The sequence below is a fragment of the Rosa rugosa genome, chromosome 6 (genome assembly GCF_958449725.1).
Source record: "Rosa rugosa chromosome 6, drRosRugo1.1, whole genome shotgun sequence".
Classification (NCBI taxonomy): Eukaryota; Viridiplantae; Streptophyta; class Magnoliopsida; order Rosales; family Rosaceae; genus Rosa; species Rosa rugosa.
The window spans coordinates 24,500,738-24,612,419 of record NC_084825.1 but is presented as its reverse complement, the minus strand read 5'-3'; the positions used below and the strand labels follow the sequence as shown (position 1 = coordinate 24,612,419).

Below are 111,682 nucleotides of genomic sequence, written 5' to 3'. Positions count from 1 at the left end.
TCGGAATAAGAATGAGGATATTCAAATTGAAGTGCGGCATAATAAATCCATCCCTAAAAAAGCTTTGGACAGCAAGAGTTACATCTTTAGCCACCACTTACCAACAAAATTTAAAAAAATTCCCTCCAAAACTGTCTGGTCCTGGTGCGTTGTTCTCATCCATAGCCTGCACGGGCCCATAAATCTCCTCAGGGGAAGGTAAGGGCAAAAGCATTGTGTTCTCTTCCTCAGTTATCATGGATGGGAAAACTCTTTCCACTAAGCCAATGTCAAGAATCTGGGGGTCTCTAGCAAAGCAATCTTAGAAGTGTTGCACATCGTGGGCAGCGATTGCAGCTTGGTCAGTAATAACCATGTCCCCAACTAACAAGGAAGAGATTGAGTTATGGAGGCATTGGATCTTAATCATGTTGTGAAGAAAAGCAGTGTTTCGGTCCCCATCTTTTAGCCATCTTAAACTCGACTTGTCCAACAAAAAATCTGCTTGGAGAGATAAGTCAAGAAGATACTTGGTGTGGGCAGCGATTTTTATAGTGGTCCTCTCATCAGACTGGCCGTGAGTAGAAATCTCAGCCTGAATGGCATCAAGTGCGGCCTTGGAAGCTACCTGGAAATGCACATTTTCAACATGTTCTTTGCTTAAGACTTTAGCATGCCTTTCAGAGCATGAAGCTTTGAAGCAAGGATGAATTGTGGGCAGCCATAAAAATGTAAAGAACTCCAGAAAGCCTAAACAAGGGGTAAAAAAATCTGATTTCTACAGCCAGATGCTCTGGAACCGAAAGGGAGGACGTGGGATGGCACCCAGCTTTGAACAAGATATTAATATGGGGCAGTGATCAGAAGTTGCTTTTGTGAGAATGTAGCAATCCAAGGAGTTCCAAGAATTTAACCATTCCAAATTACCTAAAGCTCTGTCAAGCCTTACTTCTGTGTATTTATTTGACCTAGTGTAGGTAAGGCTCTTAGTAGGAATGTCCAAGAGATCACAAGCGCCACACATCTGACTAAAATCATGACAAGAGACTGCGTTAGGAAGATAACCCCCGCTTTTCATGAGCTCCAAATACACAATTGAAGTCGCCGAAAACTATTCACATACCCTGGCCATACTGAGAATGAAGGAGGCTGATGTCTTGCTACAAAAGTCTTCTGCCCAATACAAAAGTTTTAGCATAGACTGATGTAAAAGTGCAAGAAACACCCTCATAATTGCAAGACACAGTAATTTGCTGATTTGAGCAAGAGAGGACCTGTACCCTGAGAGCTTCATGGCACAAAAACTACAAATTGGGGTCTTGCTTACCTCTATTATTAGTTGCAACAAGTTGAAAGGCACAGAGTTAAAAAGAACAAAAGGCTCTAAAACACATACAGTGAGAGCTCTGTGGGAGCGCACCGTACTAGCAAGTGGTCGTTGAGTGTCATCGTTGGCGATGTCACGAGCAATCCAATAAAGAATTCTCATTCAAAAACGTATGCGTTTCGCACTCTTCTGAACAACAGCGCGGTTACCTGGTTTCAATCTGACATTATTCTTCTCAGATTTCTTTAACATCTTCATAACCTTCTTAGTAACTACAGATGTGAATTCACTTTCCCCAAGTGAAGCCTGTTTGGAGTTTACCTCATTCACAATGCCTTCAAGTGAATCCCTTTCTAGAACATCAAGTTCTGGAGCCAACTGCTTATTGAAACCCGGCAGTGCGCTGGCAATGGATGAGCTATCCTGGACAGAAGCATTATTGGTGGGAGGAACATCTTCAATCAGTAGTGGAATATGAGGTTGGATAACGACCTGAAATGATGGTCCAACCATTGCACGCTGGGCAATTTCAACGTCAGTGGGTGCTGCCTCAACGATGAAAGGCTAAGGTGCTTCAGCGACGGGCTGTGTGCTATGGCCAGCTATGCTAGGTGATGCATGAGAGGCCCTGACAGTAGGTCGTGCACGATCACCAGGGGCATAAATATATATATATACACACACACACAGATATTTTTTCTGGCATGGTTTCTTGTGTAAGTTTCACATAGAAAACTATGGTGATGATTCTTGTAAACTTGTATTCATGTAGCATAAAATTAGTTGATTTATTTACTATTACCGAGTGTTCAAAGAGTGGAGTTCTACCAGAGGAAGGAGGTATTTGTCTGTTTAACTCCTTTATTAATTGAGTTGTTTATTTAATAACTTGTTTTATTAAGGATTAAATTATGTTTAGTCCCTGTACTATGATCCTTTTTTCGTTTCAGTCCCTGACATTCTCAATTAATCATAAAAGTCTCTAACGTCAAAATTTCCGTCTGATTGGTCCCTCCCGAGTCAAATTAGGAGTTGGCCTTAGGTGAAATGTCCAATATACCCCTATGTTATTTCTTTTTCCTTTTTAATTTCTTTTTCTCCTTTTTTTTTTCTTTTTCCTTTTTAATTTCTTTTTTTCCTTTTTTTCTTTTTTCTTTTTAATTTCTTTTTTGCTTTTTCTTCTTTTTTTCCTTTTTAATTTATTTTTTTCCTTTTTTTTTCTTTTCGTTTGGCCTACTTTCTCCTTCCTCAACCCACCAATCTCATTCCGATCAAACTCCACAACTCATCTGTTTCTCTCCCCAAATTGAAACCAAACCTAGCAAAGACCTAGCTTGGCGGTGCAGAGATGGACATCGAGCAAAGGCAAGAGGCTAGGAGCTGATCGATCACTTCTTCACCTTCTCTGAAGCCATCTCCCTCTGTTGGGATCTGCCCTCGCCTCCATAGTCGCCGACGCCATCTCCCAAACACAAGTAGATCCCAATCAGCTCGGAAATTCGCCGCTAAATCACTCCCCTCTTGTTTTCACAGCCTACTTCTCTCTCTCCCACTCAAATCTCACTTTCTCTCTCCACATCAAGCCTCAATTTGGAAACTTTTCACTGAAAACTACCATTTTTTCAGACCCTGAGGTTTTTGGGTCTTGCTCAAAATGGTGATTTGGATTTTGGGTCTGGTTGAAATGATGGTTTTTGATGACCAAGTTGACCAAAACCATAAGTGAAGAAGAAGAATAGTGATGGAAAAGAAAAATGGTCGCCGGCGTGGAGAACAATAATTGGGGTTTCGGGTCGATCTGGATTGGTTCGCCGACGTGGCGCTACCGATGCAGCAGGATACGATGGTCATTAAAAATGAAAAAGAAAAAAGAAAAAAGAAAAGAAAAAGTAAAAAAGAAAAATAAAAAAAGGAAAAGGAAAAAGAAAAAAGAAAAAAAAGGGTCGCCGGCGTGGAGAACAAGAATTTGGGGTTTCGGGTCGATCTGGATTGGTTCGCCGACGTGGCGCTACCGATGCAACAGGATACGATGGTCATTAAAAAGGAAAAAGAAAAAAGAAAAAAGGAAAAAAAAGATATTAAAAAGGAAAAATTAAAAATTAAAAAGGAAAAAATAAATTAAAAAGGAAAAAGGAAAAAGAAAGAAGAAAAAAAGAAAAAAAAAGAAATTAAAAAGGAAAAAGAAAAAAAAATTAAAAATGCCAACTCTTAATTTGACGCGGGAGGGACCTATTGGAAGGAAATTGTGAGGTCAGAGAGTTTTTAGATTAAATTAGAATGTCAGAACTGAAACGATGAGAGAGACAAAGTACATGGACTAAACATAATTTAATTCTTTTATTAATTACGGGTCGTGCAAGTAACCCATTTAATAACCCATAGCCTTTTTTATTAATTGAGTTGGGTTTAAGTGTGCATATCTAGACACATTTACTTAACACAACCCAAATCTAATTACATGATATGAGGTAGTGACAACTTACTGTATTTTGTATGAAAATCTCCAGAAGTTAATTGTGCTAAAAATGCCTCCGACTCTCGTGAGAGAGAAATATCGTCTCTCTACCCTCGGCGACAAACCTCTTTGCATGCCCCTCGCCTCAGCTAGTAGCGGCGACAAATCTCCAGTAAGACATGGCGCTGATCTTCTTCCCTTGTGGCAGCGGCGGCGGTCTTAATCGATGTAGTTTTTTATCTGCCCCCTTCCCTTCATGTTTCACTGATGGTGATGGGAATGGGATTTTGGGATCTGACTGTCTTTGTGAAAGGGCGGTCGCGATGGTGAATGATGGAGGTGGGATGGTTTTCTTAGGAAGTTTTTGTTTGAAATTGGATGATCTGAGATTAGAGAGCTGGTTTTGTTTTTGGCTTTCTTTGCAGGTGTTGTCTCGAGCTGTTGGCTTTGTGGCAGATACAGTGGTTACCGGCGGCACTAAGGCAGCAGTGATGAAGCTTTCTCAAGCTTCTGATGGAGGCAGTAGCAGGCTAGAACCTACTCTAGGTCCTGGTCTCAATTGGACTTGGACATGATCTGCTAAGGTTCACTAGCATTGGGCCTTGGCAATTTGGCTAGGGTTTCTTGTGGACTGTGATGTTTTGTGCTGGTGGGCTTGGTTGCTCACGGCCCATCAGCAAATTAGTATATTATTGTTGGTGATACTCCTTTCTTTTTTGAATGGTGGTATGACTAATCTTATCTCTTTGTGAGAGAATAGGTCGCAAAAGATCTAGTAGCTCTATTGATCCATTTTATTCTACTTCGGAGTACTAGGTTTTTTGCTGAATAAAAGTGAGTGAACTTTCCAAAAGGTGGGTGTACTGGGGATATTGGGAGCTTGTTTTGGTTCTAGAATAGGTTTTTGTACTCTGTAAAAAATGACTCTTTTTGACGATCTTAGATGGGTGGGTCATTTTTGTACTGCTTGCTGAATTTCAATACAATGTTTGATATCTTTCTCTCAAAAACAAAACTTACTATATTTTGCTGCCAAAACAAAATCCAGTGAGTTTTATTTTGGTCAGAAAATCCAATGAGTTAAAAGCCAAAAACTAATCACACGCAACGAAAATCTTTGCCCCTTTTTGTCCGAGCTACTGGAAAGCTGGAACATGTTTGAAAAAGAAAAATAAAAGTTTGACGTGAATGAATGAATTTGTGACACTAAGCTTCCGCTTCCAGCATCACGCACCATATATAATCATTTTCATTTCTTTCAACTCCATTATTTTTCTTGCTCAAAGATCACTGATCATTTTGTTTAGCTAGCATATTTTTCATCAATTTCTTTTGCAGTTGTTTTGAAGTCGATCTTGTAGATGAATGAAACCTCAGCAAAGTCCAATTTATATAAATTATAAAGCCTGCAAGCTTCAAGGGCACCAAACCCCTACTAAATGAAACCTCAGGAAAGTCCTATTTCCAACTGAATGAAACCTCAGTTGTTTAGTTAAGCTGTTGTAAGCAGAGCAAACCACTTCCATTAATCGAGAAAATCCAGATTTAAGTGCCAATGCCTCTTACTCTTTTTTGGTCCTCTCTTTCCCTCCTGTGTTATGAGTAACCACTAGTAAATCCTGCGCACAGACAATGTTGGATGTAACACTAGTACACTATGTAGGTACAAGCTTTGCACTTGGTGTATTGGCATTCCCATACAAAACAATGAAGTATCCTTTTGAATCAGTCCCGTGTGTTAAAGTGTGTTTGATCTAGGAAAGTATCTTTCAGGTTTAATATTTTTTATATAAAGATATTTTTCTGTTGATAAAATCAGATTATTGAAATCCTAGGTATTTTAGGATTTGGTGTTTTTAATTAGTTATCCTTAATCAAAAAGATTTTGTTTCCTAATAGGATCATAATTAGGGTAGAATCTTGGTTGATTGACACACACGTTGGTTCTGAATTTGAGACGTCCATATGGGTGAACCATGGATGCAAGAATTATTTGAGTAGTCTTGCTTGTTTGCTTAAGGTTGGAGTTGTCATAAGAGTCAAAGACACTTGTTCCATGCTTAAGTGTCTTGATTGTGTTTCTCATATGCATAAATTCTCTTGAGATCAGTAGAGAAGCTGTGAAGAAAGGAGAGCGATAATTGGCGATCGTTCAAGTGAAGAAAGAGTTCAAGATTAAAGACAAGTTTCTTGATAGTTTTGTCTAGTGAGTGTAGCAAATTGAGTGTTACTTGAGTTTTGTAAAGAACATATCCTTCGTTATAAGTTAATTGTTCTTTTTGGATTCTCAAGAGTAAGAGCCCCACAGTGTTTTTAATCTTATACTTGAGGTTTTCACTGCGTAACCAAAAATATGGTGTTATGTGTGAATTCTTTGGTTTCTGCCCAGTAAGGATTGATACGTGCCTTGCAATCCCCATTTTTCAGAAAACACATTCTGTCCTTGTATTTTCACACTACTATCAGGTACTTCAGGAAGAATCCATTCCACAAAGATCGCTTTTCCAGAGCTAGGTAGAGATTTACAGCAGTTCTTGAGAAGTGTCAAACAATGCTCATCACTCCAATCATGAAGGATCCACTGCAATTTTTATAAACAAGACCATTACCAAAAATCTAGTATAGTATATAAAGGCTACACTATCTACTTTAAATGCTCATCACTCCAATCATCTCCCCCAACATATATATGCTCCACACCTACATCCTCCAAAACCTTTCAGTAAGCCATTTCTACCACTTACATTGGTTTGAGCACCAAGTCCATAGGAAATTAAACAGAAGTTGCAGCCAAGCATCAATCTATGCTTTCCAATACCTGGATAAGGAGCATCATTTGTCCATTCACAAATCGAGCACTCAAGTCTAATGTTATGAATAACGTACCAGACTCTTGACCAGAATCACATATTAATTAAGCTAATCAAAACCATAAGTCTAGATTTTGCTGCTGTCCTAAAAGGCTAAAACTAAAAGCCTAAAACTCCATCAATTCTTTTTCAGTTTCCACCCATGAATGACATTCTTTTATGAGAACCCGACAATGACTCAGAACCAACTATAAGCGGATGAGCCTAACCTAGTCACCCAATTGAAAAGTCTCAAAATCATTTTTGCTCTAAACTGAAATGATTGTGAGGACTTTCGTTTCTTACTCAAAAAGGTTGAAAGCCTCATCAAAAAGCCCGCGGATCAAGTGGGCCGATGGAGGCCCGCCGGCCCAGCCCGCCATAGGCCCGGCCCGATGGGTAGAGGGCCGGGCTTGGTTTAGGGGTTTGAAACCTGGCCTGGCCCGTAAAAATCCTCAAACAAAAAATATTATATAAATAACACAGAAACTGTTGTGCAGAACACCTAACTTCGCTGAATTACTGGGAACTGCTCGGAATGAATTAGAAGCTATACCCTATATGCGCGGAAAGCCCCATGTGTCTAGTTTCTGAGGAATTTTACTGTTAACGTTAGTGACCGAGGGGCCTCTAGTTAGCATAAAGAATGAGAGAGAGAAAGAGAGAGAGTGACAAGAGATGTATAGTGGTTCGTCTCCCGCCTTAGCGGGAAACTACGTCCACTTGAATGTTACACTAGTGTGTTGAGCCTTGAGGCCCAAGGGGATTACAAAAGATGTAATGGGATGGATGAGTAAGTGGGAAGGAGTCTCCTTTTATAGGGGAAGGAGGCTCCCTCATTTACATTTTCTTAGATGTGGGACTCAAAGTCACTATTCTAGTCTAGAAAAGCATATTGTGGAGGCAACTTGGCAAGGCCGGAAAGGTGGCTTCCCGGCGACGGATTTGCGACTTCCGGATACCGTAGCGTAGCTTGAACATAGGGCTACAAGATGCAAGTGGCGGTTGGGCCTCACCATGGCTTGTGGGTGTCCCAAAGAGGGTGTTACTTATGCTTGGTGAGATAGCAAATACTCCATATTGTTGGAGGTATGTACATTTACGGTTTGTGATTCCGACTTTTCTAGAAGGAGTTATGGCAATTTAAGTGAAGGCAGTTCAGCTTGAATGAGAATCTGCAACACAGAAACTGTTGTGCAGAACACCTAACTTCGCTGAATTACTGGGAACTGCTCGTATGGAATTAAGAGTTGTACCCTGTATGCACGGAAAGCCCCATGTATCTAGTTTCTAAGGAATTTTATGGTTTGCGATTCTAACTTTTCTAGAAGAAGTTATGGCAAGTTAAGTGAAGGCAGTTCTGCTTGGATGGGAATCTGCAACATCTTTTACAAGTTCATGTCTAGAACCGAACTTCGCTGAATTACTGGGAACTTGTCGGATATAATTAGGATCTGTACCATGTATGCATGGAAAGCCCCATGTGTCTAGTTTCTGAATAATTTTACGGTTTGCGATTCCGACTTTTCTAGAAGGAGTTATGGCAATTTAAGTGAAGGCAGTTCAGCTTGGACGGGAATCTGCAACATCTTTTACAAGTTTATGTCTAGAAGGCCCAGCACATATATTTGGAAATCTTCAGTGTGCCACATCATCATTATATGTGTGTGTGTGTGTCTCTTTGTGTGAGTGTGAATTTGTTGTAATTTGGCTTATGGTGAAATTGGACGTTCTCATACTTCTATATAAAATATGTGCATATATATTCTACATGTCATGACTTAAGTTGACCGATTCGATCGGATTAGAAAATATGGTGAAATTAGCTAAATTTTTTACCACACTTATAATTTATTATAATAATCTCATCCAATGGTCAATTTTTCCATTTTATTTGAATTGATAGAGGTTACTCTTTGGAGTGTATGATATATAAATATAGGTTTATAAGAGTAATTAAGTTTGACCTAGCTGATCAAATTCGAAACGAGAACCAAATTGGCTGGATTTTCTACAACCACTATAAAACATTACAATCTCTCCATCGAGTGGTTGGTTTCTCCGAATTCATTTTTCATTTCATGGTTGTTTTAGAATGAACCTCAACAATTTAAATGCAATGTATAAGTCAATACAACTTTATAGGCCAACGTCTTTGTAATTAAAATTGAAGTTTTTATCTTATGTTCACGCACATCCATCTATGGAATATTTACAGACGTGATGTGAAAAAATAAGCACGTTTCGCGGTCGTCATACCATCGGTCAACTAAGAAAACATACAAATGACTACGGTTGACCAATCCAATCGGGTTCGAAACTATGGTGAAATTGACTAAATTTTTAATCACACGCATAATTTATTGTAGAGAAAAATATACAAACAGTACCCGAACTAAGGCCCACTCTTAATTTCAGTACCCGACTATGCAAAACTATCACTTTGGTACCCCAAGTTTGAAGCCCGACCCAATAATGGTACACGCCGTCCATGACGGTGTTAACTAGCTAACCACGTGGCATATTTTGAGGGGTAATTCGGTCCAACTCTTTTTTTTTTTTTTTTTAATTAAAAAAAATTGTGAGACCAATTTTTTTTTACACAACCAACATCCGTCCCTACGCCATGTTTGCTGGTAAGGACGCTAGCCGAGCTTTGGCCAAGATGACCAAGAACGAAGAAGACATCACTGCCGACCTCCAAGGCCTTTCCAACAAGGAGATCGGCGTCCTCCTCACCGACTGGGAGAACAAGTTCAAGGCTGTGTACCCCGTTGTTGGCCGTGTTGTTTCTTGAAATTCAAATTCCCCTTTTTATCTCTCTGTAATTTCAATCCAAATAAGGGCCTTTTGCTTATGGTTCAAACTTTGATCTTGAATTGTGGGTTCAAACGGAGATCGGTGAAGAAGAATGTAAAACCGACCGAATTGTGACAAGAAATCGGAGCTATTATGGAGAAATGGCATCAAGCAGCACAAACCACCGTAACGGAAAACCGTTACAAATTAATCGGAGGCGGAGAAATTGGAGGAGAGGTGAGTGAGTGAGTAGTGCATACCGAGGAGGCGTGGAAACACAATAGCGAGAGGTGATCGTGGTGGTGGAGAGGCGGCGAACGAGCGATGAGAGAGAAGGCGACGAGGAGGAGAAGTAGGCAGCCGGAGACGACGGATATTAGCGGGAAGATGTGGTGGCGGTAGAGGGCAGCACAAACTTCCTCATGAATTTGCCGACCCTCCTCTCCATCCTCACGTAGTTAGCCCCCTCTTTCTCGTCCTCCCTCTTCGTCTCGCCGCTGATCAGAAGAACATTGTCTTCTCGATCTCCTCTAGGAGGTCCGCCATGTGCTGCAGTGTTGTCAAGATTGGAGCATCCAGACCCATGATTCTGAAATTCATTCTTCTCTTCCTAGTTAATGGAATAATGTTTGCTTGATTGGTTTTGAGAGCTCTTGTATGTTCGAGTGCTTTGGAATTTTTCAATCACAAGCTAACAAAACCCAGATGATGGAGACAAGGAGAAGAAGAAGGGATCTGCAAAAGAGAAGGTTATGAAATGACCAAAATACCCCTCAAAATTTGGCACTTGGATTGTTAGTTAACACCGTCATGGACGGCGTGTACCATTATTGGGTCGGGCTTCAAACTTGGGGTACCAAAGTGATAGTTTTGCATAGTCGGGTACAGAAGTTAAGAGTGAGCCTTAGTTCGGGTACTGTTTGTATATTTTTCTCTTTATTGTAATAATCACATCCAACGGTCGGTTTTCCCATTTTCTTTGAATTGATAGAGGTTGCTCTTTGGAATGTATGATATATAAATATAGATTTATAAAAAAAATTAGTGTCTTTAAATATTTATTATAAATAAAGCTCACAAGGCCCGTCCGGAAAAAGCCCGCAAGGCCCGGCCCGGCCCGCCATTATTTAAAAATATAGTAAGGCCCGGCCCGTTGAGGAGGCCTACTATGAACATATGTGGACTCTTTGATTGAACTCCTTTCCATCCATTCCCCAATCACCATAGTTCAAGTTTAACAAAACAGTTATCCAGAATCTTGGTCTAGATCAAGCTAATCAAATGAATGAATGCAGCATTCAGCTTTTGGCTTTCCCTAAAGAGAATGAGGACTTAAATTAAAATAACAAACAAAACCCTTTACCGAACTCGAGGTGGCCACCGGGGAGAGCAAAGGTAGAGGTGCCGATAGAGGAACGAGGTCGTCCTAAGAGCACCGAGAGAGAATTGAGGAAGAGAAGAGGCGTCTCTTCGGTAGGGTTTCCACGAAGAAGTTGAGGTTGGGCTGTGTAATTCCTTGGTGCTCATGAGGGTACGTACCCATTGGTATTTCGAAACGCGCGGCTTCTACTTCTAAAAGAAACCCCAGAGCTGCTTCTGCTTTTGCTTTCAAAAAGCCAGTGCTTCCTATAGAAGCAGGCTGTTAGGGAGTTTACCAAACACCAAATTGCGCTATGCTTATAAGCACAAGAGCTAAAAAGCCCCCCCCCCCAAACGCACCCGAATGTCGCAACCCTTTGTTGGTACGTGGCAACCAGATGTAACACGCACCATAAAAAATTGGTTGGTTTCATTCCATTAAGTACATGTCATGACTCCAACAAGGTCACCAGTTATTCTAGAATGCGACTTCAAACAAGGACAGTGGATCTGTTTCATTTCTGGTAAGGGCAAACCCTCCACGGAAAAATAAGAGAGAAATCTTATTGGAACTGTTCATCCTTTGGAACCATATCACATCCCGGATCTGATGAAATAGGATGAATTGAGACGGTATTTTGTAAATACGTAATTATCTTGAATATATTAACTATTTCTTTATTTTCCGATCGCCTGGAAGGGACAAAAGAAACATCTTGTTCTTTCTTCAACAATTTCTGATCTCTAGTGGACCTCTCAGTAGGATTCGAACCCAGATGAAGTTCTACCACAAGTGAAATAAACTTGTAATTAAACTTGTAAATAATTTCCATGATATCAGTTTTGTGAACTGAATTTGGCTAATTAGGTAGCTAGGGAAATTTACATGCTATTAATTATAAGCAAATTTTATGAGTAAGTGATGACTTTGTTAATTTCTAGCCAAAATCCCAAGATAATTAGTGTCAAAAATTAATCACGAAGGACTTTCTGCACAATATATAGAATCTGTCAAAATGAGAACTTAATATTTGTACTAATGACTTAATGGACAGCATGTACAATGACTTGCGTAGGAACTTGCATGCAGTTTTGCTCAATTCCATTGCATACTATGTAGGAGAAGAACGTCCTGAAACGCTGCAGTTCTATACGAATCAGCTGCATTAGTCCTTGAAACAGATTCCTAAATCTAGTGGATAAAACTACGAAGAAGAAAAGAGAAATAGCTAAAGAAGCCCCACTAATAAGGAACAGACCACGAAAGTCATAGAGGTCAATCGTATTGGGATCACTCTGGGTCATATCCTCAACAGACATGAGAGTTGTTTTTTCACGAAACCAGGTCTTTTCCATCTCTAGAAGCTTTTCTTCCTGTCTCAGACGTTCAATTTGCCTTGACACATCGTGAACCAATTTCGAACCTTTAGGGAAAACCTGAATTCCAAAAATGGACAAAACATTAATCAGCTCAAGATAAAAGTTTTACTGTAAAACTATACAGTGCTTCAGAGTTCAGATACCTAACCATATATTCATGATTATAATCAAACTATCTAGACACATTCCAGGAACATAGAGAATTCCCAATGTGGGACTACTCTACACACACCCATTACCGTGTGGGGATCAATTGAGCCAGAAATGTGGGAACAAAACATGTGTGCCGCCTGGGATTGACGCCCACAAGCCTGGTCTAATACCATAGAAATCCAACAGAAAACCAATTGGCAATAGGTAGATAGGTAGTCCAGGACTTTTTATGTTGAAACACAAGGCTTTAGATTTCCAGATGTGGGATAAAAGCTGGCTTATATTACTGAAAGCATGAATAACAAAAATGTGTGAAGTAAAATATCATAGGGGAGAGGTTACTCACAAAGGCAAAACCATTGGTGATAGCCCTGGTTTTAATCATCGAGTAGTCAGCAGAATACTTTGCAAGGAAGATATTGATGTACGGAACCTCGTCAATAATCCCAGAAACCCCACCATTCTTGCTTCCTTTGGATAGAGCATCAATATATTCTTCTTCTGAACGATATGACTTTGCTGCTTTCAAATTTAAGTTCACTAGAACTCCTAATGAACCCGATTGATAACCTATATAGTTCCCTCTCGAGTTTAACTCTATCTGTTTGACCGTCATCATTGATGCTAAAGTTGCAGTATAACTTGATGACAATATAAGCACTACAAACACCCATATGATCACTACAAACTTTGCCAAATTATTTGACAACTTTTCCGCTGCAAAATGAACAAGCAAATTAATGTTTCATGCTCATTGCTAGCAAATATAGAACAACTGTGGAATAAACAAGCATGCAAACGAGAAAAACTAAGAATCCACTTGCAAACAAGATGTTAATATAAGAACATATGGAGTTGAGCAATCACTTGCCAGTTGACAGGAAGACTCGTATAATTGGAAATTAACTGAGATACAGCACTTACTATAAGCAAACACAAGAGTAGAAAAGGAGAACCAGAAAAGTGTTCCGATTTGCTCCTCTACTGTGCCCCGGAATTCTTTGTTAGTAGGACGCTCAATGATCCAAACAACAAAACTGGTTAGGATAAAGAAAGCAGCACTTGTTAACCAAAGATATGTTGAAAGTGGTTTAAAGAAAATCCACATGTTTTCCTTGGCATTTGATACCAACATTCCCACACCCAAGTCGGTATATGGTATTGTAAAATCAACATACTGAGATCTGTTCTCTGTGATCGTAACATCTCCAACAACAGCATCGTATTTCTAGTGTACCGATTCACAAGTACGCCCAATATGCATGTGGCAAGAGAAACCGTAAACTTAATTAGAAATTAATATTAACTTTTGACTGATAAAAAATATCTAAATCCTAGTGTCCGCATATAGAATATAACACGAATTGGTGCATGTTAACAAATGATGGTATATATAGTAAACATTTCCAAAACTGTTTAGCAAACTTAATAGGAGCGAGGAGACCTACAAATCTATTAAATTTTGTGATCAACTGATTCTACAGCTTGAGCTAAATTTAGATTGCATGGCTATGAGAAATGTATTAATATCTGAATGAACTAGTAATACTAAAGTAAGCATGTGTACCTTGAGATAAACCTGGTAAACAAGATCATTATAAGTCCCTGCAGGATTTCCATTGGCATCCTCAAATGGAATAAACTCGTACGGCACTTCATATGGCAAAGCTCCTATTGCAGCTTTGAATACGTCTATAGAGAAGCCAGTGACATGAGTTGTATTGGTTTGAAGATCATGCTCGACACGAACAAGTTCCTTGAACCCAATTCTCACTGGAACACCAATTTTTAGTTTAAGTGTTTCACTACTACTCAATTCCCTCCTGGAACCTCCAGGCCATATGATTCTTTCAAGATCAATTGTAGAAGCTAAATTTCTCCCATTATGAATGAGTTGCTGCTGGGGTGACCCTTTTCCGGATTTTACTTCTTCTTTGCAAGGCCAAAATCCAATCCTTTTGATCTCACCTTTTCCAATAACATTAACTATCTCAAATGGTTCTGATGGAATCAGTTTCCCATTCACATACTGAATTTCACCACTTAAACCTTTGAATCTGGTCTGCAATATCTCTCTAAGAAGCACAGCTCCATCTTTGGAGGATCTAGTGGTAGAATTTTTAACCCTTGCTCTTTCAACTGCTTCTGCTAGAGCCCAAGTTGCATCATACGCCCAGATCCCATCTGCACTTAACTCCCGAATTGCTTCCATATTTGGATCCTCCATGTAAAACTTCCTCCTCAATCTTGATGCAAGACTGTGAAGGTTTATGGATGCTGGAATAGAAGACTTGAAACCCAGCACTCCTTGCATTGACTCAATAACAGATAAATTCATAGAATGCAAGAAATTCATGCTAGTTGATGTCATGATCCAAGCATACCCTTCGCTCATCATCCCTAACTTCTTTGCATTCAAGAAAAGACGAGGTGCAAAAAAATGTGACACATGCACCACAAATACCTTAATCTTCAGGTTGATCAACTTTTGGAGCTCTGCAGTGATTTCTTCATTTGATGAGGAGGAAGCAATATTCGAACTTTTGTACGCAACACTCCCATGTGTGATCTCTTGGAATGACTTGACTAATGATGGAATGAAGTCTCTCTCATATTCTTTGCTATCATATAAAAGGATGACATCCCTCCATTTGAAAACTTCAATAATGGCACTAATTCCCTTAACTTCAGCCGCTTCATCAGCACGCATGATCTCAACAAAGAAGGGATATTTATTGTCAGTCCGAGCAGGAGAAAGAGACATTAAAGGGATTTTGGCCGCTTCTCCTAATTCTGCCAGAAGGTTTGCTTCTGCTCTTTTTGGTGCACCAATTATTGCTTCCACTTTGATATTTTCCAAAAAATCAAGAGCTGCATCGAATAACAAGTAAAGATTAGTTACAACTATACTAGAAAAAATTATCAGAAGCTCATACATGTGCAGAGAGTTACGGTAGAGAAAGGATGGGTAAAAGGAGGGAAAGATTTTCACACAATCATTACTGAATATTCTTCTATCTGGAAATTGTATATACTATTAATACCTTTACAAAAACTAAAGATATACGTACATGTTTAGTATTAACACCTATTGGTCAACAAAGAGACTTCTCCTTATTGTAGTATAGATAATAATAGTGATTAGAAAGAAACATTTGAACCCCAAAGTTCTAGGAAGCATTATACAGAAGTTCCTAGGAAGAATGAATGGCTCACCAGCTGACAGAGCAGGCAGAGGTTCACCTTTGGAATCCTTACTGTAGAGAACTATTCTTGTGCTGTAGTTATTGTGGAGATGGTAAAAATCAGAGAGGGCCATTGAAATGCAGCTGAGAACAATCTTTCCTTTTGATTCCATATCGAGAATCACACCAACATGAACCTGATCTTCAACCATAATAGAATCAACATCGTAGTTTAACTTCTCAATATCAGCACTTAAGTGACCAAAGAGGCAACAGAAGGTCACAAAGGACAGGATGATTGCTTGCCTCAACCCTCGACACTCCATATAATTGTATATGATCACCAACTTTTAGCAGCTCCTGATATGTTAATATATAAATCCTCATGCTTAATCATATTTATAAATCCTCATGCTTAATCATATTTATATATGCTTCTAAAATAGTATTCTTTCCGGGAAGTTACTTGAAAAGGGATGACCAAGCAATGTTGATATAACATGTATGACGAGGACGCAATGTCAATAATACTCGGCTTGCAAGACTCCGGGTTCATGCGGACTGACATATCAGCTTGAACAATTCCTTAATCCGATCCTCACGTAGAAGTCTTTGATTTTAAAGAGATCCCTGGGAACAAGGTATCCACACATGCATTGATGCATACGTGCCTCATTGCGGCTTCTCAATTACGGCCGTTTGGTTTACCAAGGGCTCCAGATCTAGAACATCAAGTAAGAGGTATTTGATATAGGTCAGACAAATGGACTCAGTAGCTGAACCTCTTGTTCAACCAAGCTCCCTACCAAGTATATACGGCAAGGGTGGGTTAGTCTACTTTGAATAAAATACAGAGAGATAAAATAGTGGAGGATTTCAAAAGGAAAATATTGGATACTGTCTCGCAGCAGATAATCAAATCAACCCACATGTTATTAGATACACATAACTTTATTGGTACAACAAGAATGTTACACGACAAGACCTAATTAGAGTTTCACTGTTCTACCACCAAGTCAACATTTCAAATCCTACTTCAAACTCGATCAGAAGCCTCATTTCTAGAGCTGTATTACTTCACAATATCTTTGAATTGGTTTGTCCCCGCGGAAAATCACTAGGATGCATCCTAGTGCATTGAAAGACTACAGATTTCAAGTCTTTCATGCATATACAACATACACCTGAGTACCTGACTATCCTAACCTACAAACCAGAACTCCCTTCTTTCCAAGGACTAGGTCATAAATGTTTTCTTTCCCACTTTCCTTCTCGTCTACCGTCCCTTTCCCTCCGTTCCACCACCTGCCTGGATTTGCTCCCTCTAGAACCATGCCTCTGGCCTGAGCCAAATCCACCAGGTTGTCCATCAAATGCTGATAAAGAGTCTGGATCTCCAACACTACCCGTATCACCAGAGTCCTTGCTTCCATCCAGATTTTCTTCATAACCACTGCCAGCATCATCCAGACGATCACGTGACTGTAAAATGGTAGGCAGCTGCCCAGAAAATGTCCGAGAACCAGACAGAACCACAGTTGGTATTGTCCCCATGGATGAACTTTCAAGCTGCGCATTGCTTGATCTTGCACTACCTTCATTACCTGCTCTTCCGTTTTCTCTTTCACGATACCGATCTCGGGGCCGACTGCAAATTAATATACCATTATAACTCCAAGCCAAAAGTAACAACAAAACATAAATGCACAACCACCAATATTCATTCAAAACATTCACGCACGAGCATGTCCCATTTCAAAACATTTGATATCAGGTCGTCATACAAACAAGACATTAACCTCGATGGAGAGCGGGCATTAATCCGACTCTAGAAAGCTACAGTACAGAAAAACAAAGAAAAACATGTTCTATTTACATTTCCTGGGGCTTCATGCTATCCCTTTAGATTCAGATAAACTAAATTTCAGTATAGGATTGATTAAGCAGTTCCACTAATGACGTGAAATGCTTACCTACTGTAAGTGGAAGAAAAGTCACGTCGTGACGGTCGCACACCTGCTTCAGCTTGCTCCAATTCACGCTGAAGATCTCTCTGTGACAGGGCAAGTTTCGAGATATTAGTGTAAGAATTTTTTGCTGAAGTATTAGTATGTTATGTTTCCCAATCCCCAGAAAAGGAGAAATTGTTTCATATTTAAAGACCCATGAGTCCTACCAATCATAATTCCATTTTCCTTCCATCTGGGTTTTGGAAGGTCAGTAAATATGATAAACTTTAATCAAATGACTCTCTTCTCCCAGAGATTCATAGATCCACATGCATACTTCCATCTAGGTTTTGGGGCATCAGTAATATGATAAACTTGAATCCATGAATCTGATTTCCCAGAAATTCATAGATCCACATGCATAGATACGTAGGGAGGGAGAAAAGAATTCAAGCATAAATAGATACATCCATATATGAGAAGTTGTAGAAAGCATGATTTACTTGAATATAATAATTGACAGAGTAAACATAATCGAGTCCCAGCCCTGCTGGCCTTTGAGGAAAGGTGCACTTTCTATGAAAATTACATATTTACAGTTCGCCAGCATCATCAACAATGGTCTAACTCATGCAGTAGCATTTGCCATAATTTGCCAATTATGTGACACTCATAAAGAGTGACATCACTCATGATGCCAATTATGTAGCAAACAGCATACCCAAAAGTAAGAGTTAATTGAAAATTTGCATATCAAGACAATACGGAATACGCTTATACCTGTGCTAGCCTTTCCTTCTCCATTTCAAGGTTTTGTCGCAGCTCCCTGGTTTTTGCACGCTCAAGTTCTACCAATCGCTGTCTCTCGATATCCTTTTCAACTTCAGCTGCTCTCTCCCTGATACGTTAGTGCATATGTTAGTTTGCTACCAGGCATTTATGTTCATCACAGTACAAGGGATAGATAAGCCACCAAAGAAGCTATACCTATCAAGTTCTTGAAGTAGTTGAGCTTCTTGTAAAGCTGCTTCTTCCAAATATTTCTGACGGTCACGTCTCATAAGAAGTTTTTTCTGCCTGCGTGTGACGATGTCTTCACGGAGCTTGGAGATTTCTCTGATAACAAGGAAAAGACCAGAAATTCTGAATTTAAAGACCAAGCCAACAAACTGGAAAACTTTCCAAAAATTAAATGGTCAGAAGTTCCTGCATTGAATATGATATATTATATGGCTCTAGACATGGTAATGGTATGTATTATGTTAAGTTTTATCAGCAGATCGAATCCCTTGAGCCTATACCCACTTTAAAGTAATGGCTTACTAGAATCTAAACTTCAAAGTAATATTCACAAAGGTATTTATAGACGTGAAAATATGTGTCAGCATATCATGGGTAGGGATTTAGTGGTTTGCTTGGTCCATTTTTGTTAGGTCTTACATGCTGTGGCTAAAACGGTGATAGTTGGGTGTAAGGAAATTTTGGCTAAAGACACTTGTAGTTGGGGTTCTGCAAAGAAAAAATACCAGTGTCTATATAAAAAAATATTGGCAATACCTAGTAGAAAAAATGTCAATATTAGCAACATATAGACAAGAATGTCGCATATCTATGCATATCCAACATTTGGCGCACATCACTAAATCATGGAGATTTTTTTATATATGGCTTCTGGTCAAATAGACTGACATCGCGAACCTTGCTCTTTCCATTGAATTTTACATATTACAATCATATTAAGAACATATTTAGCACTTACAAGGAATGAATGCAATCCTTGATTTGCTGCAGGCGCGCATTATCTTTCAGAGGAGCTGAAAAAACAGAAGAATAAAATGACAAATGGTAGAAAAAGAAGACGTTTTTAAATAAAAGGTGGAATCTTCTTAAACAATCAATCGAAGAAAAGTATTACAGCTTAGGGAAGGAATCTGGTCTTTATCTTTGGTATCTTTAGGTGATTCTTGCAATGCATCTTCTTTCTGAAGAATGTCCAACTCTAATTCAGCCTCCTCCACTTCCTACAACAGATCAATTATATTTAATTCATGAATAAGTTCGGTATGTGACCCAACCAGCATCACTAGTAATTCAGGCTTACCATAACCTCTTGGTCAATTTTATTCGAGAAAATATCAAAGTATGACTTTGCAGAAGTTAAGCTGGCAAGGACCTGTTACAAATTATCAAACACATGAAAAGGCAGTAGGTCAAGAACATAGGATACCCATTAAACATGGAAGGGAAATTTAATTTTGAGTGGATGAAATGGGGGACCGATACCAACAAAAATAAAAGTATCAAATTCATTTGTCAGCCAATCCATCATCTAACATATATTGGAAACAGACATGGCTATCCTGGTTTTCTTGATTTGCAAACAAAAAATGGAAATGTATTTCAATTGTAAAAGCTAAGAAAGAGAAAATATGATGGAGGAACATGCAATGAATCAATTGTCAAAATAAAGATAGCCAGACCTAAATTGATGACAAAGCGATGGACATATACAGCAGGAAATTGAGAAACAATTGCTCACCCAAGAGATTCTACAAGATTAACTAAGCATCAATATGTAAATATTAAACAATTTTGTAATGATGCATCCGGTTGCAAGTCTTTTTGATAAGACAACATCCTTGCTTCATTTCAGTAAGTCTTAGCAAAACTTAATGCTATTAGTTGATTGATCTGAATTTGTGCAACCTTGAAACGGTAGTAAGTTTATGGCCATCAAAGAAGAATTTATCCTACAAGACTGTTTTTGTGTGGTGGTGTTTGATGCAAAATAACTAACAATAGCATCATAGATCATACCATCACTATCCACAGTTAAATTTTATCATGTCATCTCTACAGTACTCACCTGAAGAACAGATTCACGAGTACTTTCAAAATCTGGGTCAACTTGTTTCGAAGAACTCGTTGAGAGCACTTCTCTCAGGACCTTACACAAAAAGTGAGGTTCAATTAATATGTAAATTCAAATTTACTGATTAGGAAAAGAAGACTTCTGAGGAAGAGACTTGATTTATGGGCCAATATTTTTGAAATTTTATGTCGTGCCAAAAAACAAACCAGTTTTTCCAGTTGTATACCTGTTTAGCTTCATCACCTTCAGCTCTCAACCTACATAAGACTTGGCAAGCTCTTTTCTCAACATCTCCAAGCCTGCCATCTAAAAAAAGAACGGAATTTAAAACATTGAAAGATAGATAATGCTCCCAACATTTCCACAATAATCTTATACAATTTAAATAATTATAACAAGTGCATACCAGTTTTCGACATTGCTAGAGTCTCAATATTCTTCCAAACATTTTCAGGAATCAGAGAGATATCTTCATCTGGACAGTAGAGGCAAGCACCAGCTATCAGTGCTAATGAAAGCCTCACCAAGGGTCCCTCACAGTTTGGATGGGCAAGCATTCCCAATCCATGAACACTATCTGCTGCCCCAAGCAAAGATTGTAATAGACGTCGTTCAGCAAATGGGATATAATCAACAAGAAGTGCCATTGCACGAGTCTTTACAAGAAGTGATGCATCGGATGACGCCAGCACAACAACCAGATCCCACGTACTTGAAACCAAATTAGTAATAGTCGACTCAGAAACAGATAATACTAAGCCAGGTGAAACTAATTGTCTGTACAATAAGGAAGGCTGTAGGTCTGCTCCTCCACTCAAATCTTGGCCAACAACTTTGCCTAAAATCTGTAGTTCTATAGTCCGTTGCTCAGGTTCAGGATGACCCAGCATTGTACAGAACAAATTAACGAGAGGAACCTCACATTCCTTGAGGGAATGAAGGCCTCTGGCGAGTAACATTGCTAACCATTTATGACTCTGCAGACGCCAAGCAATTTTTGGTGCATTGAAAGAACTATTTTTTATTGCAGAACAAACGATGCCAATCACATTGGTAAGGCCAAATTTATGAGGCACTGCAAGTACACAATCAAGCATAACAGATGAAACTTCCCAGCATCTGTTTTCTTGAAGGGTCAAAATGGTTTCAGAAATTGCTTCTAGACCAATGATCCAAGGAACAAGGAATTCATCAACTGGCTTAGATGGAAAAGAGATTTCTGAGTCATTTTCTTGCACACCATTAACTCTTTCCGCTATTGATGCCAAGCATCTTGAGTACATAAAACACTCTGTAGATGTAATAGTTATCTTCTTAGCTAGTTGATGATGAAGATTCCAACAAAGCTCAACTGTAGAATAAAGCTTAACAATGAGAACTCCCAAGTGTTTTGAGAATTCTTCTATCTCCTCGTGAGATAAAAGATAAACCTTATTATTCACAATATTACCACCAGAACTTTCTAACTTCTCGGAGACCTTATCTGGAAGTGAAGTGTGATGCAAATCACTGAGGAACCATGAATGTGACTCCAAACTACTGTCATGTGGTCCGTCAGTGGGAAGCTGAAGTGGGATGGCACCAAAGAATTGTAAAGTCTGAACTAACAGAAGCTTGCAGCTCTCCATGACACTCTGGAACGCACAAAGGTAATTGTGGAAAGAAGAAGTAGGCTCAAATGCAGTAAAATCAGCCCAAAGCATTAAGGACTGCAATATTTCCTTCCTACGTTGAGCAGATATATCAGGAAAGACAGAAGCCAAAATGAAAATTGTCAGTCCTCTGTTGTATTCTTTTGCTGTAGACTCATCCTGGTTCATAACCAGTCTGATGTTACTGAAAAGCTCATCAAAGCATAAGGACTCAAAATTAACACATGAATCATCCACCAACAATCTTTCCTCGTCGGATAACTTACATAAAGAGTATGAGATGATTGGTTTCAACAAACACAATACAGAATCCAGAAAAGATACATCACAATAAGATGCTCTACAAAGGGATGCCAGAAGTTGCACCACTCTAGGTATCTCAGGAACCATTGCTTCCATGTGTTCAGTTACAATGGCCTCAAGTATATAAAGGATGATTGCTTTGGCATTCTTTGAAGCATAACCTTTCAAATGATCAGAAGTATTTCGAGCAGAAACCTGCTCTGTATAGAGAAATGGCCATGAACACAACTCAGAAAACCAACATAATATATCAGGTACCATACTGGAAGAAATGAACCTCAACTGCAACCCAACAGCCTCCAAAATGGTTTCTCCAAAAGCTTCAAATTGCGTCTTCATATTAGGAAAGAACTGGTAGAGATCAGGGTAGATGACTCGAAAAGATTGGTCCTGATCAGCAACTTCAAATCCTGTACTGACAGAAGAAACAGTTCCTCCCCCTGATTCTTCATATTTTCGATTGACAACATTGTCTACTACAGAGAGCTCATCTGCAAATATAGATAAAAGACACGACAGCTGTGGTAGATCCAAAGCAAGAAGAAGCCTGTCCTTTATATATTGTCTTGCATTACGAGATACTGCCATCCAACCAAGAAATCTAACAAGAGGGGATGTGGATCTAGAAAATGTTGATATTCTCTGCATCCAGGCTGAAGGTGGAATCAAATTTCCATAACGGTTACCATTTTTAGTGATTGCAAAATCCATCCCCTCATCGCCAGAGCTTGCAGATATTACCAGTCTTTGAAGCAGTATCCACCGACGTTGTATCCCATGTACCATCTCCGGCTCCAACTGCATATTGCTTTCTTTAAACTGATAATAAAGGGATGTTAGCATCCCATTTAAGTACTCAGCAGATCCTAATGCAATGTCAATCACATGTTCTGGAACACAGTATAACTTTGTAGCAGAGTTCAACAAAAATATCAAACACTGCATAAGAATTTCATGCATTGAGTGTTGCTCCCTTTGCAATCTTTGAACCAGAAAGCTGCACAACAAAGCTTGATTTTGCCGAACCAAGGTGATGGCATCTGCAGCTTGTACATCAAAGGGAGACAACTTAATCACTTCTTCATCACATTCTACAGTGTCATATGGACTGCAACTTCCATCTGATATCTTTTCTTGATACTTCTTATCTAACTCTGCAGCCTCAAGCAGAGTTTGAAGAACAACTTTGTCTCTTTTACTTTCAAGAACAGCTATTGTTTCTAGGTCACTCTTAGACTTTCCAGAGACCATTTTCAGCTCCAAACTTCCATGATTTGGTTGGATCCTAATCCCACTGGTGTTTCTATCATTCATCAACTTTGGACTGCCTCTGAAAGACATCATAAAAAATGGATTTACATAACACTCTGCAGCCAAGAGCAAAGCATCTATAGCAGCATCATGACTCTCAACAGTGATCTCATTCTGTGAATGTAAATCTGAGGCCAAACGGCGAAATTCAGAAGCCCTGAGCTCACAGTCTTGATAACTTATAAGTTGGAAATAATCCGCTTGCAAGTTGAAGTATTCCACAGAAAAACCAGAATCTAGTTTGAAGTCACTAGGAAACTGATATGGAAAACTTTTCCTATCCCCATGTTTTTGTTCAGAGCCAACATCCCCAAGGTTAGCAACAGAATTATGCTCATTTGGACCACTAAACATATTTGTCAGTACTATATTATGCAGTTCTGGAGGAGCAAATAGAAGACTGGCATCTTCTAAAATGTCCATTTTTACAGATGTTTCATCTGTCTTCCCATCAGATTCATCCTGACTGTTTGATTTTGCAGAAGCTATCCCATGGTGAGAAACTGCAGAAGGAGATAAACCAGATGAAGGTTCAAGTTCCAGTGGTCTGGGGACAGGAGATATGCGAAGGTCAATTTCAGGAGGTAACAGCATGTGAGGTTCCAATATCGAGAGTAGTACGCTGCATCAAGATTTGTACATCCATCATCAATCTCATATAATAACATCACAGGTTCGTAAAACACAGCCTCATGGGAAAACACAATAATGTTCATTTTTATCTTGATGGGATGGGTGATTTAAAAATTTTGGAGAAGAAATGTCACTAGATCACAATTAAGTTAATTTGAAACTCTATGGAAACCAATAAACAAAGTGGTATTTAAGAAATAGCAGGAAAGCATTCACTTGTGCATTGATATGTGTGAATTCTGATGCCAGTAGTAGAATATTCATTTATTTTTTTTCCTGAGAGCTGTAGGGAAAATTCATATACATTTGAGGAAGATGGATTTCAATTAAAAGGAGAACTATATAGAAAAGCAAACATGTATTAGAATCAAGACACTCGATTTATCTAACAGATATCCTTCACTTCCTTCTCAACCAAGCATTTCTCAAATTTGCAAGGCCACTACAGAAAGGTCTACATCTGCTCAGAAAGTCACAAGAAAAGATTTGGAATAATACAACCATGTATTACCTAGGAGCAACTGATCCACGCCTCCATTCAGATTCCAGTGAAGGAAGAACTGCTGGTTTCTGCACTGCCATACGGATCACATTAATAGCAATAGCACAATTCCGTTCCTGCGTTTCTGGATATGCAGAAGATAGGTCTCCAAAGGCTATTTTACCCTTAAATCTGCCTACAGCGGGATCAAGGAATGGCTCTAGCATCTCTAAAAGAAACAGTATCTTGTGCTTAACTTCCTGAAAACAGAGAAAAGTAAACAATAGAGAAGCTAAATAGCAAGATTTCATTAACTTCACAAATAAACCAAACTTTTGTGCACTTCTAAATCTCAACAATACCAAAAGCATATCGACAATGACATTACAAAATGCTAACACTGTAATAGCATTAATTCAGAATTGATATAAGCATAGACAATATAGCCTCTACTAAGCCAAGACATAGTTTTTTATCTAACGCAATAACACATTTATGAATGAGAAAAACGAAGCAATGCAATTGCAATGAAAAACTGACAACACTATTGAATACCTTATACTTTCCCAGGATATCATCCATATGACCAGAGATAGCCAGAATGATGTATTTTATTGCAGCACGAGCACGAGCCAGGTAATGTCGAGCACCCTGACACAACAGCAACATCAGTGTTGTTTTGTAATGAAAAGAAGAGCTATTACAAGAATGTTATTACAAGAAACAGATAAAGGGAAGATACAACATCTATTAGCTGACTTTGAAAATTGAACTACGAGAAAGAATTGATTGCAAAAGCAAGTTGGGAATAGAAAATTGATTTATTTCTCTAGGCAAGGAATAACATATTCACTTTCTTTCAGGATGGCCAATGAGGTCTATACTGATGCAGAGATCAAAGGGACCAAAAAATCTACTGTAAGCCTCTGCAGAACTGAAATTTTATACGTGAAATATAACACAGTACTCACATAATGATTCCAAAAAATATGTAAGAGCAGGGACGAAAATAAAATTACAAAAGTAAGAGACTTGACCCAGTTGACATCTATATAAAGTACTATCATATGCATGTAATTCTGCCTCTCGTTACCTTTGGAAATATGAGTTAAAAGTTTGAAACATATGAACATTATACCATTTATTAGTTCTCTAGTTCATGTAAAAACATACCTGAATTACGCCCAACAGATCCTCTAGAAGCTCTACAGCCAGATCAACCTATATTATTTCACCCTGATTACTTAGAATTAAAACTAAAATAAATAAAAATTCAACAAGAACCAAAACAAAAAAAAACAAAAATTACAGAAAAGTTACAAACAATAAATCTGCCAAAAGACAAACCTTTGCAATCACTTGAGTAAGCCAGGGTGCTAGTGCACTACAACACAGATCGATCAAAACACATGCTGCCTTAGCCTGCAAAACAAACCAGGGCCAATTAATTTCTTGAAAAGTACAGCTTCAAGCCATATATATGTGCTGAATACAAGTTATATTTTGGGATTCAATATATCCTAAAGACCTCTTCTTTTTCATTTTTCTTTGTTAAGAAGGAAAATCCGGAATTCCTTCAAGAGCCTGTTGAATAATTTTTATGGATTCCATCATTTCACCAATTTGGAGGTTAACCATAACATATTTTGAATAGTACACTCTTTAAGAGTATAATTATCAAGCAGGCATTAAAAATCTCACAAGACACTGTCAATTCCAAACTAATACCCTGAACCAACCAAAGTTATGTTTCTCCATGTCAGACAGCAACATTTTTTTTTTTTTTGTTAAGAAACCAATTTTATTGAAAAAAGAACAATCACGAAGTGGTGGACAAGATTTTTCACTAAAAGGAACATCCTAAAGCACAAACACCAAAACACTTAATTAACTAAATTAACTCACTGCAGCAAGCCAATTTAAATAAATATCCAAAAAAGCAAACTATTTCTAAAAGCTGAAGAAATAAATGTCCATAGAGAAACCCAAAAACAAACTCTACCCCATTAGATATCAAGATCATCCCCTCCCAAATTCTCAAGAATTCTTCTGTTCCTCTCCATCCTAATAACCTAAAACACTGCCACAATGGCACATTTTCCCAGAACCAATCACTTCTTTTTACCTCCAAAAAACTGAACCCTTCACCCAATAATATCACACACTTGTTGGTGAGACCCAGCTCACTTTCGCTCTCTGCACACCCTATTCCAGAGAGCTAAAGCAGTCGAACAATGCAACTGTATTTAATGAAATCAATCAATAGCTTATGTTCTTAAGTGCAAACACAATTTTCAGGAGGTAACTATTATCTAAAACTATCATATGTTCTTTTTCTTTCAGTATAATTCTATTCCTTTATCCAAAATGACTTAAGAAAGAAAAAAAGATCTCAATGTCGTGCCCATGTGTGTTACGTGGGAGGAAGGGTTGCAAAAGAGAAGGGAGATCCATTTCTCATTTCTTATTCTTTTGTCTGTGGTGCCACAAAACTAAAGGAAGTGAGCCATGTTGCCGGACAGAGGTTTGGTTTACATCAGGCCTGCCATCAACAAGTGTAAACGAGTAAGAAGGTATAAGATCTCAGTTCCGCATAAGGAGAGCCACTACGCAATCCCCAGAGTCATGAGTAAACTTGAAAATACGTCAATGGAGAGGTTTCAAATCGCAAAGGCTCATAGCAATTCTCTATAACATCAGAATAGAATAAGATAGTGGAACTTGTGCTGCAATGAGCAACATGATAAATTGGTCAGCATTCTTGCACCTCAAAACTATCAGTGTCTGAGACAACTTATTGGACAGCCATATACCTCTGCATGCATCAGAGGGGCATCGAACAGGCATGCACATCCCTCCCATTACTACATCCATGCAACAGCTGAATGATGGACTTCAAAAATAAAAATACGAGGGAAAAGAAGATACGACCATCATCCCACTATTTGTCCAGAAACGGACGATATCTAAACTATAGTTTGAGGAGACAAATGGAATGTACTTGGTGAGTCGAATTGCACCATGTATAATTAAAGCACCCTAATCATGGGACAGTTAATGAATCCTCTTCCTGCCATAATAGCAGAGTAAAACCACAGCTCTCTTTGAAATCCCGGAGAACTATCTAGCCCATGACCAGGAGAGAAGGCTGGGCTTAGGTCTGCCCACTGTTCCAACTTCCAACCATAATTTTTCCCGGAATTCACTTTGTTTTTTGTTTTACCCTCTCCCTCTACTTTCTACTTTCAGTCACCTTCAGCTAATTAACTAAAGAGCAGCCCAATTCCTGAATTAGTCAGTAGGCCAATCCTAACTGAGATGTGAGACTGCACAACTCACTTATGAAGGTTTTTGGAATGTATTAGGAGGTCACTAAACAATGAAAGACATATTCTTACATAACAAAAAAAATTCTTACATAACAAAAACAAAGTTATATAATAGAATTCTGATAGGATAATAAAAATGAATAGAGTGACTAACATGTGAAGGCGAAAATGACGATAAATAGCCAGCACAGGCATGGAGAAGTGGACGGTATAATAATGAAGATGATGTTGCTACAATCTGCAATCACAACACCATGATCAGAATATGATCTAAAAGTCAGTTACATAATCAAAATTTCCAGGCCAAAATGAATCAACTTGCAACATTGAGTATAACCTGAGATAGGGCTTGTTGCACAATTGGTTGTCTCCATTGAGTGAAACTATCATCAACAATGTCAGAAGGACGGCTTGACGAGGGACGAAGTGCTACAAAACCCAAAGATGGCCATAAGAAAGAAATCTATTTTGGCCACTCCAAGATACTTGAGTCAATAATGCCAATGACATTTTACTAGTTAAATGAACTTTTGGCTCTAGCTTATTAAAAATAAAGGCAACAAGAAAAGTCGTATGGTTTTGATAGAAATTTGAGAGTTTGCATTTCAGCTCTGTAGCTCCTTATATATAATTCTAATATTCTATTCTCGAATTTCCTACAAGTTGAATTTAATAATTAACTTCTTTTACCATACTTTTCTTGTGTTCCTGTAAAAAAAAAAAAAAAAAAAGCTTCAACAGTTGCTCCTTTTAAGCTACATAAGTTAGATAATGCCCAAAAATATACAAAAACTAAATATAATCCCTAAAGTTAGGGAATTTTATTTGCACACCCTAGAAATCAATCTATAAACCCTTTCTATTTTTAAATAACGTCACTATGAACTCTTCATAATACCTTCTTGGCTTAAATATACCATACTCCCTTCAAGTAGAGTAGTATCGACAACTCATATAATAAGTCAAGTTGAAAAAATAGGGGGCATGTAGATTGACTTTTAAATCACACCCCACCCCAACCTAACTATATTACTAATTTGTTCCAGAGACACTACACACTCGTCTGTCTTTTGTTCCCTTTGGACTTTGGTTCAATGAAAAGTATAGATTCTGGTTTTCTAAATCTTAATAGTTTGGAATCTGAATTTTTTTTTTTTTAGTGACATCTTTATGGCATGATTGTAGTAGAAGGATATATATTGGGTGTGAAACTCACCTGGTAGCAATGATTGAACTAGTGGTAATGCGGACCAAAGGTCAGATGTCCTATCTGCTAATTTGCTGCAGAGAAGTGGCTGACATCACAGGTTAACAGTGAATGGATCAGAATAACAGCAAAAGAAAAATGGCATCACAGGAGAGAATGCTTATGGAGTTTTTTATGCTAAACCAACCTGTGATGCACAAGCATAAAGTACATGTAAAATCCCTTCCTCCACTGCTCCTATATCCAAGATGTTAAGGTAGCTTGAATCCCAGTGATCATCAGGCAACTGGAAGTCTTCCCCAAACAAGTTTGAGTAATCAACTAAAGGAGCCGGATTTGTTATTTCTGATTTTGATGCTTCATCTCCAGATGTCACTTCATCAGGAGATGCTGATCCTTCATGTACTGTAACAGGCTCTATAAGCCTATGCAGAATCCTAGAAGCCTGAGATAAGGAGCATAGAGATAAGAAGCATAGAAACAGCCAAGTATGTACTATAGTCAAAATGTTGCCAACACTATTATGCAAAGGGGTAGAAAGAAATAGATTACCTTTCTGCAAACAATTCCCAGATCAGAATCTTTATATGCCTTTCTCAACAGCACAAAGATTGCATCTGCACGAAATACTATAGAACTTGATGTGGACGGAACAAAAGGTGCTGTGGTGCGTGATCTACGTGGCTGTACACAACAAAAGGAACAAGACTACCAGTCATTTAAGACCATAAATAAGTAAGTAATATTAGAGATATTTCTTAAATTGCCATGGCAGGAGCACCTTCCCAGTCCCCATGGGGAAAATTGGAGTACAGTTATGCATGTCAGGTAACAAGCAAAAGTAAAGGAGACGAGGATAAAAAAAATAAAAAAATAAAAAGCGGTAAAGAGACCTCAAAGTTAGAGGACACGGTTAAGGATGATGATGGCTGACTGTTTTTAGAAACTTCAAAGTCTGAGATATTGCCTGAAGACTTTGTAGTTGCCCTACAGCATCAATTAGAAGTACCATTAGATATACATTAATGTAGCTGAGAGACGTGTGTGCAAATTAGAGCAAAAAGATGAGATAACTACATAAGCATGATAACTGAAATGCCAAAAGTAATGAAACAAACTCTTATAACTAACAGGAAATGCTTCAAATGATTGATCTTTTTTTTTTCTTTTTTTTTTTTAGACTAGGGTATCCGAGTCTTTGACCCGACTAATCCCTAGGCCCCGCCTGACTCCACAACATTTGGGGAACTGGAAACTCTAGCAATTGCTAGGTGGGTACCTTTGAAGAGGGTCGAACCCCAGACCACTTGGGAGCAAACCAGGGGCCTGACCGCTAGACCAACAACTCTTTGGTGCTTCAAATAATTGATCATCAAAACAAGATGATTGCGCTCAATATAGCCTCATGTGATGTTATGTAATTCATTTAGTTATGACTTCATTCATTGTGCCATTTCACACTTTATAGCTAGAAATCCCCCAAACATGCTTTGTGGGACCTGGGCTCGAAACTGGCGCCTCCAGGAGGAAGGAAACACTAGCAAATAGCTGGGAGATATTACGAGGGGATTCAAACCCAATACCACAAGGAAGCAAATCATGGGCCTGACTATTTCTGCTAGTAAATTCGTTGCGCCATTGGAAATCAGTATTTAATGGCACTCTGCTCGTGGAACAATACAAAATGCCAAAAGTGATTTGTAATACGCTTCATTACTAGTCCATCATTCGTGGGTTTGAGAGGACTGCATGAATTTGCAAGGACTTCATCTCATCAGGAAAAGGCTCATTATTAAGGTTAATTTCAGACAGAATAAGGTCCATGACGTCTACTTGAATAAAGTGACAGAGCGGAAGGAAGCCTCTAGCAAGCAAACACCCCTATTCAGATTAATGCTCAAATAAACATCTAGCTTGTGGAACCAATTTCCTTGTTCTGTAGAACAGAGTTAAGAAGACTTATAGCACTAGTTTCAGGGGTTTTGTTGATTTTTCAGTATAGTGTTCTAAGTTTCGTGTTATTCTCCTCCGCTGTCCTGTGCATTCTCTTTTTTTCTTAATAAATTGGTGAATCCTATCTAAGAAAATGCAACAGTGCTATAACATCACCTAATTAAAATCCTTTCATTACCAGTCAAAACTAGAAACCATTTGTGATAGCAATTAATATCCTTATAACCCTAAAGGGCCTAACACGTCTATCCATGTAACCCCTACAAATATGCCTAAAATGACCTTTTCTCATATGTCCCACATAAACCGTCTTCTTCCAACCAACTCTTAAGCATGTAAACCATTATTTAGCCCTTTAAGAACTTCTACACCATTCTCTTTTTCCTTACTTTTGCAATAAAACTATTTGTTTGCATTAGTAATTTAGTAAATGTGCAGGATTAAACTAAACTATATCATTTACAGCGTGATAAGGGAGCAATGGCAAATCAACAAGCTAGAAAAGATACGAATAAAATTACAAGATTAGATACCAAAAGCATTTTCCCTTTTACGAATTGAGCATTTGTCTAGTTCGACAAATCAAATAATTAAGATGCAAAATGAATAAAGCCAAGATAGTCCAGAATATTTTGAGATTGTCGTCAATTTATGAAAAAAGAATGCTCTTAGATAGGGTGCATATAAGAAATCTTAAAGTAAAATATCACAAATAATCATTTCTGCTCAGAAAAATCAAGCAATTGAGTCGCAAGAGCACTATAAATTATTGCATAGAGTCATAGACATCATTAATAACAACCATGCAAGATCATTGAAAGCTGAATTTGGAAAAACAGTGAGGAAGATATAAAGCAAGTACATGCCTTTCTTTGCCAAGGTCAAGTATTGGATAAAATGGGCCGGCAAGCATAGCAAGAAAACGTAAGTTTGGTTCAGGAGCATCCACGAAGCTGTTAAGATCTGCCTGCACAGTTGCAAACAAAAGGCACACAACAAGGCCATCAATTAATAGGAAAGAAGATGGAACCAGATAAAGGGGAAAACCAAACAGAAGAACAGTGACTAAAGCTGAAAAAAGAGAAACATAATACTAATTGTGAAAAAACTGAATATACCTCAAGTTGGGGAAGGAACACAAGCAACCGACTTGCCATGTCTTTAAGCAACTACAAACTAGTAGGCATCAGAAAAGAGAGAGAGAGAGATGAAAATACAAGAACATTGTATAATGAACATGATAGATAGAATGGTCATGCACCTGAAGATGCATATCATGAGCATCTTGTTTGTGAGATATAATAGATGGTAACAAGTGGTTAACAACTGGTTGAAATTCTGGTTCCAGTCCAGTCACTGAAACCCCAATAAGCTGCAAGGGAAAAAAAAAAAATAATAATACAAGACACTTTAGTGCCAGTAAATATGCGTGATTTTAACAATGATGTTTCTCAGAAAAACTAACCAAAAACAGTTCCCCATCTCTTACCTGTATGAAGAAAATGGCAATGGGATTCCCCCTCAAACAAGATATTCGCACATAGCGGCACGGGGTGTAGTTCGTGGGATACACCATATCCCGCCGCGGCGCTTCACAACGCGGGCGTACCTTTACAAACGTCTCTGGCTGTTTGAAAATGAAAAAAAAAAACAAAAACAATAATACCCTTAAAGCAAACAACTTTGAACAGAGTGCAATCGAAAACATGTATAGTAATCAATGATGCCAAGTAATCACTGCTAGAAGTTCTAAAGCTAGATTAGACAGTTCAAAATTGGGGAAAGCAATGAAATGTGAACAAGGCAAGAGAGAGAGAGAAATTGAGTGACCTTGTAACGCAAGCCAACAGAGATTTCCCATTCGAGGACGGACTTGTTGTAGATTCTGATGTGAGATAACAAGCAAGGTTCCTAGCAAAACCCGAAAGCACAGAAATTGAATAAGAAAATTGGGCGTTTTTTTTTTTAGGGTTGAAGGATTAGGGATTAGGGAAGTTACGTTGAGTTCGAGGAGGATCCACTCCTTGGTGTTGGTGGCGGTGGACCAGTGGGAGCGGAGGTCGGCGTCGAGCACGTGACCGGCCTTCTGCGACGGGGACTCACGTGACATTGCCTTCACTTTGTACTCGAGAGGCTTCACTCTCGCTTCGAACTCTACCTCCATATCTTTGTGGGTGTGAAAAGCTGAGAAAGGTGAGAGCTTTTTAGAGAGAGAGCATTTGGGTGGGGTGTTCTAAGGAGGAAGATCAAAAACCCCTTCTGCAGATGGTGGAGGAGAATTGGGTGGGTTTTGTTTTTGAAAAAAAAAAAATACTTGAGTTGGGTTTGTGTTGGTTTTTTGAGATATTTGTCTCAACCCTTTTGTGTTGGTTATCTACAGTTAACACTCTTATCTTGCCAACATCGGTTTGAAAAGACATAAACATCCTTTAATCATAAGTCACTTCAAATAATTTTGAGCATATACATGAAGAGCACTCTACAACTAACGGGTTAGCTAGCTTTGTATTACGAAGCTAACCATTTTTAAACTAACTTTTGGTCACATATTGGCATCTCCACCGTTCAGTTTTTAGGTCGCTATGAGTATATCACTTCTGCAAATTTTCATCTAAATTGATGATTATTTTGGTATTCATAATCGTGATTTACTAATTATAAACATGAACAGTTCATGTTTAACAGATTCGGTTCGTTCGTTGATTTGATCTAGTTCGTTATCCAAACGATCATCAGCTTGGCTGAAAATTTGCAAAAGTGATCTACTCATAGAGACTTAAAAACTGAAATGGTGGAGATGTCGATATGTAACCGAAAGTTGGTTTAAAAGATTGTTAGCTTCTTAATATGAAACTAACCGATTAGTTGTAGAGCGCTTTTCTATATTATAGTAATTTATTATTTTTGAACTAGAGACAAAATTCTATTAATGAATCGTACTAAAGGGCATCCAGAATAAACTTTGGACCATGAGAAAATCATTCCTTATGAATCTCATAATCGAACCAAACTCTGCAAGTCTATGAGCTACATGATTAGAAATTCTCTATGTATGATGTATACCTATAGATTGGGACTCACCTAACAAATCTTTAATTTCTTCAACAATGATCCCAAGAGTAAAAAAAAGTCTTGACCCTCAGCTATAACAGCCTTCACCACTTCCAAACAATCACTCATTAGAGCAACACTGGACACACCAAGCACTCAAAAATTTAGACATATTCTCATGTAAATTTTCCAATTCGTTTACATAAACATAGTAACTGTAGCCACAAAATTAAGCAATCTTCCTTTTGAGAAAAGTTGTTACTTGATAAGCTATTTCTATACACCTAAATAGATGCACAAAAATGCCTATAACTTAACCCTACAAGGCATGTCGAAAGTAGTATGGGAAAGTAGGGATCGTTCCCACAGAGGACTAGAGATTCTAACTGCTCAAAACAATGTCACAAAAGTGACCACTGTTCCTAGCGAACAACAGCCGAAAGCATAATTAATTACCTAACCTAGACAACTCGAAAAATCACGGAATTAAATACAGACGTACTACACGTAAAATAACTATCGCACAAAATTTGGAGTTTTTTGGAGTTGATTTGATATGAAAATGAAAAATAAACAAAAACGAGAACAGAAAGTTAAAAACAGAAAACAGATTTTATGGTTGAGAGAAAACAATGAAGAAAACTAGACAGGAGTGCTTCCACCACCAAACAATCATTCCAAGGATAATTTATTCTAATCTAAATTCAAACAATTGGATGACTACGCTCACGATAAGCCTAGGGTGTTAAGGTCAAACCGTATTACGTTTTCTTACTTGCCTTGCTATGTGAAGGGTGTTATCAATCATAGCTCTATTCCCAATTAATTGACCTAGAAGGGTGTTATCTGAAGCCTAATTAACTGAAATCATGAAGTTCTAAAAAACGTTTGAGTCGATAGCAGAAAGCCTAGCACAGGGTGTTAGATAGTAGGTCATTAGGAACTTGGTTTACACAAACAGGGCTGAGTTGCTTGGTTATTTCTTGTAAAACATGCATCAATAAAGTGGTTAATTGTCTACATGCTTCAAATAATAGATTTTGAAATATGCTTCTATGTATGCATCCACATAAAACAGATAAAAGAATCATCAATGATAAACTAGTAAACTAAATTTCATCCAACTATAAGTATTTAGAAAAAGAAATAATAATCATCCTATGAAAATCATGTCTAGGGCTTCCACAACCCTGAACCTAAGAACTTAGTTACACATAATAAAATAAAATAAAGAAGAATGAGGAGGGAGAAAGAAGAGATGGGAGGAGAGAAGAGCTTTTTCAGATTTGCATAGCCCTTTTATATAGATTGCTTCTCGAGTCCTCTTTCATTCCTTTTTGGACTAAGATTCCTTGAATTGTAAAGAAAGCCAACTTCTTGATTCTCTGATTGAATTAGGATTCTCCACATCATTTGTCCAATGAGAATGTGCCATGTCATCATCAATATTTTCTGAATATTTCCTTAATTTGCTGCGTCATCTCCATAGATTGGGATACTCGACCCATCAAAATCACTTGCTTGGGTCAGGCCGGACTTCAAGCTTTTCCTTTATTTGAGCATATTTTCTCCTTTTAATTTCCCTCTTGTATATTTGCTCCGAAAAACCTAATAAACACAAAAGTAAATAAATAAAGAGAAAATAAAATAAACTAACAAAGATTAATATAGGGATTAACATTATAAATGTTACATAAAACGCTCCTATCATTACTCAGTTGCACCCTCTAGATTATTCAAGAGCAAATTTTCATATGTATCTTTTTCCAAACTTATATTATTAATTAAGCCACAGTATGTTTTTATCCCTCATAAAGCTACCATAATTAAAGAAATATCAATATTTACAAAAATACCACTGTATTTTTATTTTTCATTATTACGAGAACACTACTGCATTCAAACGACTATTGTTATTAATTGAAAACCTACTACCAATGAAAAGCTACTGTCAATGAACTGAAAAGTCACTAACAATTAACTGAAAAACAACTATTGTTATTAACTGAAAAGCTACTACTAGTGAACCAAAAAGCTACTGTCAGTGAAACTAAAATCTACTGTTATTCTTCTGAAAAAATTATTGTCAGTTCGTTGACAATAAATTTTTGAAAGATGGTAGTGACTTTATGATAAATGACAATAACTTTCTAAAAATTGACAATAGCATTTCGGTTTGTCGATAATAGCTTTTTTGTTCGCCGAAAGTAGTTTTTTTGTTCGTTAACGGTAGTTTTTCAGTTAATGCAGCAGTTGTTTTGATACAATGACATTTTCATAAATAATTAAAATTAAAAGTGAGGTGGCATTCTTGTAAATATTGATCTATCAAGTTATTAAAAGTGGCATTATATGTCATTGACTCATTATTTTAATTGACTCATTATTTTAATTAAAAGTGGCATTTTAATTGAAGAATGTCAAACTTTTTTATAGAAAAAAGAAAAGAAAAGAAGAAAAGACCTAGCAGAGCGCTCTGCTAGGGTTTATGGAGCGGCGACACTTCTAGTTCGTCGTGACCTATACCTATTCCATTCATAGAGAAAATTTCAGGCTTCAGCCTCTTCTTCTTCATCTTCGTTGTCTTCGGAGGCAGTGTGTATTTTGAGAGGAGTTTGGGCACTGCTGAGGCTATGTCGGTGGGCCAACGAACTGTTGGTACTGCATCGAGGATAGCGGTGATTATTGGGAGGATTGAGATCCGGGTAGAAGCCACGGTGATCTTAGTGGGTTGCCTCTTCCCAGCGGTGCTGCTGACATGGTGGTAAATCGGTGGGTGCGAAAGGGGGCTTTTCTCCGGCCGGATTGCATGTCGCTAATAGTGTCGTGACCGACTTGTGAATCTATACTTGGTGGTGTAGGCGACCTTTTCTGGGAAAATGGCGATCTTTGATGTTAGCGTCATGAGGCAGACGTCCCATATTGGCGGCATGGCGGAGACTGAGTGTGTCACTAGCGGCAGAGTTGAATGCCCAGATAAAGGTACTAGGAGACGACCTTGTGGGCTATGGGCTCAAGTTGACTTTTTGGACTTAGACCTGAGCTGTAGTGGGTGGACAAGAGCAGTAGGTTTTGGGCCTCTTCAGTTTTGGATTCGGATTGGAATTCGGGTGGGTTTTGCAAATGGATTCGGATCTGGGATCCCGGTGGACTTTAGGCTTGGACCGCGACACATTATCTTTTGTGGGCTGTTTGTTTGTTGGAATGGCTTGGGACTCTTGTGCGTTATTGGTATTGGATTCGGGACACTAGTCTTTGGTATTTGTTTGTGAAAGATCGCCTGCCAACGTGACCATGTTCTAATAACCTTGGCCGGCTTCGATCTTTAGGTGGAAGATTGCCCTCTGTTCTGCAACGAATTGGCTTTGTCAATTTGTGCGTTGGAGTTGCATAGGTAGTCAAACCACCGGCTACTCAATTCACTACACGACTACAATCCGTAGTATAAAATCAGCGCTGCGTTTCAACGTTGCTGCTCTTGCATTTTCAATTCTTTGTATTTCAGATGCAATTTTTGCATCTTTTTCCTTGTGCACTTTATCTCTTTATTGATGCCTTTTGGCATCGTTTCGCTATAATCTTTCAATTTCAATAAAAGGCTGACCTTATTTTACTTTAAAAAAAAAAATTACAGAAGAATTGGGTTAGTGAAATTGTCCATATTTACCGTGAAATTTTTCTTTGTTGCTGCTAATGCTCTCACAATCTTGCTTTTTCCTTGGACTTGGGGTTATTGATCTTAGATACACCACTTCCTTGTTGTGAGCATATTATACTTAACGATGTAGTAGGGGTAGCCAGACCCCGATCTGTTATCATATAATTTTCTGGTATTTCTTAGCATCTTTTCTAAAAAAAAAAAAACAAAATATCATTAATTAATGGTTATTCAGTTTTGACCTGTTTGACACTTAACTCACTAACTTTTCAACAATATCACTTAACTCACTAACATTCAATATTATCTTACACTTAACACACTGTCGTTAAATCTCTCGTTTGAAGCCGTTAAAGTGATGATATATTTGTCTAAACACTTAAAAATACATTTTCAACTTGAAATTTTTTTTCCTAAAGTTATTAGATTTTTTTTTCAACTTTTTATTTTATTTTTATAATTTCTGAATTTTCTAATAGAAAATTGAAGTTTAATTTGAAAAAAAAGGAAAACATTGAAGTTGAAAATGCATTTTTTAGTGTTTAGACAAATATACCCTCCACTTTAAAGGCTTCTAACGATAGTGAGTTAAGTGAAATAATGATTTAAAAGTGAGTGAGTGAAGTGATATATTTTAAAATATAGTGAGTTAATTGTTGAATGAGACATAACTTAATGACTATTGATGGTTTTTTTCCCAAAATAAAATAAAATAAATAAATAATAATAATAATAACTTACTTTGTCAACCAAAGTGACTGTGAAATAAAAAATCCTTATATTTAAGTTAATTTAACCACTGCAAGTGGCCTAGTGGTTCTTGCCTAGTTGAGTGTGCTCCCCAACCTAGGTTCGAACCCCGAAGCTATCAAAGTGGCGAGGCACTGTGCTGCAATGCACAGTTGGAGCATTTCACATGCGCCGAAGGGGTTTATCTTAGGCCTAGGAAGCCTTTGAGTTCCCCTTGACAAAGTCAAAAAAAAAAAAAAAAACAAGAAATTTCTACACACCCGATGGGTGTGGGAGTGAGGGTAGTTATCCAAAGAAGGTGGGTGATTATCCATATAATTTTCTCATTAACCTCTTATACTGTTTGCACCTTCATTTTATTTTTTGAATAACAAGATTTGCTGACCATACACTACAACAAATGTGGGCTACAACAACTATTATTTGGGCACAAATTATTGGATAATGGTGACCTGCTTTCCCACAAAGTCTTATCTAGAAAATCTTTTATTGTGTGGGGATAAATGGGCTCACTATTGCTTTACAATGGTGGATATGCATTTTTTTTAATTAAATTTTAGTAGGCCTCACTATTGTTACAATGATGACTATTATAGAATACTGCAAACAAATGCAAAACTCTACTTATTATACGCATTTTAGTTCTTTTATCTCTGTCTCTCTCTCTCTCAAACATTATTCTCCAGGCCCCATTTTCTCTCTCGCCCTATCTCAAAGGTGATGTTCAGACCCAAGACATGTCCAAGAGTTTTGGGTTTCATAATAGAGGTAGCGACCCTTACCCAGACATGAAATTGCGATAGTCAAGAAGAATCAGATCGAAGATCTGAATGAAACCGTCCCTATAAGGCAGATCGCTATTTATTGATTTGATTCGATCGTTAGACGATGAAAATCAGAATAAAAGCAAAAAATTACAGCGCTGTAACTGTGTTTTCCTTTTCTTCTATTTTACAACACTTTTATTTTTGCATGTTCATATAGAAGAATATTATTTAAATCTAATTCCAAATTTAGCGGTTTCTAAGAATTCGCTTCAATTTCACTTCATTTGCGAATGATTCTGGGTTTTTGTTATTTGATTACTTTGATTGTCTTGTCTTATCTTATGTTTGAGATTTTACCATTTGGATTTTCTCTTCTTATAGTTGGTTGTACTTGGAGTCATCATTTGAAAAGATTGTTTCGATTTCAGAATTGGGGCACTTGAAAAGAGTTGATGCTTGAGATGATGAGGAAGTTTATGCGCACATTTGGTTAGTGTTGTAGTCATAAATGTTATTTGATTTTTCTTTATCATTTTTCAATCACTTTGCAGCTAGGACTACCTTGTTTTTATTTTACACTCATCGTTCTTAAATGGGGTCGATTAAAACATGGGTTTGGTTTTAGATTTCTATTGAGCTTTATAGTTTCATGCACATGTGATGTGTGTTTTGAGTGTTATAGTACTTATCTTGGATTGAGTTCCGTCAAGACGCGAAATGCATCCTAAAAATAATAAATTTATAGTTAATTGGTTGTTCTAGTGCGTAGTATCTTTTTCCATTACAGATGCATGTCGAGAATAAATTTAGGGTTTGGGTACATGGTTGTTCTTGATGTCATGACGGTCATGTAAGCCAAATTATCAGTGTTTTTATCATTTTATTGTTAGACTTGCGGAATAAGCCTTTTTGGTGTCTTTTTAATAAATTTTCATTAGAACACAAGCTTTATAGTTTATACCAAGTTATTGTCCTGCTTGTGCTCAATTTTGAACCTGATTCCAATTATCATGCTAAACATGTTGATATTCAATACTGTTCTCATTTGTCAAGTAAGTGTTAACCTGCTATTGGACAACAATTTAGCTTTTTGTGATCGAGTTTTGTGTGATGGTTTTACTTTATATTTTCATTTGTCCTTTCTATTATAGTAATGTTATTACTTGAATATATATCAATGTTAATATTGCAACATTTAAGAAATTCAATGGTTGTCGGATGAATTCAACAATGTCACAATATAGGATTGGCAAGTGTAACTATATTCATCAGTATGTATATTTTGATTGAACTGTAATAGAATCTTTAATTGTCTAAGGGACTTTTCAATGAAGAGAGAATTTCGAAGCTCAAGAAGGGAGTCTTGATTGTTAACAATGCACTGGGAAAAATCATGGACACAGAAGCTGTTGTAGATTCTTGCAAGAGTGGACATATAGCAGGTAACTCAAGATCAAGTCAAAACTGGATGTTCAAAAATGGAGAAACATGTTTGTGGTACGAATTTAATACTCCTCTTTATTTAGACTTTTTTTTCATGAAACTATTCTTGTTGTTATTATATAATTTTTATTTTTGTTATAGCAATACTTAGCCGAAGATTTCTACAAGGACGATATGAATGGAAAAAATTTTCGCCATCAAAGTTGTTACAATTTGTGTAGCAATAGTTGGGTGACGTTTGATGATCCACCACTAGAAAACTTTGGTCCATCACCGGTGCAAAGAAACTCCCTATTTCCTTGGAGGATGATGAAGAGCCAAACGGATCTACTTCGACACCAACTTCGACTCCGGATTCCCTTCCTAGACCAATGAGACGAAATATGGCAAGAAAACATAAATTGAAGGCCAAAAGAAAAGGAGGAGAAAGTCTTTCAAGAAAAATTATTGGCTAACATAGAGCAAATGAGGGAAGAAAACATCAAAGCGGAAGAGGCAAAAGCCATAAGAGAGAAAATGAAGGAGGATCGACGAGAGAGGAAGAGGGAAGAAGCCATTGTAATGATGCAAACCGTTGATTTTACTCCAAGGAGCAAGGCATATTTTGATGGGAAGAAGAGGGAAGCTCTTGAAAGGCTAAGGGCACGTGAGTTGTTTCCTAATTCCGCCACAACATCCAATGACTGCCATCCACGTATGGCAACCAAAGATGACTATCATCCACGTATGGCATCCGAAGATGACGAATAGTTTGGTTATTTTATCAATTCGGTCAATGTTTTCTTAATAAATTGTTCAAGTTATGTAGAAATGTAGGCGGTCGAATTTGTTTTATGTCAATGAAGTTTATGCAATTTTAATATTATAAAATAAAATGGTTGGAACATGAAGAAAAATTAAATACAACTTTTATTCATTACAAATTAAAGTAAGCAACCACATAATCAAAAGAAAACTAAAACAGGCCACATAATAATAATAACAAGAATAAAAAAAACAACAACATTTATTGATGAGGATTATGACATGACAATAAATTGTCAATTATTACCTCACCTAGCTAGCGTAGATATTCTCCTAGCATCGTCTATTTGACCAAACATGTTGGATAAGGTCATTTCGTAGATTATTATTTCCAACACAAGAGCGTATCTTTTGGTAACGAGACATGTATTCAGTCATTGTGATATGTCCGGTTCTTGGATTACGCGGCAAATTTGGGCCATCATATATTCTTGCCCGAGCTCTCCTCGACCTATTTGGATTCGGATCATCATCGTCGGACTCACCATTGTAGTAGTCATCTCGTTCATCCTTAACAATCATGTTATGAAGTATTATGCAAGCCAACATGATTGTCGATAATGATTCTCGCTCCCAACCTCTTGCAGGTTGCCTAATAATTGCAAATCGTGCTTGCAGAATCCCAAATGCTCTTTCGACATCCTTGCGGTACACCTCCTGCTTGGTGGAAAAGTACACTTCTACATCATTCTCAGGATGTTTGATTGATTGCACAAGTGTCACCCACTTAGGATAGATGCCATCAGCAAGGTAGTACCCAAACTCGTAAGGAGTCCCGTTGACATGGTAATTAAGTTGTGGTGCCTCACCTGCTGTTACAGCATAAAATAATGGTGAATGTCCAAGAACAGTGATGTCATTTTGGGCTCTAGGGATTCCAAAGAAAGCATGTCAGATCCAAGTGTCTGGACATGCCACAACTTCAAGAACAATGGTTGTTTTTTTTGATTTGGCACTGAAGCTGCCTTGCCATCCCACTGGACAATTTTTCCACTGCCAATGCATACAATCAAGTGAACCTATCATTCTAGGAAATCCTCGTCGCTCAGCTCTTTGTAAAAGCTTATCCAAATCTTCTGTTGTAGGAGCCCGAAGATAGCGTTCTTGATAAATGGTGACAATAGTACGACAAAATCGACTAAGGTTCTCAATGGCGGTCGATTCAGGCATACGGAATGATTCATCTAAGGAATCAGCCGAGCATGCAGTAGCTAGCATTCGAAGAGCGCATGTCAATTTCTGGTGAGGCGAGAAGCCTAGACGCCCAGCACAATCTTGTGACTGCCTAAAGTATGGGTTTGCCGTCTGGACATGCTTTAACATGCGGAGGAACACTTCACGCCTCATCCTGTAACGTCGTCTGAAAGTTTCGGCAGGGTACACAGGGTTAGCAACAACTTAATCATTTAACAACTTTTCATTCGCTATCTCGCGTGATCGGTGACCGGTAGCGCGGCCTGGAACAGAACTTCCCCATTGCGGTTGTTGATGGAGTGGGTTAGTAGCCAACCAGCTAACTGCTTCTGCCATAAGTTGTGTTGTATTTTTTCGCCTCTGCGCATCATATTCTTCATCTTCTTCGTCATCTTCCTCGTCTTCACATTGCCTCTCATTCCACTGAGAAAACCAGTTGTAATTCATTGCAAAATATAAGAAAAATTTATAAACTAAGCAAACAATTAGAGAAGAAATAGATGAGATAGTGATATATGCAATCGAAATACCTCTTTTTATTGAGGTTTGAAGCTGAAGATAGAATAGCCACGTATGCATAAAATCTAATCGAAAATCTAGGGAGTTGATCACAATGCGACACGTGGCATTCACAAATACTATCCGAAAATTTGATAAGGTCTACAATGATTAGTTTTGCCACGTCGACAGTATATCTAATTGGGAATCTAGGGATTTACTTGCGAAGGGGCACGTGACACTTAAAAATCCTATCCGAAAATGTTATAAAAAATACCACATAGATACCTCATCCAAACATACACTTTAACAAAATTAATTTTGGTCTAAATTAAAATATTATTATAATATAATAAAATGATAAATTTGAAAAACATAATTTAAAACTATAAAATACTTGAAAGGGCAAAAATTTAGCTCTGCCTTACTGGAGATGGTTCACCATTTCAAGAATAAAAAATAATATTTCTGGGACTAAATTATAGCCCTGGCCCCAATATAGCCCTCTCCTACTGGAGATGGCCTTATAATAGGTCTGCCAATGTCTATTTGGCTGAGACATATCAGAAGAGTCATATGGTGTTTTTTTTTTTTTTTTAATTATTTTTTTTTTAAATGTAAAAAAAAAAAAAAATCTAGCTATTGTGCAAGCATCGTCAAGCTATCCTTGAAACCTCACCACCAGCCGATGCCCGACAACGTCTTACTCGCCTTGCCAGAATCTCAGCTTCTGCTGAGATTTGATTCACCATTTACGACCTTGTCTGAGCGGCACCGTCATAAGGCTAAGAGCACCACCTCCTAATCTACCATCTTTCAAAGCCTCCTAAGGGCAAGTTCACCGGGCATCCTATTGCCCGGGCACCACGTCAAAAGCAGCATAATTGGTGACCCAGCTCCACTATTCACACTTCCACCGGGTTTGGGGCAAAACCACAGTGGGAGGCCCAGGTCACGAACTCGGGGACGAGGGTGACTGAGCCCGTGACCCAGGATGCCAGCCTGGCCCAACAGGAAGTAGCTCGGGGAGACGCGCCTTGGGGGGGGAGTGAGCTTCAGTTTCCTGTCTTCTAGCGGCGACACAAGCAACAGGCGCGTTGCTTTCGTTATTTTGTCGTTTTGTGGATATGTGTGGCTACGTGGCTTGTAGCCGTTGGTGGCCCTGTGCAGATTTGAATGCAACGGTCCACAGATCTGGACCGTTGCTTATGAAAGTGAAATGGATCTGACGGCTGGAGATCAAAATACCGTTTTGCAGAGGTTAAAAAAAAAAAAAAAGACCGTTAGATTTCAACGGTAACAAAAAAAAATATAACCAAAATTTTCTATAAATACCTTACCTCCTATTTTACTTCTCACACCAAAAAAATCATCTTTCTTCCTCAATATTTTTTTGTTCCTTCTCCTCAAAGCTTTCATACTCTACAATTTTTTTATTCCAATATGAGTGTACGAGGCAATACGATTGTCCAACCCGTAGGAGATCCAAGTATTGACGGGACACGTTGGCAGACTAATGAAGACATTCAATTGTGCAAGTCTTGGAGGGCTGTTAGCCAAGATCCGGCAAAGGGTACGGAACGAAGAAAAGATGATCTATGGATAGAGGTACGCCAACACTATGCCGAACATTGGGATGGATATGTCCGATCATTGCAAGCTTTTCAAGGGAGGTGGAAAACCTTGAAAGTCGAACTTTATGCTTGGCATTGTGCGTTAAGGCAAGCAAAGCTATGGTACAAGAGTTGTGCAAATATGATTGATGAGGTATGAATTTGTAGTGTAACACGAATATTAATTTTTATGATTCTTTTAGTGTATATTAAAATTTAATTAGTTGATACATCTTACTTTAAATTATTAGTTGAAATATTTTGTTGATAATTATACTTTAAATTATTAGTTGATATATTAAAATTTAGTTGATAATTATACTTCAAATTAGGACTTCATAATCATACTTTAGACTTCATTTTATTTAAATTATACATTATACTCACCTTATATTTAAATAGTTGATACATTGTACCTCTTTTATATTTGTACTAATAGATGTATACTTTTTTGTTTAAATTAAATAGCTACGTCAAGCACAAGATTTGTGGAGAGCTGCGATGACCAAATCGAAAGGAAAACCAAAAAAAGGTGATTTCATTAGTTTAGAATGTTACGAGATTGTTAAGGGGTTTCAACAATTTGATGACATTCCAAACCATTCCTCTTCGACTGGAGGAACCTCCAGGGGAGGAACTGAACGGATGCACACACAACAATCCATTCCTGATTCTCATGTCCAGTTGGACATAGATGCAGATGAGGTAAACGCCGATGCAACTCCCAATCCTTCGGTGAGGCCTCAAGGAAAGAAGGCTGCCAAAGAAGCTCTTCGGAACGGAAAGAAAGCATCTAATGATTCCAGTCCTCTGACAGCCACTGTGGAGACTATAGCAACCAACCAAACATCAATGTTGTCTGCCAAGGAGAAACGTGATGAGGAATATGCTCGACATCTCCGTGACCAACAACAACGAGATTATATACGCTTGCAATTGGATATTCAAGAGAGGGAATTCAAAAATCAAGAGAGGGAAGAGCGTATTATGGAGATGGACACAAGTAAGATGACGCCAACCAAAAAGAGTTACTGGCAAAGAAAACAAAAAAAAATTGCGGAGAAAGAAGCTGAAGATGTAACCCGTGGATCTGGCTTCCCACAACCACCATTCACCGGTGGATATTATCCACAACCTCCTTTTGTCGGTGGCTATCCACAACCTCCTTTCCCCGGTGGTTATCCACAACCTCCTTTCCCCGGTGGCTATCCACAACCACCATTCCCCGGTGGGTATTATCCACAATCTCCTTTCCCCGGTGGCTTCCCACAACCACCATTCACCGGTGGTGTCCCTTCCCCACCTTTCTCTTCGGGTGAATCCACCAACCCCAACCATATGGATGACCCCACAAACACAAATTGGATTCCTAATGAAGATGAGGATTAGGAAAATTAGGGAGTTATATATTTTAAATAATTGTATTGTTATGATTCCAATGCTTTGTTTAGCACTTATGTAATATTAGATTGATGAAATGAAAATTTATTTTAATAATACCAACAAGAAATGAAAAGCTAAATGAAACCGCACAAACATAATTAAAAACATAAAAACTAAAGTAGAAACCACACAAACATAAGATGCGAAACATAAAAACTAATAGAAAACACGCACAAATAGGAGATCTAGATACTCCTATTGCCTTGAAATTCCCAAAAGTGTTGAATGAGGTCTTCCTGAAGGTTGGAGTGACTTTGGTCAGATCTAATTTGTTGGTAGCGGTCCATGAATCCGTTCATATGATGAGCATCTCTACCAACAGGATCAAAGTCTCTACCGGTTGGTCCCTCCCATACCTCAGCAATCCTGGGCCTCATATTGTTAGCTTCCTCATCATCGGACTCCAACTCATCATCGCTGTCTTCAGGTCGTTCATTTTCGACAATCATGTTGTGTAATATAATACACGTTAACATAATGTATTGAAGGTCCTCTTTATGCCACCCACGAGTAGCTCCTCTAACAATACCAAACCTTGACTGTAATATACCAAAACATCTCTCTACATCTTTCCTATACCCCTCTTGAGCCTTTGCAAACTCGATTTCCTTGGGGCGTGTAGGATTTCGAACAGTTTTCAAGAAAGTTACCCATCGAGGATAAATACCGTCGGCGAGATAGTACCCTAGACTGTGAGCTCTGTTGTTAACTTGGAATTGGATCAGAGGTGCTCTACCGGCGGTAAGCTCATCAAACAACGGAGACTTTGCTAAGACGTTCAGGTCGTTGCATGCCCCGGGCATTCCAAAGAATGCGTGCCAAATCCAGGTGTCGTAAGATGCGATTGCTTCCAGGATGATAGTGGGGATCTGTTTCCTACCACTATATTCTCCAGCCCAACCTGTCGGACAATTCTTCCATTGCCAATGCATACAGTCGATGCTCCCAATCATTCCTGGAAAACCTCTCCTCTCAGCTTTGGCAAGAAGTCGTCTGAGGTCCGCTGCAGTAGGAGCGCGGAGGTATTCTGCTGAGTAAAGATCAACAATTCCTCGTGTAAAGTGCTGAAGGGCTGCGACGGAGGTGGATTTCGCCATCCGACAATACTCAGCACATTGATCTGCCCCTGCACCGTAAGCAAGCATTCGCAAGGCAGCTGTCATCTTCTGCTCCGGAAGCAGTCTGACTTTGCCGGTAGCATCTGACCTTTGCACAAAGTAACGATCATACTGGCAAAGGTCAGTAGATATACGCTTGAAGAGATTGAGACTCATCCTGTAACGTGTTCGGAACACCGGATCTTTGAACACTGGCCGGTCGACAAAGTAGTCGGCCAACATACCTTTGCCCCTTTCTTCTCTAAGTCGTTCCTCATTTGGTGCACGACCCGGATAAGAACCGCGCCCTCGGTGTTGGTTTCCAGATTCTTCTGCAACTGCAGCGATGACAATGGCGTTGGTGGCCATCATCTCTTCATCATCTTCATCCTGAGACCGTCGAATTTGATCCCACAAATTGTTCATTGCAACGAGGGAAATTTAGGAAATATGTAATGGTAGAGAAGTAGAAAGGGTGAAGGTTTGTTAAGCTCGAATGGTATGTGTATGTAGTGAGCGTATCATGTCTATTTATTGATTTTTTTCACACATAAAAGTGTCGGTGGGTTATCTCTCACTCATTTCAAAAAAAATTTCGGTGGTGTGCATGTGATAAAAGTGTCGGTGGATTTTAAAATATTTTCACACTTTTCAAAAAACTTGTCGGTGGTGTCAGTGGACAAAATTGTCGGTGGAGTTAAAAAAAATTTCACACTTTTCAAAAACTTTGTCGGTGGTGTCGGTGGACAAAATTGTCGATGCAAAAGCAAAAAAAATTCACACTTTTCAAAAACTTTGTCGGTGGTGTACATGATAAAAGTGTCGGTGGAGTTTTAAATATTTTCACACTTTTCAAAAACTTTGTCGGTAGTGTATATGTGATAAAAGTGTCGGTCGAGTTAAAAAAAAAAAAAAAAAAGAGTGTCGGTGGACATATAATTTGTCTACCAAAAATTTTTTTTTTGATTGCATTTTCAAATTGTTTATCAATACTATTTATTTACATCATACATTTCTCATTTTACAAAAACAAATTAATAAAATATTCGATGAACAGTAACTGACTGGTGACCCTGACCCAACGGGTGGAGGCAAAGATCCGGTGGCAGTGAATAGTGTCCTGCCCTGGTGCCCTGGTGACCGTGACCTGGTGACCCAATGGGTGAACTTGCTCTAAGAGCCTCGGGTTTCAACGGTTACTAGACACCGCATGCGCGGTGAACGATTGTAGGTCCGCTTTGAATTCGGCTGGCATATTTCCTTCGTCCTGGAAAGGCCGATTGAAGACCTCCTTTGATTTACTAGTCCTTGCTCTGAATTTCATTGAGTTAATTTTAAATCATAATTTCGGTAAGGAGGAGAGAGAGAGCTCGGTGGTGGAAGAGGTAGAAGAGGTAAGCAGAAAAAATATTATAAGAGAGAGAGAAAGAAAAAAAAACAGGGTATAATAGGCATTTTAGAACTATTAGGTGAGAATTTGAGACTGTTTAATTAGGAAGGTAAGAGACTGAATTGTTTAGAGAACAAAGTATAGATAGTAATTAGTGTTTAGTTCTAATTTATATATATTTGGGTAACAAGTTTTTTCTTCCTGTAATCGTGAGAATAATGATTCTATCAATAGCTCTTGTGGTATGAAATTTCTGTCGCCATTGCGTCGGATCATGCGATAAAGTGTTTAACAAATAGTTTGACACCAAAGATTAAGCATTGGACGACTGGCAATTAACTTCATGTCTGTGTTCACTCACGCAATAATCAAATTAGTTTTAACAGTAATGATGAAACAGTAGGGATTATTGATGCACTTTGAATAACATTAATTAAACAGCTTTTCACGATATAGATGTATAGAAACTATTACGACAATCCAATCAAGCAAATTACAGAGAAAAACACATGCTTAGTGTACGTTTTGTAATAAGTACACCAAGGCCCTTATTGATGTTTTCTTAACTAGATGAGATACAGCAACGGGTGAAGCGAATTGAAGGTGGTCACAGGTTCTGCTGTGTTACTGTCCATGTTCATGAGACACTACTGGAACCTTAATTATGTCTGAATCTGCGACGCAGCCTCTTCCCCAGCCAAATGAAAAAGCGAAGTGTGTGGATTAAAACGACCATGCCAACCAACGAAATCCAAACGTAGATGATAATATTGTAAGTAGTACTACTATAAAGCTCGAAAGCCTGATTAGGGATGATCATGATCACAACAACTAGATAGCTTAGTGCCAGGCAAGAGAGAACGATACACATACCCATTGATAAGAGCCACATACAAAGCCGGTTATGGAGAGGAAAACCGCTAATAAGTAAAAAAGTAACACTCAAAGAAGCAAGGAAGGAGATGGTATTGAAATTCATGAACAACAAGAAGATGTGATCAAGTCCAGAGTCCGTTGCACAGGCTAAAACTGCACTTCCAGCGTAACATGTCTGTGACTCGGTTGAGGAAGGACTTCCAGAACTATTAATTGTAGAATCCGTATTATTTACTTGCCAAACACCACCTGGTGGATTAACCGCAGCTTGGAAAGTCATCGTTGCAATCATGCCGGCCACAACAATCAGCACGCCACGGGTATCTTCCAGCCAATCAGTTGGGTAATTCAGGTATTTCATTAGCTTGGTCCTCCACCTTGCCTTTGACACTTTTTCCGCTGCATTGTTGTCAAGAACATTAGCACTAGTCATTCCTGGCGGTACAGATGACAATGGTTGCTGATGGTGGTGGTCATCGTTGTGGCCGATCACAATTTGTTGAAGTTCAAGATTTCTGATATCTCCTGAGTTGTGCTCCAAGACATAAGATCTGATCACATCATTTGCTTCTTCTCGTATAATAGGTATAGAAAGCAGGTACCTTATAGTCTGCACAATTTCTACGGTAGTTAAAAATTAGTTTGCTGCCTATTGAAAAATAGATCGAGGCAATTAGGCAAATTAAATTAAACTACCCTAACAGCTAATTAGCTTCCATTTTTGTGATATAAGACCTTCAGATTACTTTATCCCCTCCAATTGATTATATATGTTTTCAAGAAGAAATATCCGGTAAATATGTAAACATTTAGTAACAAAAACAACTTTCTTTTAGTAAAAAATCGGAACTTGATCGATTTCCTGAAAATACGCTAGTTAAGTTCTCCATATGTTACATACCTCAGTTTGCTTCAGAACCAAAGCCAAGTGCAGGATAGTCTGGCCACCAACAGTGTCTTTTGAGTGGAGGAATTCTGATCTTTGTTCACCCACATGTTCGACTAACAGTTTCAAGCACTCCAATTGATTATATTTAACACACAAGTGCAAAGCCGTTTCTCTTGATCTATTCAGAACCGAAACAAATATGGACTCTGGCTTTGCTCGTATCAACTTCTTGAGGACCCCAAGTCGTCCTCTCATGGCTGAATAGTGAAGCGGAATTCTGCCATCCTGATCATGAAACAAGCAGACATCGACATGATCTGCATGTAACAAAACTTGAACGATCTCCTCGTGGCCCTCGGCAGAAGCCAAGTGGAGAGGTGAGCGTCTGAAAGAGTCCAACTCCTTCGCGAGGTTGGGATTATGAGTGAGAAGGGTTCTGGTAAAGTCATGGTGGCCGAGCAAAGCAGATACATGCAAGGGAGTTTCAGTGAAAGTAGTCAAAGAAAACTTTCTAAGAATGAGTGGGCTTGTTTCGATCAATTCGTTTAAGGTAGATACGCACCCCGCAACTGATGCCTTGTAGACTAGCTTTATTGCGTCTCCTTCATCTTGTATAGTAGCCATTCTCTCTCCTTCTAACCCTATAACCAAGAAGCTTTAATTTACAATATATAGGGCTGTGCTCTGTGTTTCATTATACTGTGAAGCACATAGATACTATCATTGCCGGACCCAATTAACCCCTATAAGCAATTTTTTTTTTTACTTTGTTAAGGGGAACCCAAAGGCTTCCTAGGCTCAAGATAAACCATAAACCCCTTCAGCGCATGTGAAATGCTCCAACTGTGCATTGCAGCATAGTGCCTGGCCATTTTGACAGTTTCGGGGTTCGAACCTAGGTTGGGGAGCACACTCAACTAGGCAAGAACCACTAGGCCACTTGCAGTGGTTATAACCCCTATAAGCATAGTTATACTAGCACATATAGATGATCTAGCGTATAGATGCCCTCACAGCCCAATGTTTTCAACTCTAAAATAAAGAGATATGCCCCAATGCTTCAAATAATATATTAATATATAATACAAATTGATACGACAAGTCCCAAAGTTGCAGGCTTGCAGCAGCCAATTAAAAAGACTTTCTTTTGAACAAAGTGCTATTAAACAACATTTAATCAAAGAAGAAGACCAAATAAGGCCTACGAACTTGACTATATTTATTACCTATCAAAGGCTTCCATATTTTCAAAATGAAATAGAAGAATAGGGAGCCACAAAAGTTAATACCAGAAGAAAATTTTGATTTGTCCAGTGGAAATGAAGCACTATTAGAAAACAAAAATCAAAAGCAAATTTTTTTTTTCCTCTGTGAGTGTGTTTCTACTTTTGCGGTCTGAACAATAGTGAAATTTTCATCTTCCCTCAATTTTACAATTATTTCTTTATGTTTTTTTACCTGGTTGATTTATCTTGGGAGTTTCTATTCATACCTCCAAAATTGGTATTTGGACCTCTCCACTTAATAGACCTCCAACTTACTTTTACAAATAACCAATATGCTATCTACACCTCCCTAATTTTTCCAAAATGCCCATCATCCAATAAAATCAATAAAAGTCTTTTTTTATTTTTAGATTCTATATATTCATACCTCCAAAATTGGTAGATGGACCTCCTTCAAATTTTGAACAATTCATAATCCTAGTTTACCTTGAAAAAAAAAAAAATCTCTAGGTGGTAGTCTCTCTTTTTCAATTGATTTTGTCGCTTCTATAGTATTGTTTAGTCTTTCTTCCATGAACTTGTGCATGTGACATTGACGAGTCCTATCAAAAGCTAGCTAGGTACTATAGAACATATGAATATGCATAATCATCTTATCATTGTTCAAAGGTCAAACATAAATCCTCATATTTCTACTAGATAACGAGGTACAAATTTCTATGTAGAAAACTGACAGAAAAAGAAATTAAACAACTTAAAATTTCTATGTACTTTCCTCGCATTGTATATCGTCTTCATGGTTGTTACATTTTCTAAATCTCGTTTCTTTAGGGCGGTCAAAATGTCCTTTGGTTTCATCAAACTATTTGTCATGTTCACTAACATATATTGCATATTCTTCCTTAATTAAATAATCTCCCAGCATAAGAATGACCATGGAATGGTTGGGAATGAGGATGATTATGTACTCAACATGTCACCTCCAACACTCATTCATTTCCAACAATATTTATGCCCCTAAATGCAAATGGACACCCACATTTTTTTGTACCACTAACCCTTGGGCACTCTTTCTTTTTACTAGATCCATCAGCTTTTTCCTTGCTCTCTACATTAATCTTTTTCATATTGGTGCTGGATTTCAGAACACGCTTATAGTCACCACCCCGTTCACAACAAAATCTCAATTTAGGTCTTTTTTTCTTATTTCCAATAGAACCTGTATTAGATCTCCGAATGATAATCACCATATTATTCTTCCTACCAACAGAATAAACCCATTGAACTAATGCACCTTTACTTTCGAAAATATGCACAAACCACATATATATCATTTAGACTTTTGCATACAACGCTTAGTCCAAGTAATTCTATATGTACCCTATATATACATGTATATTGCAAGCTTTGCAAACAAACAACTCCATAATCACATATATAAATCATTTGGACTTTTGCATACAATTCTATAACTCTATAGGAGAAGGCTTACCTACATAATCTGCAACCAATTTAATTACTACAGGGCACCTATGCAAGCTCTGCAAACAACTAACTAATTACCATCAAAGGTGCTAGCCTTGTTATATAGCCATCTGATATGCCCATCATTTTGCTTTAATGTTCATCAAACATACAATTAAGGGATTGAGAGCCTAGCAATGATGGGATTTATATTCTATACTCTAAATCACAATTTTTCTTTATCTAATATATGGCATGTGCTACATCTGTATGAACAAGAGGATAAAGAGAATTTCAAATATATATATATATGATTTACACTTTTGCACAACAATTGTGAATAGTATTCAACGTCATTCACCTGATTAGTTGTAAATTGGTTGGTGTAGTCTTTTGTGGACTCTAATCTAACATTGTGTTCTTGTTGTTGTTCCTGAAAGTAAATAAACTTTGATAAAAAAAGCCAAGAGGAGAAAAATGAACGACCAAAAATAGCTAACTACAATACTTGGTAAAATTTTGAAACCAGTAGAGACCAAATAATTCTTTGTTTTCAATTCTCACAATTTGATATCAATATGATTAGAATGCTGGTGTGTAAATTCTAACTATATATATATCTGGGTTGACTAGGTATTATTCTAACTATCATAGTTTGGCTTTTGTTTTAGTTTGATTTATGTTATGCTTTCTTACTATGTTTCTTCTGGCCTTCTGGTCTTTGTGTACTGCTATTGTATTACCAAACAAAAAAAAAAAAAGTCTACCATGCTCTTCAGTCTATGAAAGTATAGTATAAGAGAATTGAAGTGGAAACAGGAAATAAAGAAATCCAACAATGAGATAGCTAGATAGCACAATAGCACCAACCTTTCAGGCCATTCAAAGATAGCACTGAAAAGCTTACAATTATAGAAGAGTAATTAAATAAAAGACCATTAAAAGTAAGATCAAACACAACTAGATCCTGGACTCCCTAAGGACAAATACGAATCCTTTTTCCCAATGGCCTGCACAAAAAAATATGGTGCCAAATCGAACCATTTAATCAAACCAAGAACCAAATTTCAAGAAATTTCAAGTTTATGAAGTGGATGCTTCTAGTTTTGAGTACAGTAGTACTAATCGAGAACATCATACCATGTAATCAAGTTGCAGAACAAAAATTTCAATTTTCTCAAATGGATGCTTCTAGTTTTTAGTAGCACTAATCAAGAAACCAGAGTTAGACATTGGTACGATACAATGGTCAGTGATGTTAGGGTTTGTGTTGGAGGAGAAGGTTTTCTCCAAGTTGAAGACTACTAGACGTATGTAAACACGAAAAATCCTGCAATGAATGAAAGAAGGACACGTGTACAAAATAATATATATTAATGAATTTGCGGGTTACAATCTCTGTAGATGCTCTTTCACAAGATTCTCCTCTGATTCGATCTCTGACGTTGATTTAATCCAAGGGTGGCGAGCACTTGATCTTGAATCAAACGGTTGCAATGTGGACTTCCTGCTATGTTGACGATTTGAGGAAGATGATTGACCAAGGGCTGTAGAAGCTTGATCTTGATCGGATTTAGGCCACGAGTGGTGTCACGTGATGAGTGTTCTTCGGCTTTGGTAGGGGATGAACCAGCACGTGTGTTTGGTGCTTGTTGATTCTCCACGAGCTTGATGAAGAACTTGTAGAGGATTTACTTTGTTGACGACTTGAAGACGACGGATGATCAAGGGCTGTAGAGGCTTGAACTTGATCAGATCACGAGCGGTGTCACGTGGCGAGTATGGCTTTTGATGGTGGATGAATCAGCACATGTGTTTGGTGCTTATTGATCCTTCGCGTGTTTGACGACTTCCGAGCTTGTAGGTGATTTCCCCTGCTTTTCTGAAGTCGGCGAGGTGAAGAGACCGGCTATTTGGCAGCTTGATGGTTCTTCACGAGCTTGGGAGACTTCTGAGCTTTGGAGAGGTTTCTTCCGTCTGCTTGCGTCCCTCTGTCTGTCGTCGTCCTCGATGGTGTACTTGACTCAAGGGCGATTGACACTTGATCTTGAGTCATATGATGGCCACGAGGGTTGACACGTGACGAGTGCTTTGGCTTGAGGTTGGTGACGAACCGGCTATTTGGCAGCTTGAAGGCTCTTCACGCGCTTGAGGACTTATGAACTTTGGGAGTGATTTTTCTCTCCTTCCGCTGAAGTCCTTCTCTTGATTTGAGATGGGCTATTTATAGTGTCAGTGCCTCTCTCAATTTGGAATGCCTTGATGACACGTAATTAATTGTATTTTCCTTAATTACGTAATCAAATCAATCAGCCCTAATTAACTGATTTAATCACGATTATTAAGGAATTATCCAATCAATTTGATGGCTGATTTTAATTGTATTTCATTAATAGCATAATCAAATCAATCCGCTTTAATTAACTGATTTAATCATGACTATTAAGGAATTAGCCAATTAATTTGATGGCTGATTTTAATTGTATTTTATTAATAGCATAATCAAATCAATCAGCTTTAATTAACTGATTTAATTACGACTATTAAGGAATTAGCCAATTAATTTGATGGCTGATTTTTGTCTTGATTATCAATTTAAATAAATTGATATTTAATCAGCGGACGAGATTTAATGCTTGATTTTATTCGGAATCAATTAATTTGATTAATCCGCTTTAATATCAATTGATTTAGCCGGAGCAAATTCATTTATTGCCGTCGAGCCTTTCATGTATCGCCAAGTGTCATTCTCTGAGTCTGCGTGATTTTGCTGACTCACAAGCCACGTGGACAATTTGCGGGACCCACATGCTGACTAAATTTGTTCGGTCATAATTTCAAGTGGTGACCGAATTATTTAATGAATTTTATTTTCATTAAATTTTTGGTGTCTACAACGTAAGAAGAGACATTTTCTCCCCCCCCCCCCTTTTGTGTCTTTGTTGGTAATTTGACATGGGTTGACAAAGTCAACTATTACTTGAAAAAAAGAGAGGTATAAATACCAATTTTGGAGGTATGAATAGAAACTCCCTTTATCTTTAAATGTTTGAGCTTAATTATCAGAATATCAAAACGAAAAACCCACAGATAGGGTTGTGAACCGCGTCTAAGAGAAAAAGTGGGCGACCCCCTCCTGTCCGGCGGCGTGCCCCTACGCCGTCGTCGGACGGGCTATTGTCTACTCTGCGTGAGTTGGGAGAGAGGCCGGATCCCGGTGGATTTCAGTGAGGAGAGGGTGAGGAAGACCGCATCTGTTGGCTGGCACGGGCTCGCTCTGCGATGGCTTCTTCGACAGACGAGATCTGCATCTTGGAGGCACCCAGGCGGTGAGGCTTCCGGCGCGGCGTGGCCGGGGGGTCATCGGTACGACCTGATCTGGGTTGGATCGTCAGATCCCGATCCGAGGGGTTTTCTGCATAGCTTGGCTCCGATCTGGAAGGACAGAGGCCAGATCGTTAACGGAGAGGCCAGATCGTTAACGGAGAGGCCAGAGCGTTAACAGCGTTCTAGAGAAAGCGGCAGGGCAGCGCTGTGCAGGTCCCTGCAGGGGTGGCTGCGGTGGAGTTGGGCCAGGCCCGAGTGGTGGTTGGTGGGCTTCCTCTACCTTGGATTGTTGTTTGGGCTTGGGCTCCCTTCGTGGGCCCGGCTTCGGCTAGCTATGCTATTTATGTTTGTCATTTTATTTTTGCTTGTTTACTGCTTATAATAAGTCACTGCCAGAGGTTGGTAGGACGAGATGGGCTTCGTGCCGGTTTATGCACTTGGTGTGCCTTGTCTGCTCTAGGTAGGCGGCGAGTTCCTTGCATTAGTAAATGGTCGCAACCTCCTAGTGGCAGTAACGTGTCTGTTCTAGGTAGGTGGCGAGTTCCTTGCTTGGTCAAATGGTCGCTGCCTCCTAGTGGCTGGGTGAAACTCAGTGTCACTGGATTTATTTTCCAGTGGCAACATGATGGGAAAGCTGTTTGTATGGAAATTATGCTATGCTGTAATCGAGTTGCAGATCGAGTTATCTTTCCGTTGTGTCACTGCTGTAAAGCAAATAGAGTCGCCTGTAGAGCGCTCTTTGCTAGTTGGTGCGTAATTGAATACAATTGTTTAGTAGAGAGTCATGATATTATTTCAGGATGTTCTCTAGGTGCCTATTGTAATCAGGGGTTTAGGCTCAATGTCCCCCCTTGTATTCGACAGTTTCATTAATCAAAGCTTGAGGGCAGCCGCACCAGCCCTTTATTCAAAAAAAAAAAAAATGTTTGAGCTTTGTTTTTTTTTTTTTGCTAAGATCGTAAAGTGATTGTATATTTTTTTTTTTACTAAATACTTACTCAAATTGTTATGAATTTCAATGTTTAGTTGTTTACAAGTTGTGCTAATTAAACAACGAATTGTCTCTAATTTTCTTGTTTAAATTTTTTAATATATTTTTCATTACGCCCCCATATAAATTAAATCCTGCATCCGCCACTGGATGCTATACAGATAAGGATGGGATAGAACTCTACATATCTATCGAAACTTCTTAAAAGGGGGAGATATTGGGAGATTTTAAAAAATTATATTATTTTTGAAAGAGTCAATTGATTGGAATTATATATAAATACATATGAATGTCAACTTTATCTACATAAAAAAAAAAGACTCTAGGTGGTTGAAAAGCTATTTGCTGGTCTACGAAAGTGCAATAATCAAATCAAGACATATAACCCATATAATAAGAATTGTAGTGATGAATATGATAGTTATAGATCTCTTTAGAGTTGCCGACTATTTTCCCTATAAGGAGATATATAATAAGGATGAATCCAACTGAATGACGGATTATGTACTTCTCCATAATGATTATAGCCATAAGGGATAGCCAAATTGATTATTACCTTCATGAGATTCATTTGAGGTCCCACTGGGCTATGTGCCTAAACTGATAGAGTCAAAACTTAAAGTAAACGAAGAAACATCAAATGAGGTACTTTGATCATTAGTTGCACCTCTAGTCCTCCTCCCATATAAGGTCTTCTCTTGAGCACCATGACCAGCTGTTCTAGCTTCGTGGTCTTCATCTTCGGTGACATGATCCAAATTACCTTCAACAGGTAAATTCAATCCTCTATCCATAGAAGATTGTCCATATTCATATCCTTTACGTCCACCACCTGTTCCGCTTCCACCATCTTTATCATCATCAGAACTATTCGGAGTTGCTATATCGCCCCACTCATCATCATGATTCATGAATTCTCCTTGTTCAGATTCATGTTCAGGGAATTTTTCCTCACATGGATTCCACTTCTCACTCGAATTTCCCTCAAAGGGAATATTCCTCACCTAAATTTGCTTTCAAAAGATTTCTCCTCACCATATTCGCCTTGAGGAGATCTCTCCTCACATAGATTTGGATTTAGAGAATTAGTTCTCATCTAGAATCGCCTTGAGTTTATTTTTCCTCACCCAGATTCACCTTGAGGGGATTTCTCCTCACCAGATTCGCCTTAAGGGGATTTCTCCTCACCCAAATTCCCCTTGAAGAGATCTTTTCTCACAGAGATTTGCATTAAAGAAATATTGAGTTTTTTTTATTTTTTATATAAAATTTTATAGACATTTCTTCATTTTATCGAGTATATACCCCAAATATCTAATATATCGGGGATATTTGATCATATCTGAGAAATTTCGCAGAAACGGTAGAAGATAAGATATTTCCCCCTAACATATATCGGTCCCTCCAAAAAATGAGATATCGAGGGATGTATCGGAAATATCGCAGATATTTCAATCCTTGTTTCCAACAAAGGATTCAAATATCCAAGGTTTTAAATATCGGTATCGTTGTATATATCGGTACTTTGAAAAAGGGAGATGTCGGAAATATCGGGGATATATCGGGGATACAGGGTAAGAAAAATGTCGTTTTTGAAAAAAGTAAATTTATTAGAAATTTAGAACTACATATAAATACATATGAATGTTAACTTCATCTACATCCAAAAAGAGACTCTAGGCGGTTGAAAAGCCGCTCGCTGGTCTACGAAAATGCAATAATCAGACCAAGACATATGACCCATATAGTGCGAATTGTAGTGATGAACATGATAGTTATAGATCTCTTTAGAGCTGCCGACTGTTTCTCCTATAAGGGGATAATAAGGATGAACCCAACTAGATGACTGATCATATACTTTTACATATTGATTATATCCATAAGCATCATAACCAAATTGATTGTTGCCTTCATGAGATTCATTTGAGATCCCACTGCGCTCTGTGCTTAAACTGATAGAATCAAAACTTAAGGCAATTGAAGAAACATCAGATGGGGTACTTTGATCATCAGTTGCACCTCTTGTCCTCCTCCCATATCGGGTCTTCTCTTGAGCACCATGGCCAGCTGTTCTCACTCCGTGGTCTTCATCTTGGGTGGTATGATCAAAATTACCTTCACATGTAAATTGGAATCCTCCATCCACAGAAGATTCTCCATAGTCATATCTTTCACCTCCACCACCTATTCCGCTTCCACCCTCTCCACCATCATCAGAACTATCTGGAGTTGCTGTACCAACCCACGCATCATCACTATCTGAATTATCTTCTGGGTTTTTAACAACTTCTTCAGATAAGACTCTCTCTACGTTGATTCCAGCATTAGTTGCAGTTTCTACAACTTGTGGAAGAGGTCTTCCAGCTTCATCATCAAGGTGTGCAGGCATAATCCAATCATGAAGTGGATCAATGCCATTATCAAGCGGCTCGCTTGCAACATGAAGTAGATCTATATAGTTGTTTTCATTGACCACATTATTCTTTGCCTGTTTATCTCGCAGCCGCAGCTTCATGTTGTAGTAGCAGTATACAAGCTTTTCCAACTTCTGATATGCCAAACGGTTCATTTGCTTGGTATGAACCATCCATTACTACTTTTAAATAATTGGAGCTTTTTTATCATCAGTATTATCACCAATAGAGATTGTCTAGGCAATTAGGCATGAACCAGCTTTCTAAGGCTTCACCATAATTTAAAATCAATAAAAAGAGACAAACATAAGCACCTATCTGCCCCTCTTGTCCGAATGAGTGTAAATAAACAATAGTCACTAGTCAGCAATCAAAGACTATAAGCCCCAAAGGGAAAAAAAAAAAGCAGCCATATTTTTACCTCAAATTTTACAGATATTTCTTCACTTTATCGGGGATATATCGTAAATATCTAATATATCGGGGATATTTGACGATGTCGGAGAAATTTCGCAGAAACGGTGAAAGATAAGATATTTACCCCTCTAAATATATCGGTCCGTCGAAAAAAGGAGACATCGGGGGAGATATCGGATATATCGCAGATATTTAAAACCTTGCAAATATCTGTGATATTTATGATATATCCTCCGATATCTCCCTTTTTGGAGGGACCGATATATCATAAGGAAAAATATCTTATCGTTCACTGTTTCTGCGAAATTTCCCAGATATCGTTAAATATCCTCGATATGTAAGGTATTTAGGATATATCTTGATAAAATGAAGAAATATTTATAAAATCTGATTAAAAAACAAAAAATAGAAAAAGGAAAACTTAGTTAGTTACAGATAAACATATATTATGGAATATGGAGATTATGTGAGGGTGTAAAATTTTAACAAAGGTTTCTAGTCATGGTATGACATTTTAAAGAGGCAAATTAAACTATTTGGGAAAAACATCAAGAAGTGAAACTTCTGAAGGGAGATTTGGGTGAAGAGAAATCCCCTTAAAGTGAATCTGGGTGAGGAGAAATCCTCTCAAAGCGAATCCAGGTGAGAAGTAATTCCCTAAATGTAAATATATGTGAGGAGAGATCTCCTCAAGGCGAATATAGGTAAGGAGAAATCTCCTGAAAGCCAGTCTGGGTTAGTATTCCCAAATAGTTACAGATAAACATATATTATGGAATATGGAGATTATGTGAGGGTGTAAAATTTTAACAAAGGTTTCTAGTCATGGTATGACATTTTAAAGAGGCAAATTAAACTATTTGGGAAAAACATCAAGAAGTGAAACTTCTGAAGGGAGATTTGGGTGAAGAGAAATCCCCTTAAAGTGAATCTGGGTGAGGAGAAATCCTCTCAAAGCGAATCCAGGTGAGAAGTAATTCCCTAAATGTAAATATATGTGAGGAGAGATCTCCTCAAGGCGAATATAGGTAAGGAGAAATCTCCTGAAAGCCAGTCTGGGTTAGTATTCCCTTCAAAGGAAATTTGAGTGAGGAGTGGAATCCAGGTGAGGAGAAATTTCCTCAAGACAAATCTGAATGAGGAGAATTCATAATGGAGCAATTTCAACAAAAGAAAATGACCAATACCTGTTTTTTTTTTACCTAGTTTCTCGGAGCTAGGGTTGCAATCGGAAACCTAGGGTTTCTTTGATCTAAAAGATTCTAATGGCCATGAACGTTCTGTTCTGGAATTGTCGAGGGATTTGTAATCCTTCCACTAGGCGTGCTTTGAAGATTTTAATCTCACAGCATAATCCGAAATTGGTGTTTCTGATTGAAACGAAAATCAGAGATAAAGAGGAGTTCGACAGACTACAGTGTAACCTAGGGTTTGATCATGCAGAGGGCGTGATGAGCGTTGGGCAGGCTGGTGGACTGGGTTTATTCTGGAATGACGAAGTAAAGGTCAAAATACGGCAGCTTTCTACTGCCCGTTTTATTGATGCAGTGGTAGATGAAGGAGATGGCTTCTTGCGGTGGCGGTTCACGGGGTTTTACGGCAACCCAGGTGCAGCAGATCATCATGAATCCTTGGATCTTCTCAGGGCTTTGAGTGATGATGACAGTTTACCGTGGGTTGTGTTTGGAGACTTTAACGAGATCTTGTTGGCCTCAGAGAAGCTGGATGGTAGGCCACGACCGGAGAGTCAAATGCGAGGTTTCCGGGAGGCGCTGGGGTATGCGGAATTGGTGGACCTATGGTATTACAGATCAATTTACTTGGAGTGATTCGGAGACGAAGGTTAGGTTGGATAGGGTGGTTGCTACGGCGGCGTGGTCAAATAGTTTCGGCCATTCTCGGGTGATCCATTTGCCGCCTAGCAAGTCGGATCATATCCCTATTTTGCTTTGTATCAGTGCAGTTCCGATTGTTCAGAGGAAGCGATATCACAGGTTTAAGTTTGAATCATTGTGGTTGAAGCATGATGGTTGTCATGAGATCGTTCAGCAACAGTGGCAACGTCTAGCTCTGGGACAACCAATGTTTCAGGTTTCGAAGAAGATTGCATGGACCAGTATTGCGTTAGATGATTGGCAACGCAGTGTGTTTGGTGACCGACAGAAAGCAATGTCGGAGACTCGTTCACGGTTGGAGGAGCTGTTGTGTATGTCAGTGACTCCGGAGGTATTGGCTGAGAGGGGTCATTTGATGGAACGCTTGGAAAGGCTGCTGTCAGAAGAGGAATTATATTGGAGTCAGCGAGCTAAGGTTTCATGGCTCAAGGAGGGAAATCGTAATACTGGTTTCTTTCATCGTAAGGCTTCTAATAGAAAAAGCAAAAATTTCATTAGAGGCCTTTATGATGAGGCAGAGAACTGGAAAGAAGATGATGATGGTCTGGAAACTGTTGTTGTGAACTATTTTGAGAAAATGTATAAGGCAGGAACTATTGATGGTGAGGCTTTGGAGGAAACTCTTCAGGCTATTTCTCCTTCAGTTACAGAAGAGATGAATATTACGGTATGTTCCCAATATAGCTGTAAGGAAGTGAATGAGGCTTTGTTCCAAATGTACCCTACGAAGTCGCCTGGACCGGATGGAATGCCGTCGCTATTTTTCCAACATTATTGGGAGAGTATAGGTGATGACATCACTGCTGCAGTACACAATTTTCTACAGACTGGTCAGTTGCTAAAACAGATCAATTTCACGCACATTTGTTTGATTCCTAAAACTGCTAATCCTGAGACTATGGCAGATTTAAGACCAATTGCATTGTGTAATGTCATTTACAAGTTGTGTTCGAAAGTTATTGCCAATAGGTTAAAGTTGATTTTGCCTCAGATTATATCATCTTTTCAGAGTGCTTTCATTCCAGGCAGGTTGATAACTGACAATACGTTGGCAGCCAATGAGCTAGCTCATTTTATTCATAATAAAAGAGCAGGGGAGGAATTTATGGCATTGAAATTGGACTTGAGTAAAGCCTATGACAGATTGAAGTGGGTTTTTTTTACAGAAAGTCATGGACCGTATGGGGTTTGCTCATAGTTGGGTACAGATGATTATGCAGTGTGTTTCTTCTGTCAGATATTCTTTTTTGGTACCGGGAAAGCCCAGGGGCTATGTGGTACCTTCTAGAGGGTTGCGACAAGGAGATCCTTTATCACCATATTTGTTTCTTCTCGGAGCAGAAGGTCTCTCTACTTTATTAAAGACAAAGGCTGATCTAGGTGTGTTGCCAGGTATTTCTATTTGTGAAGGCGCTCCCATGGTTAATCATCTTCTTTTTGCAGATGATAGTATATTGTATGCTACTGCTAATTTACAGGCTTGTCATGAAATTAGTAATGTATTGAAGGTGTATGGAAAAGCATCTGGGCAGCAAGTTAACTTCCATAAGAGTTCTGTTATGTTTAGTAAAAATGTGGATCGTGCTACTCAGAATTTGCTTGCTACATTTTTGGGAGTTAATGTAGTGGAATCCCATGAGAAGTATCTTGGTTTGCCTACATATGTTGGAAGGAATAAAACTAGTACTTTTCAATATATTCAGGAGAGATTGGATCAGAAACTTCAAACTTGGCAGGGTCGGCTTCTTAGTGGTGCTGGCAAAGATATTCTGATCAGGGTGGTAGCTCAATCTTTACCTACATATGCTATGAGCTGCTTTCAATTAACAAAAAAATTTTGTGATGATCTTCAACAGAGATGTGCTAGATTTTGGTGGGGAGGCTCTAATGAACAAAGGAAAATTCATTGGAAGTCTTGGCAATTTCTTTGCCGGCCAAGGAAAGAAGGAGGATTGGGTTTCCGGGATTTATGTGCTTTTAATAGGGCTATGTTAGCAAAACAGGGCTGGAGAATTGTTCAACATCCGAATTCATTAATTGCCAAAATGTATAAGGCCATATACTTTCCAAATTCTTCTTTTTGGGAGGCTGCACCTCATCATTCACCTTCATTTTCTTGGCGGAGTATTTATGAGGCTAGAAGTGTTCTTGTCAAAGGGGCACATTGGCAAGTAGGAGATGGGAATGATATCTTGCTTTCTGACCCATGGCTACCTAGAGCGGCACCTTTTCGCTTATTACTAGTTCACAGAGGTAGAGATCCTCTTTGGAAGGTCAATCACCTTTTGAATGATGAGGGTTGTTGGAATGAAGCATTGATACAACAGGTTTGTCATGTTGATGATATCCCTTTTGTTTTGTCTATTCCTTTGAGTAATAGAAGGGTTCATGATCGTTGGGTGTGGCACTTTGATTCCAAAGGGTTGTTTTCAGTTAAGAGTGCGTACAGGCTCTTAATGGAGGAGGAAATAGTACAAGAGGTGCCTTTGCAGACGCAAGATTTATGGAAAAAGCTATGGTCTACCAATGTACCAGGTACGGCAAAAAAATTTCTATGGAAGGTGTTGAACAATTGTTTACCTACTATGGATAGATTGATTGAGAAACAGGTTCCTCTGGAGGTAAGACCTTGTGTTCTATGTGGAGTGGGGGAAGAGACAATTGAACATATATGTAGGCTTTGTCCGTATGTCAGGGGAGTGTTGGATGCCGTGCCTGGGGTGGTACGGTCGGCTTACTCTCCTGCTGCTAGGATGGTGCAGTTTTTGGAGTGGATTCGGGGTTGTGCTTCTCAATTGCCTTCCAAGTTATGGGCAACTTTCGTTTATATTTTGTGGGGTGTTTGGAGGGAGAGAAATAATAGAGTGTGGGATAACAAGAGTATGGAGGTGAACCAGGTTGTGCTGCTATTGTCGACTCGTTTCCAGGAATACCAGAGGTATAAGGGCAAGAGCCAGGGTGGAGGGAGTCGGCGTGTAGTCCCTTGGAAACCTCCGAGTACAGGGTGGGTGAAGATTAATGTTGATGGTGCATTTCATAAAGATACTGGTACTGGGGGGGATTGGAGTCATTATCCGTGATGATATGGGGAAATGTTTGGGAGGTTATTATGCTCCAGTATCTCATGTCTCTTATCCAGAACAGGTTGAGGCATTAGCTGGGAGGGAGGCTGTCTCACTTGCTATTCAGCGAGGTCTCTCTACGGTTACTTTTGAGACTGATTCTCTTACTCTTTTTCATGCAACAAAGCAGAGAGTCATTCCCCATACTTTCTTCATTGGTCGTGTGTATGATGACATTATCTTTCATCTTCAACAGATGCTGGGTTCTTACTTTACTCTTGCTTATCGTCAAGCCAATGTTGTGGCTCATACTTTACCTCATTTTGCTTGTTCTTCTTCTAGTTCTTTATTCTGGGGCCTAGAGCCTCCAACTTGTATTGTTGATGTACTTTCTAAGGACTTTACCTCCTGATTTATTTGAGTTGACAGTTTCTCTCAAAAAAAAAAAAAAAAACAAACCTGATGGAGTCATGTTTCAAAAAATAACTCATTGTAGTTCAAAAACTTGGTTGAACCACTTGGAGTCTATTTTTTAATATAGTTGAAGTTAATATTCATATCCATTTATATGTAAATCTAATAAATTAACTATTTCAAAAAGATATATTTTTCAGAATATTCTCAACATTTTCGATATATTTTTTTTAAAAAATTCAATAAATATGTGAAAATTGATATTTTAATCCTTCCTCCTAACACAAACGAGGAACAACGGACCGACCTTTCCAAATAAAGCTTTTACCTCATCAAGAAGGTTAGAATAGCCTACCAAAATTGTGGGGCCAAGAAAGTACCGACCCGATCGAATAGTAATGCCAAGTACCCTGCAGTGAGGACCTAAGTTTCTTTAACTCATAACCAAAATTGATTGAAATGTTGCTCCCAAGTCCCAACAGCGACAGTGAGAAAGTTTGGTAGGCCGGTGACACTAATTAATTAAATATAAAGAAGATAAAACTTAATATAAGTACACTAATTTCTCATTGGATAACATTAAGTTTTATCTTCTCCACCCAAATTTGAATTTTATTACTATTTTTTTTGTCTTTTTGTTGTCTCTTCATCGTTAATTCATTATTCAATTCACAAAACCATTAGTATTAACTTCATTAAAATCTTTGCAATACCCTTTATGAACACGCAAATAAAAAATTTAAAACACCAAAAAAAAAAAAAATCAAATCTCTTCTTCATTGCTCATAGTTGTATATTTACTCGTATTTTTACATGGACTGAAATAGAGAACATTGAAATTGAAAGAAAAATTTTTTAAAAATGGAAGTAAATTTAATGAGATATTTTCATTAAAAATATTTATTTTTTAATTGGATATGTCATATAAGGATATTCTTGGAAAGAGAAATGGTTTAGATAAGTAAATTTAATAATTGAAATTAAAATGTAGGGTGAATGAGTAAGAGCATTTTTAGCAATGCTAGCCATTTTTTAGTCAAATTTTAGCTAAAGTAGCTAAAAAGTCATTTTAGCTAGCTACTTTAGAATTACGTCTGCATCAATGCCCTCTATTTTAGCTAGTTTTGAATTTATATTATTTTTTTAATGAATATTAAATAGTTTAAATGTATTTATAAATTACATAAAATAACTTAAAATGAATGTTTTAAATTATAGAGAGCCTCATCCCGCTCTTTATATTTAGGAGCGAGATAGTTAAAAGTTATAATAGAGAGCCACTTAGGAGTCTGGTGCAGCTGCTAAAATAGATAAAAAACTAAACATGCTCTCCAAAATAGCTAAGGAGCCACAATAGAGAGTCTGCTAAAGATACTCTAAGTAGAGTGAACTAAGAAAATGGTAGGGTGACAATAGCCGCAACCTTTAAGGAATTCCTTGTGAAGCTATTTTTCGATCACATATCGGTATCTCGATCTTTCACTTCTTAGGATTTCATGATTAGGTCCATTTTTTGGTCAATTTAAGGGATTTTTTGTGAAACTCACTTTTCGATCATATTTCAGTATCTCGACGGTTCAATTTTAGGTCCCAATGTGTAGATTATTTGATAATCGTTAAGGCATTCAAAGCTGTGATTTACAATTATAAAAATGAATGGTTCAGGTTTGACAGATTTGGTTTGTCCATTGATTTAATCTTATTCGATACCTTAACAGTCACCAATTTGACTGAAAATTTGCAAAAGTGATCTAATCATGGAGTCCTAATTAAGAAGTGAAATGTTGAGATGCTGATATGTGATTGAAAAATGAGTCTTACAAAATATCCTTAAAATGACCAAAAAAAAAAAAAAAAGGCTTAGTGGGCACCAGCTTGTGTACTAACTGGGTCGGATGAGCGGTACCTAATTATAGTACGTGTTCTGAGGAGAGACCTACAAGTATATAGACAATTAGACATACATAAACCTATTTATTTATTGTAATTTATAAGAAAGTAATTTTCTTCTTATAATAGTTATGAAACTTTCATTTTCTTTTTTTGTCCTATTGAGACTTCCAATGAAGCGTAAAAAGTCGTTATGATGATCCGTCTGCTACAAATTTTGCTTGTAACTGTCTTTCAAGGTTTATCTACTTTGTCCCAACAACCTTTACATAGAGTTCCAGATCATAAGCTTAATACAGAAGCCATGATAGCCCCATCACTATCCCCATTCCCAAATCCCCTCCCTCTCCCTCTCTCTTCCCATTTCTAATTTCTCCACCCCCACAAATATAGGCAAAGTCTGCACGCAGCAGAGAAATTCATATATGTATAAATGATATGGAGTGATCAACAAGAACACCAGCAAATACAAGCTGGCACGTTCCAAGATTGGCATATAACATCAGGAAAATCCCACCCCAAAACCCTCTAAACCCTCCATTCCCACAACCCTTTTCTCTTTTTATCAAACCCTCCCCAGAACATGATTAATCAGATTGATTGATCGATTACTACTCTATACGTACGTCTAACAAGATTCAGCAACAATGGTTGGACAATCAAGGAAATGGATGATACTCGTGGCAACAACATGGATTCAGGCATTTACGGGCACGAACTTCGACTTCTCGTCCTACTCCTCCCAATTGAAAACGGTTCTTGGGATATCTCAGGTGCAACTCAACTACCTTTCTGTGGCCTCAGACATGGGCAAGGCATTGGGGTGGTGTTCAGGTGTTTCCCTCATGTATTTTCCTTTGTGGGCTGTCATGTTCATGGCTGCCTTCATGGGTTTGTTTGGTTATGGTCTCCAATGGTTTGTCATTCAAAGAACGATCACCCTGCCCTATGTTCTGGTTAGTTCCATCATTCCTTCTCTTATTTCTTCTCCTACATTTTCTGGGTTTTTGCATACATGATTAATGCCTTTTTCTTGATATATCACTTTCCATTATGTGATTGGTGGGAATGGATTTGGTTTGTTTTTTATTTTTATTTTTTATTATTATCTAAAACCAATTTTGACCCAAAATTGGTGAACCTCCAACAGCCACCATAGAACCAACCAAAACCACAAGCAATGTTCAAGATTGATTTTTCCTTCCTGCTTAATTTACCTTCCTGTGAAGGTTAGCTAGAATTAGAAACTAGAAGCAAGAAAGAGACAATTTAGCACAAATGGTGAGTGAAGCAAACACATCATCCCCTTTTTTTCTTTTTCTTTGGTTTTAAAACACATCGTTATCCATCAGTCACTACCAGCTCTTAAAGGAAAACCCTTCAACGATGTGGGACCCACTGATTGCTTCTGCAGTTCAGTCATATGTTTTTGCATAAGCATATCATATGTTAAACATAATATAGACAAACATATTATTATTTCCTTGATCCAAAAATGATCACAGTCAGTAAAATTATTTATTCATATATTATTTTTTTCTTTTAATTCTCTGTAAAGAAAACATTATTTATTTGTCCTAATGCTTTCTCCAGATTTGCATCTGCGAACACTAGGATAAGTTTATGAGGGCCGCACCATCAAGTGGTGGGGCAGCCCCTATGCAAGAATTTCTCTAAGTTTATTGGTTTATTGTGAAGACAGAACTGAAAAAATGATACTAGATTTTCACTGGGATCTTAACTGTAAGTCAAGGTATGGGGTTGGTGGCTTCAAAGATCCCACAATTAAAGAGAACATGGATATTTCATATATTAAAAAGTATCCTTAGATTTATTCCAAAAAAAAAAAATTATTCTGTAATTACCCAACTACCCCTTCATGATCTATGAACTAAAACCATACTGTAGAATAGGTAAAGCCCTTCAACAAATTGAGCTGTAAGTTTTTTTTTTTATCATCTATAATGGTCAACATAAATTTAAAACAAAACAAAATCACAGAAGTAGCCGAGTTGATGTGTTAATCTTTGGTTTTGCAGGTATTCCTTTTGTGTTTGTTGGCAGGATGTAGCATCTGCTGGTTCAATACAGTCTGCTATGTATTATGTATTCGGCACTTCCAAACCAACCGGGCACTTGCATTGTCCCTAACAATTAGTTTCAATGGCGTAAGCGCAGCCCTATACAGCCTCATTGCCAATGCGATAAACCCGGCCGATGACAACCTCTACCTCTTATTGAATGCAGTAGTTCCACTCTTCACATCTGGTGTTGCGCTAATCCCTCTGCTTCGTCGACCACCTCCGATTCAGCCACTGTCTCGTGAGGCTACTTATCGAGACTCCAGGATTTTTCTTTGCCTGAACATCCTAGCAGTGGTAACAGGCCTATATCTCCTCCTCCTCAACTCACTGTCCTCTAAGATATCAAATGCTCGAATTCTCTTGGTTGGTGCTATTTTTCTCCTGATCTTACCTTTGTGTCTGCCTGGCATTGCATATGCTAGGGAGTGGGCTCGTCGAAACATGCCCTGGAGCTTCCAGAATGATGACTCGTCAAACTTCAATCTGGCCAACCCTGATGATCTTGAGCTCCATAAGGAACTCATTGCTGAAAATGAAAGTGGAAATGTGGTGAATGCCACTTCTTATGGGATGGTAGACAAGCAAGGTTGTTCATGGTGTTTTGGGAAGGTGATGGAGAAAGACAGGTTGACAGTGCTAGGGGAGGAACACTCTGCTCGGTTGCTCATACGCCGGTGGGATTTTTGGCTATACTATGCTGCATATTTTTGTGGCGGAACTATTGGATTGGTCTATAGCAACAATCTTGGGCAGATTTGTGAATCACTTGGATACGGTACCAAGACCAGTTCTCTTGTCACACTATACTCTTCATGCTCCTTCTTTGGTCGTTTACTAGCAGCTTCCCCGGATTTCCTGCGCGAGTACGTATCTTCTACCATTAAGAAAGTTAATAAATCTAAATGCTTTTATAATTATGGAATCAGAAACACAATATGCCATAAAAGCTAACCTTGAGTCCTGGTAATGCAGTAAGTTATACTTTGCAAGGACTGGGTGGCTTGCAGTTGCGCTGGTACCAACACCAATCGCCTTCCTCCTGCTTACTCTATCAGGCAGTGAAGCAATGTTGCGTGCCGGAACAGGCTTGATCGGGATAAGCTCTGGGTTTGTGTTTTCTGCAGCGGTGTCAGTAACATCAGAGCTTTTTGGGCCAAACAGCGCGGGTGTAAACCACAACATCCTCATCACCAACATCCCTATTGGCTCACTCCTCTATGGCCTTCTTGCAGCTTTGGTGTATGATTCCAACGAAGGAAGCTCACTAATCCGGGAGAACTTTTTAAAAGAAGCAACATTGTGCATGGGTAGGTCATGCTACAGGCAGACATTCATATGGTGGGGCTGTATTTCAGTTGTAGGGTTAGCATCAAGCGTCCTGTTATTCCTACGGACCAGAGCTGCTTACAATCGTTTTGAGAGGAACAGATGTCGAACAGAGTCCTCCTCTTAGTTTTAGATTCAAATTTTGGTGGTAGAAGTTTGCTAAATGCTTATAGATGTGTGTGCATCTCAAAGACATTTAACAATATCACAACATAGAAATCGATACAAGTGTTTCCTGTTTTTGACAGAAAAGATGAAGTGATTCATGTAACATTGTACATGTTAAGATAACAAAGAGAAAAGGACACAGTTCTGTAGAAGAGTTTTAGAAAATTTTACTCATGCTATTGTTTTTTCTTTAACATCCTTTGTTTATCCTGCTGTTGCATGCACAGACTAATTGGAATAATGTTTTGCTAAAGGGTACCCAGTACGCAAACAATAGATGCTCATGTAACAAAAGAATCATGTCAAATTAGAACAGAACAACTAGACTGGAACATCTGAAACTAAACATATTCTACATTTGAAAGAGATCCTATAATCAAAATTATGTTATCTCCAGACCAGAAATGTTGTTTTGGAAACTCAGAACATATAAGGTATATAACTATTCATCATTAATATTGCCATCAACTACAACGGGTGTCTCCACCATTGACCTTGTTTAGAAGTTCAGATTGGATGTCATCTTTGAGAACTTGGACTCTTAATATTAGCTGCGTGCTTCAGACTCCATAACTTCTAACAAAGATGCAATTTGAACCTTAAAACGGTTGTCAATCAACAATTGTTTTCAAGGAAAGATCAAACTTCTATACCTCTAGTGTTTGCGTACTTCCATTATACATCATCTCCTAGCTCTTGCCCTGGAAGGTGAGAATCGTAGGGATCAAACTGGAACGTAATACTGGGTCAAGTTTGACTGGTTTGAACATATAGGCTAGCTAATACATGATGAACCTGAGTTAGAGTAAAACAAGACTATTAGGAGATCTAAAACATTATTGCCTGTAACTGGAAAGATCAAGAATGGGTTCAGCAGGAGCCAAACTATCTTTAGCTTCAACAAGGGGAACCTTTTGTGAGAAAACACTAGCAGCATGTTCAAATTCTATATAGTTGTTCTGACTGAACAAATTGTCTCATTGCTAGTTGACACGTGTAATAGAGGTTCCTCAATCAATGTGATAAAATTGCTGACTATGATCATGTGAACTGACATCAATAATAAACAAAATGGCATGGACCCTACACTGACAAATTTGTACAAGGGTTTTCGATATATGTGCAGTTGAGAGGACGACATCAAAAAGGGATTTCCGTAGAAGCGGCCAAAATTCATTTCCTTGCATTTCAATAATGTGATTTCATGTGGGTTGGAGGGGTCTCCCATTTGAGGATCGAGAAATTCTTAGGTAGGGGTTTCTTTACCACGTGACTTTAGAGCAAGCCAATCAGAAAAAAAAAATTTCTCTATTTTTTCAAACTGACCCTGCTTTTTAAAAGTACAATACCCAAAATATCCCCTGTTGATGCCTGATTGGTCAGCCACACCGCCACGTGGTGCGGCTGGCGTACGTAAGTCTCTCTCATCTTCTACTTAGTTAACCAAGACTTCACAAAGAAAACTACAAATAAGATGTATAATCATGTGAAAAACAAGAAGAACATAAGTTTGTCAAAAGAGTAACAACATGTGAAAAATAGATGACAATATTTGGAGTGACTTGGAAATACTAGTCTGCAATCACATGCTCTGCATGTATAAGAAAAACTTTCATTGTGTAAACAGATAGTGAGTAGTTATCTGCAGAGAAAATGGATTTAGTGGATAGTTATTCATGGGGTTGGTAGTTTTCCCACATATTTATCTATTTTCCTATTTTTCAATACATAAGTTTATCTATTTTTCTTTTCATATTTTTATGTTTCTCTTGTAATTTGACTATATTATCCCTTTATATTTTATGAGTATGAAAGTTTATTAATATTTCAGGGTTATTTTGGTACAATTTTTCAATTTTGACTAACAAAGCCTCTTCTCTTAATAATAGTATAGATATGCACTTATGATGAAAAGTAGTTTCAACTGCGCGCAAACCATTCATACAAGTAGTCCCGAATCCCAGAAACTCAGAAAGTATTGCATCAACAGTCTGTTGATGCCTTGATGGTCATTAGTTGACAATATTTAGACTGGCGATACCAGACTTACCACTGATTTTTGGAGAAGAAACTGTAATTAATAAAGTACAATAGAGGACAAGAAGTCCTCAGTCAAGCCTAAGAGAATGCACTAGCAAGGCAAAAGACGTCAAGATTACAACACATATCAACTCCATATAGCTTTCCAATCTAAAGTTATTTCTGAGATCTTAACCATATAAGCATCCAGAACTCCCAACTCCAAAGTAAGTGAAACACCAGTAAATTGAATGATAGGCATTTATCAACACCGCAACACGTTATGAAGAGCATTGTATTCCAAGTGGAAGAAGCTATTCGAGAAAAACAATATAGGGGGAAAAAACAATTAGAGTAGATAGTAGCGGAATAAGACTGCAACCTACAATCTTTCCGCAGCAAGGGCCCAGGTGAGACTTTGAAGACCTTGAATCTTCTCTTCACAATAATATGTTCATTGAACCATTTGCACGTAATTTTGACAAACTTAGCCCATGTTTTGAGAAGAATGACCCAGCAGCTGACTTAAGTGAAGAAAGTACGTTCAATGTCAAAAACATGGATAATGTCAATAAAAGACTATGCGGCACATCCGTTTTTATCACATAACACAAACATAACCATCAGTATCTCTTTTGTTATAAATCAGGAGTTTCACCCAGCAGAACCTTCACATAATTATTCTACCTAACGATGCAGCACTTTTGAATACGACATTGTAGAAAACTCTTCTGTGACCAACAAGAAATCATATAGACTCAACAAAACTTCCCTAGTATCTTGAACACAGTTGACTGTTGACTGAACGGATCAGCATTCAAGCCATATCTAATCAAAGAAGAAGCAATTTCTATTTGTAGCTTTAGGTTCATCAAATCTTGACACTAGGTCCAAGTATGATTCAAGGTATTATGAGTGCCAACATTACAGTCATTACTGTAAAATATTTTCTTTTTCCAATAGGTGAAACCCTCAGTAATGAATGAATCACCTCCAATTCGTTTCTCCCAACTCTCGGAAGATAACAACACAAGCAAAGAAGCTGCAACTTTTTCAATACTACACTAGACCAAATTCCTGAACTCACTGAACTGAGCTGGATTGAAGCGACATGGCAACTTTTGAAATTTCCTATATAAATGTGTCACATGGTAGACATCAGATGCTTATCTTCTAATCTTTGTCCCGATCATTAGAAATCTTTACTCTGCAACCAATCAGTTGGTCATGAGTTTCCAAAGTTGGTTCCTATAGGACTGTACTTAGAAAAATGTAGTATATATATCATCACCACGATCCTTTCTTGAAAAAGGGGTAATTTTTCGAGTCATTATCTAGTCGTTAATCTTAGTATTACAACCACAATCCTTTCTTGAAAAGAGAAAAGTATACTAACAGCATTCTACCAATATGAATATCAGAGGAAAGTGCATGTAACAAACAAAAACAGAACAACCACAAACATCGAAGTCTTAAGTCTGAAACCTCTTATGTTAAACTCTTATGCAAAACAACTTTATCTGATACCCACAAAGCTTGAGAGCAAATATCTCACGCTTTATAAGAGGAAGCAAATATCTTTTACATGGCTAACATTCATGCAATAGACAAATGTTGGCACCAGAAAATGCATGGTGAATGAAAATTTGAAAGGAAAAAGAACAAGGTATTTGCGATTAGGCATACGAGTTCAGACCCAGAAAACGTAGACGAATTGGAAGAAATACCTTAGAAGATCACTCAGAGGTGCCGAGTCCAAAGGGTATAAGGATCTACGTTTCTATTTGAAACACTATTCTTTTCTATATGAAACAAGAAAAGTTCTTTGCTCTTCGTACCCCTTATAAACAGCAGAATTCTACTATTGGTCTCTCCTTTTCGATAAATTGCAAATTGGTTCTGTTTTGTTTTTTATTTTAAGTTTTTAACCAACAAATTAGCCACAAACAAACGTTTTTAACTAACACAATGTAGCAGGATTCATGAATTTATAATTGCATTTTATTAATGTAAACACTTTCATTTTGGACGTCAACAAAAATGACGTAATTATCTCAATAAGAGTGTTATAATCTCAGTTTTATTAATCTCAAAATAAAAAATAAATTTAATGCAATGATGTAATTGATCTCGATATATCTTATAAGCACATTAGATGCTACATTTTTTCAGATCATGTCATGTATCTACTTCACCTATATATATATGTATCATCTTCTGTTCCACCTTTAATCGTGTATCATGTGTCCCAGACTGGACCTAGGTATTGAACCATTTCATAAACGACTCCTCTCTCTCTCTCTCTAACAAAGGAAAACTAAAACGACTGCAAATAAAAGCGCTTTGGATAGCCCATTCCTAACTGATCTAGAAGAAAAGTGTTAGTACCATTCATAGTACAAAGGTAAAGAGTTCTCCCAAACTTGATTGCCGCCAGAGTGTCCTGCTGCAATAATTGTGTCAGACAAGAAATTTGCTTCTCTAAGAGTATGTTATGTTCTGAAACTTGATTTTAGTACATGTGGTTATAAGATGATGATGTCCTTGATCAAGAATTTGATTCTCATTTCATAATCGACTCTTGGTGTTTCCCTTGTTTCACAAATATCAAGACCTTCTAGAATGATTCAATGTGAACTTTCTGTCAACAGTTGGATGAGTGTTAAATTTTATTAATATATTGTTAATTCAACACACAAGTTTTCTAATCATTGATGAAAATCTTCATTACGTTCTCGTTTCAAAATTCTGCCATATGCTCCATATTCCATAATAGATGGAAATTGATAAATTGTACTTGATTTACATCTCTTCATAAAGTATTCCTCAAGCCAGGCACTGTGCTGCAATGCACAGTTGGAGCATTTCACATGCGCCGAATCGGTAGGAAGCCTTTGGGTTCCCCTTGACAAAGTCAAAAAAAAAGTATTCCTCAAGCCAGGCCGATGCATTATGAGATGGTGAGACTAAATTGGTTAAGAGAAAGAATGAGAAAAGTTATTGAAATTTGATGTTGGTAGTCATACAATATAATTTAGATGCTCACACATGAACAAAAAGATCATGTCAACTTTCAAGTGTAGCACAATAAATAGGCTCTAACAGAGGTCAACCTCCAAAGTGAGATGGATTACTGAATCACAATTCACAATTCAAATTATGATAGTAATGCCATCAAATTCAAACTAATCAAGAATCACAAGGGGTTTCTCTGCATTTTCACCGCTGACCTTGTCTAGAAGTTGAGCTGGGATTTCACCTCTGAGAATTTGGACTCTAAATACCAGCTTTGTGCTGCTGCACTCCATAAGTTCGAACACACAGCCATCTCCGACCTTCAGATTGTTGTCGTCAACGAATGCTTTCCACGACGGTCTATCAAAGAACTTCTGAGCATTGTTTGCTGTATTGCATGTCATTTCCCAAGTCTTGCCCCCAAAAGTGAGAACCACAGGGACTGAACAGGACAGTAGTAGTGGATGTAGTTTGGATGGGATCGACTACATTGTTACAGTTAATTCAATGATTATTTCAATGAACTCGACTAAATTAAGCTTGTGAGCACATATATATGGGAGTTTAGTTTAGAGAAGGGATATAAATATATAGTTATGTACCATTTGACATTTGGGGTTGACATGCGATTTTGCGAGGATGATGTCAAAGAAAGGTTTCCCTGAAAGTGGCCAGAATTCATCGCCACGCAATTCAATCGTGGGATCTGATGAGGAGGATTGGCTTGCAGGATCTCCCATTTCAGGATAATCAGCCAAGAATTACCTGAAAATTAAAGATAGAAGCCTAAGATGCATATAGACATATAATACCATTAAACCTGTCACTAGACTATCTAAGCCATTTCATGAGCTAGTTGTTACTAATTGGATGCTGATCAGAATTTCAGAAGCAGTTTTCAACATGCACAACATTGTTGATGAAATGAGTGATAGAAAAATTTACTTTCTCACACAGTAATTCCTGAAAAGTCGCCAGCAAATGCAGAATTACACTGAAAACTAAACAAAAACGTGCTTATAGGGACCGATCAAGGAACGTAACCCAGAAATAAAGTTGCAACGATTAATGAAGAAATTAAGAGATTATACCTTTCAAAATCTGGTAGGAGAAAGCTAGTTAAGAATAGACTGAGAAGTGAATATGATCAAAGGGCTAAAAGGGAAAAGAGGAGTTGCATTGGTTTCTTTCAACTTAAAAGCGAAGACATACATTGTGCATTTGTGCTCATCTAAGAGAGAAGTCACTGGCAAAATGACAATGTAGGCCATGTAGGTGTGATGCCTTGGAGTTTTGCAGATGGAGACCCTTCAGAATCAAAAGCCTTAAAGGGAGTACATGCGTGATACTTTTCCTGCGTGCACCTCCCACTCAAACTTTATAACCATGATTGTGCGCACCTCCCCCTCAAACTTTATAACGTACCATGATTCTGATTCGGGAACAAGTTCACGAGACCAACGGTTGCAATGTCATATTTTCTGATCAGCTACAGGAATCACATCTACTTTCTTTGAACAACTCAGAAACTTTTCATTTCCCAGTACACATGCAAAAAAAAAAAAAAAAAAAAAAAAAAGAGGAGAAACTTTCATGAAGAAATTATGATGCCAAAACTGGCATATAAAACAAGATTACAATCCATAGCTGACGAGTCACAAAATTACACTGTTTCATCTATACTTTACTGCATAAAAAAAAAAAAAAAAATTTATACGTTACTGCATAAAAACTTGGCCAAAAATACTCTAAATCGCCTTTAATGCAAAAGCTCAAAAGTTAAGGCAAACACCCCATAACAAGACTGCTTATTAGCTAGATCACCCATCTTCAATCTCAGCCTTTCATTGCTCCACAATCAACATATACTACAAGTCTACAACCTTGAATCTAAAACACGAATATAATGAAAGATCTTATCATATATTCAACTGTAAGTGTTGGACAGAGGCTGAGGGTAGAGTTACTTCTTGCCAGAAGCAACCTTTAAAATAATAAGTCCTAATCTACCATAGATGTGATTCTCTCAAATGTAGCTGATCAGAAAGTATGACATTGTATCTGTATAAACCAGAAACATTCAATCAGAGCCTACTTGAACAAGAAATTAAAGACTAACGACTCTCCTGAAAAGGGTCATTAGACACTGAACTCTTGTTTTCTTGCATATAACATATGCATAAACACAAGCATAGTAACGATTCTAAAACAAGATAATTTGAGCTACAAGTACACATAATACATCTAACATATTGAAGAAGTAATATTAAGAGCAAAAAAAAAAAAAAAAACTGTACAAGTCCGTCAAGTCAACTTAATAGGCCATACATAATTTTATACATTATAGTAGCACCTGAAAAGGCAATATTGTTACAAAACAATGGCTTTCTCTGCATCCTCACAGATGATAAGTTCAGCTGGGATGTCACCTCTGAGGATTTGGACTCTGAATACTAGTCTTGTAGTGCTGCACTCCATAAGTTCGAACACACATCCATGTCCAAGCCTCAAATTGTTGTCATCAATAAATGTTCTCCATCACTTTCTATCGAAGCTTTTACTAGTTCTGTGAGATCCATTCCATGTCATCTCCCCGCTCCTGCCTGCGAAGGTGAGAACTGTTGGGATTGAACGTAGTATTCGATGAAGTTTGGATGGGATCCACTATATTAAATAAATGATTATTTCAATGAACTAGAATGAAGCTAATAAAATGATAATCCCAAATTAGGGTAAACTAAAGTCCCCTACTAGCCAGCCTTGTTTTTCTGCTTGGCTTAAAAGCTTGGTTATCAACTTATAATCCAGCTATTTCAAAGGAAAAGATGGCAACATTCAGTTTAAGAAAATGCAGAACGTAACGAAGAAAACATCATACATTTTGCAAATGTCTAACCAGAAACAACCATATTGACTAACCAAAGAAATCAAATTGAGTTTATCAGACCAAGAAAGATCAAATTGAGCTTATAATTTAGCAACCAATTAAATGACCTTCCCCACATACAAATGAATCATTTTGCACTCAGCTTCATAGGTCTCTAGGCTCAAATAAACATTTGGTGCCATGGCAAAAAAGGGGTTTGGTGGATGGTAAACTAATTATTAGTTCGAATAAGATAACTCTTAACCCTTTATATGAAAATAAGAAATTATATATGTTCAAATTGACCAAACATTTCCCTCATTGAACAAACTGTTACTTCACAGTAATGATGAGGTAGAGATCATATGGTACAACTAAATATGATCATATGGAAAGGCATAAATAGTAAACAAACTGATAACACAGAGGACATTTTAACATCCATTAAAGACATGGGAATTTGAAAGGAAAATTACCATTTAAGGGATTCATATGAGATTTGAGAGTACATATCAAAGAAAGGATTCCCCAAAAGTGGCCAGAATTCATCGCCATGAAATTCAACAGTGGGATTTGATGAGGGTTGGGCCGAATCTGCCATTTCTGGGTTTCTGCTTTGCCAAGAGGGGCTTAACAACTAACTTATCAAAGGTCTGCACTATCATGTTTTCAATAAAAACAAAACCAAAAATATAGCAACACACAGAAAAGAAATTTTCAGTGATGAAAAGCAAACAAGAATAATTTAGTGGTTATTATGACAAATTACAAAGATTTTCAAACAATACTTGAGAACTATGTTGCATTAGTGGAGCTCAAGAAACATAAATCATATTAGAAAGGATGAGCATAAGGCCATCCCCATATGTCCTCCAGATACCATAACAGACATAACTTCGTTTTTCGGAAATGTTTATAAAATTTGGAAAAGGTGTACCACAAGGAAACAAGCTTACCATCACATCAACAAAATGAGCTGATATAAGTATAATGCTTTTGACATAGTTCCTATTGCCTCAACACCACTAAAACTAAAACCTTGTCTTGAAACACCTGGTGAGCATCACTAACATTGCAATTCTTATATAAAAAACAAAAACAAAAACAAAAAAAAGCTAAGAATCTCCATAACACATGAGATTACTAAAAATGAACAAAAGAACATCTCACAAATTAGTTGCAGACAATTCACAATCAAATGCATAATAATTAAAATAATGAAGAAAGCAAAAAAAAAAAAAGAAGCTTTCAACAACTACCTCTGAAGATGGTCTTCTGGTTAGAGATGCCGAATAGTAGAGAAGTGTATGGTAAATACTTAAATGAAGGTGGTTCTCTGTATCAGAATAGAAACTTGGGATCTGAGAGGCAAGTGCTTTGCCATCTGATAAATAAAAGTTCTATTTTACTCAAAAAAGTAAGAAAAATATCTTGTTCTGTTTTCTTTATTTTTAATTAAATTGAGGTAAATTGAGTTACTTATTGCTGACTAATTCAATCTGTTTATTTCATAGTAGCAGATCATCTCATATTTGAGTTTGTATAGGATAAGTACTAAGGACCGGTGCACTCAATGTCTCAATCCCTCAACTTTTTCATTGAGTTCGAGTCATGTCAAACTGGTATGCAGCCAACCCCTACTTTATATTTCAAAATTCTAATATTCAACTTAAGATTTTTTCTTTTATCATGAAAAAGTGAATGAAATCCATTGAACTCATGACTCAATAACATCATTAGCAAAACATGAAAGCCATGGAGCTTCTAAACACAACAAAGGTTCATGCAAATGAAGTGCAATCCTAGCAAAATGGTGTGCCACCTTAACGCGACACCTAAGAGAGAAACTCCATCAAGTAGAACCGTAGAATGCAATTACTGAATAAGCAACCTTATCTCATCCAAGAGCGAACCTTCCTTGCTAAAGTCAACCTCAGTCATAACATATTGAGCATCGCCTTCAATTAATCTCTAAACTGGTGAACCATCAATCCCATTCTTGACCATCATATGCATCATCCAAGGCTCCTGGCATTGCTGTTAGAGGCAAACTTTCCTTTAAAAATTTCCTACCTGCTACTATTGACAGTAAATGTTATCCTCTCACAAGATGTAAGGCGAGACATTATGTCTCACTGAAAACTCTCTCCATCCGTAAGTTTTCCTTATTACTTTCTACCTGATTTTGCTCACAATTTTAAGGACTCCGTGATATTATAAATAAGGAGAAATGTATCATGATCCAGATAATAATGCACCACTTAACTATGAAGAGTATCTACCTTAATCCTATTTACACCATATAAACCGAAACTGGGATCAATTTGAGGCTCCATATTCTTCTGTGTTTGCTTTTCCACATAAGTGCGATCTTAACGTGATCCAATGTTTATAACCTTATTATCCACAACTAATTCTATTTTAGACAAAACATATGGCATGTTTTAATTTAAGATATTCCTAAGCAAACGGCAGGACAATATCAAATGCATTAAAAAGCAGGGCATTATCACATGCAGTACTTATGAAGAAAACATTATCTCATGATATTGTAAAAAGGTCCAGTAATAGAACCAGTGACTACGATAATGCTAACCCTCATCAAAAGTAAAGAAAATGACACAGAAGGATATCATACCACCTTATTTACATATGGATCAGTAGGCAAATGGGTTTCAATTTTCAAATGTGATTTTGCGTGAATGATACCAAAGAAAAGCTTCCCTGAAATGGCCAAAATCCATCTTTGCGATTCAATTGCACAGAGGATGAATTTTGGCCACTTTCAGGGAAGCAATTCAATCATGGCAGTTGATAAAGATTCCGATGAGTCTCCCATTTCAGAATCTTCTACCTCGCCAACTGAGACTTAATATAGTACTACCTGCATACAAGAGGTACTATCATGCTTTTGATCAAAAGATACCATACAGCATGAAAATTAAGAATCAAATATTGCGATTAACCATAAGCTGATAAGCTCATCATAATAGTGAACCCAATATAACTAGCTTGAGATCATCAATCATCTTAAACTAGATTTGTGAGCTTAGCTTGTATGGTAATGAAATCCTAACTAGATCCATTTACTAGTCTTCTAACTACTTTCTACAGCAAACCTGTCTAAATTGGTGTAAAGGGTGGTGAGCCTTTCTACATATCTACTGCTCTGCTCTCAGTTAAACTCAATGAAGAATCAGAACTATTCCTAACCCCTAGCCCATCATCTCTTCTCCATCTAATTTTTTTTTTTTCCTGATCAAAAACCCTACAATCACTCCTTTCTCTTCTTCCTTACTATCAAAGTTAGCTTACTTAATATCAAAATCCATCACAGAATCCTATTCTCCAGGTAAAAAAAGAAGAGCCATTGTAATAACAAAAGAAACCTAAACTCGGTGCTTTAAGAAAATACCTTTGAATATGATCTCTGGTGAGAAGTGAGAACTGCCAGAAGAGTGCTATGATAAAACTTCTCGAATAAATACAAACATCCGGACCGTGGTGGTTCTAGGCGGTCTCGAATAAATACAAACCCCCGGACCATGGTTGAACTTTTCTAGGTGGTATCGAATAAATACAAACTAAAATTTAACCATAGTTAGTTCATGATGGTCAGATTTATTTTTGAAGGCTTAAGGCCTTAAGATGTGTGGTTCACTAGACCAGGGTGAGAAGGGCTTAGTTTTGTTCATTTTACTGGGGACAATAGCTATTCGAAGAAGGGTAATCACATTTTCCAAATACTTAAAAGAAAAAGATCCAGACTAGGCAGAGTATCCAGGATCAGATATTCAACTGAAATAGTAGTTAAGCAGAGTGTCCTTTTTCATCTGGTCATTATTTCAGAGTCCACATTTCAAAGAATAGTGTTAATTCTTCCTAAAGACTGGTAGAAGCAATCTTTCCACATAGTAATGTGTAAATGCCGGTAGATGTTATCCCTGACAAAGTATAACTAATAAGAAGTTACATATAACTTGAAGTCGACTCTTCATCCACAAGTTTCCCCTTACATTACAAGAAATTCAATCGATCTCTGCCTCACCGATGAACTTCTTTAGACGCTCAGCTTGGATGTCACCTCTCTAGCTCTAAACATATTAAAATGGAGCAGTATTCTGAATAGACTACTGAGCTCTTTACATTATATTAGCTCCTGACCAATTCTGTGAGTCAGGAAATTGGTACATCCACGATTCCACGGAAAGGAAACATCATTATATAATAATGGGTTTCTCTGTCTCGCCGGAGTACTTCTCTACTAGCTCAGCTGGGATGTCACCTCTGAGGATTTGGACCTTAAATACTACTTTTGTACTGTCACACCCCGTTAGTTCGAAAATACATCCATCTCCAGCCTTCAGACTGTTGTCATCGACGAATGCTCTCCAAGATTGTCGATCCACTAATTTAAGACGTTTTGTTTCATTATATGTCATATCCCAGCTCTTGTCCCCAAAGCTGAGAACCATAGGAACTGAAGCACCAGCGGGTAATACTGGATTCAGTTTGGCTGGGATCTCCTATAAGAAGCAACAAATGATTTCAATGAACTAGAGTAATAGATTGATGATTCCAAATTAGAGTAAAAGTCCCTAGACCCGGCCTTACTTTTCTAATTTGATTAAACAGATTGCTTACAAGCTTATATCCAAAGCGTTTAAATGAAAATGTGGGCTATTTGGATTTGAGATATTCCCATAGCAGAGAGAATGACAGCGTCATATGCAGTCAAATTATTATATACAGTAAGCGAAAACATAATACTTACCATTTGGTAAAGGGGTTTGACATGGGATTTTGTGAGTATGATATCAAAGAAAGGTTTCCCTGAAAGTGGCCAGAATTCATCGCCATGCAATTCAATTGTGGGAGTTGCTCTGGATTGTGCCGAGTCTTCCATTTCAGTATCTTCTGTTTGGCCAACTGGGACTTGACAAATAACTTATCTGCAACAAAGATGAGTCCTGTCATGATTGCGATGAACATAAAACCAACAGTACAAAACACAAAAGAAACAAGAATTCCTACGATTTTTAGTGGTTATTAGTGACAAGTTACAGAGATATTTAAAGAATTTCAGGAACATAAAATTATATAAGCAAAGGATGCATATGCAATCCCTATTTATGAAACCAGATACAAACATAGACAAATTTTGTTTTCCTACAGCGAATTAAATTTGAATGAGAATCCAACAAGGTGTAACACAAGCATAAAATTAAATGCAAGTACAATAAGCTCATGACATAACCCTTTTGCATCAACAGAGACATCAGAGCGCATGAACCAAAAACTTAGCCCATTCAAAAGACCAGCTTGACTTCAATTCATCATACTAGGCTGCTTTAACATGACGAGAGAGACGCTGATCTCTAGCTCATATCAATCATCTCAAACTAAACTTGAGCTTAGCATAAACTCATAAAACTAATAGTGTCAACAGCTAACCTATGGTTTGTTACATGGGACTGGATGGGATAGGGCAGGCTTATCTCATATAACAAGACTTATCCCGTGTTTGGCATCACTCGGGACTCTATTAACTGAGACTCTGGAGTCCCAAAAACACACTCAACCCCAAAAAGCATCGGACTGTGGAAGCCCATTCTTCGCTTCAGCCTCGCCTCGTCATTTTCAGCTCCTTACATGCAATTCAGCTCCGTCTGGATCGTTTGGGTTTTCAATTTCTTCTCTTCTTCTCATCGATTCCTTATTTCTCTGTGGAAACTCTCAAGAGTAGAAAAAGAAGCAGACTTGCAACCCTGGGTAATCACAGGAGCATATGAGATCAAAACCAGAAGACTGGTCCTCACAAAAGCCGAACTCTTGCATCACAAAAGCCATTTTAATTCAAAATCCTAAACAAGGCTACTGTAATCCCAATAAAGATTCCAACTTTAACTTGGAGGTGAATACCAGATGCCTAAAACCCAATAAAGATGCCCTTAAAACCTAGATCAAAAAGACCCAATTTGAGAGAGAAATTGGATGGCTTCTTCCCGGCCTGTTACCTTGTTTGATTTGAGGTGCTTTCAGGTTGGGTGTTTGTCGCTAAACACCAGAAATTGCCTCCGATTGCTTCGGAGTTTTCCCAACCGACTTGTTTCTACTAAGATCAGCAGAAGCTAGGGAGGAGCAGTGAGAAATTGTGTTGGGAATTATGTGTCAGGTACTAATCTAGCTTAAGTCAAGTTATAGTAGTCCTGGACTCCTATAGAAATTAAGGTTGGGCATCACAGTCCTTTGAAACAAACACAACCTAATGAAGAAATGAAAGTGCTATTAGTTAGGGTTAACACCTTGTTCCACTTTGTTTAGCCTACTTCACTAGCTAATTACACCTCCTAAGCCTAACCCCTGGCCTAGTTTTTCTTTTCTGATCTGATATCTGAATCTCTTAAAGATCAGAGCCTAAAACATTACCTAGCTAGTACCTACTTCTCTTCTTGATTTGAATGAGCTAATACTCAAGATCCATCCCAAAATCTCAGTGGGGTCTTCATGAGAAACTCAGAAAGCCCTTCAATAAGACCAAAAACTTTTCTCAAGTGGTCATCAATTACACTCCAATTTTTTGATGTAAAGAACAACAAGCTAAGACTATCCATTAGCCATTAGACATGTTTTCACTAAAAATGAGAAGAACAACAAATTTCTCACAAACTAGTTCCAGAAAAAAAAGAAAAAAGCATAATGAAGAAAGAAAAAAGCTTTGAGAAAATACCTCTGAAGATGATATCTTGTTGAGAGTTGGCTTGAGAGTGAAGTGCAGGGTAGCAGTAGGTACTTAAAGGGGGAGTGAGGTAACTTAACCAGGGTTAAGTTAAATGAAATGAGAAGAGTTAGGTGGTCTCACTATCACATATGTTTCATTAATGGAGGCATGGAGTCATAGGTTGGTGCAGAAACAAAGGCATCTTTGCCATTTTCAGGAAAATTACACTAGCACCAAGACAAAGTTCTGACACCAAAATAGGAGAGAATCAAGAAATCAGATTCCTGGACCAAAATCCAGAGTTACACAATAATGTTGATGTGGAAATTACATTAAAGGACAGGTCCCAATAGAGAGGGAAATGTTTGAATTTGATAGTTGAGGTTTTCCAAAAATGACGTCGTATCAGTGTTAAAATGCAGAAGCCCAACCCAAAAGGGTTTATAGAATTTTAGCTGGGTTAAAAAAGGTTTGATCGCTAAAATGTACATTGTAAGAAAAAGATTGAAAAGAGATTAACAAGTTAAGCAGTGATCAACGATCGAAAGAATATCGATCTTTTTTTTTTTTTCGCTCAAAGTAAGTTTAGTGAAATCAAGACGTACGTCAATAATAGCACAACTTATTAGTTGCTTGCTAATGTCGTGCAAGTTTTTTTTCCCCCTACCAAAATGAAAAACTCCACCTAAGGTATCATAGCTAATACCAGCTACATACAAAATGAACTACTCACACCCACTTGGTGAAAGAATTCAATTTTTTTTTAGATTTAGGCAGGCACTATCAAATGAAAAGCCCAAGGCCAAGAGAGCGATTCGATTTAATTTTTTATTATGATATTATCAAACACTGAAATAGCTATTGCTAAAGTAATTGTGGCAATGACGTCATACTAAACCTTGAGCGTGACGTTGGGGACTGCATGTAACCATGGTTCATGGTTGATTGAGACTAATCTAAACCCTTATTACCTAACCGCATGCCTCAATGTGATTTGGATCAGAGTTCCAATGTTGTTCATCCATTTAACCTAAAGCTATCAGCTAAATTTAGAACTGTAAATGGACCGGATTTTGATCCGGACCCGCTCCAGATCCGAGGCTATTGGACGGATTTGGATCGAAAATTTTGATCTGTTGCTCCGTTGATCTGTGATTTTTTGACATGCATATAGTATACAATTACATGTGATTGCGATAAAATGTAAGATAAGTATGATGGTTACTTTCTAGGAATGCTTTCTAAGTTGGCTTTTTTTTCATTGTAAGATGGATAAATCATGCATGGTTGCATGCTGACAGAAAATCACTAACTTTTGAGCTAGGGGTTGAAGAAATGATTATGTTTGTATTAGAGAATGGTTGTAAAGTTAATAAATTTTGTTGTCCTTATATGAAATGTGTGCATGCCAAACATTTGAAGGCTAGGGTAGTAAAACATCATTTAGTACATGGAGTTTGGTATTGATAAAACTTGCACAAAATGGATATGGCATATGGAAAATTCAGAAACTGAAGGGCATTTTGAAACTGTACGTAGAGATCGAACATAGTCCTATAGGTATAGTTTTCAGAAGACTGATGAGTGATGAGCTTTTATGGTTTGTCAAGGATGGCAATAAACTGTTTTACCCTCGCTGTACTCGTTTTACCAAGTTGAATGGACTAGTTAAAACTTATAATTTGAAAGCAAAATATGGGTTGAGTGATGCATATTATTTAGACATGTTAATACTTATCGGAATATTGCTTCCAAAAGGTAATGAAGTACCAGGTTCTTTCTATGAGTCCAAAAAGATATTGTGTGCAATAGGAATGGATTACGAAAAGATACATGCGTGCGCTAATGACTGTATCTTATATAGGGATAGTCATGTTGATGCGAAATAGCTGCTCCGCCCGCTTGTGGTATATCTATGTGGAAATTAGGAAAGAATAATGTAGAGAAAGTAGGAGTTCCAAGTAAAGTGTTTTGATATTCCACCTATTCATTGGTTCCGAAATATGTTTTAGTTGACACAGACAGCTAAAGCCTTGACATGGCAAGCTAATGTACGAACTCATGCTCGTGCGGTAACAATGGGTGGTCCCATGTGACGAGAGCAACAACCCCCAAATAAAGGAATTATTTTGCACTCAGCTTCATAGGTCTCCAGGCTCAAATAAACATTTGGTGTCGTGGCAAAAAAAGGATCCAGTGGATGGTAAAATTTTATTCGTTTGAACAAGGTAACTCTTAACCCTTTAATTGAAGATACGAAATTATATGTGTTCAAATTGACCAAACATTTCCCTCGTTGAATAAACTGTTACTCCACAGTAATGATGATGATCATATGGCACAATTAAATATGATCATATGGACAGGCATATACATAATAAACAAACTGATAAAACAGATGACATTTTTTCATCCATTAAAGACATGGAAAATTACCATTTAGTAAAGTGCAGCTTAACAAAGAACTTATCAAAGGTGCATGTGTGGACTATCATGTTTTCAATGAAAATAAAACCAAAAATATAGCAACACACAGAAAAAAATTTCAGTGATGAAAAGCAAACACGAATAAATAGTGGTTATTATGACAAATTACAAAGATTTTCAAACAATAATTGAGAACTATGTTATGCATTAGTGGGGCTCAAGAAACATTAATTATATTAGAAAGGATGAGCACAAGGCCATCCCCATATGTCCTGCAGATACCAAAACAGATATAACTTCGTTTTTCCAAAATGTATATAATGATTGAAAAAGGTGTACCACAAGGAAACAAGCTTATCGTCACGTATACTACAAAATGGCTGATATAAGTATAATGCTTTTAACATAGTTCCTATTGCCTCAACACTACTAAGGGCACGTTTACTTACGGGGTAAAATATTCCTGCGTTTACTAACATATAAAGGATCATAATGATTCCAGGTAAAAGTATCCATCCATTTACTAACACGTGAATGAATTGAAATCGATGTAGGTCCCACTTCCTTGTCAGAAATTGATTCTCGAATACTCAGGAATTTGATTATGAATGAGAGATGAGTTTAGGAATCAAAGCCTCCGGAATGAAGACTGATTCATTCTTCTCCCATTCCAGTTGTCTCCGATTTAAAATTATTTTTCATTCCAAGTAAGTGAACGTGCCATAAAACTAAAACCCTGTCTTGAAACACTTGGTGAGCATCACTAACATTGCAATTCTTATATAAAAAACAAAAAAGCTAAGACTCCGTAACACATGAGACTACTAAAAATGAACGAAAGAACATCTCAAAAATTAGCTGCAGACAATTCACAATCAAATGCATAATAACTAAAATAATGAATAAAGCAAAAAAAAGCTTTCAGCAAATACCTCTAAAGATTGTCTTCTGGTGAGAGATGCCAAATAGTACTGAATTGTATGGTAAATACTTAAATGAAGGTGGTTCTCTGTATCAAAATAGAAATTTTCATTAATTGTACATCAAAAGCTGCACATACAAAAAGATATTTTGACATTTTCAGGAAACTTACACCAGCTACAGACGAATTTCTTGTGGATCAACGTTCAAAACCCATAGAGAAGAATTCTAATATTGGTCTCTCCTTTTCGATAAATTGCAAATTGGTTCTGTTTTGTTTGTGATTTTAAGTTTTTAACCAACGCATTACCCAAAACAAAAGTTTTTAACTAACGCAATGTAGCAGGATTCATGAACTATAATTAATGTAAACACTTTATTTTTGATGTCAACGAAATGACGTAATTATCTCAATGAGAGTGTTATAATCTCAGTTTTTATTAATCTCAAAATAAAAAATAAATTTAAAGCAATGATGTAATTAATCTCGATGTTTCTTCTGATATGCTAAATTTTTCAGGTGATGTGATGTAGCTACTTCACCTATATGTATCACTTTTTGTTACACCTTTAATTGTGTATCATGTGTCCCAGACTGGACCTAGGCATGCATTGAACCATTTCATAAACGACTTTTTTTTTGTTTTTTTTTTTATAACAAAGAAAAACTAAAACGCCTGCAAATAAAAGCCCCTTGGACAGCCCATTCCTAACTCCTGATCTAGATTTATGAATTTTTAGGAACCACAATACTGATCATCTTCATAGATTCCTGGGGTAGAACAAGGTTAAAATTGGGCTTCGCTTGATCAAAATCGTTCTCTTTTAAATAACCAAAACATAACCTACCTTTAAATATTTTTCCTGAAACTTAAGCCTTTTTCTACTTCTTTTTGTATTATTTTTTTTTTATTTTAAAAAAAACACCGCAAAGTCCACCTCATCAGTCATCACTCATGTTTGCAAGACTACAACTTTTATGCCACACCTCATGGTACTCAAGAGAAGTCCGGTGCAAATTAATGGCAAAATATCTCCAGTTAATTTGTTGTCTGAAATTTATACAGCATTATAGCATTATAAGGCTGTGTTTGTTTCATGGGACTGGACTGGATTGGAGTAGCTTATATAAGAAAATTAGTTGTATCCCACGTTTGGCACACACGAGGACTCAATTAAATGAGATAAGAGAGTCCCCGCGTCAGCTCCCGACCTTCTTACATAAACCCCCCAAAACTCACCGGACTGTGGAAGCAAGGGCTTCAACAACGCTCGTGGGTCTCTCGATCTATTTCGCGCGCTTCAGCCTCGTCTCTCCCTCTCTTTCGCGCTTCAACCTTGTGTCTCCACTGTCGATCGCGCTTCATCCTCCTTCAACTTCCAGGTTCAATTTCGTTTCTTTCTCATGCTCCTTTTGCTTTGATTCTGATTCCCTCTTCCCTTCGACCCCGTCTAGCTTCTTCTCCTGTATCTAATGTGATTTGTTAAATTAAAGACTATGGATTGATTTTCTATTAACAATTGTTTATGGGTTGTAACAATCAAGACTGAGTTTTTTCTTTTTTTCGTTTAACAATGTCTGTGTTTGCTTTCTTCTTCTTTGGTTGGTTGTTTTCATTGATTTTGGATGTTGATCAATTCTAGGTTTTTTTTTTCTTTGAACCCAATCAAAAATTCAATTGGTGGGTATTTGAAATTTGGATTGCGAATGCTCTGTTTTTTTTTTGTTCAGATTCATGGCTGCTAATTATTAGCTGTTAGAGATGAATTTTAGCCCTGGATAAAGGCTTGATAGAGGTTGGCTTTATGTTTGATGAGAGCTCATAAAACCTTTTTTCGTTTGGGATTTTGTTGAAACAGAAGAAAAGAAAAGAAGAAGAACAAGAAGAGGAAGAAGAAGAGGGAAATAGAGTAAATTGATCATCCCAAGTACTTTTTCTGTGAGTTGTTGCCCAGTATATGTCAGTTAAAACAAGTTGCCAGCTTTTGCTTATTTGAAATACTATTTACCATATCTGATTACTCATGTTTATTTACGGGTGTTTATTGGGTTGCTGAATTTGGAGTTTGATGTGATTCAGTTTATAAGAGATGTAAGATAAAAGCAAAGATTTTCTTATCAGCTATTGGAATTATTGGGTTTTGATATGGGGAGGAAGGGGGTGAATTTGGGTGGTAGGTAAGAATGTTTTTCTGGGTTTCAACTATTTATGATCTTCTGAAAACTGGAGTTATGATTTTCTGGGTTCCTTTCTTTCTTTCTGCTGGGTTTTGGATCTTGGCTATTTGGCTATATATGTAATAGAGCTTGGTAGCTGAAAATATGTGCAGCTACTATTAGAAATGTAATTAACTAATCAGTGTTTGCTCAATTTGACTTTCAAACCTTTGTTTTTTTCTTTCTTTTTTTTTCTTTTTGCTTTCACTTCTGTTTACACCAAATTTGTGTTCAAGTTAGATTTGACATGGATTTAACCTCTAGATATGATATTGTGCAGGGATTTCCATAAGCATATCAAAAGAGGCAGCTAATACAGTTCGAGAAGAATCTTAGAACTTAGAAAAGAGCACATCAGTTGATAGCAGAAAAGGTAACAATAGCTAAACTAGTAGGAATGTATAAAACAGTGCTTACAGACTTAATGATATTACTATTTGCTTACAAGTATGCATATTGTGGTTGCTCTTCTCAAGCTATTTGGTTATTAGATTTCTTCTTGCTGTATGTGAACTTTGCCAAAAAAACAAGCTACAACAGTTTCTCACGACATTTTCTGATTGCCATCTTCCTACGAATTGTCTTCAGCTTTCACCTTCCAATTTTCTTTTCTTCTCACAAACTCAGAAAATCGTTCATGTTTCTACAAATTACCAACTTTTAGTCCAATGCACAAACAAACATGGGATATGACTATTTTGACTATTCTGCACTTTAGTCCTAAGCAGTACCAAACATGGGTCAGGTATTAACATAGCATATCCCAGGCTAGAAGAGTCCTAGACTATTATAGGAAATAAGGTGGGGGATAATAGTCCCATGTAACAAACACAGCCTAAAGGTACTACAATGAAAAACAAGTAAGAATTATATTGAAGAAGAAATACCTGACAGATTATTAGATGATTATAATAACAATGTCAAGACTTTGCAATAACCGCATCATATCTTTTCCATACAGATAAATGTCACAGTGCCAGAAATCTTTGGACAATCTTCCCCTTGCTCTATTTGGCACCATTTTTCAGCCAGAATGCATTAGCCAGTTTTTCAGGTTTATTTCAGGGCCTAAGGATCAACTGCGCATTACAATGTGATTAGAGAATCATATACATTCTCCCATCAACTACCAATGATTGTTTGTTACTCATCATTCAAATTTGTTCATCATTCATGAGCACTGTTGTCATCATTAAGTGGGGGATGCAATCAGTCTTCCCTTGCAAAGAACGTCCATTGATTTGAAGATAAAAAACAGAAGTGAGTCGCCAACTATCTGGCCGGCAAGCACTGCTGCGTATAACAATATCTGGCAAGCACTGGAGCTCAAAGCAAAACGAAACCTTCAAGGTTTGGAGAGAGTTGAGATGCGCAAAGCTGCAGACCACTTGGTGCCGTCCATGGTCTTGAGATTCATTCAGTAGATATTGAGAGTGGTGAGAGAGATGGGCAACATTTGCTCCTCCAGAAAGGAATCTACTTCTTCACATTCATGCAAGTTAAAGTCAACTGACAAAAGGACTAAATTCATTCCAAGCCCTCAAAAATCGAAGGCTTCAACAGATGTTTCTCCTTCAAGGCATAGAAATATCCCACCAAGGAGTAAACTACTCATGGCCAGTTACCAAGATGAAAATTTTGCTTAATGGGATGCTGCATGTAAAGTATAGATAACAAATAGATACATTAGCTAGCCAGCTGTCCCAAAGCATGAATCCCTGGCCTAAGGCTAAGGAGTGCCTCACCAGTACTCTAGCGGCATGTTGTTAACAAAACTGATCAATTTACTATTATGCATGGAAGGGAAAGGATCATATTCTTGTCAATGAAGGTGCAAAAATCTCTGGTCCTCGGGTTATTTACTTACAATGAGTAGGTGTTTGCTAATTGATTAAGTGTCCATGAAAGAATGAGAAGGGCCACAACCTCTAAGCTGTGTAACACTCGATTAACTTAGAAACTGGAAAGGATCTTACAGATACAGGATGGAGACCGAGTTCTGTTCAGTGAGGATGCAAAACTGGTGATCCTCATGTATCTTTTTCCCATACACAGAACCAAGATTCGGCTCACAAAATTATTGCTCCTGAGATAATATTGAAGTGCCACAACCTTTAAGGTCATTCTTCAATTCTGGGTGATATACAAAATGACTTCAAATTTATGAGATTCCAACAGTTACAAGTATTCTGAGATGCTGCATGTAAAGAACGGAAAATAACAGGATACATGCATTAGCCATTTTTTTTCAAAATGCAGGGCCTAAGCCACAACTTTTAATAAGATCATTAATTCTTCAATTCCATATCATATGCAAAAGTAAACATACCTTTAGCGGCAGCACTGCATATAGTTGTGAACTTGTAAAATCCAGGGAGCTGATATCGCACTGGCAACAAAAACACATAAACATCACTACTAGCTTGACCCTGAAGCAAGACAATCCAAAAGTTGAAGTAGACTGAAAATTAATATAGATATCAATGATCGAGTATACTTTATCTGTATACTCAATTTCTCAACTTACTATATAGTTCCACAGTGTCTACAGCTTATAATCTTTCAATAGAAAAATTGAAGACATACTAGTGTGGACTTGAGCTCAAACAGTTTTTAGAAAATCAATACATGCCCCAGTTCTTTGTTATGATGAAAAAGATTATGATGCATAGATTTTTTGTAGTAGCTGTTGAAGTTATGCTAGATTATTTAGCTTGAATCATAAGTTTTTGTGGTACTTAATATACCTCGACCAATTATGATTAGTGTGGCAGGTATTAATCAAGTTGTGAGGATTGAATTGAAAGAGCAACTTTAAAAGCTTTCTAGAAAGTCTTTGATGAAAGACCAAGTCAGTTCAACTAGAAAGAACTGAAGAAAGATCAGAAACAGTAAACCAGAAATTGTGTACTAGAAATGTCTCGAGTGCAATTGTATCGTACCTGACCCGAAATTGGCTCTCATCTCTCTGTGATTTTCATTCTGCTTGGAAACTCTAAATATATTCTTGTGTTTGTGTGAATGAGTGGAGGAGATAAATAACAGTCTGCAAGTTCAGATAAGAAGAGAAGAGAAGCTGCGTGAAAATAGAAGCAGTAAATCAGAAATTGCCTACTAGAGTAAAGAGGTGAGTAAACCTAATAAACTGAGAGAGAAATTGATAATTATGCTTACAACTCAGGCATCAAGACATGGCAATATTGGTCCTGCGAGCAATCTAAACCTTGGCCTATCTCTGTCTTAACATATCAAGAAATTTTGCTCACTTTCCACGAAACTGCTGCATATCAAGAAACAGGGAAGAAAGAAGACACATTACCCAGCTTTTCAAAGTATCAATTGACAACAACATATTCATTCCCAGGATCAATAGACTGAATTGGGAAGGGCAAAGACCAGAATATATTGGGATGTGCGAGGCTACCGTATGAAATGGAAATGGTCTGTTTCTCCTTCATATGGCGTTGATCAATCTTCCCAAGTTGGCTGGCAGTTCAGTAAGGCCTCGACAGTTTGACAACAGCAATACTTGCAAGTTATACAAAGTACAAATTGTATCAGGTAACTTTTTGATGGGAGTCCAAGACAAGTCCAAGTGCCTAAGATGTCTCAAGTCGTTAATTGTATCAGGCAATTCCTTGAGCACTCTTAAACATTGTGATTTTGGCAATATATCACATCGTCCTTTGTTCAAGTTCAACAAACAACGTGGTTCTAATAGTAGAAAGGTGCGCAAACATTTAGCTTGCTGTAAAGCCTCAAACATCTCTCAGCTTCATCATGATAATGATATTCTGGCATATCTGAAAAATGACGAGTCTTGCTCAAACTGTTGGGTGAATTAGTGCCCTCCCACCTAAAACAAAATTCTCCAGATACAAAGCTTGCTAAATCATTGATAAGGTCATGCATGATGAAATATCTATTAGAACTTGATGAAAGTTGAAAAAATTATCTTGAGATTAGATCATTGAAGTAGTCTTGTCCGACTTCTTCTGCCATTTTGTTTTTTTTTATGCTGCAATAGATCTTCAGCCTTCCCCAAGTAAACCAACTCTGATTTTTGAAATTCATAGTTCTTGGGATATAGTGAAACAATAGGCAAAACAACGCTTGAGATGTAGAGGCAGATCTAGATAGCTCAACCATAGAGATGGCAGAATGTCACTCATCCGGTGAGAACTCCCACATGCCACTGTTCAATATACTTTCCCATTCCTCCACTAACAATTTAGAACATAAGAGATCCCCAAGGCACTTAATAGCCAAAGGAAGACCATTGCACTTTTGAACAATTTGTCTACCGCTTTTTTCAAGATGTGAGTGTGTACCAACACCTGCATTTTTGAAGGCATGTTTTTTGAATAACAACCAGCTATCTTCCTCAGACATTGGCATGAGATGGTGAGCTTCAAGGCTACCCATCATATGTGCAACATTTTCATCACGTGTTGTGACAATGATCTTGCTTCCATGTGCTCCAGACTCAAGGGGATGCATTAAGAATTCCAACTGGTTATAATTCTTGTTCCAGATGTCATCAAGAACAAAGGAGAACCTTTTATCCCTCAAAGTTGCCTGCAACTTTGATAGAAGCAGATCTAGGTTTGTGCTTTGGCAAGCTTTTGAAGTGAGGGACTCATAAATGTGTTGCGAGATCCTAAAAACATCAAATTCTTTTGATATAGGCAACTTTTTTTCTGATGCTACCACGGTGCAGACTGCAGATATGGAATAAAATCTGCATTTGGATTATTGGATTTGCTCAAAATTCCAGGAGCCTAGTGCAGTAACAAAAAAATTACAGAATTCTGCCAAATTGGATGAGAAAAAAACAATTTCATGTTCAACAATTAACCTTGTTTCATTAACTCTGTGTTACAATCACAAATCAGTGTTCAAGCCAATAAAATAAACTGAGGATGAACAATCAGCAATAGTGCAATACATATTCAACCAATGCCTCAACCAAGAATATGACAGTTGAAATTACAGAATGGATGTATGTAATTCTCAACTAACGGAACTGATCAATATGTCAACACCTTTAGAAATCAGTCTTAGGAGTGCAGGCCAGTTCGCATCCTAATATAGGATTGCAATAGAACTTGAATCCTAATTGAAACTGCAGATCTTTGATCACGTTATGATTTATTCAATTTGCCAAACCATCCAAAGTAAAATCATCACACATAACACAAGATCTGTTGACGCAGTAAAACCCTCCAAAGAGGTAAACAACTGCGGGCACTATGCCGGTGAACAATCCACTATATGAATATGAAAGTACATAAAGATCTTACACAACTCATCTACTAGAACCAATCTAGTGGGCAGCGGTGTCTCCTCGTCTTTGCTACTTCCAAATCAGCGACCTTGTTCTCCTTTGTCAATCTTAAGATGGCACAACTCTCACCTCGGTTGTCAATCACCTCAAGGCACAAATCATGCATGAACTACCAACACACATGAAGCATAAAACCAGAAAACTTTTTTGACAGAAAAAGCTTGGGATTTGATAATCCTTCAAAAGCTAAACAAGGAACAGCTTATGAAGAATTCTCACATGAAACTTTAGGTTAATGCTTTCTGAAGATAAAGGCAGAAAACTCTCAAGAAGGCAACGACCAAATATTCTGATATATTCCACCTCTTGAACAACCCTAAGAGAAACATATATATAGGAGAGGACGAGCTAGGGTTTCTGATGTACATGGGTTTCATGACGTCTTTTAAAAAGCATAGATTAAAATAGAATCATCATTTAGAAAAGCCCATAAACCAATTTAAGAAAGTTTGAATGCTTTGGATAAAACCATCTGAAAATTCGCATATCAATGCATTAGGATTGAAAAGATTTTCGCATCCTACAATAGGATTTAAAGACAAGTTCAGTCCTAACCACTTTACAAGCATGCACATGTATGCAAGACATACCTGATTGATGAGAGTGGTACATGAAGCTTGAAGCATTCCATTCTTTCAAGGATCCAAGAGTAGAAAGCTATTACAAGAAACGATGACTCTTGGTTGTTGCGCTTAGGAAATGCCAATCAAATAAACATTGCACTAACAATCTCCCCCTTTGGCATTTCCTAGGCAAAACAACATATACATTTAACCATACACAATAGTTGATCCTATACTACCATGACCAAAGAAATATGAACTTCCAAGTTGCAATCTGCACACAAGAAACATAACACCCGTGAAGAACATGTATGGTTGAAGTAGTGTAAGCATTAGCATATGAAACATTAAGAACATTAAACTTCCAATCTCTCCCCCTTTTTGCCTGGAAAGGACAAAGGGACCAAAGCATATTGTGCATAAGATTTCACTCCCCCTAAATTCAATACACATGTATTGGTAGCAGCGGAAACAAACATTAATCAGGGGGCTAGGAATAAAATGTCAAACTGATCCTGCAATAGAAGTGAACCTTCAAACACTCTTGAATATCAGTATGTTATGACAACTTTCAAAAGATCAAGAAGAATAGGGTATATGTTTGAACCAAGGTAACCTGCACTTTGTAGCAGACACAATTGAGAAGAACCAAGCAGAGATGATGCATGAGACAGACCATTACCACACACAGAGCAATCAAGCAGAGCTTTTCCAAGATAACATCAACATGAACACTTCTCAAGAGCATCAACCAGCAGATTTGAAAGAGAGCAGGTCTCAGTAACGAAACACTATTTATTTCAAAACCAAATTGAGTTAGGGTACTAAAAGTGCTATGCTGAAAAGTGAACCCAGATCATCAGAGGCTTTAGAGAGAGTATCACGAAGAGGCACAATATATATATAAATGGAGACATGATCTATGAGGGCGCATTGAGCGTTGAGCAACTGATATACATTTTTTTTTTTTTTTTTTTGTTGCGAACCCCCGCTTTCCTTTTTTTTATTTTATTTTTTTTTCTTTTCAGAAAGATCATGAGTCAAACCATCCCCGTTTCGACCTGAAACACACTAGCTTTACAAGGCAGGTGTCCCATCTACATTTGGAGATAGCCTGACTTGCCTAGACCACCACCGTTTCGACCTGAAACACTCTAGCTTTACAAGGCAGGTGTCCCATCTACATTTGGTGGTAGACTGGATGTCTCCTTAAAGAACAACTGGTGCCATTACAAGAGTGATAACTCGGTCTGCATACCCCACTCAACATCTTAGGTGTGCAAGTGCAAGAGACAAAGCAAGGCTTCAGTTGCCATAAACACAAGAAGGGAGGGAAAAGAATAGGGTTTAATTCTGGACCTTTAAACACTCAAAAAGCAAGAACAGATCACTACAGGAGAAGGCCAAGTGATGTAACTAAATCTCAGTTCATGAGTTGCTCTTGAGGTGATAATGTACTACAATGCACATGTTAGGATTGCAACAGAACACGCATCCTAAACTAGGATTGAAATAAACCTGGAATCCTAAATGCAAAATTGCAACAAATATGCAGATAGTCAAGTAACTCGAAACTAAATGAGGACAACAGTAATCAAATCTATACTACATGCAAACACACAGCTGCTACAAGCACAAGTTAAAAACTGGGAACCAACTTAGATCACAAATTCTAATGAATCGCTTGAGATTGTCAATACATACTTAATCCAAGGGCATTGAAAGTTGGCATTCATTTAACATGAACTCAAGTGCAAGAGAACTTCTTTCAGCACCATTGAAAACACCACATGATATGTTCATAACTTCATATTATTAACCTTACCTGTCAACTTACCACAAGATGGATCAGATTAACCTGATTCACACATTCAGTAACACCATTGTGAAATTTTCCAAGGCATTGAGTTGTTGATGCCAAAGTTCCAGACCAAATTTTTTTTTTTTTGTTTTAAACTTCGGCAACCTAGCTTTCCTTGGAAATTGAGCATCCAAGCATTCATCCATTAATCCTGCAACTCAACACTCTCAACAGAAATACCCGTGAGGCATGGTATGGTATGATATAAAATCAAAGCATACACTCCAGTTTTTCCCCTTTTTTTTATTTTTTATTTTATTTTTAATAAAGACTAAACAAAAACAAACCTAAAAAGAGAAAAGAACATCTTATAGAAAAATGCAAAAATAAACACACGGCTACTAAGACCTTAGGATTGAAAAGAACATTTAGTCCTAACAAACTAGAACACACTAGCGATAAGAAAAAAACAAATGTAAACATGCAGAACAACACTACTCCCCCTATATATGTGCTTATGATGAAAAATAAAGCTATTGGCATTCAAGAATATATTTTTCACAAGCACACATTGGAAGAATTCACTTACCTGTATGTGGAAACTTAGAGAGATGAGGTTCTTTTCGTATCCAGACTTGCTTCATCTTGGGCACAGGTGAGAATGGAACCGAAACGAGTCTTGCTATCTTATTTACTTCTTTCAAAAGAAATTCCAGCATTTCTTGAAGATATTCTTTCTTTTTATTCATGAGTGGCTTCTTGTCATTCGAAGAATTCTTTCTTAGTTGATTGCACCTCGGTCTTATATGTCCTCGCTTTCCACAATGATGACATACAGGCACAAAATTCTTCAACATTGGTTTAGGTTCTTCACGCACAGGGAAAGTAGATTGTGATGAGGAATGATCAGAGCTTTTAACAAACTTGGTGACATGCTCTCCTTTGGATGAACTTTCAGCATCATATCCCAGGCCATGTTTATCTCCAAATTTTTTACCAATCATTAGAATATTTTCTAACTTTTCACCACTTGAAGAATTGCATCCAGCCTTGGTTTTCATTTGCTCAAGCTCATATAACAGACAAGCCTTTTCAGTTTTAAGCTCCTCAACTTTATCACACCTCTCTTGGTACTTTTGTTGAAGGGATTGAAAATCCTCCACAAGAGACTTTCTCACTGCATCACCTGCCTCCAATTGGGATTGAAATCCAACTTCAGTCCTACTAATATTAGTCTTCAAGTTCTCAACTTCATTACTCAATTCTAAATTTTTTTTCTTCAATTCTTTTGAAGCCTCAGACAACATGATATATTGTTGCATTACTTCCTCAAGATCAAATTCTTCAACTTCAGACTCATCACCAGTAGTCGTTAATCCTACCAAGGCCACCACTTCAGAATCACTTTCAAGCATAGAGTCGTCTTCACTGTCACTCCAAGTAACATTCATTGCTTTATTCCGTTTATTCTTGGACTTCTTCAAGGTATTTGCACATTCAGATGCAATGTGACCAAACCCTTCACATGCAAAACACTTTGGAGCATTGTTGTTTCTTTTTTCATGTGCTCTTTCAAACCTTAAAACCTTATTACCCGGCTTTTCTTTTATTCTTGTATTCTTGGAGCTTGAGTCAAACCTTGATTCACTTCTTTTGGATTTCCTATCCTTGAGAAATTTTCTGAATTTTCTTGTGACAAGATCAATTTCATCTTCATCAGCATCCTCTTCATCTGTTGACTCATCTTCAATGTCTTTCTTCACTTTAAGAGCTATGCTTTTGCTCTTCATTTCATCAGGGAGTTCCATCTCATATGTGGTTAAGTTTCCAATCAATTCTTGCAGATTATAGGTATTCAGGTCCTTCGACTCTTGAATGGCTATCTTCTTGGAATGATATTTCATAGGAAGAGACCTGAGTATTTTCTTGACTATTCTGTGCTGAGGTATGGGATCTCCTAAGTTGAAACAACCATTCACAACAACACTGAGCCTAGCATAGAAATCAGCAAACTTGTCATCATCACCCATCTTCATATTTTCAAATTGCTGGATAAGTTGCTGAAGCTTTGATTCTCGGACAGCTGTAGTTCCTTCATGAGTGACTTGGAGAATATCCCATGCTTGCTTTGCAGAGCAACAATGAGAAATAAGCTGAAACTTATCAGAGGATACCGCTGTGAAAATAGAGTTCAAAGCTTTCTGATTATTTGTACTCTTGGTGTTCTCATCTGCAGTCCATTCACTCATAGGCTTCTTAACTTTGGCTTCAACAGTAGAACTACCCTCTCCAATCTCTTTTGTATCTACCTTTTCCGTCTTAGTTGGATACTCCCAACCACTTTCAACAACAGCCCATACAGCTACATCCTTTGCCCACAAGAAAGCTTTCATCTTAGCCTTCCATGCTGCATAGTTTGTTTTGTCATCAAGAAACGGAGGATGACTTGTTGACCCAGCTGCACGATCACTTGTGCCTTCCATTCTGTGCCTAACCAGGATCACGCTAAATTTGTATAGCGACCTGCTCTGATGCCAATTGAAATTACAGAATGGATGTATGTAATTCTCAACTAACGGAACTGATCAATATGTCAACACCTTTAGAAATCAGTCTTAGGAGTGCAGGCCAGTTCGCATCCTAATATAGGATTGCAATAGAACTTGAATCCTAATTGAAACTGCAGATCTTTGATCACGTTATGATTTATTCAATTTGCCAAACCATCCAAAGTAAAATCATCACACATAACACAAGATCTGTTGACGCAGTAAAACCCTCCAAAGAGGTAAACAACTGCGGGCACTATGCCGGTGAACAATCCACTATATGAATATGAAAGTACATAAAGATCTTACACAACTCATCTACTAGAACCAATCTAGTGGGCAGCGGTGTCTCCTCGTCTTTGCTACTTCCAAATCAGCGACCTTGTTCTCCTTTGTCAATCTTAAGATGGCACAACTCTCACCTCGGTTGTCAATCACCTCAAGGCACAAATCATGCATGAACTACCAACACACATGAAGCATAAAACCAGAAAACTTTTTTGACAGAAAAAGCTTGGGATTTGATAATCCTTCAAAAGCTAAACAAGGAACAGCTTATGAAGAATTCTCACATGAAACTTTAGGTTAATGCTTTCTGAAGATAAAGGCAGAAAACTCTCAAGAAGGCAACGACCAAATATTCTGATATATTCCACCTCTTGAACAACCCTAAGAGAAACATATATATAGGAGAGGACGAGCTAGGGTTTCTGATGTACATGGGCTTCATGACGTCTTTTAAAAAGCATAGATTAAAATAGAATCATCATTTAGAAAAGCCCATAAACCAATTTAAGAAAGTTTGAATGCTTTGGATAAAACCATCTGAAAATTCGCATATCAATGCATTAGGATTGAAAAGATTTTCGCATCCTACAATAGGATTTAAAGACAAGTTCAGTCCTAACCACTTTACAAGCATGCACATGTATGCAAGACATACCTGATTGATGAGAGTGGTACATGAAGCTTGAAGCATTCCATTCTTTCAAGGATCCAAGAGTAGAAAGCTATTACAAGAAACGATGACTCTAGGTTGTTGCGCTTAGGAAATGCCAATCAAATAAACATTGCACTAACAATAGTGCCAAAGAAGAGGAGCAAGAAACTGGTAATGCCGTAACTAAGACCTATGCTGGTAACGAAGTAGGCATATGTCTAAGATATATATGTACAACCTGTATAGACCCTTTGAAGATTCAAGGGCGATAGAGAATCTTACAAGTATCATGTTGGGGTAAAATCAACTAATAAATACTGTTCTTAACTCCTTTTGGCGCAAATAGGAAGATGGTTACGGCGTCAGGACCCTCTCAATGGCAGCAACATAGAACTCCTTTGGCATGGTACCAAACGCAGTGTCACATTTCTTCCCATTCTTAAACAGCAAAACCACAGGCACAGCCTTAATATCATAGTCCTCGGCAATCTGCAAATCAACATATGCGTTGAGCACAAAGCACTTGAGCTTGCCAGCATACTCAATTTCAATTTCATCAATCACGCAGTGGACAATCCTACACGGCCCACACAGCTTGAATAAAACTCAACTAGGACAGGAGTTTCACTGTTAATAACTGATTTCTCCCACGAGTCTTAGTGATCCTTACTCACCCAATCCTAACCATCACCCAATCAGCGATCCTCACTCACCCAATTCTATCAATACAAAGCCAAACAAAAATTTCAGCCTAAAAAAGAGAAAGCTTCCTTTCAAAAAAAACAGAGAAAGCCCAAAAAGAAGCCAAGCAGTATTTCAACCATCAATATCAAACCAAATATGCAGAATCGAACACATAATACGCAGACTTGGTACATGAAATCCTTAACCAAATCAAAAACGTTCTTTCAATGTCAAAAGAAGAATGATTTGTCCACAAAAACTTTCTAACCTGATCAAATAATAGCCAAAAGCACAGTTAAAAGTGAACATATGAATCAAAAATACCTTTTCAACAATGACAATTTCTCCCAAGTTTCACAAGATGAGGTCACTTCGAGGTCAGAGGTTCAGGTCAGTTCATCTTCTCTGTGTGGCGTCTTTTTCATCTTCAGAATGAGAGAAAAAAATGAAAAACGTCAAAATCTCACGTCTAGAGGGTGGATTTCTGATAAGGTTTGGTATTTATACCAAGTACCCTAGAATCCTACAAAATCAAGCATCTAATAAAATCCTTCAAAATCATTGAGATTTTGAATACCACCAGAATTGAAAAGACTTTTAAAAATCTTGATTGAATACCTCAAGGTCCTTTAAAATCTTGATTGAATACTACAAGATTTTAAAGGACTCTTAAAATACAAAACAATCCTATAGACTCCTAATTGAATACACCCCCTTAACAATCTCTTTTGAAGCAAAGCTAAATTATACAACCTTTATACCATTCAAATCTTTCGGATTCTAAATGGCATGTGGTGCCGTAAGCCTAAATTCTTCCGGAACTTAAACTCACAACATCATGCTTTAATTTCAAGGTAAGAAATTTAAGCAACTTAGTTCTTCCCGTAGGAATAAGCTAAGCCACCACCTATTTAGCTACACATGCTCACGGAATCAAGAGTTCATGTTTCCGATTCATTAATTTCCTAAAGCATGCTTCTAGGTGATAAATCTATACACACTTAGGATACATGAAAGTATAGTAGCCAAAAGATTCAAAACATGCATAAACATCAAAGAACATAAAGATTACATTGTTTTGTGCACAAGTTTGGCTAGGGCTAAGCCCTAACCCCAAATTCAACTACTCACAACTCATATTTACACAATTACAAGCCATAAACATCATAAATAACAAATAAAAGAGAGCAAAGAGTGGAGAACAAGTGATATACCCATGAGTTTGGCTCTTTTTGGAGCCAAACCAAAAGCACAAGATGTCTCCCTTGCCTCCTAGATGCTATATGAGAAGAGAAATGCTTCAAAGTATAGGGATTTCGGTTTCTAGAACCCAAATCATTATACAAATCCACAAAATCTCAAGAACAAAGTAAGAACAAGGCTTGAATGTGTGAGAAACAAGAGAAGTGATTGATCAAAGTGTGTAGAAACTTCGGTTTTGGTGTAACCCAAGTGGCTACACACCTTTCTCTTACACAAAAATCAAAGAACTATGTACAAGGTATGAAAAACTAACCTAAAACTAGAGAAAAGAGAGATTTTGATGCTCCAAAATGAGGGAGCTAAGGGGATGCAAGGTTTTGGGGAGAGAGAATGAGCTATTTAAAGGCCAAGGCAATTCAAATCAAGGGTGGAGATCAAAAGAAATGAAGGGCTAGATGTGATTGACAAATGTGTAAGCACAAAATGTGAATCTAGTTTTTGACTCCACATAGAAATGACTTAGAAAGCCCATAGATATTTTGGTGGAGGAGAAAAAGTAAGGGTAGAAGGGTCATTGTGTAGGGGAACAAAGTAATAAATGGAAGACAAAGGTGTAAGGTGTAAGAATGGACCACTTGTCATCTTTCAAATTTTGATTTTCAAAATAATCTAGACCTAAAGTCTCTTACCCTAGTCAGCTCTTCCTTGTCCTCCACACATGTTCTCGGGTGGCAATGTCCGGAATCCGGAGTTGACCACCGTTGACCCATTTTTTGTCCGTTTGGTGCTTTCTTCTCCTATCTTCCTTCAATTTAATCTCCACCGAGAGTTAGGAATTGACCCTCGACTTTTTCATACCAAATTTTCCTCCATGAGTGTAGATCATTCTGGTAAAATTTGAGAGCTTAATTCGCCATGGTTTGCCCGGAAATGCTGTCGGAATCCGTACAAGTCCGGTTTTGCAGTTTTTGTCTACTAGTGCAGAAACTTGTACTGATCTTTTGAAGTCCTTCCACTCCGAAATAGCTCTTGATCTCTTCATAAGAAATGATCCTTAGGATGTATAGAATGGATCTGGAAATTTTCAGCTCATTTGGAGTTTATTTGGTCAGGTTGCCGCTCCTCCTTCCTTGCCTAGCTCGGTTTCTCCTAGCCGGAGTAGGAAAATGTGCTAAAGTTGAGTTTTTAGGGCATTTCCAAGCTTTTCCATTATTTCCTAGCATGATGAGGAAAACATAATAAATATATAAAAATAAACACAAAAGTTAAGCAAAAGTGCAAGATTAGGGGAATAATTACTAAGTAATTATGGATCTAACAAGAGACATCAGAGCGCATAAACCAAAAACTTAGCCATTCAAAAGACCAGCTTGACTTCAGTTCATCATACTAGGCTACTATGACAGAGAGACGCTGATCTCTAGCTCATCAATCATCTCAAACTAAACTTGTGATCGAGCTTAGCATAATGGGTAATAAACTCATAACACTAGTAGTGTCAACAGCTAACCTATGGTTATTTTACTATTTTAGTGTACTGCTCTCTCATTTAAGCCTAATGAAGAAATGAAAGTGTAATTAGTTAGGGTTAATTAACACCTTGATCCACTTTGCTTAGCCTATTTCACTAGCTCATCACAACTCCTAAGCCTAACCCCTAGCCTAATTTTCCTTTTCTGATCTGAAACTTTTAAAGATCAGAGCTTTCTTGTTCAAAACCTTACCTAGTCTACTTCTCTTCTTGATTAGAATGAGCTAACACTCAAGATCCAGCTCTAATCCTCAGTGCTTTCAAAATTTACTGTTAAAGGTCTTCATGTAAAATTCAGAAAGGCCTTCAACATCACCAAAACCTTTACATCAAGCCAGGGGCGTAGCTAGGATTCGACAATGGTGTGGGCTAAATTTATTGTGGCAATTTTTTGGGCGAAGGCCAAATTTTTTTTTTTTGTGACCTGCATAATATCAATGAATCTCATCAATCGATTCAACCCATTCCCAATTATCAATGAATCTCAGGCGGACTGAAACTCTGAAAAGGGGGGGTGGCTCGGTGGCTGGAGCCTGGAACTGTGGAAGGTGGAATCAAAATTGATTTGAAGTTCTGAACGGGGAGATGAGGAGAGTGAGAGTAGGAGGTGGCTCAGTGGACTGAAACTCTGAGATTGGAGGTGGCTCCCGGCTCCGTGGCTCGCAGTGATTGGAGGTGGCTCCGTGGCTGGAGCCTAGAAGCTGGAACTCTGGAAGAGTGGAAGGCCGAACCGATCTGAAGTACTGAACGGGGAGACGGGGTTGGTGTTTGAGACAGCAGCAACCCAACAACTCTTCGAAGCATTAGTATTTTTTTAATTTTTTTATTTAGGTTATACCCATACTTGACGCATTTTGTAGCCATGTGAGTGGCTACGCCCCTGCATCAAGCACCTAGTAATCATCAATGACAGTCCAATTTTTGTGTAAAGAACAAAAAGCTAAGACTACCCATTAGCCACTACACATGTTTTTACTAAAAATGACAAGAACAAAAAATTTCTCACTTTTGTTCCAGAAAAAAAAAAAAAAAAAGGGCATAATGAAGAAAGAACAAAGCTTTGAGAAAGTACCAGATGCTTGTTGAGAGTTGGCTTGAGAGTGGAGAAGTGCAGCGTAGCAGTAGGTACTTAAAGGAGTGAGGCAACTTAACTTAACCCTGGTTAAGTTAAATGGAAGAGAAGAGTTGGGTGGTCTCACACTCTCACCGTCTCACTATTTATGCCATGTGACTATTTCATTAATGGAGACATGGAGTCATAGCTCATACCAAGACAAAACTTCTGAGTTCTGACACTAGAAGAAGACAGAATCAGAATAATGTTGATGTTGAAATTACAATAAAGGAGAGACAAATAGGATCTCTCTCTTCTTCTTTTTTCTCTGATAAAGAAATGAGAGGGAAAGGTTTGAATTTGACTGTTGAGGTTTCTAATAACGACGTCGTATCAGTCTTAAAATTCAGAACCCAAACCAGAGGGGTTTATAGGGTTTTAGCTGGGTTAATCCCCCACCACCATTGCTCTCAAGTCAGTCACTTTCCCATGTCTCAGGTGTGCTTCTTATGTCCCAATCTCTTATTTGCTTGAAATTGTTCCCAAATTTCTGGGTTCTTTACTCCAATTCAAGTTTGATTTGCCTTTTATTATTGATTTGTGACTTCTATGATGCTGCTAGACTTGCTCTGAGTTTTATTCAGGTGTTATAGAAATGGTTAGAGGCCCTTTGAGTTGCTTGTTTCGAATTTATGGTTCTAAGAAAAACATATCTTGCTTTAGGGTTTTGCTGTGGAATCATAATCTCCCATCTTTTCCCAATTTCAATGTCTCAAACCGCTCAATTTCAACGAGCTTAGTTAACCCAGCTCAGCTTAGATTACCCACACAGAACCCAAGATTTATGGGCATTGTGGAAGATGGAGATGAGGATGGGAATGATACTAGAACAGTGGTTGCTGATTTTGATGCTGATGTGGGGAAAAGTGTTGAGCTTGATTTCTTAAGTGAGCATAAAGCTTGTAATTCGGCGAATTGGGAGAATGGTGATGGAGATAATGAGGGTATTATTTGTGATTCGGTAGGTGGTGTTCCTTGGTCCATCTGATGATGCAGTTAAGTTTTTGTTTCATGTGGTTGTTGAGTACTGTTTGGAGAGAGATTATTCAGAGCACCGCCGTGCACTTGCACCAACATAAATGAATGGTTAGATTGCATTAAATACACTTTTTGTTTATTAAAAATAAAGTTGATAATAAATATCAAGGGTTGAGATTATTTTATAAGGGTTGGGTCACTTGCACCGTCGGTGCATAGAATAATTTCCACTGTTTGGAAGAGTTTCCTGAGGAGATCAAGCGTTTTCGTGGTATGATTGCATCCGCGGATCTCGCTAAGCCCCATACTTGGGTCCCATTGCTCGGGATATGAAGCGTAAGCTAGTTTATCATTGTGGTCCAACCAATAGTGGGAAAACTTTCAATACTTTGCAACGGTTTATGGAAGCAAAGAAGGGTATATACTGCAGTCCTCTGAGATTATTAGCTATCGAAGTCTTTGACAAAGTAAATGCACTTGGGGGTGTATTGTAGTCTTCACACGGGGCAAGAAAAGAAATTTGTCCCATTCTCAAACCATGCTGCTTGTACGGTGGAAATGGTGTCAACTAACAAAATGTATGATATTGCTGTCATTGATGAAATTCAGATGATGGCAGACCCATGTAGAGGTTTTGCGTGGACACGAGCATTACTTGGGTTAAAGGCTGATGAGATACATTTGTGTGGAGATCCAAGCATTGAATATTGTTCGAAAGATCTGTTCAGATACCGGTGATGAGTTGTATGAGAACCATTGTGAGAGGTTTAAGCCATTGGTGGTTGAAGCAAAAACTCTCTTGGGAGTTCTTAAGAATGTCAGGTCTGGAGGCTGTGTAGTTTCCTTTTCAAGGAGAGAGGTGTTGGAGGTTAAAGTTGCTATTGAAAAACATACCAACCACCGCTGTTGTGTTATTTATGGTGCCTTACCACCGGAAACTCGCAGACAGCAAGCAAATTTATTTAATGATCGAGTGTCTAAAGCAATCTTTTGATGAAGTTAAGAAAGTGGGACTTTTTCCCTTCTACGAGCAGGTTGAGCTATTTGCAGGGCAACTTTCTAATGTTACATCCTGCCAGCTTCATGACAAATTTGGCGAAAATTGCCGCCTAGATGGGTCATACTTCTTGTGTCGACATGATCATATAAAGAAAGTTGCAAATATGTCACAGAAGGTTCAGGAGTTGTCTCTGGAGGATCGTTTTAACTTCTGTTTTGCCCCAGTAAATATCAGAGACCCAAAAGCTATTTTCCATCTTCTAAAGTTTGCTTCATCATGTAGTCAGAACCTCCCTGTCAATATTGGTATGGGCATACCGACGGTTTCTGCTCGTAACAAGAAAGAACTCTTGGATCTTGAGACTAAGCATCAAGTGTTGTCTATGTATATGTGGTTGTCACACCACTTCAAGGAAGAAACTTTTCCTTATGTCAAGAAGGCTGAGGCAATGGCTACAGATATTGCTGAATTGTTGGGTCAGTCCCTGGCCAATGCTAACTGGAAACCAGAATCAAGGCAGTATCAAAGCCTCAAAAGAAAGAAGATAGTTATGAGAGGCCATTGTCACGCATCAAACTGTATCAGAAGTAGGTTCCTGTAGTAGTTTTTATGACTTCTTATTAAACCAATGTATCTACTATAGTCAAATAATTACTCTGACATGTGCTCTAGTCAGTCCTTTGTTCTACATGCATGTGTCTATGCTGTTTTGATTATTAGCTCTTACCATTTGGCATTAAAGTTTCTAAGACATCTCTTAAAATTGTATTGATCAGTTGCTTTCAATATATTTCTCAATATGATTATTCAGTTAAGATAATATAGCTCCTACTATTTGAGTTGTAACTTGTCTTCTGAAAGGTAATGGTGAAGTTGAAGATGAACAAAGAAGGTTTTGAAGTGTCGTTTATTTTATAGTGGCAGGCAATGGCCATTATTTATTGTAGATCGATGATTATTTAACATATTCAAATACCTGCTTAAAAAATCTCCTTGATCAATAATAAAACCAGAAGACAGATACATTTAACAGAAGTGTGATAACTTGAAAATTAGTGTGTGATTTCCAATTGTTTTTGCCTGTATTGCTTATGTTTGTTTAGATACTACTGCCGGCCTTTTTATGACCTGCAGGAAAAGGCATGACCAGTCTGTTAATCGTCAGCACTCAGAGAAGATGTTGGCCTTGTTATGATCCTTTTTTATGACTTATGGGAAAAGGCATGACCAGTCTATATATTGTGAACTCAGACAAGGTGGCTGCTTAGTGTTCGTGCCTGTGATAGGTTGGAAACTATGAACATGTGAACAATTTAATTATAGTTCTTTTTCTCTATCCATCGATATTGATTTAGTTTTTCTGTGTACCAAACCCAACACCGATCCCCAGTGCACCGATCCCTTATTCTATTAAGAGTGTCACTGGTTGAAGTAGGTGACCCAAAGCCAAAGAAGGTGTCGGCTCTGAAGACCCAGTGGAAGCTGCCCCCGGATCAATGGCTATGGTTCTTCATCATCTCTGTGTCAGCTTCAAGTAAGTTTTGAGGTCATTCATATCGCGAATTTTCTTGTTTACATCTATTTAATTAATTATATTATGCTAAATATTGTACATAATCTATGCCTTAAGAGGTGAGTAAGGTTCAAGCTTCGAACTTTAACCTTTAATGCACTCCCAGATTGGCTAACCATTATTGGTTTTGATTTGGATACCTGATTGCATTGGAAATGTCAACTCCAATATTCCTGTCCTGCATTAGTACTGTGGCTGGTTAAAAAGATTGAAAAAGAGTGTGGAATGGCTTAAAAGACCCGGTTTATGTGCAATTAGCCAATTCTGACTACTGTCAAATTCTGTCTATAGAAATCAGAATTGCAGCAATACTTAATTGCTCATTCATATTTAAGAGCATTGTTAGTAAATGTATAATTGGAGCCATCATGATTGGAAAGATGAAACAGCAAGAATCTTCGGTTAATCTCATGATGGGAAAACGTGTTTTCTGAAACTTGATCTACGGATATTTGGAAACAAAACTTACTAGACTTCTTCAGGCCTGAGACCTGAGATGAGAGTAGAAAATTGTATACTCTTGGGTTTCAATTCAATAATATTCCTTATTTCTACGGTACTGTTCTGCATGATAGTTTTTGCAATGCAGTGGTTTCCATCTTTACTTGAAATTTGGAAGTAGAAGATCAACTTTGCTCATCTTCATTGAAAACAACTTTCTCAATAAGTGTACTTGCTCAACGGCTCTTGGTTTCTCAAACATCACAGACAAAGTATCCATTAACCCTTTAGTAGTTTTCTCATTAATCACATCGTGCCAAACTTCGTTTGATAGCTATAGTAGAATAGCTCTTAAAGCTTGAGTGTCAAGCTCCTCCCAATCCACCTTTTTCACGCCCTCCGGCTTAACTCCTAGCAAAGGGACAGTCTCTTCAGATTCAAATA

General features: G+C 37.8%; 9 protein-coding genes, 4 long non-coding RNA genes and 1 pseudogene across 24 annotated transcripts; 5 read left to right on the top strand and 9 right to left on the bottom strand.

Moving 5' to 3' along the window:
- Positions 1–11,697: 11,697 nt before the first annotated feature.
- On the bottom strand, positions 11,698–15,849 carry LOC133715100 (glutamate receptor 1.2-like). Its single transcript, XM_062141459.1, has 5 exons — positions 15,518–15,849; positions 13,869–15,172; positions 13,226–13,529; positions 12,648–13,018; positions 11,698–12,205 (listed from the first exon to the last, which is right to left on the bottom strand). The coding sequence occupies exons 1-5, from the start codon at positions 15,810–15,812 to the stop codon at positions 11,813–11,815; spliced, it is 2,667 nt and encodes an 888-aa protein (XP_061997443.1). The 5' UTR covers positions 15,813–15,849; the 3' UTR covers positions 11,698–11,812.
- Positions 15,850–16,353: 504 nt separating this feature from the next.
- On the bottom strand, positions 16,354–33,518 carry LOC133715099 (uncharacterized). 3 transcript variants are annotated; one of them, XM_062141456.1, is made up of 26 exons: positions 33,176–33,518; positions 33,007–33,087; positions 32,666–32,803; positions 32,438–32,548; positions 32,295–32,345; positions 32,043–32,143; positions 30,117–30,210; positions 29,776–29,907; positions 29,411–29,668; positions 29,233–29,311; positions 28,354–28,445; positions 28,171–28,254; positions 26,035–26,109; positions 25,861–25,908; positions 25,243–25,338; positions 24,718–24,947; positions 20,714–24,195; positions 20,534–20,613; positions 20,302–20,382; positions 19,537–19,608; positions 19,351–19,456; positions 19,195–19,249; positions 18,423–18,551; positions 18,216–18,333; positions 17,460–17,539; positions 16,354–17,134 (listed from the first exon to the last, which is right to left on the bottom strand). In XM_062141456.1, exons 1-26 carry the CDS (start codon positions 33,338–33,340, stop codon positions 16,729–16,731), a joined length of 6,444 nt encoding a protein of 2,147 aa, XP_061997440.1. In that variant the 5' UTR covers positions 33,341–33,518; the 3' UTR covers positions 16,354–16,728. The 3 variants fall into 3 exon arrangements, with proteins under 3 accessions (XP_061997440.1, XP_061997441.1, XP_061997442.1); XM_062141457.1 differs by lacking the exons at positions 33,007–33,087; positions 33,176–33,518 and having other exon boundaries at positions 32,295–32,352; positions 32,666–32,684; XM_062141458.1 differs by lacking the exons at positions 32,666–32,803; positions 33,007–33,087; positions 33,176–33,518 and having other exon boundaries at positions 32,295–32,335.
- Positions 33,519–39,302: 5,784 nt separating this feature from the next.
- Positions 39,303–41,687, top strand: LOC133713881 (uncharacterized). The gene is made up of 4 exons (XR_009848300.1): positions 39,303–39,403; positions 39,831–39,891; positions 40,721–40,899; positions 40,987–41,687. It is a non-coding gene; the product is annotated as an uncharacterized LOC133713881 (long non-coding RNA).
- Positions 41,688–41,922: 235 nt separating this feature from the next.
- LOC133716457 (uncharacterized) lies at positions 41,923–42,996 on the bottom strand. The gene is made up of 2 exons (XM_062143169.1): positions 42,657–42,996; positions 41,923–42,458 (listed from the first exon to the last, which is right to left on the bottom strand). The coding sequence occupies exons 1-2, from the start codon at positions 42,994–42,996 to the stop codon at positions 41,923–41,925; spliced, it is 876 nt and encodes a 291-aa protein (XP_061999153.1).
- Positions 42,997–46,582: 3,586 nt separating this feature from the next.
- Positions 46,583–47,920, bottom strand: LOC133716456 (uncharacterized). Its single transcript, XM_062143167.1, has one exon. It carries the CDS (start codon positions 47,918–47,920, stop codon positions 46,583–46,585), a length of 1,338 nt encoding a protein of 445 aa, XP_061999151.1.
- Positions 47,921–49,401: 1,481 nt separating this feature from the next.
- Positions 49,402–51,323, bottom strand: LOC133718861 (ankyrin repeat-containing protein BDA1-like). The gene is made up of 2 exons (XM_062145733.1): positions 50,662–51,323; positions 49,402–50,370 (listed from the first exon to the last, which is right to left on the bottom strand). The coding sequence occupies exons 1-2, from the start codon at positions 51,271–51,273 to the stop codon at positions 49,543–49,545; spliced, it is 1,440 nt and encodes a 479-aa protein (XP_062001717.1). The 5' UTR covers positions 51,274–51,323; the 3' UTR covers positions 49,402–49,542.
- A 10,430-nt stretch (positions 51,324–61,753) lies between these two features.
- Positions 61,754–65,857, top strand: LOC133716455 (uncharacterized). The gene is made up of 4 exons (XM_062143166.1): positions 61,754–62,289; positions 62,447–63,532; positions 63,621–65,431; positions 65,523–65,857. Exons 1-4 carry the CDS (start codon positions 61,754–61,756, stop codon positions 65,855–65,857), a joined length of 3,768 nt encoding a protein of 1,255 aa, XP_061999150.1.
- A 2,054-nt stretch (positions 65,858–67,911) lies between these two features.
- LOC133717837 (protein NUCLEAR FUSION DEFECTIVE 4-like) lies at positions 67,912–71,961 on the top strand. The gene is made up of 3 exons (XM_062144579.1): positions 67,912–68,705; positions 69,789–70,696; positions 70,806–71,961. The coding sequence occupies exons 1-3, from the start codon at positions 68,397–68,399 to the stop codon at positions 71,284–71,286; spliced, it is 1,698 nt and encodes a 565-aa protein (XP_062000563.1). The 5' UTR covers positions 67,912–68,396; the 3' UTR covers positions 71,287–71,961.
- A 4,373-nt stretch (positions 71,962–76,334) lies between these two features.
- Positions 76,335–77,640, bottom strand: LOC133718298 (B3 domain-containing protein Os04g0386900-like). 2 transcript variants are annotated; one of them, XM_062145107.1, is made up of 3 exons: positions 77,307–77,640; positions 76,964–77,126; positions 76,335–76,846 (listed from the first exon to the last, which is right to left on the bottom strand). In XM_062145107.1, the coding sequence occupies exons 2-3, from the start codon at positions 77,099–77,101 to the stop codon at positions 76,532–76,534; spliced, it is 453 nt and encodes a 150-aa protein (XP_062001091.1). In that variant the 5' UTR covers positions 77,102–77,126; positions 77,307–77,640; the 3' UTR covers positions 76,335–76,531. The 2 variants fall into 2 exon arrangements, with proteins under 2 accessions (XP_062001091.1, XP_062001092.1); XM_062145108.1 differs by having other exon boundaries at positions 77,453–77,639.
- Positions 77,641–78,610: 970 nt separating this feature from the next.
- On the bottom strand, positions 78,611–82,763 carry LOC133717087 (uncharacterized). Its single transcript, XR_009849397.1, has 3 exons — positions 82,643–82,763; positions 79,704–82,111; positions 78,611–78,964 (listed from the first exon to the last, which is right to left on the bottom strand). It is a non-coding gene; the product is annotated as an uncharacterized LOC133717087 (long non-coding RNA).
- A 373-nt stretch (positions 82,764–83,136) lies between these two features.
- LOC133718297 (B3 domain-containing protein Os04g0386900-like) lies at positions 83,137–86,093 on the bottom strand. 3 transcript variants are annotated; one of them, XR_009850229.1, is made up of 4 exons: positions 85,245–85,501; positions 84,682–84,995; positions 84,002–84,179; positions 83,137–83,753 (listed from the first exon to the last, which is right to left on the bottom strand). XR_009850229.1 is itself a non-coding variant. In XM_062145106.1 (3 exons), exons 2-3 carry the CDS (start codon positions 84,131–84,133, stop codon positions 83,448–83,450), a joined length of 438 nt encoding a protein of 145 aa, XP_062001090.1. In that variant the 5' UTR covers positions 84,134–84,179; positions 85,958–86,093; the 3' UTR covers positions 83,140–83,447. The 3 variants fall into 3 exon arrangements, 2 of the variants coding, with proteins under 2 accessions (XP_062001090.1, XP_062001089.1); XM_062145106.1 differs by lacking the exons at positions 84,682–84,995; positions 85,245–85,501 and adding an exon at positions 85,958–86,093 and having other exon boundaries at positions 83,140–83,753; XM_062145105.1 differs by lacking the exon at positions 84,682–84,995 and having other exon boundaries at positions 83,140–83,753; positions 85,245–85,480.
- Positions 86,094–90,406: 4,313 nt separating this feature from the next.
- LOC133718872 (uncharacterized) lies at positions 90,407–92,345 on the top strand. Its single transcript, XR_009850633.1, has 3 exons — positions 90,407–90,680; positions 91,157–91,475; positions 91,795–92,345. It is a non-coding gene; the product is annotated as an uncharacterized LOC133718872 (long non-coding RNA).
- A 104-nt stretch (positions 92,346–92,449) lies between these two features.
- On the bottom strand, positions 92,450–96,191 carry LOC133717267 (uncharacterized). Of its 7 annotated transcripts, none has more exons than XR_009849500.1 (6): positions 94,939–96,191; positions 94,689–94,794; positions 94,457–94,560; positions 93,844–93,903; positions 93,491–93,711; positions 92,451–93,167 (listed from the first exon to the last, which is right to left on the bottom strand). It is a non-coding gene; the product is annotated as an uncharacterized LOC133717267 (long non-coding RNA). The 7 variants fall into 7 exon arrangements; XR_009849497.1 differs by having other exon boundaries at positions 92,452–92,807; positions 92,858–93,711; XR_009849498.1 differs by having other exon boundaries at positions 92,452–92,804; positions 92,858–93,711.
- Positions 96,192–107,711: 11,520 nt separating this feature from the next.
- Positions 107,712–109,815, top strand: LOC133716454 (DExH-box ATP-dependent RNA helicase DExH18, mitochondrial-like; annotated as a pseudogene).
- Positions 109,816–111,682: the final 1,867 nt, after the last annotated feature.

Coding starts and splice junctions, on each gene's coding strand:
- LOC133715100 (XM_062141459.1), bottom strand. CDS start 15,812: ATGGAGTGTCGAGGGTTGAGGCAAGCAATCATCCTGTCCTTTGTGACC. Junction 15,173..15,517: donor TCTGCCTGCTCTGTCAGCTG/GTGAGCCATTCA, acceptor TATTCGATGCAG/CTCTTGATTTTTTGGAAAAT. Junction 13,019..13,225: donor TACTCTTGTGTTTGCTTATA/GTAAGTGCTGTA, acceptor TTCATTTTGCAG/CGGAAAAGTTGTCAAATAAT.
- LOC133715099 (XM_062141456.1), bottom strand. CDS start 33,340: ATGGAGGTAGAGTTCGAAGCGAGAGTGAAGCCTCTCGAGTACAAAGTG. Junction 25,339..25,860: donor ATCTGTTGGGCGTAATTCAG/GTATGTTTTTAC, acceptor CTGTTGTGTCAG/GGTGCTCGACATTACCTGGC. Junction 17,540..18,215: donor AGAAGGAAAGGCTAGCACAG/GTATAAGCGTAT, acceptor GCCCTGTCACAG/AGAGATCTTCAGCGTGAATT.
- LOC133716457 (XM_062143169.1), bottom strand. CDS start 42,996: ATGAGGCGTGAAGTGTTCCTCCGCATGTTAAAGCATGTCCAGACGGCA. Junction 42,459..42,656: donor AATGATAGGTTCACTTGATT/GTATGCATTGGC, acceptor CTGTAACAGCAG/GTGAGGCACCACAACTTAAT.
- LOC133716456 (XM_062143167.1), bottom strand. CDS start 47,920: ATGAACAATTTGTGGGATCAAATTCGACGGTCTCAGGATGAAGATGAT.
- LOC133718861 (XM_062145733.1), bottom strand. CDS start 51,273: ATGGCTACTATACAAGATGAAGGAGACGCAATAAAGCTAGTCTACAAG. Junction 50,371..50,661: donor TGGTTCTGAAGCAAACTGAG/GTATGTAACATA, acceptor GAAATTGTGCAG/ACTATAAGGTACCTGCTTTC.
- LOC133716455 (XM_062143166.1), top strand. CDS start 61,754: ATGGCCATGAACGTTCTGTTCTGGAATTGTCGAGGGATTTGTAATCCT. Junction 62,290..62,446: donor GCGGAATTGGTGGACCTATG/GTATTACAGATC, acceptor GCTTTGTATCAG/TGCAGTTCCGATTGTTCAGA. Junction 65,432..65,522: donor TGCATTTCATAAAGATACTG/GTACTGGGGGGG, acceptor TCTCTTATCCAG/AACAGGTTGAGGCATTAGCT.
- LOC133717837 (XM_062144579.1), top strand. CDS start 68,397: ATGGTTGGACAATCAAGGAAATGGATGATACTCGTGGCAACAACATGG. Junction 68,706..69,788: donor TCACCCTGCCCTATGTTCTG/GTTAGTTCCATC, acceptor TTGGTTTTGCAG/GTATTCCTTTTGTGTTTGTT. Junction 70,697..70,805: donor TCCCCGGATTTCCTGCGCGA/GTACGTATCTTC, acceptor CTGGTAATGCAG/TAAGTTATACTTTGCAAGGA.
- LOC133718298 (XM_062145107.1), bottom strand. CDS start 77,101: ATGGGAGATCCTGCAAGCCAATCCTCCTCATCAGATCCCACGATTGAA. Junction 76,847..76,963: donor TCAACCCCAAATGTCAAATG/GTACATAACTAT, acceptor GTAACAATGTAG/TCGATCCCATCCAAACTACA.
- LOC133718297 (XM_062145106.1), bottom strand. CDS start 84,133: ATGGAAGACTCGGCACAATCCAGAGCAACTCCCACAATTGAATTGCAT. Junction 83,754..84,001: donor TCAAACCCCTTTACCAAATG/GTAAGTATTATG, acceptor TGCTTCTTATAG/GAGATCCCAGCCAAACTGAA.